This window comes from Moschus berezovskii, chromosome 15 (assembly GCF_049115385.1).
Source record: "Moschus berezovskii isolate FMDL1 chromosome 15, NW_MosBer_1.0, whole genome shotgun sequence".
In the NCBI taxonomy this organism is placed as follows: Eukaryota; Metazoa; Chordata; class Mammalia; order Artiodactyla; family Moschidae; genus Moschus; species Moschus berezovskii.
This window is the reverse complement of record NC_142474.1, coordinates 26,652,783-26,761,935: the sequence shown is the minus strand read 5'-3', so window position 1 is coordinate 26,761,935 and position 109,153 is coordinate 26,652,783. Positions and strand designations below refer to the sequence as shown.

At 47.8% G+C, this 109,153-nt stretch overlaps 3 protein-coding genes across 7 annotated transcripts; 1 reads left to right on the top strand and 2 right to left on the bottom strand.

Annotated features, from left to right (window-relative positions):
* The first annotated feature begins 4,402 nt into the window (after nt 1-4,402).
* On the top strand, nt 4,403-54,099 carry LOC129554812 (piezo-type mechanosensitive ion channel component 2-like). Its single transcript, XM_088843651.1, has 24 exons — nt 4,403-4,633; nt 5,892-5,988; nt 7,244-7,438; nt 11,992-12,107; nt 13,247-13,367; nt 15,166-15,332; nt 15,836-16,146; nt 19,250-19,508; nt 22,224-22,412; nt 22,996-23,192; nt 24,931-25,078; nt 26,048-26,259; nt 27,160-27,318; nt 27,803-27,950; nt 28,395-28,583; nt 28,946-29,038; nt 29,284-29,453; nt 48,705-48,817; nt 49,792-49,893; nt 50,559-50,646; nt 50,979-51,095; nt 51,930-51,982; nt 52,666-52,903; nt 53,277-54,099. The coding sequence occupies exons 1-24, from the start codon at nt 4,403-4,405 to the stop codon at nt 53,623-53,625; spliced, it is 4,062 nt and encodes a 1,353-aa protein (XP_088699777.1). The 3' UTR covers nt 53,626-54,099.
* A 571-nt stretch (nt 54,100-54,670) lies between these two features.
* On the bottom strand, nt 54,671-71,328 carry NPEPL1 (aminopeptidase like 1). The gene is made up of 12 exons (XM_055434221.2): nt 70,860-71,328; nt 70,005-70,190; nt 69,279-69,449; nt 66,192-66,281; nt 65,665-65,746; nt 63,890-64,032; nt 59,794-59,871; nt 57,211-57,311; nt 56,860-56,983; nt 56,457-56,633; nt 55,958-56,068; nt 54,671-55,408 (listed from the first exon to the last, which is right to left on the bottom strand). Exons 1-12 carry the CDS (start codon nt 71,007-71,009, stop codon nt 55,250-55,252), a joined length of 1,572 nt encoding a protein of 523 aa, XP_055290196.1. The 5' UTR covers nt 71,010-71,328; the 3' UTR covers nt 54,671-55,249.
* An 11,263-nt stretch (nt 71,329-82,591) lies between these two features.
* Nucleotides 82,592-108,679, bottom strand: STX16 (syntaxin 16). 5 transcript variants are annotated; one of them, XM_088843903.1, is made up of 9 exons: nt 107,791-108,679; nt 96,491-96,574; nt 93,468-93,575; nt 92,715-92,855; nt 91,450-91,615; nt 90,361-90,452; nt 89,672-89,815; nt 88,224-88,304; nt 82,592-85,497 (listed from the first exon to the last, which is right to left on the bottom strand). In XM_088843903.1, the coding sequence occupies exons 1-9, from the start codon at nt 107,935-107,937 to the stop codon at nt 85,393-85,395; spliced, it is 1,068 nt and encodes a 355-aa protein (XP_088700029.1). In that variant the 5' UTR covers nt 107,938-108,679; the 3' UTR covers nt 82,592-85,392. The 5 variants fall into 5 exon arrangements, with proteins under 5 accessions (XP_088700029.1, XP_088700027.1, XP_055290225.2 ...); XM_088843901.1 differs by lacking the exon at nt 96,491-96,574 and adding an exon at nt 93,695-93,812 and having other exon boundaries at nt 107,857-108,679; XM_055434250.2 differs by lacking the exon at nt 96,491-96,574 and having other exon boundaries at nt 107,806-108,679.
* Nucleotides 108,680-109,153: the final 474 nt, after the last annotated feature.

The window sequence follows — 109,153 nt, the reverse complement described above, 5'->3', positions numbered from 1 at the left end:
AGTATATTTTAGATCCATCCATTTTTCAGTATGTTTCAGTAAATCATTCCTTTTTATGGCTGAATAGCATTCCCTTGTATGAATCTTCCTCATTTTGATTACCCATGAGGAGCTGAAGAGCATCACCTGGTTGTTTCCAGCTCAGAGCTAATATAAATAAATCTTCCGAGAACATTCCTGCACAGGATTTCTGTGGACATATGTCTTATTTCTCTGGATAAGTATTTAGGGGTCGAATCGCTGGATCACGGGGGAAATGCATATTATTGGTTTAAGAAACTGCCAAGTAGTTTTCCCAAGTAGTTGCACCACTTTCTATGCATTTCTGAGTGCCCCACTCCTAGAAACATACTGTAAGTTGACTGGGCCCCTGCCCTCTGCTATCCACTCATTCTCGCAGTTGAAATTATTTTTTGAGCACCTATTATGTGCCAGGCACTGTTTAAAGCTCTAGGAATTCAGAAGGAAGAAAGATCCTTGCTTTTATCCAGCAGGCACTGTTTTGTTTTTTTTTTTTAAAGAAGTCAACAGGGACTTCCCTGGCTGTCTACTGGCCAAGACTCCACGCTCCCAATGCAGGACCCCACATGCCACAACCAGGACCTGGTGCAGCCAAATAAATAAACAAATATATTTTTTTAATAAAGAAATTGATAAATTTAAATGGACAAGCAAAGGACCTAGGATATCCAAAACAATTACAAAAAAGAGCAAAGCTGGAATACTAATACCACTTGATTTGAAGACTTTAAAGTCTAATCACCAAGACTGTACTACTGGTAAAGGGCTAGACACCTAGATCAACGGAACAGATGGTTCAGAAGGGATAATCTTCTTATCAAAGGTGCTGGAACATTTTTGGATAAGTCCATATCCTCCGCCACTCCCCAATGCACAAAGAAACTCTTTATCCGTACTTCGCATCACATGCAAAAATCGACTTGAAATGGATTGTGGGCCCAAATGTAAAACCCAAACATTTATTAAAAAAAAAAAAATAGGAGAACTTCTTTGTGACCTTGAGTTGAAGAAAGATTTCTTAAATAGGACACAAAATGCGTGCGCCACCATAGGAAAAAATTGATAAATTGCACTACATCAAAATAAAAAATATTCTGCTCTTCAAAAGACACTGTTAAGATCATGAAAAGATAAGCCAATGACAGAGAGGAAAAGATTTGCGAAACACATGTCTGATAAGGACTTGTATCCAGAACATATAAAGCATGTCTATAGCTCAATATGAAGGAAACAATGCAATTTTTAAAACAGGCAGAAGATTTGAACAGGCACTTAATCCAAAAAGATAAGCGAATAAGCATATTTGAAATGATGTTCAACATCATTAGTCACTAGGGAAATTCAAATTAAAGAGAGATTATACTAACATACTTGTTAGAATGGCTAAGATTTTTAAAAACCCCAAACACGGAAAACCTGACAATATCAAGTCCTGGGAAGAATTTAGACAGCAGAAACGTTCATGCAAAGCTAGGGGGAAGGCTTCTTGACAGAGCCACTTTGGGATAGTTGGGCAGTTTGTTTTTTTTAGTGATAACATTCAACTTTCATTCTGATCTTCAGTTCAGTTCAGTCGCTCAGTCGTGTCCGACTCTCCGCGACCCCATGAATTACAGCACGCCAGGCCTCCCTGTCCATCACCAACTCCCGGAGTACACTCAAACTCATGTCCACAGAGTCGGTGATGCCATCCAGCCATCTCATTCTCGGTCTTCCCCTTCTCCTCCCGCCCCCAACCTTTCCCAGCATCAGAGTCTTTTCCAGTGAGTCAACTCGTCGCATGAGGTGGCCAAAGTATTGCAGTTTCAGCTTTAGCATCAGTCCCTCCAATGAACATCCAGGATTGATCTCCTTTAGAATGGACTGGTTGGATCTCCTTGCAGTATAAGGGACTCTCAAGAGTCTTCTCCAACACCACAGTTCAAAAGCATCGATTCTTCGGTGATCAGCTTTCTTCACAGTCCAACTCTCACATCCATACATGACCACGGGAAAAACCATTGCCTTGACTAGACGGACCTTGGTTGGCAAAGTAATGTCTCTGCTTTTTAATATACTATCAAGGTTGGTCATAACTTTCCTTCCAAGGAGTAAGCGTCTTTTAATTTCATGGCTGCAATCAGCATCTGCAGTGATTTTGGAGCCCCAAAAAATAAAGTCTGACACTGTTTCCACTGTTTTTCCATCTATTTCCCATGAAGTGATGGGACCAGATGCCATGATCTTTGTTTTCTGAATGTTGAGCTTCAAGCCAAACTTTTCACTCTCCTCTTTCACTTTCTGATCTTACTTGCTTTAATTTGTAAAAGCAATGACACTTACTTGCTGTAATTTGTATAAATAAGACAATTATAAAGATTTCCTTCCCATTTAGGTCACCACAGAGCAACAAGCAGAGTTCCCTGAGCTATACAGTAGGTTCCCATTAGTTATCTATTCTAAACATGGTGTTTATATGTTGATCCCATTCTCCCAGTTCATCCCATCTCCCTTTTCCCCGCTTGGGGTCCCTATGTTTGTTCTCTACCGCTGTGCCTATTTCTGCTTTGGAAATAAGATAATGTTGCAAAGAGGCGGACACCACTGAGTGACTGAACTGAACCGACACCATTTTTCTAGATTCCAGATATACAAGTTACTATACAATATCTGTTTTTCTCTTTCTGACTTCACTCTGTTCATCCACATCTCTACAAATGACCCAAGGAAATCCAGAAAATTGGGGATGTGTTTATCCATATAGCTGATTCACTTTGCTGTCCAGTAGAAACTGACATACCATTTTAAAGTAACTATAACAAAAGCCAGTAAAATAATAAGCCAATAAAAAGTTAATCTAAAAAAGAAAATCACAAAGAAACAGAAAGAAAGATTATTGTAATTTCAGACATAATCTGTTAAAATCTTAGCATATTTCCTTCCAATCTCTTAAAATAATTTTTATTTAGTAGAGTTCAGGTCCTGTGAGCAATTTTGTATTCTAATTTTTTGCTAATAACAACCACCACAGATAGATCATTTACCATTGACTTGTAAGCATTTACTCACAAAATGCTTTGTAATCATAACTGTAAAGGCTACTTTATATTCCATCATTTGAATATGTCCTAATTTGCTTAATCAGAAATTACCTTGACATATAATTATTTTGACTATTATAAAGTATGTGTGTATATATAAATATATATATATAAATACTATATCTACATAGTTAGAAGTATAGTTGATTTACAATGATGTGTTAGTTTCAGGTGTAAAACAAATGATTCAAATATATATACTGTATATATACACGCATTTGTATATATATTCTTTTTCTATTAAAGTGTAGTTGATTTATAATGTATTAATTACTGCTGTTTAGCAAAGTGATTCAGTTATATATATATATATAAAATTTTAAAATATTCTTTTCCATTATGGTTTTTCAAATGATATTGAATATAATTCTCTGTGCTCTACAGTAGGATCTTGTTTATCTGTTCTATATATAAAAGCTTATATCTGCTAACCCCAACCTCCTACTCCATCTCTCCCCCAACCACTCCCCCTTGGCAACCAGTAAATTCCTTTTTAGAAGTTATTAAATATAGTTCCCTGTGCTATTCAGCAGGAACTTATTTTCTGGCAGGTTTCTTCTAATGTTAAATGTACGTTGGCTGTGTAACCCAGCCACTGCACTCACAGGTATTTACCCAAGTGAAATGGAAACTTAGTTCCATACAAAATCCTGCCCATGAATGTTTATAGCAGCTTTACTCATAATCACCGAAAACTGGAAACAATCCAAATGTCCATTAACTGGTGAGTGGCTAAATTGTGGTGCATGCATACCACGAACCACCACTCAGCAGTAAAAAGGAATGACTTACTGACATGCATGACAACCCAGTGGGACCCGCAACAGCATCACGCCACACACAAAAGGTGACACGCTGCCCAGTGCTGTTTGCGTGCTATTTTGGAAAAGACAAGACTATAGAGACAGAAAACAGATTGCTGGTTGCCTGGAGGTGGGGGGAGAGGATTGGCTACAAAGGGCAGAGGGAAATTCGAGGCTGATGGAAATATTGTGTATCTTGATCAGGATGGTGGTTACAGGACTGTATTCATTTGTCAAACCGCAAAGAACTATACCCTTGAATGCAGTCTGCACCTTGATAAGCCTGACATTGTAAAAGACCCTAGGCTCGCGGATGGTCCCATCTCATGGGCGTGGCCATGGGTCTCCGAGGGTCTCCTGCTCACTGCATCTCTCTTTGTCTGCTTTCTGTGTTTCCTTCTATTTTAAGACGACCTGTGGGAGGTACCTTTGTGTCTGTTAAATGACATCATTTTTCCTTTTCACTGGCCTCTTCAATCTTCCAGCTCCTATCTGGACATGGTCAAGGTTGCTGTTTTTCGCTATCACTTCTGGTTTGTGCTTTGCCTGGTGTTTCTTGCGGGAACGACACGGATCCACGTCCTGAGTGTCGGGTACCTGGCGGCCTTTGGATATTTCATGCTGCAAGGGAGCCATCTCCTCCTGCAGCCGGCAAAGACCATCCTCCAGTCGTGGGACCGCCTGGTCGCCTACTCGGCGCTAGTGGTTGCTGTGAAGACTTTCCTGTCGGTATGGGATAGTCCTTCTCTCAAGGCTGCTCTTTGTTTTCCTAGCCTGACGGTCTTAATACCCTAAAAAAAGGTACTGCCAAAACCAACAGTCATCTTAAAAGGCCTTTTTCAAAGATATGTTTACCAAAGGTGGAAAGAGGTAAAACGATCCGCCGTGTGTCACGCACGATGCCGCCCATACTTCGGGGAGTAGCTTTTGATGTTGAAGAGCTCTGAACCCAAGGAAATCAAGAGGGGAAGGGGAGGACACGCAACAGAAAACATGCTTTATGGTCTAGCTAATCACCTTAGACGATGCTCCAGAGAACCCGTGTTCATTGTGCAGGACCACACTCACATTTCAAAGGGAGAAGTGGAATAACACAGAACCGCGTAGATTAATGAAGCAGTTTGAGGGCTAGGAAAGTCATAGGTCTGAAACTGGAAGGGGCCTCCCTCCCTGCCCCCATCTGGGGTTGGTAGAACTTAAGGCTTCCACCCAAGAGATGCAGACAGAGAAGTACCAGAAGAGGCCAGTCCAGTACTACCCCCTGGTCTAGCCGACCCTGGGAGCCCTGTCTCCAGACCCCAGTGCTGGTTGTCTGTCTGACTGGCCATGCCTCGGGCACAACTCGCAAACCAGGGACATATTAGGACTTTGCTCAGCAGGACAGGGTCATTCTTTGGAGGTTTACAAGCCTCAGGTCATCCTTAAGAATATTGGTCCTCATTGGCTTGAAAAGTTCCGAGTGATTGCCTATCAAACAAACCAGCTTTTACTGGAATGGTGACAATCATCACCTCAGTTTATCTTATTGCATCTCCGTGGGTGGGGATACCACCGTGTCCTTTCCTGTCATACATCTTAGGACTTCATCCTCCTAAAGGCTCGTAGGTCTTCCTTACAAAATCACAGGTTGTGAGAGTGGGAAGGAATCTCCAGAGATGACGTGGTGACTTTGCACATGAGAACACAGGGAATCGGGGACGGAAGGGCAGCGATCCACTCAAGGCCACGCCGTTGCTCATGGCTGCTGGACTGCTGTCGCTGGGTTCCTATTGACGTGGAAGACGCTTCCATGACCTCTGGGTTAACCCCTCCTTGTGTTCTTGGGAAGAAGCATGATTAGACCTCCCAGGCTGGATGGCCAAATGCTGCTCTTCTTGGGGACCAGCGCATTGGATGTTACAACTAGGGAGACAAATGGTGGATGACACTGAACAGCAAATCCAAGCTGGGAATGGAGCAGGCAGCATGTCTTTCCTCCTCTCTGCAGGTTGGCTCCTGCGTGTACCTGGAGGCCTTACTCAAATCGCACTGCTGGCTGGTCCACACTTTTGGCCTGTCTTGCACGGTCCCAGGTTACCAGTTAGGTAAGTGCTGCCAACCCCCTGCTGCCCCCAGTTCAGCACAGCCCATGCAGAGCCCATGTGTGTCATCAGAATAGGAAGATGGAAGGCACAGAAGAGTGGAGAGAATTGCACAATGGCCACCCACCCCTGCCCGAGATCAATGGTGCCTTCTGCCATCTTTGCCCCACTTGTGTGTGGGTGTATGTACATTTCTTTTGTGAAATTGCCAGAAGAAATGGAGCACACATCAAGATGTTCTCCTGCAGAACCAGGTTTTCATCAGCTCATCCTGAGAAAACCAGCTCCTATCCCCCAGTCACCTAATGCCCAGCCTACATGCCAATGCCCCCAGTCACTGCTCACTGGGTCCTGACAGCTATTTATTATTATTATTCGATTATCTGGACTCAGGATCCAGTCCAGGTTCAGGGCTGTGTTTGACTGCTTTGCCAGACCATTCTCTGATAGGAGATGGAGGAGACCCCAGTAGAAATGAGAAGACCTCCAGTCTCTCGGAGAAAAGCCAGGCACCAGATGAAAAGCAGAGAGAGAGCAGGGTAGTCTTGCACCCTGATGCTGAGTCAAGGGCACGGTGCCCTCCGGTCTGCGGCCCTGGGCTTCGGGGGCGATTCCAGGTCTGTGCCAACGGCACTTCCGTGGGGTTTGCGAAACCCCAGCCACGCTGCCGACTCCTGGGCTTCGGGCCTGTTTGGAGAGGGAGGAGACCTGGGTTCTGCCCGACTGGAGCTGTCACCGGTTTCCTTTTATGAATGGAGGGGAAGGAGAAATGTGTTTGTTTTAACTTTTGCCTCTGAGTGACATCCTGGCCTCGGCTATCCCTCTCTCTTGGTTTGTCAAAAAAAAAACATGTGAGATCACATTTCTCTTCTTTCACGATCAAGCCTGGAGCTTCAGGGCTTAGTGCCATGGCCATAGGGAGTAAGTTTCTGAAGGTCCCAGCGAGGCTGAGATTGGGGGGTGGGGGGTGGTTCTCAAGTCTTGTGGATTATCGATCCCCCTTACTGTCAGCTCCACTGCTCACCGAGGGCTCTGCCTGGGTCCCCTCAAGGAATAGGGAAGGGAAGGCCTGAGGCTCCAGGGAGGGGCTGGTGCAGTTGGGGGGCCTCACCCCTGGTTTCCTGAGAAAAATCACCAGTGGGAGCAGGAAGGGGAGGAAAGGACAGAAGTCACCAGGAAGCAGAGCAGGCTTTGCCCACGGGAGCCTGGGCTCCTCCCCTGGCCACAAGACTCCTGGTTTCTCTTGTCTTCCATGCAGCCATCCTCGAGGATGAAGCCTGTGAACCCCCAGAAAAGGAAGCAGGGATCCTGTGGGATGCCGTGTGTCTCACCTTCCTGCTCATCCAGCGACGGATCTTCCTGAGTTATTACCACCTTTACGTGGTGGCTGATCTGGAAGCTGCTCAAGCCTTAGCATCCAGGTACCAGGAAACCCAGGAGGAAGACCTCAGCTGTCAGGGGCTTGACCAGACACGAAGGAAGCTTTAGCTGAAGGATCACCACCCTTTAGAACTCTCAGAAACCTCAGACAATCTCATCTCACCCTTCCCCTCAGCAGAGGAAGAGCTGACGCTCAGAGTGGGTCACCTGCCTGGTGACGCAGCCCCTCCAACACAAGCTCCTTCCTCCCAGATCTGGGATTCAATCCTGGTCAAATTGTGTAGGGCCATGAGATCTTAGGAGGTACTGTACTGACTTGTGAACACAGAGGAGGGACAAGGGCAAAAGACCAGCTCTCTTTGCCAACAGTAACCCCAAGTCCATAAGGGACCAAGTTCAGCTCAGGGTCGAAGGAGGAGGTTGGCGGACTTCTGTGAAGAACCAGCCCAGCCCTGTGGAGGTCCAGGGCTTCCAGAACTTCTCTGGGCAGCCCTGCCACCCCAGTCTCAGGCTCCTGCCCTGGTCTACATGTCTCTTTGGCCAACTTGCCTGACAGCCCCTTCTAGTGTCAGTTCCTTATCTGATACAAACTGATCATCCAGCAGCCCTAGGGTGCTCGTCTGCAATGATGGGAGCCACACCTGTGCCACTCCCAGGGAAGGGACAGAATTCCAAGGGGTCTCCCACTGTTTCCAGGGTACAGGCCAGAATTCAGATGTACCTTGAGCACACTGTCCTCTCAAACTCCACTCAGCCTCTCACCCTGAGATCCCGTTCAAGCATGGCCCATCCTCAGGCAAGTTGCAAGCATCCACTCCCATACAAAACCTCCATGGTTTGTTGGGTGCTGTCCTCAATCTGTTGAGCTAAATTTGGTCTTGATGTTCTGGAGGTTTATGCTCTTTGGGGAGAAAGGAGAAAAAAAATCCTTTAGAGCAGCTGGCTGGACCCCATCTTGTTTTATGAATTGACATATGGTTGACACATTTCACCTTTAATTTTAGTGCAAAACCTGACAGTGATACTGATGTTTTACCAACAGAATCTACAAAGATTCTCTATAAGGCACATATAAGATATATCTATAAAGGATATATATATATATATATATATCCTTTATCTTATATATCTTGGAAGATATATAAGATACTTAAAATACATACAAGATGATTTCTTAAATGTATTTCTTTGCCCACACAGGGGTGCTGAGCTCCTGGCACTGTCCTTGAGGGAGGCGTTGGAGCACAGTGAGGAAGATGAGAAAAAGTGCCTATGGGTCATCACGAGGCAGTTATGTTGGCTTTTCTTTCTTCATCCTGGAAGCATGACCCTTCCAAAGGAGATGCCATCTTATCACTTATTTCTTTCTTTGTTACAGACTTCTTTCTTTTTCTTTTTGTCTCTTCTTTTTGAATTTCTCCAAGAAAAAAAAAAGCCTAAGACCTGAGATGCACCATTGTTCAGCTTATGGGGCACTAACGAGCTGTGAATGCGGGTCAATCAGTGGATGGAGGTGGCAGCAATTGCAGGCTGATTCTTCCAACCAGAAAACAAAGGCAGGGCCCTTGAGTGTGATGGGAACATGAGTTTCCCCTGGAAAGATCCATCACTTAATGTAATTCTTAGATGGGGAGGAGATGCTTTGAGCTCTTGATGGCTCAGACTCTCTGCGTTGGCTAAAGTCATTGTTCCCCCAAAAGGCCATTTGCTTTCTTTGCTCTGAGCCTTGATTCAAGCTGTCCCTTGCAAAGAGGGACCACCTGCTACTCTGCTTAAGCCATCTGTCTTCCAGTGCTCTGCCATGCGTGCACCCCAGGTGGTACCCAGTAAGGTTTTGGTGGTCATGCATGTATGTATTTTTTGTTTAAAGGCTACATCATTTATCTTGATGCACTTTGGAAGGGGTGAGGGGAAGGAATATCTAGACAACTCGTTGAGTGACTTTAAGGATTGTTCAGGGTAATGTCGGAGAAGGCAATGGCAACCCACTCCAGTACACTTGCCTGGAAAATCCCATGGACAGAGGAGCCTGGTGGGCTGCAGTCCATGGGGTCGCTAAGAGTCAGGCACGACTGAGCAACTTCACTTTTTCTTTTCACTCTCATGCATTGGAGAAAGAAATGGCAACCCACTCCAGTATTCTTGCCTGGAGAATCCCAGGGACAGAGGAGCCTAGGGGGCTGCCGTCTATGGGGTCGCACAGAGTTGGACACGACTGAAGCAACTTAGCAGCAACAGCAGCAGGGTAATGTCAAGTCATAAAAGTGACTTGACTGTAATCAACTTTAAAAATTATATAATATTGGAGAAGTCAAGATATGCGTATGATGAAGTTGGCAGAATTCTTTCTGTTTTGTTGCCTGCTTAAGTCTGAATTCCCAGGCTATCTGAGTCCACCAAGACCCCCAGCCGCCGTCCCTCAGCTGCCCAGCTGTTGTCTGGTGCTAGCAAACCCCACTTGAGATGCTGCCCTGTTTTCTGGAGTGGAGAGCAGTCAGCCCTTGTGCCTCCCACCGTGGATCCCAGGCAGCACTCGGAGCAGGATCCCATTCATCTGGGTGCCCAAGATGCTGGCTGCTGGGTGGGGCGGGGGTGTCACCTCTTAAGTCGGGAAAGGTGGGAGGGGACAGCTAGGCAGCTCTTCCTCTGTCTCAGGCTTACGGGCAAAGCCAAGCAAAATGGCAAAGGTGTTTTGACCACAGGAGAAGAAAACGGCCTTCTCTGTTTGTCTTCAATTGCCAGGATTGAGAAGATCAAAGCAAAGCAAAGGAAAGTTGCTACTTTGCAGCGAGGCAGCAGGAGGCCTGCTTCCCCGGTGGTTAGTGTGAGCTGTTTGCCCAGGGAGGACGCTGCCACAGGGCCTAGCACTCCAGGTGAGCTCGGGACATGACCTGCCTCCCCCCACCCCCGGCTTGAAACAGGGATGTTACACTGAGCCCTCTGCCATCAGCGCCACCAACTCCCCTGCCCCCCACCCCAAGCCAACAAGAAAATGGGTCTCTCCCTTCGGACCTGAGGTGTTAGAGTTATCTTTTTATCTGATGCATCTGAAGAGTTTAGAATCAGAACGGTGCTCTGAGGTGAAATTCTGAACTCTGACTGAAGTCCCAGAAAGGATCCCTCCTTGTCTGCAAAGTGAAAACACATCTGACAGGCCCTGCTCCCTGGAAATCCATGGATTACTTACTTAAACAATATTTTCTTCCTTTCAGTTTAGCGTGTTTTTTTTTTTTTTTTTTTCTTCAGAAAACGAGTTCCTCAAAGGGCTGGTGGCTAAAGACAAAAGTCGTTTCATTTTTTACTTGTCATGAAATAAATAAAATATCCTTCAAAAAGTTGTTCTTTTTCAATTGGACTGGATTTGCTCTTCCTTTCAGCTGAACAAGTTGAAGGGAACGGTGTCATCGCCTGGCTACCAACCTCTGAGATGACTGGGTTTTATCTGGCAATTCATATGCAGGGTGTCATCTATGGGTTAACCTTCCTAATTAGGAGACACACTGTCTGAATTAGTGACAAGACTGAATTACGGTGCTTTTAAGAAAGATTCCATTTTAGCACTTTCGAGTTCCTGAAACCATTAGAACTTGTCTCCTCAAGGATCTCCCAGCACAGACCTCCCTGGGAATCTCCTTGAAGCAGAAGAAAGAAGAGGTTGTCAGCTTACATGTTAGGCAATCTTGAAAACACGTTTTTATCTCCAGTCCCTTTTACGTATCCTTCTCAGATTTTATTTGCACCAAATGATTTGTTCAAATGAATCATTTTGTAAGGATGGGGAAGGGCAGTCAGTAAACACTCAGTAAGGTGATGTTGATTTCGTCAGTAGACATTTCAGCCTGGTCCCTTTTTGGAATGACCACAATGTGGTCCAGGGTGGGAATGGCTGATGGATTTGGGTTTCATCTTTATTTAGACGATCTCAGTACGACAGAAAATGAAGAGGAGAAAAAATGGTGGCAGCCTTGGACGATGCATCCTTCCAGTAAGCTGGGACTGTTAACAGCTGCCTGGAGCATGGCCCTTCAGGACTCTGAGAAGCAGGGGAGGGGCCCACTAAGTTCTACGGTTCCCTAAAACAGGTTCATTCCCTAGGACATGCCTGTCATTTGAGGCAGCAAGGTTATGCGAGGAGGCGGGCAGATGACTAATGCTGGCTGCCCCATAAGGACATGAGAGGTCATGTGTTCGTGTCTTTGGGGACAGTGGAGGAGCAGGGTCGCCTCCATCTACCAGGGCAGCAGGTGAGCTGTCCACGGATGATATGGGACAGGACTTGTGGAGTGTGTGCAGCCGAGGAAGATTGGAGATTGCAGATTCCATGGCTAACAAGAGAGATTGATGGTGAAGGGAGACAGAAATCCACAGGCGTCTAATGTGAAATGTCAATACTAATACATAATTTAAATCCAGTTAGTGAATGAGATACACCTGCTTTGACAGCCTTCCCTTCTGTGGTAGAATGTGCCAGAAGGGAGGAAACCCCATACGTAAAATAACCCGGTGCCCATCAGGTCAGCAAGACGCCCAGCATGTCTCAGGCCAGGCCAGGCTTATAGTGAGGTCTGTGGGCAACAGGGCAGGAGGGCGTGTCTTCCAGATTCTTTTTGTGGACATGCTTTGCAGTGCTCCAGGATGGCAGCTACGCCTTCTTTGAGACTGACAGCGAGGAAGAGGAGCCGCAAGAAGGAAGTGAGGCAGAAATAACAGAGCATCAGCCAAAGCCCAGGACAGCTTTCCAGGTAAGTTTTCTTTGCCTTGGACTCGAGCTAACATAGGTGAAGTAGACACATTCTGTGGGCTGAGTGGTCCTCACCGAGGATGCTCTAGCTTTAGAAGCCTCCATGTGTGCCCGTGGCTTGGCTGGACCTGCATGTGGTGGAGCAGACTATGCAGAACAACGACCTAAGCTTAACTTGAGCCCAAGTTCACTTGGATCCCTCTGGGAGATGTACAGAGGGTACCTCAGAGGCCCACGGCTGTGGATGCTGGGTGCTTGTTTACATGTGATGAGGGAGTGACTCTGAGGGTCTCTGCTTCCCTGTAGGGGCTCCCTGCTGACTATTGGGGAAAAGCGGTGGACTCATGGGGAAGCCAGTCAACTAGTCCTTCCGTATCAAATCGCTCAACTAGTCCTTGGTATAAATTACTCCTGTTGTCATGGGCACATGCAAAACCGACAGGAGAACAGGGGTGCTCATTTGGAGATGTCAACCAATATTTTGGGGGTATTTCAGGAAAAGGGATAAGTTATTTGAAGACATGTCTTAATTTTCTTTACCATGCCTACACATGTGTGTCTCTGTTGCATCCTATTGTTTAGAGCTTTTCCTTAAGTGTGCATTTTAGTTGAAAGTTACTTGGAAAAATATTGAAGGAAGAGCAAAGAATTCCATATATCACTTACTCTTTGCCCCTGTCTTAAGGAATCCATTTTTCAATTTTTTTTTTTTTTTTGTAAAACCAGAACTACTTAAAGCAGACACAAGAAAGGCTGTCACCCACTTTAGCCTTTATACCAAGCAGCACTGACTTTTCCTGGAACAAGGAAGGAGATCATCCAGCAAAATTCCGTTTGGGTTTGACTTTGATGTTCTGATGTCTTAGATGCAACTTTAAGCATCTTTTAAATTCACAAACCACTCCTAAGAGCCTTTCCTCTTCTAAGAGGAAATTACTTGGAACAAATATGACATTGATTTTCCATCTCCCTTGATTAGTCTCATTTGGTCTGATTTTTATTATTTAAGGCTTACCGACAACGAGAATACACAGTTAGCAATGGTTCTAATTAGATTTTGTGACCTTTAAAGAAGAAAAGGAGGGTCTGGGCCTGGAACTGCCGGAGAACACTGCCGGGTTTACGACTGTCTCCCTGCAGCTCGCCTACAAAGCTTGGACCCACGGTGCCTCGTGCGTTCTCCGGATGAGGATGGAGGGTGAAGGAGGGATGGGAAACCCCGAGTGGGAAGAAGAGGGGCTCCGGCGGCGCCACAGTGGAGGTACAGCTGTCGAGAGCAAAGCAGGGTTTGTGTGGTAACTTGCATCAACAGATGGTCGACTAGGAAACGCTGGCGTCAAACAGTTCTGGCTAGTGACTGGGTCCATTGACAGCAAGTGGAGTGTGGAGGGAAGATGAGGTCATGGGTGATATAGGAGCCTAGGGGAACTTTTATACATGCTGATGATGGTGGGAGGGCCTCATGGAGGTGTCCACACCGCTGGGACAATGGGATATTTGCTGACGGGCCCACTGGTTATTCTGAGATATGGGGGCGTGGTGGTGGTGGAGAATCTGCATTTTTCCAAGTGTGTTTTCCATAATGACTTGAGATTTGGAACGCATCAACCAGACCCAGGGAGAGAGAAATATGTGGTCTGTCGGGTGTCCAATCTTTCCGAAGTGAGGCATTCACTGGCGGTAAGCCCTGGACCCTGACAAGTAGTGGTCAGCAGCCAATACAAATTTGAAAGGCCTTCCTCTCTAGGTGGACCTGCTTTGCTGAGCGTCTGCAAATGAAGACCAGCTGATTTGACATCAGGGCCTGTAGAGTCCCAGTGACCCCAGTAAAGGGCCCAGGATGTGATGCATGTTTCAGGAGGACTGTAATTTTCACACTCTCATCGTTATGCCCACCTTAGACACACAGACACCCCCATGGGGATGTAACAAACATTTACCAAAAAACATCAATTGAAAACAGACAGGAATTTTCAGTCTGTTTTTTTGTTTGTTTGTTTATTTTGGTGACTCAGGAGGTGAGAGACTGGCAACTCATGAGACTGAAGCTGAGGCCAGAACAGAGAATCCAGATGAACCTGGTAGGTACGGGTGTCCTGCCGTAGTCAAAAGAGAAAAGAAAGAAAACTATAGGAGGGGAAACTCCGTCATGGATCAGGGCTGACGTCAGATAACCTCACTCAGAGATGAGAGGCCAGTTAAAGAGGGTGATGGGGTGCTTAAATGCCTCACTCAAGGCCCCTCAGCTGGATCGGGGCTGGTACCACCTCAGCACAAAGCCAGCTCCTCCACCTCCCGTCAAAGGATGTTCTCGTCTTCCAGCTCATCCCATGGGCAGGACATCCTTTCCAGAGTCCTCCCTATCCCTTGTCTCTAATGGCCGTTCCTCAGCGCGAGTCTGGGTGGCCTGCGATCAGATTCCCTCCCACCCACCTCCCCTTCACCTCTCTGGTCCTCGGTTTCTCTGTCTGTGAAAGGAAGACAGGAAGAGACCATGAGCAAGAGGGATGCTGTAGGATTGAAGGGCTGAACCATAAGATCACATCAGTTTCTGGTACACAGTAAGTGCCTAACTCGTGCTAGCGATTCAGAATGCTGAGTAATGACCCTGATGCTGGGAAAGATGAGGGCAGGAGGAGATGGGGACGACAGAGGATGAGATGGCTGGATGGCATCACTGACTCAATGGACATAAGTCTGAACAAACTCTGAGAGATAGGGAAGGACAGGGAGGCCTGGTGAGCTGCAGTCCATGGGGTCGCAAAGAGTTGGACATGACTTACTGACTGAACATTCAGAATGCAAATGATAACAGTGTGGTCCTCTCCTCTGAGGACACTCAGACAGTCACTCTCAGGCCCGCCCTGGTTCCCCCACTTTAGATGAGAATCCATGATGTCTAGGGAAATTCTTCCCACAGGGCAGCCCCCTCAAGCCTTAGCTGATGGACTGGATGGAGTTTATTGTCTTGTTGCTCCGAGGCAAGTTGGCAAAAAGAAAGAGCAACGTTCTCGGTGGGGTTTCATGGGCGGTGTGTGGTTCCTGCTCTCTCTCCACAGGAGGCCTGGCCTGGAGGCTCGTCACCGTGGCCCGGTTGTGCGGGGTCCTGGGACTGATGTTGTTGGACGATGTCACCGAAGCCCTGAGTGCGCTGAGCGGGGATAGTGCCCAGGTGTCCACGGCCCTGCGGGGGTTGCGCCACGGCTGGTGGCGAGCTATCATTCAGGCAAGCTTGGCACCCTCGCTGTATCAATTGCCTTTAATTATTCCTCGTAGACAAGCCACTTCATCACCGACTCATGATTTATGCCTCGCATTAGCTCCTGCCACCCACCCTCCCTGCTGGTTTGGACCGCTGTGAGGGCCGGTGGAGGGAGGGACGCGGTGCTCTGCCCTCTCTGTCCAGAACTCCCGGAGGGGCCTTGGGGCCCCTCGGTGGTCCCAGCTCCAGTCCTGAGATGCAGACTGTGAGGAACTGTGTTCCGTCTGTTTTCTGTCATGCAAAGTACACCCACTAGCTCCCTCCCGGACTTCCCCCTCCTTATCCACATCCGCTTCCCTCTCTGTTTTTCTTTTCCTTTTGGCTGCTTCTCGCATCATGTAGAATCTTAGTTTTCCTGATGTAACCCGTGCCCCCTGTATTATAAGCATGGAGTCTTAACCAGCGAACTGCCAGGGAAGTCCCTCTTTTTTTCCTTTGTATGATGAAACTCTGGCATTTTTTTGTAGGGGAAGAAAGCCACCACAGAGGACATTCTGAGAGGCTGTCATGCCCGCTTGCGAGAGTCCCCATACGCGGCCTCAGCCAGGAGGGAAGAGAGGCCCGAGGGGCATCCAGAAGGCAAAGGGTTACCTGGGTCTAGCCCGGAAGACGCCCGATCGCCTGGAGAAATCGCACAGGGCACGGCCCCAGAGGATCCTCGCAGACACACCTGCAGGTCCAGGCAAGATCCACCTGAGGAGGCGCTGGAAGACCCCCTGAGGCAGGGAGCAGGTTGCCCTCAGCCCCGAGGAGCCTCCCTGCCCCAGGACGACCACAGGTGCCAGGGGTCCCCGGTGAAACCTTGGTCTCCCCGAAAGTCAAGACCTTGTGTTGTGGGCCAAGGACGTTTAGAGGGCTGTAAAGGGATCATTTTTGCTAATGCCACAAAATTATACTCTGTGTCCAAACAACAGAGGCCCGTGGCAGGTAGAGAAGTAATTTTCCTCAAATGCGAAGTGTGGCTTTCAGAGAGGCCCGGTGGATGTGGACAGGCCCCCTTATTCTGGGCATGTTCAGTGAGCCATGTGGGAGCTACAATCTTGTAAATGGGTCCCTTTAAAAATATCACCTGGGAGGCCTGGGTGGAGCAGGGGCCACCTGCACACCTGACGGGAGGGGGCAGCGTTGGGGGGGGATGCTCATCGAGGAACCTGAGGAAGCTCATCCCCTGACCAGCTCAGCTGTGTCCCAGACGCCGGGGGACAGACATGGACAGAGCCGTGGTGATGGCCATGTGGGAGGGGACAATGGCCATTCCCCTCGCTGACCCCTTTGCTGGGCTGATCCTGAGTCATTTTGCATCAATTAACCCCCTTAGCTACCAAGAGCCCAGGGAGGAAGGTAAGAGTATTCTCCCCATTTGACACAGGAGGGAACTGAGCCCATGGCTCAAGATCACATGTAGCCATGTTCTGCCATCTCACCCGGACATCCAGGTGCTGCGGCTGCAGCCCTGATTGGCCCAACCAATCAGGTGGCCCACTCAATCAGGTTCCATCCCAGAAGGAACACCTCATCTTCCCTTCCCCCGTCTGCCTCCTTGCACCCTCACCGCTGTCCCAGGAGTTGGGGCTTCTCCCCCATCCTAGGCTATCGCCCATCTGCTCCACTTTCTCCTTGGGTTCTGTTCCCAGTCCCTTCCCCTCCACTCCCTTCAGCAACCCAGCAGACTGCAGTCCTCTGGGGGCTGCAGAGATCACTCCCCTCCGCCATGTCTTTTCGCCACCAGACATCTTGAAAGGGCGGAGGGGCGGCATGAGCCTCGTGCTTCCTCTCTGTCTCCTGTGTTTTTACAGGACCCTTTGGCTCCTGCAGCCTCCACTCTGGGCCCCTACCCCACTGTCCCCTCCCTGTCCCTTCTTGCCCTTCCTCAGCACGTGTCCTGAGCTCCAGTCCTGGGGTCCTACCTGCTTAGAAGCCATCTCTGACTTTGTTAAACTCAAGTTCATTACTTCCTTTCTCCACGGGCTGGCTCCCCACCGGCCCCAGCATAGTCTTTGTTAGTGAAAGCCCTACTCGAAATCTCTCGCAAAACCTTCACAACCATCCAGCCTCTAGTGAAGGGTCCCAGGAGGAGATGCCAGCATCGTTCTTTTTCTTATTCATCATGTCCAGTAGGGGATGCGGTGCCCAGGGCTCTGTTTTGAAAATGTCTCTCTGGATTCTACGCACAGCCCTTACTCTGTGTCCACTGTCCTGCTCTGACCGTCATTGCTTCTAGCCTGCCCTACCAACCCATCCTGCCCACCACCAGCTCTTCCATCTGATGCACCCTCCACACCAACCTCAGCTCCCCCCAGCCTGCCCTTGTCACCTCCTTCTTCACCCCTTCAGGTCTTTCCTGTCTCCTGCAGAATGAAACGGAGAAGGCAATGGCAAGCCACTCCAGTACTATTGCCTGGAAAATCCCATGGATGGAGGAGCCTGGTAGGCTGCAGTCCGTGGGGTTGCTGAGGGTCGGACATGACTGAGCGACTTCACTTTCACTTTTCACTTTCACACATTGGAGAAGGAAATGGCAACCCACTCCAGTGTTCTTGACTGGAGAATCCCAGGGACGGGGGAGCCTGGTGGGCTTCCGTCTATGGGGTCGCACAGAGTTGGACACGACTGAAGTGACTCAGCAGCAGCAGAATGAAATCCAGACTCTTAGCCTGGTTTGCGAGGCCCCTCATGACCTGATAGCTCTAGTCCCCAGGCTCTGTTTTCTGAATCGCAAAGGATCTAACGCTTACCTGGAATGTCCATTCTCCCTGCCTCTCTGCCTGGAGGGTTTGCCTCTTGTCCTTCAACAGCCAGCCCAGCCACCCCTCTGGGAAGCCTCCCAGCTCCCTGTCCTCCTCTGGACTGCCTCAACTCCTCAGAAGTAGCTCTCATCCAAACCCCTGGCCCCAGACCCATGCCCCCGGTGACATGAGCCCCTTGAGGACAGGGGCCTGCCGTGACCATCTCTGTGCCCCTGTGGCCCAACTCAAGGTCTAGAACATAATGGCCTTCCAAGGCCTGCTTGTTCAAACAAGCAATGGAGCCTTCATAAAGGATGCAGGAATAAATCTGAGACCGTCCCCAGTGATTACAAATTTTAGATGAGAGGAGTCTGGAATCCAAATTCATGAGGCTTTTAAAAAATTTTAGACTGTCCTTTGAAGCAAAAGCCCAATCAATTAGTCATCAGAAGTTTTTTTTTTAATGGTGCCTTTAGGGTCTACAGAGGCCACAGAGATGGTAAGGTACAGTAACTAGGGGTCAGCCAGGAGGGAGGAAGGGTTGAGCAGAACCCCACCACTGGCAGGATGTCTCTCAAAGACAGTGGGCTGGCAAGTCCAAGACCTGCCACACCCCCTTCCCACCTGCCATCGCCACCAACCATCCTGTTCTATCCCAGTCATTCAGAGACTCAAACAGACCAGCAGCTGCAGCAGAAATTTCCTTTTAGGATGTTTCCAGCTAATGATCTGTAACTTAAAAGGCAAGAATTATCTGTAAATCGAGTCAGAAACAAGCACATTTTTCTTGCCCAAATTGCTGTCAGAAGGTGTTGCCGTCCAAAGGCTAGGAAGCAAAGCAAGTGGTTCTTTGAACTTGATTACTTGCTTGAAAAGACTATTCAATAGAGAAATTCTGAGCAATCGAGGTTTTTTTGTTTTTGTTTTTTCCCCCAAATCACATATTTTTTTAATGCATCTGGGGAGTGCATGTTCAATAGAAAACTTTGTGGCTGAGCACTCTGGGAAAGTGGAAAATTGCTCCCAGTGTAGAGTTTGGGGAAACGCAGTTATTTTTTACCTACTGGATTTTCTCAAGGCCCAGACACACCTGCCCATCCAGGGCCGTGGTCCTATCTTTCCTGGACTTACAGCAAGTTATCTCCCTCCCTCTAGGCTGCCCCCGGAGGACGAGCTAGAGCAGTCGGACAGGTTTTACCGGAGCCTGCCTCGCCTGGTGAAGCTAGCCTTCGCCTTGCACCAGGCCGCCGTGGCCAAGTCCGAGGCCCTGTGCTACCTTGTGATTATTCTCAACCACACGCTCTCGGCCTGCGTCCTCTCCATGGTTCTCCCTGTCCTGTGTTTCCTGTGGGCCATGCTTTCTGTCCCCAGGCCCTCCAAACGATTCTGGATGGCAGCAATCTATTACACAGAGGTAGGTGCCAAGGGGGCCCCCTGGCAGACCCAGCCCCTGCCAACGGATGGACACCCCACCTGCTGCCATTGTCACCACCCCATATGTCTTTTTTAAAAAATTTGAGTGTATTTGTTTGGCTGCTCAGAGTTTTAGTTGTACATGTGGGATCTAGTTCCCTGACCAGGGATTGAACCCAGGCTGCCTGCATTGCGAGCACAGAGTCTTAGCCATTGGATAACCAGGGAAATCCCCTTCTCACACACTTTTGATGCAGCCTTGGGGGCAACACAGCGAGTGCTGGTGTCAAGTGAGTGAGGGGGCTGGGGGAACCCAGAGAACAAATAGAACCCCTAATGTTGTGCTCCAGCACTCACACCACCCCACCAAGAGCACCGTAGCTTTCGAGAGTCGGATGTGGCTATGAACTGTGCTCCCATGCACCGTACATGTAATAGGTACACAATAAGCACGTGTGGATTTATCCCATCGGGCTCCGGCAATGAATGTTTGTATTATTTTAATTTTTTGACACCTTGGACATAATTTACCACCAGCCTTGCTCTCTGCTGCACTTTCTGACTCAGATGCAACATTTGTAAACTTGAAGACAGCCTGTCCGTGAAATTAATTAGTGCAAAAGTTAAGTACCTGTCGTTATGTTGTTTCTCCCATCACATCATTTTTATCAGCCTAGGAGGGGTGTGAATTATGGCTCCCTTGCTTCCCAGAGTTCCGGACAGGGAGGGAGGAGAGCCTCCTGGCTCTGGGTTCCCCCTGTAGAGTCACTGAAAACACCCCCAGGGGAGGCAGCCACCAGCCTGGGTTCTGTCTGCTAGGCCCCTCTAAGCTCTGCCACCCTAACATTTCTGAGCTAGGAAGAAAGCTTTTGGTTTAAAAAAAAAAAAGAAAACCCAATAAACACTCTTATAAAGAATATTTTAATCCCCTGGAAGGAATAGGCTTTTAAAAGGCCATGGTATATTTTGTGTCTATAAGAAGATCCTCTTAATTACAAATGAAGGTGATCTCTTTGGATTTACTGCTTGTAACTGAGTCCAATAAAATTTAATCTCCCTAAAAGTCTTCTGACAATTCTGACTTTCAGTTAATACCATCTTGCACTTGAAGGGCTTAGTCTGGATAATCTACATGTTCCATTGGGGCCTCTGGGTTGGGTGTTTGGAAGGCAAGCCACGCCTCATTTCTGATTGTAGAGAGAGGGGCCACCAGGCAGAGGGTGACAGGCCTGAGGTCACTGACCATACCCCTGCCTGCCTCCACGCTCCTGGCGTCTGCTCTCTAGCAGGAAAAGACCACACTCTTTAACGTGCATGTGCCCTTTTCCTAATCCACCCGGGTAGGGCAATCTCCCCCGTGACGCCCTGTTACTGCCTCAGATTTACCTTTATCTCCTAGGAATCTGATGTGGTTCTCAGGGTGCAACCCACTTATTCCTGTCCCGGGTCTTTGAAGTGACAACTCTTACCTGCAGAGCAGAGCCTCTGATGGCATTTCAACACAGGGTACTTGACAGAAAGATAGTCAATGGGCACCAGCGTCTGATCCTGACCCCACAGTGAACTGTCCAGGGGTTTCATCAGCCTAGAACTGGCTGTGGATGGTACACGGGCGCCCTTACGCACAGGACTGATTCTGCTCCCCTTTTCAGATGGATTGACAAAAAAATGTGTTCCTACTTAAGGAACTACTGAGGGCCAAACTAGAAAGTGCCTAGAAGATGCCCTAGACCTGCTCTTAAATTTTACGGATGAGGAAACCAAGAGGGCACTGGGTCCCAGACAGCATTTTGGACCCCTTTTCTACACTGAACATAGAGGTGGGGGTCCTTCATCCATGGTTCTGCCACTGGCTTCCAGTAGTCCTGGGACGGAGGAACAGCAGCCACCCCCTGCCCATCCCCTGGGGACAGAAGGTGCCTCTCCACTTCCTCCCATTTCCAAACAGAAACATCACTTCTCAACCTCTGAGAGGCCCTTGGAGGCCCAAGACGGTTTTCCTGGCGGAAAAGACTGAGTGTTAGAAGTTTGTGAAAGAGAAGCATTGAAGAGATTCTGCATGCAAAGCAACTTTTGAGCACTTTCAGCATAAAAAGACAAGCTCCTAAAATCCTCTGCTACTGGCCTGTGAGAAGAGGCAGGCTGGGAGAGCCATCTTAATCTGCCTGCATGCCTACGTGCTAAATCGCTTAGTCGTGTTCGACTCTTTGCAACCCCACGGACTGTAGCCCACCAGACTCCTCTGTCCAAGGGATTCTCCAGGCAAGAATACTGCAGGGGGTTATCAAGCCTTTCTCCAGGGGATCTTTCTGACTCAGGGATCGACCTCGCATCTCCGGCACTGCAGGCGAATTCTTTACTTCTGAGCCACCAGGAAGCTCCTTAATCTGCCTACCATGCATCAGATTGGTTTAACAGTCAACAAATGTCAGGAGAAATTAGAAAGAGAGTAATAACTCAAAGAAATTTAAAAAAGGCTGACCAGGCTTCAGCAGGGGCACGTGGGGCCACCTTATGTATTCATGGCAGTTTCTGCTTTTTTTATTTCCTTTTAATCTCAAGCCTCTGCTGATCACCAGCCAGTTCCTTACATTTGTGAAGCCTGGTAGCTTTCCTGGGTATTCACTGGTTTTATGGTTTTTTGTGTGAGTGGTGTGTGTGTGTCTGTGAGTGTTTTCAGGTCAGTCGCAGTGACCTCTTTCCTTCCCTTCTTTAGGCCACTGTTGTGGTCAAATACTTTTCACAGTTTGGATTTTTTCCATGGACCACAAAACGCTACGCTGGCATCAACAGGGAAAAGCCATTTTCTCTGCCCAACATCCTCGGGATTGAGAAGCAAGACGGCTCTATGTTGGGCGACCTCGTGCAGCTGCTGGCCCTGTTCTTCCATCGCTCTACCATGCAAGTGCGTCCACCTCCTTCTCTGAGGGGCTGTGACCTTTGGCCCCACTCCTCACGAGTCCTCACTTGCTAGTCATGACCTTGAGAGGTGAACTGGCTGAGATCAGCAGGGTACCCATTCCCCTCTCCAGACCAGGAAAGGGAGCCCCCCTGACCCGGACCTCTCGGCTGCAGAGACTGATGATTAAATTTTGGATGCCCAGACATACTGCTGCTCTGTTCCCCATTGGAGGGTGTTTTCTTTTCCGTGATGTTTAAATCATTTGATTTGAGATTTTCCTGTTCCTAGTAACCCTCCCCCACCAGGAGCTGACTCTGCACCCTGGCTGCACCCTCAGGCCCTTCTCCCCTTGCCCCCACCCCCTGGACCCTTGGAGCCCCTTGCCCCTTCCCATTCTCTCCCCATCTGACCCCACACTGCAGAGACTTCTCCCTGATACCTTCCTGGCCTTCTTTCGAAACCTTCTGCACCCTTCCCATCCCCCTGGCCTCCAGCTGGTTTGGGTGTGTGAGTGTGAGTGTGTGTGTGTGTGTGTGTGTGTATAGTGGTGGTGGTGCAAACTCCTCACGCCCATCTTGTCCTCCAGGGCTTGGGGCTATGGGACCAGCCGCCATGTGACCAGGCTCATTGTAATGGGGAGAGAAAGAGCAGGAGGCAGAGAAGAAATGCCAGTGGAGAGGCTCCAGGCGGTGGGCACCTCCGGAGACGGGCCGACCTGGACCCCTCCCTCCAGGAGCTGCCATTGTCCCCGCCAGCCCCTCACTGGGCCTTCTGGAGGCGTTGGTGGGCCATGGGACACAGAGGTAGGCTGCACCCCACTTGCCCTGGGCCCCAAGCCCTCCAAGGTCTGGACCGAGGAGGAACCCTCATTGGTCTCAACACAGAGACCAATGCAGAGCCTGGGAAAGTGTCCACTGGGGTCCACAAATCTGGGCCAGAAGAGGGTCTGGGGTTAGTTCTTCCTCACCCAGTACCCAGGCCACCCTGCCAGCTTCCTCACCCCACCAGGCTTTCCTTTCTGCAGCCTGGGGTCCAGACCAGGTCCCCCAGGATCAGGGAGGCAACAGTGTGAGCCCATGCCCCGGACTCAAAGGCTGGTGGCAACCACGTGGCACCTGATTCCTTCCCTTCCAGCCCTGGGGTGGTAGGAGGCAGGGTGGTCCCAGCCAAAACAGCTTCCGGAGGAAAAGCTGAAGGGGAAGGCCTGTGTCTCTGTGTCTTGCCAGGGGGTCCCCAAGACCCAGGATCCAGGAAGAAATGGAGCCTCCTTAGGAAGCAGTCACTCAGACAAAAGCAACTCAACAGAAGCTTGTTGGAGATACTGGAGGAAACCAGGAAGCTGGGTGTTAGGAGGTGATCAGGGGAGCTCTTCCGGGAGCAGGGGGCCAGCTGAGTTCTGGGAGCTCCTGTCATTTCCCCCTCCCCACAATGAAAGCTTCCCTGCAGGCAGATCTGCCATGAAGACCTCATGGTTATTGTGGAGCCTGGTGCCTCTGAGTGAGGACCGGGGCCTGCATCTTCCTGGGCCACGGGAAAAACACCACGTGCGAGTCAGATCCCAGACTTGCATCTGGGAAAGTTGCAGCATACTTTCCCACTTGCTGGTCTGTCTGTAGGACTACAGTGAAGCTGAGACCATCCTTGCTTTTGGTCCAGGCATTTCTCAGTTCACACTTTGGTCACTCCTTCTGTCTGTCTGTCCCATTATCCATCCATTTACCCATCTTTCCACCTTTCTTCCTTCCATCGATCTGTTGTCTCTGGATGCAAACATTCTTCCTTCCTCCTTTCCATTCATTCAACCATCTCTCCATTTGCCCATCCGTTGACCCACCCACTTGCCTCCCGCTTACCCATCCATCCCTCATCCACCCACCTATCCATCCATCCACCCACTCATCCATCCATCCATCTACTCATCAATCCACCCACACACCCACCCACTCATCCATGCATCCATCCATCCATCCATCCACCTTCTCACCCAAAGTCACCTGGCTGCCCTCCTTTTGCTCATCTGTAGGACTCCCTGTATATCACAGGTAATCACACATGGACACTGTACTCTCTCTCATTCTCAGAACTGTTTCACACCGACTCCAACATTTTACCCCCACAGCCACCCCATGGCATAGTTGGGCCGGGGCTTATCATCCCCACTTGGCTGGTGAGGAGCCTGAAACTCAGCAGTAGAGCCACTTGCCTCATGTCACAGAGGGAAGAGTTGGCAGGGAGAGGGTCCACCACCCCAAGCTCTTCTCCAGGCTGCATCTGGCTGGCCTCTGGGCAATATCCTCGAAAGTCTATGATTGGGTTAGTGATGAGGTTGGACCTCAGCGACCAGCCTTCATGGAATTGGAGGAATTGGAGATGAAGAGAATACAGGTGTTGGGAAAATGAACCTGTGCATGGTCCCCAGGCTTCACATCTCCCAGCCACAACCTCCTCCCAGAACTTTCCAGCCAGTGCTGAGTGTGGTCAACCAGGAGGGCAGGCTTCAGCATCACCCTGTCTCCTGCAGGTCCCTCCGGATCTATCACTCCATCCGCCGGTTCTTCTCCAACCTCCGCCAGCCCCCAGCCAGCCCTGTGCGCGACGTGTACACCCTGGCTTTCCTGGTGGAGGTGCTCAACTTGGTCATCGTCCTCTTCGGCTACTGGGCCTTTGGGGTGAGCCTGCGAGTCCCAGGCCCATACAGACTTCCAGACCGCCCCGCTGAACACTTGGCTTTCCTGGGAGCCTCTGCCCAGACCCCTGGGTTCTTGGGGCTGCAGTGTCCCTCCACAGTTGCTGGGGGTGGGGTGGAGTGGGTGGCCATTAGTTCCTTAATAACCAGGCAGCTGACTGGCTTTCTTAATAGCAGAGGTGGTCTGTCTGCCTCTCCCCCACTCTCTCTTTCTATTTAGAACAGCAACTCCACCAACCCCGTTACTGAAATCTCTTGTCTTCCGTGGCTTGTCCAGCTTGTTGTTGTTTTCTTGCTTCTCTGAAAAGCTTGTACTAATTAAGGTGAAAGCTGGATACTAATGGGCAGGGGCTTCAGTGGGAACACAGGGCCTCCCCCATGCTGATGGCTGCCTACTCTGGTCCAGAGCCTCTGTCCTCATCCCCCATCCCCAGGATTCATCAAGGCCCAGACCTTCAATCCTGGAACCGGTGCCCCTTGCCAGTGGGAGCAGGGCTGGAGGGAGGCCTCGGCTGCCTGGAGCTCCCTCAGCTCTGGCCTGCGCTCCATGGTCTGAGGGGAGAGGGGAGGTGACATCCCATCCCCAGGCAGTGCATCTGGGCGTGGGAAGGGAGGGGGAGGGGAGCTCAGGAGGGTTTCTGGAGTTTGGAGGCATCGGAACGAGCCTCGAAGGGCATCAGGAGAAACAAAGAGAGAAGGGTATCCGAGTCCAGGGGGCCGAGGGAGGGACCCAAGAGCAGGGACGCCAGTAGAGTGATGCCTCTATCAGAGAGAGGACTTGGAGGCTGGTCCCCAGGTTGGGAGGCAGAGAGGCCCCACAATCCAGGCTAAGAAGGAAGATGCCTCCTGAAGCATCTGAGGAGCAAGGCCGGTGAGGACACAACCAGGAGGGGCTCTCGGCCATGCGTCACCCTGCCAGCCGCTTCCTAAGACGCCTTTCTGGCTCCGGTAGAAACACTCAGCCGCTGACCTGGCGGAGTCACTGTCGGAGGAGACGGTGCCTGGGGTCTTCCTGGTGATGGTGCTTGTCCAGTTCGGCACAATGCTGGTGGACCGAGCCCTGTACCTGAGGAAGGCCGTGCTGGGCAAGTGCGCCTTCCAGCTCCTCCTCGTCCTTGGCACTCACTTCTGGCTCTTCTTCATCCTGCCCGGCGTCACCAGGAGGTATCTGGGCCACCTTGTTTCCTTTCTCCCTGCCCTCCCCATCCCCCACAACACCCCCCAAAGAGAAAAAGGCAATGAACCACCTGCTCAGGGGGCATCTTGGATTCCGGGGGAGTGAGAAGCAGAGGGCTAAGCCACCGAGGGGCCCCTGAGCAACTTTGTAAATAAGCCCAAGGAATGTTTATCAGGCCTCGTAAACCTCCCCCAGGGACCTCCTTGGCTCCACCCAGCTTACGTTCACTCCCCAAACACCAACAAAAAGGCCAACTCCCGGCCTGCTGGGGAGACTTAGAGATGTCGGGGTTCCAGCTGAGAATGCAAGGTGGGATGCAAGGTGGCCCTGGGCCCGGGGCTCCAAATCCAGGTTTCGAACTACAGAGGCCTGAAACCTCCCATGGACCCCAGGGCCCAGCTCTAAACTTTTCTCTGGAATAGACATTCGCGGGGGCCTTGCTGGGGCTCATTTCTCCCCATTCTGCCTCAGGAGCTTGCTGAGACCCCCTCTGATCAGATTATCTCTGTTGGCCTGACGAGAGGATTTAAGGATTATCTTAATGATAAATCAGCAGCAGCCATCCCGGGAGGGGCATGGTTCTGACAGGGCAACTGTGGTCTGGCTCTTCCATCAGGAGATGATGAAGGGGGAATAGGAAGTCGCCTTTTCCAGGAAAAGTATGGGGAGCCCAAGTGTCACCAGGGGCCACCTGCAAGCCAGATCATTTGAGGAATAACAGTTTTCGCTTTTTCTTCCTTTCTCCCCCAACTAACAATTATTCTTGAAATTATAGCCCCAAATCTCTGGGTTTTGATGAGTCCAGAGCACATCCCTGAGGGTCCAAGGCTGCTGAGCAGAGAGGCCCATGCACAGCCAGGATAACCTGCTTTTCTGGGCATTTGCAGGCGGTTTAACCTCAACCACGTGGCTCAGACCTGGTACCTAGTGAAGTGCATCTACTTTGGCCTGTCCGCCTACCAGATTAGGCATGGCTACCCAAACTGGATCCTCGGCAACTGCCTGACCAAAAACTTCAGCCTCATCAACCTCATCTTGTTCAAAGGGTGAGCGAGACATTTCAGATGCACCTAGCAGGGGCCCACAGGGGACTCTTAGGACCCACCCAGGACAAATTCTGGGCCCACATCTGGGAGGACCGGGTCTCTCCAATCTGGCCACATGCCGAGGGGTTCCCAGGACCCGCATGTGGCCTGAACCAGGGCAAGAGGGAACCGGCTATGTTTGTGCACCTGTGTTTATCTCTCTTGTTCACCCACATAACCTAGATACTTAGCGTAAGGCTGGGTAACATGTAAGATTATTTGCTGAAAGGATGGAGAATACCTGGGGTGGCTGGGATGGAGTGGGATGGGATGGGAAGACACAGGAAAGGATGGATGAGACTGTGGATGGCACTGAACGGATGGATGGGGTAGGGGGAAAGACAGGGATTAGACTACCTCACACAGACAAGTGGGATGGATGGATGGGCAGGACTGCTAGATGGACCAGCACCCTCCAGCTCCCCATGGTCTTTGCTGCTCCCAGGTTCCGCGTAGTACCTTTCCTCTTAGAGCTGAGGGCTGTCATAGACTGGATGTGGACCAACACTTCCCTCAGCCTGACCAACTGGACATGCCTGGAGGACCTATTCGCCAACATCTTCATCATGAAATGCCACCAGGAGTCTGAGAAGGTGGGCATGCAGCACGTTTCCTGCTCTTAACCCTATCTCCCTGGAGTAATGGGGATCCTGCCCTGCCCAGCAGGCAAGGTGCTCACCTCACAGCATGGCCCTGGCCCAGCTTCACTTGGGACTCAGGAGTTTGTAGTTAAATCCTCAATAGAATGGCAGACCTTGTGCTAAGCTCTGCTACCGTCACCTCATGAGTGCTCCACTCCCTGATGGAGCAGGTACCATTTTATTACCATTTCACAGAGAGGCAGGCCGTTCAGAGTGCCTTTTTGCTCAAGGTGACACAGCTGGGAAAATGTGGGGTCTGCACTTGGGTTCAACTCTCTCTGAGCCCAGCACTGTGGACCACTGGACATCCCCCAGTTTTCAGGGGGGTCATTCACCAACCTGCCTCCCTTGAGCCCGCATCTGCCTGGCCTGACCTGCCACCCTCCACTCCTGCAGAAATACCCCCAGCCTCCTGGGCGGCCGCAGAAGAGGGCTGTGAAGTACGGGCTCGGAGGCATCGCCACATTTGCTTTGGTCTTCCTCATGTGGTTCCCCCTAGTTTTCATGTCCCTGGTGAAGACGGTGGGCGGTGTGACCAACCAGCCCCTGCAAGTGTCAGTCAAGATCGCCATCAACGGTTATGAGGTATCTGGAGGGGAGGGCAGGGGCTGGCACCTGCTTCCTTGTTCTCCAAGCTGTGGTCCTGGGTGTGGGTTCCGAGCTCAGACCCCAGCTTCTAGGCCTTCGTCCTTGTTCTTTCCCTCCTTGTGTACCCTTCCCATCTCCTCCTCCTGCTGGTTTCACAAGAGAAGAGATCTGAATCTCTTCCCCAAGTCTGACCTCTTGGCACCTTCACTCATTGCACCTCGTGTGCTTGGTTCCGACGCCCATCACCCCAGGGAGGACGGAGGCCCTTTGATCACAATTCGGTGGTTTTGCCCCATTTCCGTCACTAGCATGGCCAGCTTTCTGAAGCCCACCTACTTCACCCTCCTCCTCTCTGCCAGACCCTGTTTTCCATGAGCGCTCAGCAGCACAACCTGGTCCCTTTCTCGGACGCAGACTACAGCCGGCTGACCCAGCAATATGCTCTCCATCCCGTGAGTGTCTCGCGAGTCCAGAGGAGCCCCCAGTCCCCCAGGCCCCACCTGTGCATTTCCTTCTCTCACATCCCAACCAGATATTGACACTTCATGACGCTCCAGCTATTAAAATGCAACAGACCTGGTGGGGGAAAGAGGAGGCAAATCAACTCAACAAACACACAGAGATGAACCCAAATGATGGATGACCCTAGAGGCGCGTTGCCTCCTGATGCACGCTCCCCTTCTCCCTTTGCCCCCAGCCTGCCATACAATTTTTAGCGGACTACAGACCCGAGGACATCGTTCTTGCCAAGATCAAAAGTCATGCCAGCCTGCTGTGGGGCGTGAGCCCCACCGACCGATCAGCCATGGTCCAGGAGCTTGCCAACACCACCGCCATCTGCATCACCACCTCCTGGGCTGTTCAGAGGTAACCTGGCACCACGTAAACACAGAGCCCCGTGTTATTTCTCCTCCCCAGCTGTTTGTGAGATCTTACAGATAAACCTTAGGAAAGTAATAGTCGTAATGACTGGCCTTGAATGAGGACCACGTGAATGTCACGCACAATGTCCATCCTTCTTTCCTGTCTCTCTGACTTCTTTGCTCTTCTCTCTTTCAAAAAAAAAAAAAACAACCCAATTTCTACTTTGAATTTACTCATCGTTGGCCAGTTTTTCACTATGGTTAACTTTTAAGGGTTAATTTGTTTCTGTTTTTAATTTTATACAAGTATAATTAAGAAACACTGAGAAAAGTGGATGCATGTATATCTACATGATCATATACGATAAGTGCAAAGTTTGATGAATTGTTACACTGTGAATACATATGTGTAATCAGCACCCAGATCAAGAAACAGAACCTCCCCACCCCTTCGGAAGCCTGCCTTGTGCTTCCTTCAGCCGTACCCTCTCCCAAGGGAAGCCACCAACCACCCTGACTCCTAACAATACAGATTAGGTTTGCTTGGCTTAAAAAATCAGTCACTGTATTTTGCGTTTATTCTGTGATGCAGAATACCAGAATAAAGCAAAAGCTATTTGTTTTATTTTTAATTATATGGTTAGAAAGACATGTTTTTTTTTTTTTTTTTAACATTGTGTTTCCTTTTCCTTTTAGCAGGTTAGCATCTCTTTATTTATTTTGGCCGCATAGTATGGCATATGGAACCTTAGTTTCTCAACCAGAGATGGAATCAGTACCCCTGCATTGGGAGCACAGAGTCTTAACCATTGGGCCACCAGAACCCAAGAACATGGTTTTAAAATGGACTTTCTAAGGGACAAACAATATGTTACTTGTCCCCCAAATATTTTGACATTGTGTTAACAGACTGTTTGTTTATTATCATTTGGCTTTATGGTCTCTTTTGTGTTTTGTTGTAGGTTTTTTTGAGGAAGGAATTTGGAACTTTTGGGGGTATAGCAACATGTAACAAGGCTGAACAACAATGTATATTCATGACAACTGTTTCACTGAGGCAGAAATTACATACAGTAAATTCACAGATAAGAGTACAATTTGATAAGTTTAGAGTAATGCAAATACCATGTCACCACCACCCCAGTCAGAAGATAACACCTTTTCTGGCCCAGAAGTTTCCCTCATGGTTCTAGTCCATGCCCACTGCAAACACTGCTCTAGTTTCTATCACTATTAGATGAGTTTTCCCTGTTCATGAACTCCATATACACATAATCATAGAATATGTGCTCATTTGTACAACATAATGCTTTTGAGATTCATCTATTTTGCTGCGTGTATCAGCTGTTTATTCTTCTTTCACATGCTGAATAATGCCTCATTGTATGCATATATACAACAAGCTAATTACTTCTTCTATTAGTGGTATCCACTTTTATAAATATCTGTTCTCTTTCCTCCTGAGTGAACACTCAGGGGAGGGGAGTTGTTTTATGATGGGATGGCTATATGCTTAACCTTTAAAAAACTTAGGAACAGTTTCCGAAAAGAGTAGACTGTCTTATACTCCCACCAGCAATGCAAGTGAGTTCTCATTACTCCACATCCTTACCAACCACAGGGAGAGCATCAAGCTTTTGAATCTGACCATTCTGACAAATGTAAGTGATATCTCATCGTGCTTTCAATTTGTGTTTCCCTGATGACTAACGATACTGAGTAATTTTCCATATTCTTATTGTCCATTTGTGTATCTTCTTTGTGTTTACTCAGCCTTGTTCTTTTTGTTTGTTTGATTTTTGAATTGTAGGGAATTCTTTAAATATTCTGGATATAATCCCTTTGTCAGATATATGTATTTCAAATATTTTCTCTCAATCTCTGATTTGCCTTTTTGTATTCTCAGTGTGGAGTTTTGATGAACAGAGGTTTTCGGTTTTGAAGTCCAATTTGTCAATATTTCCTTTTGTGGTTGTGCTTTTGTGAGTCCTTTCTAAGAAATCTTTGCTGGTCTCAAGTTCATGAAGATATTCTTACACTATGTATTCTGCCAGGAACTTCATAGTTCTAGTTTTTGTGTCTAGATATCCTGTCGAGCTCAAACTAATTTTAATGTGTGATGTGAAGTAAAGGACAAGGGTCATTTTTTCTTCTTTCTGTACTTTTTCCTAGTTTTTCCAGACCATTTGCTGAAAGGATGTTTCTTTCTCATTGAAGGTGCCATTGCCTTGATACCTTTGTAAAAAATCAATTGACTGAATGTGGCTAGATCTATCTCTGGATTTTTCATTATGATCCATTGATCTATTTCTCTGGGATACCATCTTGATTACTATAGCTTTTGACACACTTTGAAATCAGGATGTGTGAGTTCTCCCACTAGGTTGTTTATTTTGAAAACTGGCTATTTTAGCTACTCTGTATTTCTGTTTAACTCTTAGAAACAACTTATCAGTTCTGAAAAAAAAAAAAGTCTTGTTGATATTTGGGTTGGAACTGTGTTGAAACTATAAACACTCATAGTTCAATCTGGAGAGAATGTGCTTTGTAGCAATATTTAGTCTCCAAGCCATGAACATGGTTTATTTATTCATTTAGCTCTTTAATTTCTCTTCACATTACTTTCTACTGTCTATTCATTTATTTTTGGCAATGATTTTTTAAAACCATTTAATTTCATACAGCCAATTAATCTTGTGGTAGTTTCAGGTGAACAGTGAAAGGATTCAGCCGTGCGTAGACATGTACCCATTCTACTCCAAACTCCCCTCCCATCCAGGCTGCCACATAACATCAAGCAGAGTTCCATGTGCTAGGCAGCAGGTCCTTGTTGGTTACGCGTTTTAAATATAGTGGTGAACTTACTTGCAAAAACAGAGAGACTCACAGACTTAGAGAACAAACTTGTGATTGCTGGGGGGAAGGATGAGGGAAAGGGATAGTTAGGAAGTCTGGGATGAACAGGTACATTCTACTTTCTAATATACAGGTCTTGCACACCTTTAGGTTATCTTTAAATATTTTATGCTTTTTATACTATTATCGATGAAATTGTTTAGAAATTCACTGCCAACTGTTTGCTGCTAGAATTGATTTTACATATTGACTTTGTATTCTATGATCTTATTAAAGGTATTTATGAGTCCCAGTAGTTATTTTCATATATTATTTAAAAATATTCACATAAATAATCATCGACTCTTTGAGATCCCATGAACTGTACAGTCCATAGAGTTCTCCAGGCCAGAATACTGGAGTGGTAAACTTTCCCTCTCCATGGGATCTTCCCAATCCAGGGATCAAACCCAGGTCTCCCGCATTGCAGGCAGATTCTTTACCAGCTGAGCCACAAGGGAAGCCCTTACATAAATAATCATGGAATCTGAAAGTTTAGGGAGTCTCGTTCTTTCTTTCCAATCTATATGACTTTTTCTTTTCCTTGCTTCTTATACTAGGCAGGAATTTTAGTACAATAGTGAAGAAGAAAGGTGAAAGCAGACATTCTTGCCTACTTCACAGTCTCAGGAGAAAAGCCTTCAATGTTTCAGCAATAAATATGATGTTAACTAGCATTTTCACTTTTCTCTTCTCAGATTGAAAAGGTGCTCTTCTCATTCAAGTTTGCTGGCAGTTATGGTCACATATGGGCACTGAGTTTTGTCAGATCTTTTGAAATGATCATATTATTTTACCCATTTATTTTGTCAATGTGGTCTATTATATTGGCTGATTTTTAAATGTTATACCATCTTTGTGTTCCTTGGGAAAACTCTACTTAATTATGATGTATTATCATTTTATATATCACTGGGTTTCCTTTGTTAGTATTATATTAGGGATTTTTGCATCTGTTTCATGAGGAATATTGGTCTGTGCTTTTTTTTTTTTTAACAATGCTTCTGTCAGGTTTTGGTATCAGGATTAGGCTGACTTCCTAAGATGATTTGAGAAACATTTTCTTCTCAGTTTTTGGAAACAGTTTGTGTAAGAGTTGCATTATTTCTTCCTGTGTTTAATAATACCTCCCCCCTGCAGAAAAGCACTCTGGGCCTGGAAATTCTTTTCATGGAAACAATAACACAACTCAGTTGTGTTAATAGATATTGGACCATTCAGAGCATCTATTTCAAGCTGTATCAGTTTTGATAAGTTTCTTTTTCAAGGAATTTGTTCACCTCATGTATGTAGTTGAGTTTATTGGCATAGAGTCTCATAAAATTTCCTTGTTTTTTGTTTTTTAGTGTCTGTAGGATCTGTAACAATATCCTCTCTTTTATTTCTGATCCTGGTTATCTGTGACTTTTCCTCTTTTCTCTTACTCAGCTCTGCTAGGGGTTTTAAAAGATTTACTGAGGTATAATGGATGTAATCAAATGAACAAATTTAAAGTATATGCTTGGATGAGTGCTGACATCCATGTACATCTGTGAAATGAAAAGCACAATCAACGGTGGAGGAACTGGGAGACTGGGATTGGCACATATACGCTATTGATACTATGTATAAAATAGATAACTAATGAGAACCTACTGTATAGTACAGAAAACTCTGCGTAATGAAATATGGTGACCTGAGTGGGAAGGAAGGCCAAAAGGGGGAGGATATATGTTTATGTAAAGTTGATTCATTTTGCTGCACAGGAGAAACTAGCACAATATTGTCAAGCAACTATTCTCCAATAAAAATCAATTTAAAAGACCCACACAATCAAGATAATGAGCACTTCCATTGCCCACAAAAGTCTACTCATGACTCGGCTCAACTCCTCTCTCCCTCCACTCCCATCTCCAGGCAACCATTGATTTGCTCTCTGTAACTAGGGATTAGTTTGCATTTTCTAGGAGTTTTTATGTTTTCATACACGAGCTTTAAGAGTTCCTTGTGCGCTTTGGAGAACAATCCTTCATCAAATATGCCTTTTGCATATATTTTCTCTCAGTTTGTGACTTGACTTTTTATTCTCTTGATGGTGTCTTTCACAGAGCAGAATTTTTTTTAATGTTAACAACATACAGCCTGTCAGTTCTTTCTTTTCATGGATTGTGCCTTTGGTGAGCTTCGCACATGCTCTGAATTCCCCCTGACTCCTTAAGTGGGCCAGGATGGCTGTTGTGGACTGGGGTTGGGTATTTCTTGTCTCCCAGGTCAGTTAGGTTCTGGTAAAAGCCCAGTAGGTTAAGCTCTGGTTAACTAGTTTCTTTGGAGGTTGTTGTTGTTAGTTACTAAGTCCAGGCCTACTCTTCTGTGACCCGACGGACTGTAGCCATCTAGGCTCCTCTGTCCATGGGATCTCCCAGTCAAGAATACTGGAATGGGTTGCCATTTCCTCCTCCAGGGGATCTCCCAATCCAGGGATCAAACCCGTGTCTCCTGCATTGGCAGATGGATTCTTTACCATCTGAGCCACCTGGGAAGCCCCAGCAAACTACCCCCTCTGTTACAATCAGCATGGTCTTTCATATTTCAGAACAATTCCTTTTCCCCTATTCCTGCCAAGAGTACAGGGTGGGGTTTTCTCCACTTGCTGTGAGGACCTGGTCCATCTCTAGGAGGTAAAAACCACAGAAGTGTGGGTCCCCTTGGCATTTCTATGCTTGAGACTTTTCCCCACTGAGCCTTCCACGGTTCGTCATTTACAGCCCAGCTTTCCTTACCTTATCACTGATTCCCACCAGGTTTGTGCTTGTGGATTTCAACTCCAGTAAGCTGTGATTCTGTATTTGCCTCTTGGTCTTTGCAGTTTGGGGGGCCATAGTTTGCACTGTGACCTCATCTCTCTGACAGGTCTAAGACGACTTACTGGTTTTTCAGTATGCTCATCTTTGTACTTGTTTAAGTACAAAGAATGGCCAGTTCCAGCTTCTCACATGACAGACTGGAAACTGGAAGTCCACGTTGTCTTTCAAATGTTGGTTCCCTATGTTCGTTGCTGGCGTATACAGATGTGGTCAATGTTTGCATGCCAATCTTGCAACATTGCTAAATTCATTTATGACTACTAGGAGGGTTATTTGAAGATGCCTTTGGATTTTATATGTAGACAATCATGTCATGTGCAAACACAGTTTTGTTTCATTTATTTAATTCTTTCTAATCTCTATGCCTTTTATTTCTTTTCCTTCTTGATTTTTATGTTTTTGCCTTGTTTTTTGTTTTGACTTGCAGGATCCTAGTTCCCCAACCATGGACTGAACTTGGGCCCTTGGCAGTGAAAGAGCAAAGTCCTAACCACTGGCCCACCAGGGAATTCCCTTTTTTTGTCTTATTAAAGTAGCTGGAACTTTTAGTTCTATGGTAACAGTGGTGAGTTGGACATTCTTGCTTTGCTCTCAGTCTTAAGAAGAAAGTGTCCCTTCCCATGAATTATGTTAGCTAAAGATTTTTGAAACGTTTATTAAAGGTTTAACATCTCTTCTATTCCTAGTTTGCTGAGAGTTTTTATTGTGAATGTATATTGAATACTGTTAAAGGCCTCTCCTACACCTGGTGAGATGATCCTGTGCTTCTTTTCTATGGTCTGCAGACAGAAATTACATTGATTTATTTTCCAATGTTAAACCAGTCTTAGTTCCAGGATAAACTCCCACTTCATTATGAGTATTAGTATTATATATATGTATATATATCACTGGATGCAACTGGGAAGTATTCTATCTAGGGATTTTGCATTTGTGCTTATGAGGGATACTGTGCTATAGCTTTCCATTCCTATGTTAATCTGGTTTTAGTCTCAGAGTAATGCTGGTTTCGTAAAATGACTTTGGAAGTGCACTCTCCGGTTTTCTGGAATTTTGCCTAGAATTGGTATTATTTCTTCCTTAAGTATTTCGTAGAAGTCACCAGCACAGCCATTTTGGCCTGGAGTTGTCTTTGCAAGTTTTATCTCAGTTGAATTTATTGACAAATCGTTATATTCACTTAATATCCTTTCCTTGCCTATAGGCTCTTTAATGATGTCTCTAATTCTGCTGTAGTAATTTATATCTTCTTTCTATTCCCCCCTGATAAATCTGACCAGGAGTTTATAAATTTTATTGACATTTTTAATAAGTTTTTGCTTTTATTGATTTTACTATATTGTTTTTCAGTTTTCTCTTATACTTTGGGCTTATTTTACCTTCATTTATTTATTTTTGATTTTTATGGTGGAACTTTAGGTCTTTTGAGTTTTTCCCTACTTTTCTAATATAAGCATTTAATGCTTGAGATTTCCCTTAAAGCATTAACTGTATCCCATAAATTTTAAGTCATGTTCTAATTTTGATTCAACTCAAATATTTTATTTCTATTTGGATTTCTTCTTTAACCCATGGGTTATTTGAAAGTGTGCACCTTAGTTTGAAAATCTGTACTTTTTCAGATATTCCGATACTGATTTCTGATTTAATTCCATTGTGGTGAGAGAATATTATTTGTAGAATTTTTAGTCTTTTTAAATTTATTGAGTTATTTTAGGGTCCATAATATGACCTATCTTAATGAATGTTTTATGTGTCCTTGGTAAGAATTGTTTTCTGCCACTGTTCTTGATAGTATTGTTAATTCTTCTCTATCTTTACTGATTTTCCATCTACCTATTTTATCAATTATTGAGAGAAGGCCATCAAAAGCTGTAATTAACTCTGGATTTGTCTGTTTCTCTTTTGAAATCTGTCAGTTTTTGCTTCATATATTTTGAATTTCTATTACTTGGTGAATAAATAGTACGATTAGGTCATTTTGATGAACTGTCCCCTTTATTGTTATGAAATGATTCTCTTTATTTTTTTTAAAAAGCTTTCAATTCTGTATTGTTAAAAAAGTGAAAGTGTTAGTTGCACAGTCATGTCCAACACTTTCTCACAGCAGAGCAGGGGGACAGACCCACATTGGACCCCAGAATCTTTGCTCTTTAACCCTGGACTCCTCTGTCCATGGGATTCTCCAGGCAAGCATACTGGAGTGGGTTGCCATGCCCTCCTCCAGGGGATCTTTCCAACCCAGGAATTGAACCCAGGTGTCCTGCATTGCAGGCAGATTCTTTACCATCTGAGCCACCAGAGAAGTCCAAGGAGTATAGACAATTAACAGACTTCACACATACACATAGCCAATTAACAATTTTGTGATAGTTTCAGGTGAACAGCAACGGGATTCCGCCATACATATACACATATCCATTCTCCCCCCAATCTCCCCTCCCATCCAGGCTGCCCCATAACTTTGAGCAGAGTTGCCTGTACTATACAATAGGTCCTTGTTGGATATGTAACGGTCCTCTTTAACCTTGTAATTGTCATTGTCCTTAAATCCACTTTGACCTATTCAATATAGCAGCTCCAGCTGCTTTCTTCTGGTTAGTGTTAGCAATATATCTTTTCCCATCCTTTTATAAGTTTAGAAGTGGGTTTATAGACAGCACAGAGTTGGTTATTATTTTTATATCCGGTGTTACAGTCACTTCCTTGGTGCGTCTAGACTATCTGCAGTTAATGTGATCATTGACATGGTTGAGTTTGAATTTTCTTGTTGCATTTGTTAATATGTACCATTTGTTTTCCATCTGCCTTTCCCTCTTTTTCTTTGTGGTTGGAAAGAGTTTCAAGGCCACAGCACAGGGAGTAGAACTGCAAATAAAGTCTAATGGTCCCCATTAGTTGAGCAGAGTTCGGGGGTCTCTGGAGGCCATGATGGTGAGAGTTTGCAAATCAGAGTAAGGAGGAGAGAATGCTAAGACAGACAAAATATTGGACGTCTGTGGAGGGTTCCTCTGAGTCTGTAGCTGAGTGTTGATCAAGGAAGTTATCAAGGTGGTAAGCAAAAAAACACTGGAAAGCAACAGGGAGAATAATATCTGGAGCTCCAAATGGCCAGAAATAGTTTATAATGCTGTGGCCCATAGTGGAAAGACTTCACAGAACATGGGATATGCAGTCTGGTCCCTGAGCAGGGACCACTGTCTCAGGTGTTGCTTGTTCTTTATTTAATTGGTTTCTGCTTTTATCTTTCTTATTTCCTTTATTCTCTTACTTGGGCTTAATTTGCTCTTCTTTTTCCAGCTTTTTAAATGGTAAATTATATCATTGATTTTAAACCTTTCTCTCTTTTCCAAAATGAATTAAAATCTGTAAATATCTCTCTAAGCACTGCTTCAACTGCAACTATTTAAAAATGTTTCTTTGTGATTCCATCTCTGGGTCATGGGTTATTTAAACATATGTTGCTTAATTTACAAATATTTGGGAGCTTTCCTATATGTCTTTTTTGATTTCTAATTTAATTCTATTCTGTTTGCGCATGCTCAGTCACTTCAGTTGTGTCTGATTCTTTGTGACCCAGTGATCTGTAGCTGGTCTGGCTCTTCTGTCCATGGGATTTTTCAAGCAAGAATACTGGAGTGGGTTGCTGTGCCCTCCTTCAGGGGATCTTCCTGACTCAGTTATCAAACCTGCATCTCCTGCATTGAGGGCGGTTTCTTTACTGCTGAGCCACTATTCTGTTCTTAGGGGAAAAGAAACCTCTATAATTTTCAATCTTTTGAAATGTATTGAGACATTTTATGACCCAGCACATGGTCTATCTGGATACATATCACATGTTTACATGAAAGAATCTTTATTCTGTAGCTGCTGGGTATGGTGTACTGGCTATGTCATAAGGAAAAAGAGTTGATAATGTTGAAATCTTTTGTATGTTTAATTTTGAGGGTCTCCAGTTTTACTATCCATTTCAGAGAGTAAGTGTTAAAATCCATCTATGTTTATGGAATTTTCTATCCCTTTGATTCTATGAAGTTTTTATGTCATGCATTTTGAAACTTCAGCTTTAAGACACATATACATTTATGGTTGTCATGTTTTCTTGATGGACTGTGAAATATTTTCATTATTGTTATGAAATGTTTTATCATTATGAAATTTTCCTTTTTATCTCTGGTAATATGTTTCTTGTAAGAAACCTTAAGCCTATCATTTTGCTATTTGTTTTTAATCTTTTTTTCTTCTGTTTTTTGCCTGCTCTTGTATTAACAGAAATTCTTTTTTCTATTTTTAATATTTCATTTTAATTCCTTATTTTCTTTTCAAATATGCATCTTTATGCTTCGTTTTAAATGTCTGTTCCAGGGATTATAATAGGCATTACTTTTCCCCTAATTTTTTTATTTTGGTAAAACAGGCCTAAAATTTACCACCTAATCACTTCAGCTATTTTCAGTAGTCTTAACTACATTAATTACCTACTGCCATCACCACCACCCATCTCTCGGACTCTTTCTGTCTTGTAAACCTTAAACATTAACTCCGCATTCTTCCCTTTCCCAGCATCTAACAATTAGCACTATTTCTGTCTCTGTGACTTTGACTACTCTAAAAACCTCACATGTAGGTGGGATCATACAGTATTTTTGTAACTAGATTATTTTATTTAGCATCATGTTCTCAGATTCATTCATGTTGTAGCAGGTGTCAGAATTTTCTGCCTTTTTAAAGCTGAATAAGTCTGCTGCTGCTGCTGCTGCTAAGTCACTTCAGTCGTGTCTGACTCTGTGTGACTCCATAGACGGAAGCCCACCAGGCTCCCCCGTCCCTGGGATTCTCCAGGCAAGAACACTGGAGCGGGTTGCCATTTCCTTCTCCAATGCATGAAAGTGAAAAGTGAAAGTGAAGTCTCTCAGTCGTGTCCGACTCTTAGCGACCCCAGGGACTGCAGCCTACCAGGCTCCTCCATCCATGGGATTTTCTAAGCAAGAGTACTGGAGTGGCTTGCCATTGCCTTCTCCGTGAATAAGTCTAGTATATGTATGCACCACATCTTGCTTATCTGTTCATCCATTGATGGACACATGGGTTGCCTCCACGTTTTATGAATAATGCTGCTATGGACACAGTTATACCAATCTCTCTGAGACACTGTTTTCAATTTCTTTGGGTGGAAACCTAGAAGAGGAATTGCTGGTTCACAGGGTGATTCTATTTTTAAATTTTTTAGTTGTTATGTACAGAGGTCATATCCTTTGACATTCCCACCAACAGTGTGCTAGAGTTCCAATGTCTCTATGTTCGCACCAACAGTATTACTTTCTGATTTTTTTATACTAGTCACCCTAATGGGAGGCTTCCCTGGTAGTTCAGCTGGTAAAGAATCTGCCTGCAAAGCGGGAGACCTGGGTTCGATCCCTGGGTTGGGAAGACCCCCTGGAGGAGGGCATGGCAGCCCACTCCAGAGTATTCTTGCCTGGAGAATCCCCACAGACCGAGGAGCCTGGCAGGCTATAGTCCAAGGGGTCGCAAAGAGTCGGACGCCACTAAGCACAGCACCCTAATGGGTTTCAGGGTAGTTAGTTCATTGTAGTTTTGATAGCATTTTTCAAATAATCATTGAGATTGAGAATCTTTTCATATGCTTATTGGTCATTCATATATCTTCTTTTGAGAAACATCTGTTCAAATCCTTTGCCCATTTTTTTTTAAATTGAATTGCTTGGGGTTTTTTGGTAAGTTTTATAAATTCTCTCTGTTTTCTGGATATTAATTCCTTATCAGTTATACAATTTGCAAATATTTTCTCCCATTCTATGAGTTGCTTTTTTATTCTGTGGATAGTGTCAGCTGAGACATGCGTTTTTAAAGTTTTAATGAATCTTTTTGTTTCATGTGTCTTTGGTGCCATGCCCAAGGAATTATTGCCACATCTAATATAAAAAAGCTCAACATTCAGAAAACGAAGATCATGGCATCTGGTCCCATAACTTCATGGGAAATAGATGGGGAAACAGTGGATACAGTGTCAGACTTTATTTTTTTGGGCTCTAAAATCACTGCAGATGCTGATTGCAGCCATGAAATTAAAAGATGCTTACTCCTTGGAAGGAAAGTTATGACCAACCTGGACAGCATATTAAAAAGCAGAGACATTACTTTGCCAACCAAGGTCCGTCTAGTCAAGGCAATGGTTTTTCCCGTGGTCATGTATGGATGTGAGAGTTGGACTGTGAAGAAAGCTGATCGCCGAAGAATTGATGCTTTTGAACTGTGGTGCTGGAGAAGACTCTTGAGAGTCCCTTGGACTGCATGGAGATCCAACCAGTCCATTCTAGAGGAGATCAATCCTGGATGTTCATTGGAGGGACTGATGCTAAAGCTGAAACTGCAATACTTTGGCCACCTCATGCGACGAGTTGACTCACTGGAAAAGAGTCTGATGCTGGGAGGGATTGGGGGTAGGAGGAGACAGGGATGACAGAGAATGAGATGGCTGGATGGCATCACCGACTCGATGGACATGAGTTTGAGTGAACTCCGGGAGTTGGTGATGGACAGGGAGGCCTGGCGTGCTGTGATTCATGAGGTCCAAAGAGTTGGACACGACTGAGCGACTGAACTGAACTGAACTGAACTGAATATCATGAAGGTTTTGCCCAGTGTTTTCCACTAAGAATATTATAATTTGAAGTCTTGCTTCAGGTATTTTATACATTTTCAGTTAGTTTGTGGACATGCTTTTAGATTAGGGTCCAACTTCATTCTTTTGCATGTGAGTGTCCAGTTTTCCCTGCATCATTTGTTGAAAGACTGTCCTTTCCCCATTGAACAGTCTTGACATCTTCATCAAAAGTCATTTGACCGTATATGCATAAGTTTGTGTTGTTGTTTTTCAGTCACTAAACCACGTCTGACTCTACATTCCCATGGACTGCAGCACACCAGGCTTCCCTGTCCTTCACTATCTCCCAGAGTTGTCTCAAACTCATGTCCACTGGGTCCGTGATGCCATCCAATCCTTTGGTCTATATGTCTGTTTTTATGCCAATACCACATTATTTAGATTATTATAGTTTTGTAGTAAGTATTGAATCAGGAAGTATGAGTCTTCTGTTTTTTTCTCCTTTTTCAAGATTGTTTTGGCTATTTGGGGGGGCCCGTGAGATTCCATATGAATTTTAGAATGGGTTTTTCCATTTCTGCAAAAAATGATCTTGGGGTTTTGACAGTGATTCCATTGACTCTACAAGATGCTTAAGGTGGCATTGACATTGTAACAATATTCAGTCTTCCAGCCTGTGAACATGGGGTGTGTTTCCATTTACTTCAGTTCAGTTCAGTCACTCAGTCGTGTCCGACTCTTTGCGACCCCACGAATCACAGCACGCCAGGCCTCCCTGTCCATCACCCACTCCCGGAGTTCACTCAAGCTCATGTCCATCGAGTCAGTGATGTCATCCAGCCATCTCATTCTCTGTCGTCCCCTTCTCCTCCCGCCCCCAATCCTTCCCAACATCAGAGTCTTTTCCAGTGAGTCAGCTCATCGCATGAGGTGGCCCAAGTATTGGAGTTTCAGCTTTACCATCAGTCCTTCCAATGAACGCCCAGGACTGATCTCCCTTAGAATGGACTGGTTGGATCTCCTTGCCTGTCTTCCTTTAGGCCTTTCATTTTGTGGCTTTCATTGTACCATCCTTCTCTTTGGCTAATTTAACTCCAAAATATTTTATCCTTTTTGGCACTATTATAAATGAAATTGCTTTCTTAATTTCTTTTCTGTTCACTGTTAGTGTATAGGATGCAACTGCTTTTTGTGTATTGACTCTAAACCCCACTACTCTGTGGCATTCACTCATTAGTTCTAATAATTGTTTTGTGGAATCTTTAGAATATTTTACATACGAGATGATATCATCTGTGAACAGCTATAAGTTTACTTCTTCCTTTCCAATTTGGAAGTCTTCTTTCTTTTTCTTTCCTAACTGCTTGGGCTAGAACTTTCTGTACTATGTTGGACAGGAGTGGTGAAAATGGCTCGTCCTTTCCTTGTTCCTGATCTCAGCGGAAAATCTTGCAGTCTTTTACTCTTGAACATGATGCTGTTTATCAAGTCATCTGTGATGGACACTTGTTCTGCATTCACCTTTGGCTGTTGTGAATAATGCTGCTGTGAACGTGGGTATGTCATGTCACCCAATGTCTTTAGTTTTGACATTAGGGGAATGCTGGCCTCATAAAGTGAGTTCAAAAGTATGCTCACTTCACCTGTTTTCTGGAAAAGCCTGGGCATTATTGGTATTATTACCTCATAAAATATTTGGTAGAACTTGCCTTGGAAACAATCTGAGCCAAGTTGTCTTTGTTGGAAGATTTTAAGCTAAGATTTCAATTTCTTCAGTAAATTTAGGCATATTTAGGTTATCTCTTTCTTGAGTTTTGGTGTTTTGTGTCTTCTAATAATTTGTCCATTTCATCTAAATTGTTGAATTTATGTCATGGAGAGATCACCTTAGCATCCTTGTGTGTGTGTGTTTGTGGTATTAGTTGCAGCATGTGGGATCTAGTTACCTGACGGGGGATCGAACTCAGTCCTCCTGCATTGGGAGCACAGAGTCTTAGCCACTGGACCATCAGGGAAGTCTCATCATAACATCCTTTTAATTTCTGTAGCTTCTGTCTTGATAGTCCATTTTCCATTTCTGATATTTATAATTTGTGTCTTTTCTCTGTTTATTTTGGTCAGTTTGTCTAGAGTTTTGTCAAGTATATTGATTTTTCAAATAACTAACTTTTAAAAATTAATTTGTTTTCTCTATTTTCAGTTACACTAATTTCTGCTCTTTATTGTTTCATTCCTTCTGCTTTCTTTGGGTTTAATTTACTCTTTGTCTCTAAAGTGGAATTCTAGATTGTTTATTTGATACTTCCTCTCTGACTTCTCTGTGATTTAGAGATGGGTTGCTTAATTTTAAAATATCTGTGGATTTTCCAGATATCTGTTATTGATTTCTAGTTTAAGTCCGTCATGGTCTGAGAAAATATACTGTATAATTTTAATTCCTTTAAGGTTGTTAACTTTTTAATGCCCCAGAATGTTCTTCATTTTGGTGAATGTTCCACTTCCATTTGAAAAGAATCAGTGTTCTGTTACCATTAGCTGAAGAGGTCTATAAATGTCAACTAAGTCAAGTTGATGGTGTTGTTCAGCTCTTCCATATCTTTGCTGATTTTCTGTCTGCTTATTCTGTTGATTGCTGAGAAAGTAGTGATGAGGTTTCCAAATATAATTGTGGGTTTGTCTATTTCTTCTTCAATCAGGTTTTATCTTGTAGAGTTTTTTTCCCTGGCCATTGGGGCGCCCATATTTGGGATTGTTATATCTTTTCGGTAAATTCTTCTCCTTATGTAATGGCCCTGTTTATGCCTGGTAGTTTTCTTTCTACTGAAGTCTTCTTTGTCTTATTTAATATAGCCACTTCTGCTTTTTTTTTTAAGATTTGTTATTATGTGGATCATTTTTAAAGTCTGTATTGAATTTGTTACAACACTGCTTGTTTTATGTTTTGGTTTTCTGACTGTGGGATGTGTGGGATCTGAACTCCCCCGCCAGGGATTGAACTTGCACCTCCTGCACTGGAAAGTGAAGTCTTAACCACTGGACTGCCAGATACTCCTTTTCAGCTTTGATTTGTATTAACTGTGTTTTTGTTTTTTTTTTTCCATCCTTTTACTTTTAATCTGTCGGTGTGAGCAGCGAACAAACTTTTTCTGTAAAGGGCTGCTGCTGCTGCTGCTGCCAAGTCGCTTCAGTCGTGTCCGACTCTGTGCGACCCCATAGATGGCAGCCCACCAGGCTCCCCCGTCCCTGGGATTCTCCAGGCAAGAACACTGGAGTGGGTTGCCATTTCCTTCTCCAATGTGTGAAAGTGAAAAGTGAAAGTGAAGTCGCTGAGTTGTGTCCGACCCTTAGCCACCCCACGGACTGCAGCCTACCAGGCTCCTCCGTCCATGGGATTTTCCAGGCAAGAGTATTGGAGTGGCTGTAAAGGGCTAGAAGTGAATATCTTAGGCTTTTGACCACATATGGCCTTTTCTTCCTCCTCTGCTTCACAACCCTTCAGTTCAGTTCAGTCCCTCAGTCGTGTCCGACTCTCCGCGACCCCATGAACCACAGCACGCCAGGCCTCCCTGTCCATCACCAACTCCCGTAGTTCACTCAAACTCATGTCCATCGAGTCGGTGATGCCATCCAGCCATCTCATTCTCTGTCATCCCCGTCTCCTCCCACCCCCAGTCCCTCCTAGCATCAGAGTCTTTTCCAGTGAGTCAACTCGTCACATGAGGTGGCCAAAGTATTGGAGTTTCAGCTTTAGCATCAGTCCTTCCAATGAACACCCAGGATTGATCTCCTTTAGAATGGACTGGTTGGGCCTCCCCTTAGCAATTGTAAAAACCATTCTCTAAAATAGGTCATTCGTGGGATTTGTCCTGTGAGCAAGTTTGTTGGTTAAATTTAAGATGCATTTCTTAGAGACAAAGTCTAATTGGATCATTTCTTCCCTCAATCCAATTTCTGTTTTTAACTGCTGTATTCGAACCATTGAGGTTTAATGCAATTATTGCTACAGTTTAATTTAGGTCTACCATTTTATTATTTCTCCATCTTTCTCATTTTTTTCTCTGTTCCCTTTTCTGACTTCTTTTGAATTACTTGAAGTCCTTTATTTTTAGTATTCCATTTATTTTGTCTATTTGATTTTTGGCTGTATCTCTATGTTACTTTTGAGTTGTTGCTTTAGATAATATTTATCTCTCCAATTTTTCACCATTTGTTTAGTGTTAATACGTTACTGTATGTAAAATATAGAAATCTTATAATCATCTTTATCATCTTGAGTCTATACTTCACCTTCTAATTTTTACATATCTTACATCTACATGCATTGAATCTCCCGGACAGTGTCACCAAGATCACTTTGTAAAGTCATACATTTTTAAAAGCACTCAAGAGAAGAAAAGTGTCCATTATATACCCAGATATTTATCTGTTCTGTTGTGCTTCCTTCATTCCTGATGTTCTGAGTTTTCCTCTGATATCATTTCCCCTTTGTCTGGAGAACATTCTTTCAGATTTCTTTTTGAGCAAGTCTGCTGGTGATGAATTCTTTCCGTTTTTGTTTTTTTTTCTTCTTCTTCTGACTAGGTCTCTATTTTGCCTTCGCTTTTAAGAAAAATATTTTTGCTGGATTTAGAATTCTGAGTTGACAGTTCCTTTGTTGTGAATTTTCAAGGATGCTATATTATTTCCTTGTCTTCTGACCACCATTGTTTCTGCTGAATGGTCTCCAGGCGTTACTCACCTTCAGGGAAGGCATCATTTTTCTCTGTCTGCTTTCAATCTTTATCTGTGGCTTTCAATCACTTGATTCTGATGTGTCTGGGTGTGGTTTTCTTGGAGTTTATCCTGTTTGGAGGTCTTGAAGCCTTTTGAACCTGTAAAATTTATGTCTTTTGACATATTTGGGAAAGTTTAGCCATTATTCTTTGAAAAGATTGTTTTGCTTGGATTCCGGTGGAAATTGCGAATGTTTGGACACTCAAAATACGTAAGTTCTGGAGATCTACTGTAAAACACAGGGCCTAGGATTAACAATACTGTATTGTATACTTTATTTTTTTGGCCATGCCACATGGCATGTGGGATCTTAGTTCCCCAATCAAGGATTGAACCTGCCTCCCCTGCATTGGAAGCACAGAGTTAACCACTGGACTTCAAGGGAAGTCCTTGTACACTTTAAAAAGCACAAATTGTATACTTAAAAAAAATTAGTGAAGAGGGTAGATCTTATGTTAAAAGTTCTTACCACAAAAGGAAAAAAAAACAAAAACCAGAAGCAGGAGGATTCTTTGCAAGGTGATGGGTAAGATTACGGCATTGATAGTGATCTGATAGTGATGATGGTGTCTCAGGACATGTTGTTAGCCCCAGACATGATTATCTATAATTTGTAGTGTAAATTACAATTAAATCTATAATTTACTGCATTAGCTATCTATAAAGTTTTATGTCAGTCATATTTTTCTAAAGTAGTTAAAAAAACTTTTTTTCTGACCCTGTCTCTTCCTCTGTTAGGAATTTCAATGACATATTAGGTCTTACAATATTGACTAACAAGTCCCTGAGGCCCTCATTTTTTAAAATCCTGTCTTTCAGTTCTAAGATTAGATCATTTCCATCGATCTGTTTTCAAGTTTACTAACTGTCCTCTGTCATCTTTGTTCTTCTCTTAGCCTATTCACTGAAATGTTTATGTCTTCTACTTTCCTTCTCAGATCTAAAAGTTTTATTTCTTTTAAAATAAATGTTTTCTTTAATAAAATTTTACATTTACAGGAGGGTATGAAGATAATAGATAGTGTTTACAAATACCCCTCACCTAGTTTTCTGTCATTTTTGAGATTGCACCCAAGTACTTCATTTCGGACTCTTTTGTTGACTATAAGGGCTACTCTATTTCTTCTCAGGGACATGGTGAAGGACAGGAAAAACCTGGCTTGCTGCAGTCCATGGGGTCGCAAAGAGTTGGACACGACTGAGCGACTGAGCAACAACAATTTTCCCTAATGTTAACATCTTTCATTGCCACTGTGGCATGTTTGTCAAAACTAAGATACCAACGTAGGTACATTATTATGCTAAACTCCAGATGTACTCAGATTTCACCAGTTTTTACATGAATGTCTTTTTTTTGCCGGGGACAGAGGAGTGGATTTCCAAAATTCAATCCAGGATACAAAACCACATCACATTTAGTGATTTTTCGTTATAGTTTGTCTCTCTTTGCCAAAACTTCTGTTTTTTCCATTCATTTTGAGCCTGTCCGGCTTTACCTCACAGAGGATAACTAGCACAGCCGCTTCTCAGGCCTCGTCTGATAATCCCAGCAACTGGGTCGTCTCAGGGTTGTCATCTTTTGATGGTCTTTCCCTCGAGATTTGATCAGATGCTCCTGGTTCTTGGCGTGCTGAGGAACGCGGGATTTTTATTCTGGACATCTTGTTTGTTTGTGTTATGTGAGAAGACTGGATCCTGTTAAAAACGCCCTGGAGAATGCGGGCTTCCTTCTTCTTTTTCCATTTCCCCCTCCCCTATCCTTTTTCTGGGCTTCCCTTATGGCTCAGCTGGTCAAGAATCCGCCTGCAATCTGGGAGACCTTTAGCAGCAAGTTCTATCTCTTTCTGTGGGTGCGGGCTCCTGCCCATTCAGCCTGCCAAGTTCCAGTGGTGCCATGTGCATCCAGCGTGATCAGTGTGGACTTGAGTGCTGGTGTCTCAGGCCTTAGCTCTGAGGACCTCCCAAAGCCCCTGGCCCTGGGACAGGGGCCTATGCACCTGTGCTCCCACGGGCACCCCTGTCCCTCCAGCCATGGGCCCTGCAGGACTCAGCTGCTGCCTCGGGGAACCTCTGCTGGACTCTGCAGTTCTCTCTCTGTGGGCACTTCTCTGCTTTCCAGGTGTCCACCCGGCAACCCTGGTCACCTCGGCCTACCCGAATCCTCAGCTCTGTCCCCCTGCTGCTCAGGGGGCCCCCCTCTGACTGGGGTCCTGCGGGATGTGATGCAGCCGGGTGTGATGGGCCATCAGCTGGGGCATCTGCGCTGCTCATCGCATTTGCCCCCCGCCCCCCCGGGATAGTCCTTTCATGCACCCATTTTCTAGTGTTGGAAAAGCGTTGCTTTTGGCACATTTGTCTCCTTTTCTTACTTGCTTAGGGCAGGAGGGTGAATCCAGTTCTCCTCCTTCATGGTGGTTGGAAACGCATATCAGACCCACTCGGGGAGGCTGGTTTAAACATGGGCTTTTTGCTTCTTTCCAGGCAGAACACCCAGCCCTCCCTCCCCCGCAGCCCCATCACCATGAACCCGAGCTCCTCTCATGCATCCCTGCCCACAAGACAGCAGCTTTCTGGTGGAATTCCCGCCACCCCCAGGCTCAAGGGACTTCTTCTCACTGTTTGTCATCCTCCAGTATCTTCAAACAGCTGTCTTTCTTCTTGGTTAAAAGTTTAGACTTGCCCACCATGGGTCTTTCATGACACCATTTGACCCTCTCAATATGATTGTTGACCCTGTTTTGTTTTCACCAATGCAGGGACTCAAGTGTGGCCCATTAGGACACGGGGGTCAGGTCACTTGACCAGGAAATAGCAGGGCCACTAAGCCTGTCCCACACGGGCGGGACTGGAACAGGCGTCCATGACTACAGAGGCGGTGAACAGCTCTTAGGACCGTAGGCTCTACGATGCTTGTTCTCACTGGCCGTCCTTAAACAGTGAACTTCACTGCAGCCTGGTTGACCCCAGCCACCCCTGGGTGTTGAAGTGGGTTCCCTCTGCACATGGGAGGCAGGGGACAGGTATCTGGTGATGTGCAAGAGAGGACTGTCCCAAAGGTGTCAATTCAACCTGCCTCTAGTCTGCGTGAAACTCATCCACAGCTCCCCTTGTGCTTAGAATAAAAACTTGGCTCCCGCCTTTGGCCAAGGCTGTGCTGCTCCAACCCCAGCCCCACCCTCATCCCCATACCCCTCTCTCCTTTCCAGCCTCACTGGCCTCCTTCCTGCTCCTCTGGTTTGTCCCGGCCTTGGCCACCACAGGACCTTTGCACAAGCCATTCCCTCTGCCTGAAATTGGTTTCCTCCATCGTCTGCATCATCTAACGCTCACTCATCCTTGCAATCTCAGCTTAGACAGCACTTCCTCTGGGCAAGCCTTCCCACCTGGCCCTCTCCTCAGACCCCCTCAGAGCTGGACCATCCCCTCTGCCACGACTCTCATTTGTGGGCTGATTATTTATAGCACGTTTCCTTACCAGAGCTGGGGAGGAAGCGGACTGCCTTGTCTTCCATCCACAGGAGGAAATGATGCCTTCCTTGGGGCCCAGCAGGCCTGCAGGATTGTGCTCACCAGGTCCAACCCAAGGCGTGTTTGCTTACTTGCTAACAACTCCCTCAAGCACCCCAAAGAGCCGAGGCTGGAGGGCCCTGCATTCAGAACCTTCTCCCCAGGGCTCCCAGGACGGCTGGCTAGAGGGAGGGATGCAGGGCGTCTGAGTTTTGTGCTGTCTCTTGCTCTGAGTCCGGAGGATAGCAGCTCCCACACATGATGGGGTCCCTCTGCTGAGGATGTCCGCATCTTGTAAAATGTGGCCAGGCCACTTCCTGTGGTCTAAATGCAGTGAAACCCTCATTTCAGAGCACCTGCTCTGCTTCTGCCTCCCCTGCCTTCAGACAAGGTGGAAACCAAGGCTTGGGGGCCAGCGAGGGGCTGAGGCAGGCAGCCCGGCCATGTCCACTGTCCTTCTGCGCAGAGCGCCCACCTGGCGTCTTCCCAGCAGCCTCTGGGCGGATGGAGCAGGAGGACACGAGCCTGACACCTGCCAGCCTCCTGGGCCTTCAGTGATGCTCAGCTGTGCAGGCCATGGCGCCCGTGCAGGTGCAAGTCCAGGGCCGGGTGAGGCCCGGATGGAAGATGGATGCACAGAGGGCAGGGGGCAGATGTTGGCTGATGAAGACCCCAGACTCCCCGATGGCAGGGCCCTTTGTCACCCTCTCCTCTGGCTTCAGGGCCTGAGATGAACATGGTGGTCACTCAATGCATCTTAGTAGTGGGAGAGGGGTCACTCAGTGCATCTTAATGGGGAGCGCAGGCAGCCGGGCCAGAGGGAAGCTGCCCCACGTGCCCACCAGTTTGTTTCTCAGCCTCCTGTCTCCTTCCCCTCCACCCTTAGGAATGTGTCTCTGGTCAAGAATGTGGAAGCATCCGGCAAACACATGGTGTGTTACACAGACGTGGAGATACGGAACCAACTGGTGGACACACTCAGCCTCGTCCGGACAGAGCCTGTGTAGGCGTCCCCTCCGTGCACACACACACACACACACACACACACTAGCTTCTGCGCCCCTGAGGGGGAACAAGATAATTTGCCCTGCACGAGGCAAACGCTAGTCTATTAGTCGCTAATGACATTTCCATGGATGGTACAAGGAAGCAGAGTGTTTGGGGTTGGCCTGGAGGCCTCTTCTGGCCTCATGCAGCCCAGCACCCCCCCACAGGCTGGCTCTGGCTTGTCAGTCAGGAAAAGACTGAGCTTCTCAGGGGTGCATACAGGTGGTGCTTAATAAATACTTTTGGGAGAGGAAGCTGGCTTCCTGTGATCCCCGCACTGGACCAACACTGTGGACGCCACAGAAACTCACCCAACCCCTTAGCAAAGTCGGGGAGTCAGGCATGATAAAAAAGCCCAAGGTCATAGAGTTTGGGGAACTAAGTTGACTCGGGCTGGGGGGGAAGAGGAGGTGTCTGAGCCGCAGAGTTTCCCACGCAGCCAATAGGAAGACACGCTTTCAGAGAGCGGCACCCCAACCCCCACCATGTTTGAATTGCACTAAATGTAGATGAATGTAAACCAGACCTCTGAGTTTTTTTTTACTTTGTTTTCCTGCCTGAAGAATGCTCCCTGGCCTTATTCCCAAAGCCCTGAGGACCACAGAGGGGACTGAAGCGAAAATGGCCCACCAGTTAGAAGTTGGTAAGGACCCACCCCCAGCTTGCATCCCTGCCCCCAGATGGTGCTGCCAGGGAAGGCGGGGGAGGGCAGCTCCCCCACTACCCCGTCCTGAGCCCTGTAGGTGGGCCTAAGCAGGGCCCCCCGTGAGCCTGTCTGGCTGGGGTGCAGGGCTGAGCCAGCCACTGGCAGGTCGACACTGTCTCCAATGTGCGTGGGACCTGGTACTTTTCCAAGGGCTTTTAAATGCATTATCTCGCTGGAGGCTCATTTGAGGCGAGGCCTCGAAGCGACTGGAAAACAGCTAATTTACTGAATCCTGAATGGAGAGGAAGCAGAAGGCGTCATGTGTTTCTGCTGAATCTCAAACCAAAACAACCTTTTGTTAAAGAACAAACAAATAAACAAAACCGCTGAAATCAATTCACCCGGGAACAGAACGAACAGAGGTTCTGGGCAGAGCATCTCAGCAGCAAATTCCAGCTCAACCAGTGTGGACTGGGGGAGGGGCTGCTGGGGTGACGGATGTGCTTATGGGGTGGGGGGGTTTGAGGGGGCAGAGTCCCTTGGGGCAGGGGCATCAGTGTGCACCAGGGGACCAGGCCGACCCTCCAAGGGAGACCTTGAACACTGGCTCCTCGGGAGGCGCTGCTGGGGAGGGGCCCTCCAGATGGGGGCCCCTGAATAAGGCAGGAAGAAGGGGTGCACTGGGGGTAAGGGGCCAGGCTGAGTCTAAGCAGAGATTGCATTGCCTGCAGGGAGGGTGGGAGAGTGTCAGAGGTTTTGCTCAATCAGCATCCATCCCAGCCCCTTAGAGGCAAATCCCCTGACGTGGTCGCCATGGGTGACATGGGGTCTTCTTAGCCTCCAAGCCTCCCCAGGGCCTGACGCTGCCTCTCCTATACAGCTCACTCCCATAGGCCATGGGACGTGGACCGCCTGGACTTCTTCCGCAACGCCACCATCCAGCTGCAGCAGCTGAGGCCGGTGGAGGCCCCCATGGCCAGCCCAGCAGCCGAGTGGTGGGTGGTCCAGGAGTGGCGGCCAGGCTGTGACCAGAGCCGGGGCTGCAGTCAGGACCTGGAGCTCGTCATCTTTAATGACAAAGTCAGCCCCCAGAGCCTGGGCTTCCTGGCAGGATATGGGTGAGGCTCCCCTAGCCCCAAGAACCTGCCTTGTGGCCCGGGGGCTTCAGAACTTTCCGCCCCTTCTCGCCCCTGCTCACCAGAGCTGCCTGGGATGGGGGGGCACAAGTCCCTGTTTCCTTGGCCCCAGAAATACACCAGGATGGTGACTTACTGTCACACAAGCTGCTAGCAGAAATGGGCATTCCCGCTGTCCCACTCCTCATTCACCTGGCCCTCCAACCCCAGGTGGAGGCTGGAACCCCAGCCCCACCCACAAGAGGTCGTGGGGGCTGCGAGTGGTCAGCACTTGCACTTCCCTCCCACTGGGCTGAGTAGCGGCTGTGCCCGCCTCTCCTGGGACAGCAGTGCTGAAGCCCCCTCATCCCCCCAGCATTGTCGGGCTCTATGTGTCGGTGGTGATGGTTGCAGCCAAGTTCATCCGAGACCACTTCCTCGGCATTGCCCGCTCCATCATGTATGACCAGCTGCCTGATGTGGACCGCGTGCTGGGGCTCTGCACGGACATCTTCCTGGTCCGCGAGCTGGGTGAGCTGCAGCTGGAGCAGGAGCTGTTCGCCAGACTCACCTTCCTGTACCGTTCGCCCGAGACCATGATCAAGTGGACGCGCCAGCGCCCACCCGCTCCCTGCCTGCCCCCTGCCGGCCCTGTTGCTGGGGCTCCAGTGGAGCGGCTGGAAGCAGCCGTCGTGTCCTCAAGCCCTTTGGCCTCAGAGAAGTAGAGTCTTTGCCTTAGCCTTGTGTCCCCCCAGTGCCAGACCCTCGGCCTGCAGCTGCTGCCCAGCTGGGTCCCTGGGCCTGAGGCCCCCTTTGTGCCCACACAAGGGAAACTCAGTTCCCCGGCTCCCTGTAGCCCCTGCAGGGGGTGTGGAGAGTGCCAGCTGCCAGAAGAAGGAGCTGGACCACCTCAGTGACCTCTGGCTCCTTCAGGGCTTCTCAGGGAGAAGCTGGATTGAGCTGCCAACACCAAAGCCATTAAGCACGCTAATGACCCATGAAGGCTCCTGGCCCCTCCGGCCCTCGTGCCTCCCTGAGCCCACTGACCGCCTCGTGACCACGATTACTGCAATTTAACACGTCGGGCCAGGGCTTTCCCAGACGGGGCGGAGGCCCTGGGACTGCTGCTTGCCTCTTCCAGGCCCAGCCTGGGGCTGTGCACACAGCAGGCAGTTAATAAATACATGCTTGGGATCATGCCCAGAAAGAGTCACCTTGATTTCAGGGCAGGAGAAGGGACTGGAAGTTTAGGGAGCCTTGGGCAGGGGTGCAAGGTCAAGGAGCCTGGACACAGCCAGGAGACGTGTGGCCTACAGCCATGTTCTCACCCTCCCATTGCCTGCAGAGGAGGTGCCGGCTCTATGCGAGGTGGAGCCTGAGTCCCGGATCTCCTCTGCGGGGCCCAGGCTGGGGGTCTTCCTGATACCTGGCCAGGCTATGCCCTTCAGCTCCTAGGATCCTGCCCAAGGGGCTTTTGGTTGACCCTGTATAACACTTGCCTTGTGTCGTGCTCGGGGATCAGGACATCTTCCCTGCAGACCGTGGGTTGTGGGAAAGTCCGAGGTGCCCGCCCTCCAGAGCCTGCACTCTGAACCTCAGAGACCAGCTGGCCCTGGGCTCTCATCTGCAGGAATGAGGTTGGCAAATTTCACCTCAAAGTCAGGTGCTGGTTTGGGAGGAGATGGTGGCACCCGAAGCCTCAGACCCACGGGCAGGTTGTTGGGCTGCTTTCTAAAACGGGCTGGAGAAAGACAGAGGCAGAGGCAGAGGTGTGATGTGGTTTAGCCACGTTTAATTCAACTTGCAGTGAACTCAGAGGGGCCCGAGCAGACATTCCTCTTACTCCATAAAACCTGAACCAAGTTGCCCCATCCTTTCAAAGGGGTAGTCTGTTGGAGGCAGGGACTGCCCCAGCTGGAGTGGGGCCTGGGTGCTCTGCAATGCGGGTGCCATGTGCAGGGCCTGGGGCTTCAGATGGGGCCACTAGCACCCACTGTGGGCCCCAGGCAGTGGTGGTGGTCTTAAGGGCCACGCAACCAAGAGCATCAGGGCCATGCATGTGTCCCGGAGCCCCGGGGTCGTGCAGGGGCCCCAGGGAGAGGCATGGTCTGCAGAAGCTGGCGGGGAATCAAACATAAAACAAACCCAGTGCTGCCCACTCACCCCTCCCTGGGCCCCCCCAAACCCTGAGCTGTCTCCTAAGACACAAGAAGGAGCTGTTTCCATCACCATGACAACTAAAAACAAAACAAACCGCAGCTCATCTTAAGGTATAATCTTCCAATTGCTTAGAATTAATCAGTGCAAAGTGAGGTAAAGCACCCAGTGTCACTGGGCAGGGCGGCTGTGTCACACGAGCCTGCGCCTCTTGGAGTCCCTCTCTGTGTCCCCCTCCTGGGCGTCCACCTCGCAGCCAAGTGGGGACACCAGGTTCAGCAGAGGGTCCTCAGAGGCCTGACCGAAGAGCGCCAGCAGGAGGGCCACACCGAAGCCTGTGGCGCGCTCGCCCTGTGGGTGAAGACAGTGGAAACCTGTGTGGCCAAAACCCTCACCCCAACAAACCCCCCACCATGGGAGGGCTCTTGGATCAGGGTGTCTGACCCCCCCGTGCACCCCTCAGCCCCCTTCCCTGTCCTGTTCCACTCAGAGCCAGTGGAGGACAAGCTGTGGACACAGCCCTGGGTTCTCCTCCCCGCTCCTCTCCTGGCTCCTTGGGGAGGGAAAGGGTGAGACCAGGGCCCCTGGGCCTCCTGCCGAGGACAGGCGGGTTGGGAAGGACTGCACACAGCAGCCACACTGTTCCCAGGGATGAGGAGACCAGAGGTCGGGGGGGACCACAGCTGGCCGTGTGACCCTCACACAGAATGTTTCCGATGAGCTCAGCCTGCGCTCTGGAGCCAGAGAGGGGCTCTGGATGCAAGAGAGAGTGGGAGCAGCCAGACCCGTGGGGAGGGGCCAGCAAGGGAAGCAGAGTGGCTGGCCGGCCAAGGAGGGCCTAACAGTGGGGGAGACCCAACGGTGGGGGTGGGCAGGGGCACCCCCGGGGCCTGGACTCACGGCGTGCACGGGCGCGGCAATATCCAGGTGGACCCAGACCCCAGGCCAGTCGAAGCCTATGTGTGAGGCGATGAAGAGGCCGGCGCAGGAGCTGGGGCTGTTGTCCCGGTCCTGGGGTAGAAGGCAGTCGTCACCTTCCACCCCAGCCATGGGAGGGGTAGGCACGGTGGACACCCTGCGCCCTCCTGACCCCCATCCTCAGCGACCACCTCTCCTGGTGTCTCCAAGAAGAGGCCTGGGGTGGAGGGCCCAGTGTGGAGAGCAGCAGAAAGGGGCCCTGAGGGCCTGGCAGCTGAGCTAGGGGGTCTGCCTTCACCCTGAGGGCAAAGGGGAAGCCAGTGAAAGACTTGATGGGGGACTCCAGAGTGGGGAGGATGCCCCAGTGCCTGCTGAATGGACATGTTGCAGGGAGACCAGTGAGAGGGCCATCCCCTCCCCTGCTCAGAGCCCAGATCCGGGGCCTCATGGGGGACCTAGGTCCACCCTGCTCCACACCTACCGCCACCGAGTTCTTCATGTCGGCCACGGCCGAGGTGAACTCGCTGAAGTGCAGCTCTGGGCAGTAGACCAGCGGGTGCACCAGGTCCCCACACTGCCGCCCGGCCTTCACGCAGGCTGCCTCCCACTCGGCACTGTTGGTGAGCACAGCTGCGTGGTACTTGCCTGTGGCGATGCCCTGGGGATGCGGGAGAGATGTAGAGAGCATCACGTGGTGGGCTAGGGGACACCGAGGTCAGGAGAGGGGCCGACAGAAAACAAGGCAGAGAGAGACCGAGAAAGAGGGCCCCCCGCCATGGGGGCCTGTGCTAACATTCCCTCCAGGGTCCATGGGCCCTAGGCACCTGCACCCTCACAGACAAGCTCTGACCTGGTGACGAAGCAGAAGAGACAGTGGGGCCCACCTGAGCTCCGGTCAATGTGGCCATGTCCAGGATGATGTCGGCGCCCAGGTCCTTGCAGGCGTAGGACACGCCATCTGCCAGCACCAGCCTGCCCTCAGCATCCGTGTTGTTGATTTCCACAGTCCTGGGGACAGCAGACACCCCACTGAGAGCCCCTCCTCCCTATCTTCAACTGCAATGCAGTGCCTAAAGGTTGGAAAGGGCTTGGCCCCTAAGAGTGGGGTGGGTCCACAGACCCCGTGGGCCCCCGACACCGCAAACAGGGACCCAGCCCCCATCGCAGGCACCCGGGGCTCTGGGACAGCACGATGGGGTGGGTGCTGTGAGGCGGGTGGGTGGAGTTGGCCTTACTTTCCAGAGTATAGCAGGTGGATGTCATCCGGCCTCGTGGCATTGGGCCCCACGGAGTTCTCGGCCAAGCAGAACACCGCGTGGAGGGTGTCTTTGAAACCCTGGAGGTGGCAGGTGAATGGATAAGAGAGCTGTGGTACATATACACAATGGAATATTACTCAGCTATTAAAAAGAATGCATTTGAATCAGTCATGATGAGGTGGATGGAACTTGAGCCTATTAAACAGAGTGAAGTAAGTCAGAAAGAAAAACACCAATACAGTATATCAATACATATATACGGAATTTAGAAAGATGGTAACGATGACCCTATATGCAAGACAGCAAAAGAGACACAGATGTAAAGAACAGACTTTTGGACTCTGTGGGAGAAGGCAAGGGTGGGATGACTTGAGAGAATAGCATTGAAACATGTATATATCATATGTGAAACAGATCGCCAGTCCAGGTTCAATGCCTGAGATGGTGCTCAGGGCTGTGCACTGGGATGACCCTGAGGGATGGAATGGGGAGGGAGGTGGGAGGGAGAGTCAGGATGCAGAACACATGTACACCCATGGCTGATTCATGTCAACGTATGGCAAAAACCACCACAATACTGTAAAGTAATTAGCCTCCAAATAAAAAAAAAAACAAACCCTGGAGAGACCAGGGCAGAGGCTCCAGTTACAGGCTGGGAGCATCAGGGGCAGGAAGGATGGTGACAGGCTGGAGCTCTCTGATCCATAATAGAGAGACGGACAGACAGGTCCAAGGAGCAGGGATCACAGCCCCCTGACACTCCGCACCATCCTGGCGGTGGGCCCTAGGGCAGGGTCCCAACAGAGGCCAGGCGATGCAGCATGCACCCCAGAAGTGGAGCTGCCTGCTGGGTTCGAGTCCATGCTCAGCTCCCACCTCCTATCCATACAATGTGGTCAGTGGTCGCAGTCCCTAACCGTACAAACCTGCTAATCTTTAGCTTTTGAGGTTGGGCTTTTGACTTTGATGACCTTGACCCTTTGCTATTTCCCTGTACCTACACTCAGGTTGAGTGCACTAAGCCCATGGGGGCACAGTGACGCCCCACCCCCCACCGTCCCTCAGGGCAGCCACAGAAACAGCCGTGTGGGTGCACCTCCTCACTCCCAGCTCACCGCACTCAACTCTGATGTGAGCATCTGTTGGCCATTCTCACCTGAGACAATTACTATGCTGCTGTTTGCCAAAAGGTGGTCTCCCCCCTCTCTCCCTCACACTGTTAGCAACGGGGAGGCCACTGCGAGGAGATGACTTGTTCCTATTGGTATGAGTGTGGACTCTTACTTCATTCTGTGAGTGATGACCCTCATTATGTCCTTTGGGGCTCAAATTGAGGCACATTCCTTTTCTTAAAAAATGAGTTACAAGCAGGAGGAATCCGAGGACCACTTCCAACCACCAGCTGATGAACCAGACTTAATTGCCAAGTGGTTCCTCGCCCATAGGAAGGGTCTACCTGCTGGGGCACCAGCCACCTGTCCAGATGCCAGGATGGACCCTCCATGGGCGCAGTCACCCCAGACTCATAGCTGAGACACCAGGCAGTGCAGCCACGTGGGCCCTCAGGACACTTCCCCGTGAGCCCTTCCCAGAGCGCCCCCCAGCCCCCGAGGCTGGGTATGTCCCTTGCATACTTGACGAGCTCATTAATGGAGTAGGTAGCGGGCCTGGCTGAATCCGGTCAGGTGGGCTGGGTGCTGCTGAACGAGGGCTGCGTGACGCCCCCCAGCACAGTTGAGACACCCCCCCACCAGCATCCCTTAGGCCAAGCCCCTCCTCCCCTCCAGCCTTTCTGCTCCCCTCATGGGCATGGCTGGGCAGAAATCATTTGCTTTTGTTTTCTCTGGAAGTCTCCCCCTGGGGGTCATGCTGCTCAGGCGGTGCTTCTGAGGAAGAGGGGCTTATGCTTGGTGACCGGAAGGGCTGGGCTTTTCAGAGGTGCCTGAAGCAGCCATAATGAGAGGGGAGTGGCCCTGGATGGCCAGGGCGGCCCGTGCCTCTGCTCCATAAACATGCTCTACAGGGTCAAAGGGCAAATGCGGGGAACAGCCATGGCACTGCTTATCGACCAGGCCCCCAGCTCGGGAATTTGGTTCCAACTGTTAGGCTCTCTGAGACCTGTGTGTCCTGGGTGGGGAGCACGGAGGCCTCTGGCTGCCCTGGTGTCTGGGCTCGATGTGGCTACTCCTGGTATTCCAGGACAGACCCCAGACCCCTTCCACCAAACAGCAGCCAGCCCCTCCCCAGACTCCTGCCCTGAGCGCCAGAGCCCAGGGGTGAGCGGGCAGGCAGCCTGCTCCAAAGCACCCTTCCCATTTCGGTCGGGACGGGCGAGGCTCTTAGGGCTTAGCGGGGGGCCCATGATGCCAGTGGGCATCAGGCAGAGAGGTGACATGCCCGGGTAGGGTGACACTCTTGGCGGGAGGAGCCCTGACTGAAGCAAGGAGCTCTGGGGGCCCCAGGGACCCGGTGCAGGAGTGTGGAGGGGGAAGGTGCCAGCCACACAGACTCAGGGGGCTCTGGGGAGGAGAACCAGGAAGGAGGACAGGCCCCCCTCACCTGCTTGACGGCGGCTCTGAAGGCCCCCAGGACAGCTGCGGCGCCCCCGCAGTCCCGCTTCATCCCTGGCATGGTGGTCTGTGGGGGCAGGAAGGGGCAAGAGAGAGGTGAGTGGATGCTGACCCCCCAGCAACAATCCTCCCCACCCTGGTCCCACCAGGGCCCCAGAGGCACGGGAGCTGGCGCCAAGTCACCTGAGTGCCTACAGAATCCAGGAAACGCCACTAGTCACCCGGGGCTCCTCCAGAAGCAATGAGAAGCCAGAGTCAAATTTACCAGGTTGGGGGGACATGTCCAGCTTGAGCAGAGTTTTAGGGGTTACTGAACAGAACTGTGTGAGGTTCGGTGGGGACCTCCAGAGCGGGCTGGCTCAGAGGCTGAGCTGTGCCCAAGTCAGCCTGGGGGTCTGTCTGCAGTTCCTCCATGTCACGACCTTGACCACCCATCCAGGTTAATGTGAGCTCTTCCCAAATGTCATTAGTCACTGTGACACCATCAATCCCACTCCTGGCCCGAGGGCACCTGCCACCTGCCTGCATTCGCGTTTCCTGGGTGACGGGGTCTAGTGAGGGAGTGCTGGAGACCGAGGGGCCCTCCTGCCACAGAAGTAAACACCATTTCCCATACACTAGTTGAGGGCACCTAAGCACTTTTACGGTTTATAGGCTCTCAATGCTAATTGACAGGCTCATATTTTAAATTAACAACAGGTCATCGGATATAAGGATTCGGGACCGAAATGTACTGATTTTTCTGAGCCCTTATTGGATTACACGAGCTGAGAGTTTTAATGGAAAGTATTTTTAGATATAAACTGAGCTGTTTTTATAATTAAGTTGAACAAAAATGACTCAGCTAGCACTATTGGAAATAAGCTGTTTTGACCTAACCTGTGAGAAACCACGAGACTGTTTAAATGGAATAACGGGGCCTCAAACCGAGAATCAAACCGCCTGCAGAATGGCCACATGGAAAATGGCTGGAGATGGCCACTGAACCCCCGTGTGCCTGGACACAGAACAAATGTCCCACCACAAACGCAGCTCCATAGACTAAGTCAGCCTCATGGACCCCATCTGGCATTCCTGATTTTATAAAAGAAACTATTTCCACAGGAACGCCTTTGTCACTGTTGGGTTGCTATTTCTACATCGGGGAGCGGTGACCTGAGGCCTGTGGGAATTGGTGGTCACTGGATTCATTTCCAGGCCTTTAGGAAACAAGGTGCTGCCAATTTCACTCAAGTCTTCTTGCTGAAGCAGTGAAATGATTGGCTTTTTAAAAACCTCAACCGTAGAGAAGAGTCATTCCCAACACTGTTTTGATGGCAGGGAAGGGGTGGGGGAGGGCCTGTGCTTGCTCCCTGATGCCCAGCGCTCGGCTGTGGTCAGTCAGCTGGAGCCCAAGCAAGAGTGGGCGCCAAGTCGTGAGCTCAGCGAACCTCTGCTCTCCCAACACCACTGTCCTGGAGGTGGGGTGGGGGGAACCACTGACAGATTCCGGGGATCCAGACACAGGTATATGCAGACATTTTCTCGAAAATGGCCAGTGAGCCTCTCACCTCCAGGAGGACAGCTGGCATCACTTGGTAAAATGAGCTTTCAAGCAAAAAAAAAAAAAAAAATCAGGGTTTTGGAAAACTTTTATCTGCTTCCATGATGGCTTCCTAATACTCAACTTCCTACATGAGACAGATGATGATATTAATGAATGTGACTTTTTAAAATATTGTATACTGAAAAGTGTCAAAAGCTGGAGGTTCAGCATAACTCTTTGAACAGTATTTTCCAAATGGTGCATATGTGATATCATAAAACCGTGCATTCAGACTTCAGGATGGACCCACAGATTTCAACGTGGCAAAGCTCACAGGTGTGGCTTTAGATCCCCCGTCATAACTAATCTTTTAAAAACTCCCACTTGTCGAGTTTTGTGTAACAGCAAAGAAGAAGGTCCTGAGTTACCTGAAGAGGGTATTAAAACGCTTCTCCTTTTTCTAACTGCTGAAGGACTGGGGCCAGATTTTCTTCTTTATATTTCAACTAAAACACCTCACAACAGACTAAATGCAGAAGCAGGTATGTGATCATAGCTGTCTTTCACTAAGGCAGACAGTAAAGAGAGCTGCTATGAAACAGTACTGCTCTTCCGGTTCATTTTTTTCATTTTGGAAAATACAGTTCTATTCATAAGACTGCATTATTTACAGTGGCATGCAATGGGGTCATATTGGTTTTTCTAATGATTAATAACTATCTTTAAATTTTCCCAGTTTTAATTTCTAGTAGACTGCTAGCAGACATCACCCTTATAAATAAAATTTCTTTTGAGATCAGTATTTTTTAAGAGTGGAGGAAGTCCTGAGATGAACACATCTGAGGCCCTTAATTCACATTGATCCTGATTTGCCTTGAAAATCTTTGAAAACAGTCAGGACTGTTCAGGTGCCACCAGCAAAATGACTAACCCTCAGGAAGCCTTGCTTCTCACTCCACCCTCTAACAAGCCAACATCTGAATGAGCCCACAGATCCATCCCCCAAAACATAGCTGCTAATGGGGCAAGAGCCCCTGTCAAGGGTGTGGGGGGAGGGTCAATACCAGGTGTTAAGAATTTAAGAACAATAATAAACTGACTAAAAGTTGAGTTGGATCAGAAAGAATGCTGATCACTGAAGAACTGATGTTCTCAAATTGTGGGGCTGGAGAAAACTCTTGGGCGTCCGTTGGACTACAAGATCTAACCAGTCAATCCTAAAGGAAATCAACCCTGAATATTCATTGGAAGGACTAAAGCTGAAGCTCCAATATTTTGGCCACTTGATGCGAAGAGCCGGCTCATTGGAAACCACCTTGATGCTCGAAAGGTTGAAGGTAGGAGAAGGGGACGACAGAGGATGAGATGGTTCGAAGGCACCATCGACTCAATGGACGTGAATATGAGCAAACTCCAGGTGACAGTGGAGAACAGAGGTGCCTGGTGTGCTGCAGTCCCTGGGGTCGCAAAGAGTTGGACACGACTTAGCAGCTGAACAACAACAACAAAAGCTTGTTTGCTTGTTGTCATCAGTGGTAAAAGTATTCCTCAGAAGAAACCCTGTTGTTGGTTGAAGTGAGTCCTTACCACATAAATAAAAGCTTCAGACCTGCCTGTCTTAACTCCTCCTCCTTCCAGAAACATTATCCTACATGGACACTAATCACTGCCAGGGGCACAGACTCCTCAAGGCACTCTGGTTCTGAGGCAGGCAGGCTCTGGAGGTGGCTGGTGTCCACGGCACCTCTGACAGTGAGTTCCTGCCTTCGGATGGTGGATTCAGTGTAAGCACCAGGAGCAGTGAGCCATGCTGCTGCCCCCAGTCTAGGGGAACCACCAGGGAGGTGCTATATAAGATATTTTTACTCCACAGATGTTTGAAAGCTGCTGGAGTTCATCTCAAAGAACCAGAAACATGGACACTGACGATTTGGGGAGTTTCTTGGGAAGTGGGGTCTTTTTTGGTCTCTGCCAAGGGACCCTTCTGTTAGAGACTTTCCCTGAGTATTTGTGTATCAGTTGCTTCACGTGACAGAAAGTCTCCAAAATTAAAGTTAATTGTGCTGCTTTGGATCAACTACGAGCGGAGAGACAGACAAACCTGGCACTCCATCTAGCGAACATAAACATGTGAAGAAGACCAATGTGATAGAGTCACTGACAAATCGGCCAAAGTGAAGGCTGGACGGCAGGGCTGTGACGCTGGCGTATGTCAGCACGAGAGCACGACATGGAGGCGTCAGCTTTTTCTGTTAGAAATTACTTCATGCTATTTACAAGTGTTAACCGATGGCTGTTTTCTTTATCTGTACTATAATACTCATAATATTTTACTGCAGATGGTCACGAAGACAGTGGGCATCACCCCAGGACCTTTTCTTTTTCTTCTCCAGATTTTCTGTGTCCTGACTCAGTGCAGGCACGAACTGTCTGCCCCTTGGAGGGGACGGGGCCCCAGGGCCTCCCTCCTGGATGCCCCAACAACTTGCTCTTTCCTCCGATGCCTGAGAAGGGGCTGCCCTTCCCCCCATGTCCCCCCAGCCCCGGTCCTGCACCTCACCTTCCCCTTCATGCTGAGACCCCCGGTATCATAGACGATGCCCTTGCCCACCCAAGCGATGGTCTGGGTGGCTCCGTCTGGGGTGTGGCTGAGGATGGCCAGGGCCGGGGGATGGATGGCAGCTTTGCCAACACCGTAGATTCCTAGGGAAAGCACAGGACTCATCAGTGAGGCTCAGGCAGGGCTGAGTGGAGGACTCCTGGGAGTCCCCCAGAAACACTGCTCTCCCCACAAACAGCTGCTGGGCTGTGGGTGTTCCTCTGGGCCACAGGGCCTGGCCATGTGCACCAAGTTCCCCGCCCTCTCCTGCCCCTGGCCACTGTGGGATTAGGGGATGCAACTGAGTTCTATGTGAAGTAGTGTTAGGCAAGAAGACTCGCTGAGAAAAAAAAAATATTGTATCATTCCCAGAAAGCAGTGAACAGGACTGCAGAATGAAGGAATTCTGGATAATGCCTCAAGGCCGTTCCAGCCCTGCTCACCCTCCCATCACTGACCCCTCCATGCACTCAGCGGGCACCTCCTTTTCCCAGCTCACTACCACTGCTGCCTTGCTGTCAGTTTACATGCCCCAACTTCTTGAGAAAACCATGGCTTGCTGTGGGCAGAGCCCACGCCTCAAGGTCCCCTGATAATCTAACTGAACAACTGTAGAAACCAGGACAACATCCAGTAATGGCTGCCTGACAAACTCCTACTCATCCTGAAAGATCTGCTGCAAATGTCACCTCCTCTGTGAAGCGTTCCCTGACAGGACTGCCTCCAGCTGCAACTGGCTTACATGACTGCGACAGGCAGCTCGAACAAGCCCCCACGGGTGCCCTCTGGGCATTCATGATCATGTGGATCCTCTCCCTTCCCATGAGGGCAGGACTGCGTGTTTCAGTTTCCCGGGATGTGGCAGGAATCGTCCAAGATGAGGTTACAGAAACAACTGGCCTCTGTCTTGTGTGCTCTTTCTTGTCTCTTGCTCAGAGACTAACTCTGAGAGAAGCAGCTGCCACGTTGCAAGCTGCTCAAGGGCAGCCCCACACGACAAGGAGCAGTCGGCTAGGTCCCCGATGGCAGGGCCATGAGTGAGCCTTGCAGGGAGCCCGTCTTGGGCCCCGGTTGAGCCTTCAGATGATCGCAGCCCCAGTTAACACAGGTATCAAGGCCTGGAGAGACCCTGGGCCGGACCCAGCTAAGCCACGCCCAGTTCCACCCACAGACCTGCACTGAAGGATGGTGTTGCTTTCAGCTGCTGCCTTCTAGGATAACTGGTTTTGCAGCCACAGATAACAACCACAGTGACTTTCCCAACCCTGTTCTAGTTGTCATTGCACCTTGGGGCCTGGGAGGTGGGAAGGATGGGCCTGGCAGTCAGGGAGGGCTCTCTGAAGAGGTGGTCTGTGAGATCATATTGGGGGAAGAGTATCCCAGGGAGAAAGAGCCATGAGAGCAGGTCTTGATGGGGATATGAGCTTGTGTATTCGAGGAACAAAAAGGCCCTGCTGGGCTGGCCTGGGGAGCAGCGCAGGGGAGGCTGCAGAGGGGGCGGACGGGGAAGGACTTGGACCCTGTGGCTTCCAGGATCTGAATCAGGATCTGAATCGCTGCCTCCTCTTTCCCCAGGGATGGGCTGCTTCCCAGGGTCTGGCCTGGGGGCTGGACACAGGCTGGTTTCCTGTGGGGTGAAGCTTGGGACAGCACATGTGGCCTGGCAGCCCCCCAGCCCCCCAAGTACCCCAGGCCTCTGCTGAGGCCAGGACCCAGGAGGACTGGCCCCCACCCACCTCCAAATCCTCTCGCCTTCAGCTCCTCATCTCGGATAACGGTTGGGACGATCCCCAGTTCTTTTCCAACTTTCTTAATCTCCTGGATGCGTTCATGGAAAAAACAACAACACACAACACGTGAAGATGGCTTAAAATGAGGGTAAGGCCAGGGACAGGGGTGAGCAGATGCCTTGTGGTGGGAGAGGGGTGGGCCAGGAAGCTGAGGCCCTGACTCTCGGCTCTAAGCATGATTAAACCCAGGAGAGGAGGTTTAATCACCTCCAAACTCTGCGATTTCCTGTGGCTCATGGCTCGAGTCCTGCATGGGGGCCTCGAGGAGGCGGCTGTGTCCTCCCTCCACCCCCGGCTGAGGCCTGGGGGCCTCTCGGCTCTGGGTGGATGGCAGGACTGTGTCTGCAGCAGCCTGTGGCTTCCCCAGATGAGGCGTGGAGACTGTGGACTGTCCCCTGGCAGCCCTGGGATTCCTGACTGTCCCTGGGGTCGATCAACACCATCCCACTCCAGCTGGACCCCAGGCCACGAACCTCAAGGAAGGTGTCTGTGTTCATCTCATTGCAGGGTGTGTCCACGATTCGGGCTGCCAGCCGCACGCCTTCCGTGGCGCTCGTTAAACACTAGGAGAAACAAAAGGCTGTCACTGGGGTCCTGGGACAAGGTGGAAGGTGTCCCTCATTGCCAACAGCCAGGACCCAGAAGTGTCACAGGCACACATCTCCCAGGGGAGACTGGGCAATGAGGGCAGGTGGGAGGGAAGCAAGAGTTGTACCCAGGACCCCAGCTGTCTACAAAAAGACCCCTATGGCTGCAGAACCACAGAGGAGCCCTTTGGCCTAGGATCCTCTCCTGATCTGCATGGGGCCCTCCTTGCTTTCTGAGCCTCGTCTCCTCTGTTCTGCCCCTTACTCTGGTAAGGGTGGCCTCCTGCCTGGCCCTGAATGCACACCTTGTCCAGCCTCTGCCAACCCCATCCCCCTCTCCCAGGAGGAGGTGATACCCTCTGTTATGGGAGTCTGAAGCCCTGTCCACCAGGGGAGGGTATCAGGAGGGGAGGTGCTCAGGCTTCAGTGAGGTCAGGAGGGTGGGACCCCATGATGGGATTAGCGCCCTTGGAAGAAGAGGACGCAGCTGTGGAAGCCACCCTGATCTGGGATGGCTAGGCTCGGGGATGGCCAGCCTCTGGGAATTTGAGAAACAAGCATCTATGGGTTAAGCCCCTGCTGAGGGGCTGCTGTCACAGTTGCCCAGGCAGACCAAACTTCTCTAGCCCTGCTTCTCTAGCCAGGGCCCCAGCTACCCTTTGAGGAACTTCTCAAAGGCCACATGCTCCAGGAGCCTCTTGGAGCCTCGCAATGGAGAAAAGGCTCCTGGACCCGCTGGGGAGGCATTTTTCTCATGTGGGCCCCATGGGAGTGTCCCAGACCCTCACCCTTCTTCTTGGGTACCTGATGCGATGCTGCTCTGGCCACGGGGCAAGAAGAGAAGGACACAGACAGCTGGGCCTTGTGTAGAAGGCATGCTCATGTCTCTCTCCCCTCAAAGCTTCTGCCAAGAGCTCCCATGCACCTGACTCAGCCCTGATGCTCTGCTCTGCCTCCTTGGTCTGTCCCACCTGGCCCCCCAGCACCCACCTCAGGGGCTGGCTGCCTTAAGAGAAATGCAGTGTGGGTTTGGCAGGGATGTGGACAGCATCCAGTTTTTTGTTGCCTCTTCCAGGCCCACAGGAGTGGGGAGGGCAGCTCTGGGTCCCTAACACCAGCCCAGCCCCCTCCCAGGTCCCTGCCTGTTCCCAGATAATTAACCCCTAAACCTCAGAGGCAGAGACTTGACAGCTCAGATCTGAGGCGTGCCATGTGGTCCCCACAGTCTGGCAGCAGACCCTCCCCAGGGAAGGTGAGGGTCCCCACCTGTGGGCATCAGAGACCCTTGGCTGCTGTCTGGGGAGTGCATCAGCACCCTGAGGGTTGTCTCAAGGGAGGCAGGGTGCTGGCCTCATGACCTTGTGAGCGCAAGGCTCCTCCACGCAGCACAGCAGTGGCTCAGGTGAGAGGACGCACCTGCAGGGAGGGGCCCGCACCTCACTGTGCCTTGATCCCCTCATCAGAAAGCAACATCATTCACTCACTCATTCATTCATCCACGTCTATGTGAGCACCTGCTGTGCACCAGGCTCCACACTAGACTCTGAATCCAAAGAGATCCGAGGATGTGAGTCCAGCAGAGACTCACAACACTGTTCCATTAAATGCTACAGAGAATGAGGGTCCACAGGGACCCGGGTGGAAGGGAAAGGCCACATGTGGGGTCAGAACCTCACACTTATGATCCCAGACAGGAGGGAAAGCAGGCTGATGGATGGCAGCTGTGGTTAAGGCCCGGATCTACCCCTTGCTGGTGTGGCTGCGCTTAATCACTTAGTGTCTCTGAGCCTCAGTTTGCTCAGCTCTCAAGAGGGGAGAACAGGACTCATCTCACAGGGCAGTTGTGGAAATCAGGTGTTTGTGCACGTGTGTGCTCGGAGCAGAGCTTGACATCTGACAAGCACCCGGGAAGCACTGGCCCTCCCCTGGTTGTGAGGTGGTGGGAATCGGGAACCAGAGTGGGGCATCTTGAGGCAGCCAGGCCATTAGGAGGCTGCTGCCTGGTCCCAGAGAACCAGGCAGGCACCGTAGGATGGGTGGGGTGTCAGACACAGGGAGACCCACCAGCCCATTGGCTCCATCACACACAAGAGGACTATTATGCACGGGACCAAGTCCCCACCCTCTGGAGGTGGGCATGGGGCTCCCACACCAGTGACAGGCACAGAGGCTAAATTCAGATGTACAATCTCAAGTGAGGATGACTCTCAGCTGGCAGGTGGGAAGGGTGTGGGGAGGAGAGAGGGCTCCAGGTGGGTGGAGGCCCTTCAAGGAAGGATGACAAGTGCTTGAGTCTGGTAGGTTTGGCCCCTAGAAGACAGTGTCAGGAAGGGGATGGGCGAACTCCATGCTGGTGGGCTGAGTGAGGAAGGGAGTTAAGACAGGCCAAGCAATCAGACCATGTTATTAAAAGTTTGAAGAGCAAGGTGGTGAGATAGTGGATGAGGGGGTGCAACAGGGCCTGAGACAGAGTGAAGGGTGAGGGAGCGGAAAGGACCACCTGAGTCTGGCATTTGGAAAGGGGGCTGCAGGTGGGAGGGCGAAATCACAGCCACAGGTCTGGGAGGGTCACCTGGCAGCCAGCCCACCCACGGACTCAAAGCTGGAAATTACCTCCAGCCTTGCCTCGCTTCAAAAGGATTATTCGAAGGACCAAATGAAGTAACATATGTAAAAGCGCACCACAAAGGGTAATGTGATATATACACGGGCGGGATTATTAGTATTAAAACATGAAAGTGCCTGGTGCGAGGTAGGTGCTCATAAACACTGGCTGAATGGAATTGAATCTTGAGAACAAGACCACCCTGCGGGAGGGAGCCTGCAGCCTGGCTTTGGAAAGGCCCCGGGGGCCTGCCCTCTCCAGCAGCAGCTGGACACTCCCTGTCCTGTCCTCCCAGGGAGCCTGGGGGAGAGAGCACTGCCCAAGCTGGGGGCGCGGAGGGGGCACAGCCTGAGTTTCCAGACACCCACTTGCAAAGTGGACACTTCCACTGGCCCGTTGTCTTGTCCAACCAGGAAAAACTCTACCGTGACGGTCTTCTTCTCTGAGCGCCGAGATGCCCCTGAGCGGTGCGTGAAGAGTGGGAAAGCACGGGCCAGGGCGCAGGCGGAGGCGAAGGCGTCAGACCGCTCACAGACCATCTGCAGCAGCAGAGAGCAGAGCTGTGGTGAGGGGAGCGGAGCGGGGGAGGGGACCCCGGGGTCGCCTCATGGGAGCCCCTGTCAGGAAGTGCTTGGGCCCCACAGCCGGGTCAGAGGCCACTGTGGAAACAATCTGGCCAGAGATGCCCCAGCAGGGCCTGCATCCCAGGGGCCTTCCCCGGAACCACCATGATGGGAGAAAGAAAATGTCAGCCGCCAGATGTGGTCCACCGCCTCCTGAGACCCAACAGCCGGACGTGCAGGGCCGCACAGTGGATGTGGGCTCAGGAGGGCGGGGTCAGAGTCTCAGATCTGCCACCCACACTGGTCTGGGGTGCTTATGTCTCTGGGACCTCAGTTTCCCTGTCTGTAAAGCAGGGGTTGCAATGTCCAGCCGTGGAGCAACGTCCACTTCTGAAGATACCGTGGCCAGAGTGCTCTGCGGTCCCAAGGGCTGAGCCGTGGGAGACCCAGGTCACGGCCAGCACAGCCAGCACACTGTGACCTGCAGCCCGGGTGGGGGTCGTGTGGGGCCAGCCTCTCAGGAGCACTCACCAGAATGCACCGATGGGTCCCCTGCGGCAGGCAGGTCCGCACCAGGCGGGTGATGAAGTGGGCAGCCGAGGGGCTGTTGTGGCGGCTCACCCTGGAGGGCAGGGCGGCCACGGTGGCATAGTTCAGGTAGAGGGGACAGCTGTCCGTGGGGTTGGGGTTGAGCGTGCTTAGCGCGGCCTGCCAGAGCTGGATCAGAAGGGGAGACACAAGACAGACACCAGACTTCAAACGGCCGCCTGCCAGGAGCACTGCGGGCAGACACCGGCACCGCTCATTAAATGGGCACTTTTGCAGCTTCCCTGGCACCCTGGATCCCTAATTAAGACGTGTGACATCTCACTAGATAAGCGCGTGTGCGTCTGCTGGCACACGTCCACCCTCGTGGGATTAAGCACTGGGGACTTAAACGGCCAGTTTGGGGGCTGCTTTGCCACAAAGGCACTGGGGTGAGACCAGTCAGGGGTCCTGGAAAGGGGCGGACGTCACCGCCACGAGGGTTCCGGAAGGAGGGTTCGGAAGGCGGCGTCAGGGCCCCTCGAGGGTACTTCCTTCGCGCCTAGTGGGCTCTGCCAGCCCTGCCCACGAGCCTGCGGCCCAGGTGGGTGCGGGGCACGAGTGGCCTCCGGGCGGGGCTGCTGGACGGGAGCCCAAACCTCGGGCTCTCGGGAGGCGGGCGGCCCCGGGCCTCGCCGGCAGGCCTAGTCCGCCAGGCACACCCGGCCGGCCGGCTGGCGGGCGGGCTGGGGGCGCCGGGCGGCCGAGGCGGGGCCTCCGCGGCCTCCCAGCCGGCCCAGCCCCGCCCGGGCTCCGCTGGGCCGGCGGGGCGGCGCATGGCGGCCGGCGCGGCCCGCTCACCTCCTCGGTGACCCGGGGCTGCAGCTTCCCGCGGACGTGGCTCCAGGGCACGCGGTGCAGGTGGTGCAGCTGGCCCAGCAGCAGCAGCGGCCGGCTCTGCGGGTCCGCGTCCCCGGCGCTGGCCTGGAACTGCAGCCCCACGTTCGCCATCTTCGCCGGCCCGCGCCCCCCGCCCCGGCCGCCGCGCCCGCCGCGCTCGGGCTCCCGCTCCGGCCGGGCCTCGGCGCCGCCCCGGCCCTGCCCGGCCGCCGGCCCCGCCTCCCCCGCCGCTCCGGGCCGCTCGCGAGACGTGCAGGGCCCGCCCGGGGCGCGAGGGGGCGCCGGGCCGGCGGGGCGGAGGGCAGGCCCCGGCCCGGAGCGGGCCCCGAGTTCCGCCAGGCCCCGGGCCGCGCTGGCAGGCCCGGCCCGACCAGGCCCTGTCCCCGGCAGGCCCCAGGCCTGGCTAGGCCTCAGACCGCCGCAGGCCGGCCCGCCCCGGCCTTGACCCCCTGGTCCTCCCGCTGCCAGGGAGGAAGCACTGCACTTCCGGGATGGGGCCCGGCCTTGGCAGGCTGCCAGTGGACCCTGGTGGCTCTGACCTCCAGCGGGTCCTGAGCAGATGGGGGCCCAACATCAAGTCTGCCCCAGCCCTGTCCACCAGACCAGAGTCTCGGTGAGGCCCGAGCCAGCCCAGCCCCACGGAGAGGCGCGCCCCGCCCCCGGGTCTCTGAGCAGCGGTGGTGGTCCAGGGGAACCCGCCCCACACCGCTCCCCACCACACGCTGTCAGTTTGGACTGGCCTGGCGATTCTTGGACTGCACGGTCCCCTCTCCTCACTCAGAGAGTTCTTTAACCTTTCTCAGACCGCAACTATTTGCTGGGCACAGACCTTGATGTGAGAGGGCATGGGGGTCTGGGTTTCCATCCAGGTCGCTGCTTCTGGGATGGCCAATTATAAAGCCAGGCGTCACCTGTGGGTGGGTGTGTGGGGCCTGTCCAGCCCACTCTGGGCTGAAAGCTCTCCCTGTAGCCTCCCACTCACTTAGGGAGAGAGGAGGGGTACTTGGTGGCTTATAAGACCCCTGAACCCGCCTCTCACTGAGGATCTAAGGCCACTGGAGGGCCCCTGGACCGGGCTGGCGACCTGGATGAAGCTTGCCGGCGTCTAGTGGATGGTGGGTATGTCCAGCTCCCGGCTTAGATACGAGGGTCGTCAGGTGAGGACGCAGTCGAGGAAGCTACTCCACCAGGAGTCACTAAAAAAAACCTGTTGCCCTATGGTGTTCATATCCTCATTGCTCAAGGGCCCCTGGTTGGCACCCTTCTCTGTAACCTCAGCTACTTCCATGCACCCATCCTCATATTTAGAATTTCCTCTTCATAATCAGCTTTAAAGAACAGCAAAGCCAACTCTCTAGCATGGCAGCCAAGGCCACTGACCTCCCAGCGTGTCCCTGACTCCCAGAACTGCCACCCACCCCCAAGCCACACTCTCATCTTCCCTGTCTGCTCCCTCCATGTCTGTCCCTGGGCTTTGAGCCATGGCCCCAAGCATCGCCCTGGACTAGAGCTCCAGCCTTCTGAAGGTAGGCCTTTGTGTCTGCCTTTTTCTCCAGGGCCTTGGCACTCAGTTTCTGATGGAGTGTAAGGAATTCCTTCGAAACCCTCAGCTTTCCTGACACAAAAGTCGGTGCTAATTGGATCCTATTTTCCTCAAAAGATTTTACAGCAGCTGAATGTTTTCACACATTTGAAAAGGGTACGAAGAGCAGGTACGAAGAGCATGTACGAAGATTTATCACTCTTTCTTCTGTTTGCAAATACACTGCAGATAGGCAGTCGGCGCTCTGCAGGGGAGTTGACTTCCTAGAAGGTGAGGGACATAAGCCCTGCCCAAATGGGTGGAACAGGACTTAGAGGCTAACAAGACAGACCCAGTGTCCACAGGGCTCTGAAACCAGACCTCAGAGACTAGGGAACAGGAAGGGTGTGGGGGGTGTGGGGAGGGAACACGGAGAGTCTGATTCAATCCACAGACTTTTGCAAACTGAGGGAGGATCCAAGCCACATTTTAGAAAGCCGGATCTGGCAGTTTTTGTGTACAGGGAGTTGGAGGAGAGATACTGTTGGTAGAGAGATCACCTTTCCCTTTAGAAATTCTTCTGTATTTAAGAATACACTGAATAACCCCCATGGCCCCAAGAAAGGGTGAACAAGATGATTCAATCCAACCAACATTTATTGAACACTTAAGTACACAATGCAAGAGAAAATGGGAGACGCTTGTTAGAAGCAGATACTCTTGATTCTGGTTTTGAGCCACCCCTGAACTGAAGAAATCCAAACTAAACAGACACTGAGGAATGACTCCATTTCACATGCCTGCCAATTTCCTCAAGATGCTGCTTGTGACAGATGTAACTATATTCCAGGAAAGTACTTTCCCCCCCTTTTCACTGTGGACTTTGCAGACTTCAACATAAATAAGGCAGGCCCCACTTTGTTTAGATAAGTTTTTATGAAGGTATTAATCCATGGCTTAGTATATACTTCACTGTCAATGAAAAATTCACCTAAATTTAATTTTCTTAAAAAAATGAAAATTTAAAACAACTTACCAGGCTCTTTAATGCAACCCAAGAAGTAACTCATGTTTCTGACGACTTGAAACTCATTCCAAACTCAACTGCGTCTTCAGACTTAATTTAGGAATTGGGGAAAAGACTAAAAACTTCTGGAAGAAATCAGAATAAAGTTCCCAGGACATATTAGGAAGATTTTGGTACAGGTCACATTCTAAAACATTTTTTGTGTTGTTGTTCTCATTACTTATGTATTTTTTATACATTTGTGGTTGTTCAGTTGCTATGTCTGACTTTCTGCAACCCCTGACTACCGGAACCCCAGGCTTCACTGTCCTTCACTATCTCTCTGAGTTTGCTCAAACGCATGTCCATTGAGTCAGTGATGCCATCCAACCATCTTATCCTGTCACGCCCTTCTCCTCTTAACCTCAATCTTTCCTAGTATCACGGTCTTTTCCAATGTAGGGCATGTATGTCAATCCCAATCTCCCAATCCATCCCAACCCTCCTTTCCACCTTGATATCCATACCTTTATTCTCTATGTCTGTCTCTTTTTCTCCTCTGCAAATAAGTTCATCTAGACCATAGAACATATTTCTTTAGTCATATCATATTAGATGGCTCTCAGTGTATGACATGTGCATTTCTGTGTTAATTTCATGCTAGAGTATCTATATAAAATCAAAATATGTACGTATCAGTTCTGAAGAGCTTCAGGCTAGATCAGGCATTGGGGATGGGGTGTGTGTGTGTGTGTTGAAGGCCGATGTGGGGCATTCTGGAACCACCATGGCTCCCATGGCTGCACATATAGTGTGCCTTGACAATGTATGCTAAGCCCTGGCCTTTGGACTTGACCTTGTGGCCACTGAAAGCCAGTGAACGTGCCTCAGTCAGGATCAACCTGAAGTCAAAGGAGGGCTTGTTCCTGGTTGAGAATGACCTGCTACTTCCTATGCCCAGAGGACATGGAGGAAGGCTTAGCTCCAACCACTCTCCATGGAGCAGGTGGCCTGGAAGTGACCCCCATCCAAGAAAGGCGGTGGGAGACCTGTTCATGACCTCCCCAAAGGATGCCTGTATCCAGTGTGTGCCCTTCATCACCACGCCTGGAGCTCTGGGAGCCTCCCTGTAACATTTAGTAAATACTGCATCTGACTTGCCAGCTGGAAGATTTGCAATCCTCAAAGGATTAAAAATTAACTAATTACCATAAACATCACATTTCCCTATGAACTTATGGGAAAATTCATGAACTTATGGGAAATTCATGAACTTATGGGAAAGTTGAGAAACCAGTACAATAAACAATACCCTTTACCTAGATTCATATATATATGTGTGTATGTGAATGTGTATTTGTGTATATATAGGTATTTTTCTCTGCATCATTTAAAGTAAGCTGGATACGCTTAACTCTAAACGCCTGTGTGTATCTCTTAAAAACAGGGGACTCTAGCCCTCATGATGACAAGAGCCATGGAAATTTAACATTGAGGCCATTTAGTGTTATCTAATATACAGTCCACATTGAAATTTCTTTAATTGTCCCCAAAATGTCCTTCATGGCCTTTTCTTTTTAAATCCAGGATCCAAATAAGTATCAGGCGTTCTGCTGGGTTGTCAAGTCTCTTTGGTCTCCTTTAATCCAGAACAATCCCTGCCTTTGTCTTTTCTGACATTGACTCGACTCCCAGAAGGTCCCACCGCCTGGATTCGCCTGATTGCTTCCTTATGATTAGATTCGGGTTAAATGTTTTTGGCAACTATGCTCACTGCGTTTCCCACGGCGCCCCATCAGGAGCCACATAACCTAGGTGTCTCGCCTTACTGGCCAAGGCTGTTTACTTGGCTTAAGTGGGGTCAGCCAGATCTCTTCACAGTAAAGGTAAACGTGCCCCTTTATAACTGATAGAATGGAAACCAGCTTCCTCTTTATAATGCATGGAGTGACACTCTGAGACTATTAGAATGTTCTGCTTCCTGACAACCTCTCCCCCACGGCTTTCAAATCCCATAATGATCTCTGCCTGAATCAAGGACTGGCTGCAATGTGGTTATTTTCCAGCTATCTCATCCCTTCTACACTTTCTGCCTGGTGTTCTTGAGTAAAGAACAGCATCATTTGTGGGGACCAGGACAAAAAAAAGCAGAGCCTCTTTTTCAAAAATGAGTTTCAAGATGGTGACAGAGCACTGAATCCAAAACGGGGTCTGTGTGACTACAGGACCTGCAAACCCAGGACGCTGGCCTTGCCCCTGCCATGGAAAGTGGAAGTGTTAGTTGCTCAGTCGTGTCCCACTCTCTTGCGACCCCATGGACTGTATCCCACCAGGCTCCTCCGTCTGCGGGATTTCCCAGGCAAGAATACTGGAGTGGGTTGCCATTCCCTTCCCCAGGGGATCTCCCTGAACTAGGGACTGGGATTGAAGCTGGGTCTCTGGCACAGAAGGCAGATTTTCTACTGTCTGAGCCACCAAGGAAGCCCAATGGACACAGTTAAGTGTGTATCTCAGTGTCTCTGCTCAAGCATCTCCATTTAGGCAAGCGATTGCCTATCAGGCAGGCTCCTATGTCTTTTTCACATATTCTTATTGGGTGTTGTGTACTTTTGCCCTTTCGGGAATAGTAAGACAGTCCCCGGACTCATATTATCCCTTCTGTGCCCCACGTTTAGAGTCAGTCATTTCTCCAAAGAACCCTGTTACCTTTTGGTTGGGATAACTGCTGTTAAGAAAGTAAGAGTTTCTATTTAGAAACCCAGAACTGCATACCAGAGGTGCTCACAGTTCCCTGGGTGTCACTGCTTCTGATCTTCTTAGAGGAGGGCAGTAGGATTTGCTTTATAGGGATTATCAGTTGTTCATTTCTACAACTCTCACCAAATAGCCTCCACTCTGACGATAAAGCCACCACATCAAGTTCAAGATTTTTTCCTTCTTTCCTTCTTCCTCTCTCCCTTCCTTGTCCTTAGAATGCATCCCATGGATATATCCAAATATCCTTCATGTGTGTGTGGTCTATCTGATGTACATCAAGATTCCTGTTTCTGTCTATTCAACATAAGGGTTTGCTGGGTCAACTGAAATAATGAGAGCTTTGAGTTTGGTTCTACCTGGGGACTCACTGAGGACTCCAGCCCAGGACACAGCCTCTCAGCTCTGAGAAGTGCTCCCTACAGGTGGGGGGGGGGGAGGTCAGTATACATGGCATTTTAGAGAAGGGGTAGGTGCAGTCAAACACACTTATTGGTGGTAGGTTACTGTTAGTCACGAGGCACAGATATCTCAGTTCAAGATTTTAGTGCTTTTTTAAGTATGTAAGAATCTACGCTTGTGAAATCTTCTCCTGATAGTGTCTGACTATCTGAGGGCCGGTTCTGCTTGCTTTCTCAGTACACAGAGGGCCTGATCTCCACCCTGAATTCCTCTCAGGCTGTACAGTAGCTAGAATTGGATGGTGGGCAACATTCTTGTTTACAGCTGTTTTGTGTATGTGTGGTTTTTTACATTTTCAGTTTTTCAATATGTAAAACATTTGTACGGTTCCAGAGATGAAGCTGTGAAAAGGAATGCTCAAAGAAGTCCATCCCTTTTCACATTCTCATTTTTATTACTTTTTAGTTTTTTTAAAAAAACTGTTTTCTTCTTGAAAAATAAAAACAAGAAGATTATGTATATTCATGAATCTTACGCAAAAGACAGCACATTGCACAAAATCTTTTGCACTTTGCTTTAAAAGCACATTTTGTAATCTCATCTAAACTGTGTTTTTTACCTTTCAGGATCAGTTAGATGACAGAATGTGTTAATAAAAATGTTACTAGTGGAATCATTTATTAACAACCAAAAGCATTCCTTCTAACATCAGTTTTTAGGGCTTCTCGATAAAATGAGGGGCTGAATGAGTTGCTCTGAGGTCCCCTGCTGTGCTATCAGCTGAAATTATTCTCCCAGGAAGGGCAGAGTGTCAGATAGTAATAACCCTCACTTCTTGGGAACTAAATTTCTATTTACTTCTCAACACCGGCAAAATTATTTTCATGGCTGCAAAAGTTTTCAAGGGCATACTGAAGACCTGGAGCCTGGGGACAAGGGGGCTACAGGAAATAAGAGAGAAATCATTAACAGACCAGATGTGGTTCTACATTCCTTGAAGCAAATCCAGCATATAAAATGGAGACGTATAGGAAAGCAAAATGAAGGGTCTGTGTTTATTTTTGATCAAGAAATCGTTTCTTCAGAATGAGACCCACAGACAGAGAGTGAACTTATGGTTGCAGTGGGGCAGGGGAGCTAGGGATAGTTAGGCAGTTTGGGATAGACATGTACACACTGCTGTGTTTATAATGGATAACCAACAAGGGTCTGTTGTATAGCACAGGCGATTCTGCTCAATGTTATGGGGCAGCCTGGGTGGGAGGGGAGTTTGGGGGAGAATGGGTACATATATACGTATGGCTGAGTCCCTTCACTGTTTACCTGGGACTATCACAACACTGTTAATTGGCTATACCCCAATACAAAATAAAAAGTTACAAAAACCAAAAGAAATAGTTTCTTTAAGAAAATCTTCATTTATTGAATCCTTTGAGATAGTAGGCTTTGCAAGCACCTTGAAAATGACTCAATCTTCACAAACCTGAGTCACATTTTTCCCAGAAACGCTCTTGTGGAAAGCAGCACATCTATCTTAGTAACTTAATGTGGATCTCTTAAAAAGTGAAAAAGAACCCTGAATCTGTTGCTGATGATTTTGGCAGCTGAGCAGGGTGGAGGTAAGGGTGGGGGAAGGGAAAACTAACCAGAAATTGTTGATTTTCTGATTTTTTTTAAAGGCCCATGAAAAGAATATTCAGTATTTTTTTTTCCCACTGAATCTGGAAGGCTGCCTATTTGGGGCCAATTCCTAGCTGTGGGTGGGACGTACAAAGATGAAGCGACCTTGCCTGTTATCAGCATGCAGGTTAAAATGCTAGGTTTAAAATAAGCTCACTTACTCCTTCTCAGTGATTTACGAAACTTGAGTGACATCAGAACCCAAACAGAGTAAAAAGCATTCCAATCAGGTCTGTGGTTCTCTTAGCATCTTCATAAATTCATAACACTTAAATATCACCTATGAGGACCATAAAAGACATTCTCAAGTCTTTTTCTTAACACGTTAGGGAACGCGTAGTAAATATGTACTATAAAGTGCTATTTTTAAAACATGATTGATTTGTTATATTATAAATTCAGCAGCACATGAAACCAAGGAGCATATATACCCCGCTCTTTTTCAGTGAGTGGCTACTTCTCATCTTTCAGTACTCTTGGAGGCACAGACTAGGGAGAGGGGAGGTAGGTGGGGAGCAGTGTCTGATGTGGGGGACTTGGCAGCTGGAGGGGAAGGAGTGACAAGGGCTGGGTGGCAACCAGCTCTGGAACTTACCAAGTCAGGTACCATGATCTGCCCTGTGTCTGCACCCCCAGTGAGGATTTTTTCCTGGCATTATTTGCACAAACATACAACATGGGCCTCCACAAGGCACTGTGTAAGTGCTGAAGTCCTGTATAAATTTAATTATTAGCATGAACTGAAGGTACTGTCATCGTTTAACTCAGCCGACCTTTTAAATGGATAACCAACCTTGAGGCTTAATTGGATTTAAAAAAATCAATTTCTAGCCACTGCCTAGCGTGGAAATGAAGCGCTACATTCTCAGGCAATTGTAAAATCAGTTCTGCTTGGGACTATTTTTTATTATTTACAACATGAACATGACACGATCCATCTCGGCAAGCACTTTGTGTAGACGCACCCCTTTTATATAAACAAGCACAGACGGACACGTATGTACACTGAGGCAGGTCACCAAAGCAGCATTGCTGTCTGCCCAGTGGCAGCCTGAGTCATCGGCAGCAATCTCTTTGCACCAATTACACGAAAAACTGAACTTGGGGTAATGACATACCACTGTTTGCAAATCTCTTAGCCTTAGTCTGCTCTAATCTCTGTAAGAAGAAAAAAAAAACAAACCTTGAAGCTTCTACCAAATCACATCTTGACCATTAAGTCTTTCTGGAAGAAGGTCATTTAATTTTATGGAAAGAAAGGACCAATTATAAGGGCATAAGCAAAAACACCGCTGGTCTGAAAATTACAAAGTTGAAGATGTGAGTTCCCGCCGTGGATTTCACTGGTCATGTGACCTTGGCAAGCCCTCTGTCGGCTCTCAGTTTCCCCATCTGGAGAAGGGGGAAGTTTCTGGGGGAGAAGGGGAGTTGCTCTATCTCCCTGATAGTTGATGAATATGGAGGTCGATTATGGTGCCCTGAGTCAAAACACCAAGTTAAAAAACACACACACAAAGAATACATTTGATTCCCTCAGCACTTCCTCTGAAAAAAAGAGATGAAATGATGCTAACCAGAGCCCTTCTGCCTCCACCTCCATTATAACATCTACAAAACGAGAGAAACAGTGATGGCTGATGGCGGAATTTGGACAATTAGCTAAAAGCAGTTGTAGAATAACAAGTGACGAACAGAAACTGCTAAGCCCAGTAGTCTACGTTAACTAAGCCCTATTTAAATGTGCATTGTGTTGAATGCCATCTCACTTAAGGGATCCATTTTAGGCAGATTATGGAGCCGAGATAGGGACCTGTGCAGTTATCCTTAACATTCAGGACAGGCCAGAAAGCTCATTTGGACAACTGGACAAACGATTATTTCCTTTTGCCTCAATTGACTAGATACTGTACACAAGTCCTTGCCATCTGATGTTGTGGAATGTCCCTTTGTGTTATAAGAAGACTGGGAAACTGCCGGCGGTGGCGTGGAGTCAGGGAGGGGTCTGCATACAGCTGAAGCCCACTGTCCAACTCCAGGTCCTGAGTCAGAGGCATTTTCAGATGTTATCTTCTTTGGAAACGATGTATCATTCCCCATCATCCCACTTAGCCAAACTCTACAGTTTCAAGGGACCCAAAAGACCTAGAGAAACTGTTTTTAAGTAGACACACCCTAAAATGTCACCCAAGAGTTCCCCTACCTAGAGCTCTCTAAATCTCTTGTTCCTAACCAGAAGGATGAGAGGACCTGTGAAAACTTCCTGAGACTTGAGAGGAAGTCAGTCATCACCCACCGCCAAATTTTTTTTTTTGCTGAGGAATCTGGCCACTGAGATCACATCTGTGAACCTATAGGATTGGGGTGGGGGTGGTCAGTGTAGGACTCAGGAAAGTTTGACATCGACACGTGGAGGTTCCACAGGCCCACTCAGCGCCCTCATTACTTTTATTACCCATCATTTTGAAGGGGGGTATTTTCCCTCAATTTGAAAACAAAACTAAACAAAAACATCAGGCAGCAAGGTGAGAGGTGGCGTTTGGGTGGTCAAGGTAATTTGGAGAGAGGAAATGAGGTATTTTAGGCTCACACACAGAGGAATCTACAACTTGGACCCACATGTCCACAAGGCTGAGTTTCAAAGTGACTGACATTAAACATACCAAGTCCTCTAAGTCTGAGAAGAGGACCCTTAGGAAAACTAATTAATGGGTCAGAGTACCAAAGGACTGTCCCATCCTCCCTACACCCAACTAATGAATGTTTCCTCTGTGGAGACAGGGAGCTGGTTTCTCCAGATGGTTCCCACATTTTGACTGGAATAGGGGATACTGGTGATCAAAATTAAGAATGCAGAGTAACACGCTGATAAAATGAGAAACAAATGATGCCAGCCCAGGTAAGTCATTCTGTTGGTGCTACACGACTTAAGACATAGAAACCAAGAGGAGTTCTAGGCTCCAACTCTGGGTTAGGATCAGAGTCCTGAGAGGATGTTCAGGACATCAACAGGGTCAACTGCACGCGGCCTGTCCCACCACCAGTGTGGGTCCTCGCAGCACCGTCATGCCTGAGGGCCAACACCCAGGGAGCTTGCTGCCCAGCAGGCAATGTTTCCAATCACCGTACCTGCAGGTGCCTGGAGGGCCACCTCAAGAGAAAGCCACCCAAACCTCCGTGGGAACGCCACCCACAAGGTGACGTCTTGAGAACATGAGATCAGCGGAGCACACATGTGCGGCTACTTCTCCTGTAGCCCATCAGGATGGAGGGTTTCTTTAATGTCTCATGTTCATTGCTCAGACGTGTCTGACTCTTCGCAACCCCATGGACTGTGGCCCGCCAGACTCCACCGTCCATGGGATTTTCCAGGCAAGAATACTGGAGTGGGTTGTTATTCCCTTCTCCAGGGGATCTTCTTGACCCACGGATTGAACCCGGCTCTCCTGCATTGTAGGCAGATTCTTCACTGTTTGAGCCACCAGGGAAGCCCTTGGAGAGTAGAACTGACAGTGGACAGAGCCAATGGCTGACAAGCAAGCTGGGGGCTGTAGTTCTAGTCCAGAAACAAGGTGAGTGCACAGGAAGAGGTGGTTGTTTCCTTCACATTATTCAACGGACTCTGAAGATACTGCATTGCCCCGCGTATGGGGCAACCTCCAAGGACTGAAAGCCTAGCTGACCCAGGGGACCACCTGCAATCAGCTCACACATCCATGTGTACAGACCCTGGGGTGTACCCAAAGACAGATGCCTGGTGCACCCCATCCCCTGATGGCACCTCCCACCAGGCACACATGGGTGACAGTTAGCACTGAGTTAACACAGAACCATCCTGGTCTTTGAGAACAAATACAGTCCTGGCTTTGAGTAATACTGGCAGACACTACCCCTGAAATTTTCAGATTAGCAGGGCAGGAGAACTTCAAAGAAGTTCAAGTCTTTGGGAGCCCGTGTGTGCACACGTACCTACACTTTTCCTTGAAGACCTCCAGTGCTTCTTGGTGTGTACATAAAGCATACATTTTTCTAAGAAATGCAATTATCTGCCGTTTTTGTATGAAAGTCAAGGTGTTAGTCACTCAGTCATGTCTGACGCTTTGTGACTCCATGGACTGCAGCCCACCAGGCTCCTCTGTCCATGGGACAGTGGGGAGTATATTGATGGGTCCCCTTGAAAGCATTCATCAGACAGACAGACAGATTCCCCAACACTGAGACAAAGGCCTTAGCACACAACAAACAGTCATTGGTCCCCAACAGTCACATAGCAGGCCAGGCTTCCCTGAAACACGGACGCACTTGAGGAAAACAGGCAGCCCATCATTAAAATTACTACTAGGATAACAGAGTTTTCTTGAATCTCCATGATTGCTTTATTGTACAAAAAGTTTCCAGTAACAGTAAATTAGTTTTCTAAAAAGGACAAAAAAAAAGTCGTTTGGGATAGAAGCGCTTCACTAATTGTTTTACTTTAGCACACACACACACAAGTCTTATCTGACCAATTAGGTTGGAAGGTTTTTATTACCTTTAAGAAGCCATTAGCTAGGATGAAACACTGAAAGCACTTGTGTGAAAACAAATAAATAATGCTCTCTCAATTAGCAGAGACTGCAGTAAATTCGTTAGAGATGAACGCGGCTTCACGCCCAGGGCCGGCAAGTCAGCACCTCCCCCCACCCCAAATTAATAAAACAAGAGACAGTAGTGCTCAGTTCCCATATCGGGAAAGATCAGGCGCTCCAGGGACCTGACAGGCAATGTCTACGTGTCCCCCCTCCAGCCCCAGTCAACAGAGCCGCGCAGGCCACGTCACAGTGGGCAGCAGTCCAGGCAGAGCCAGGAGGAGCCACCTTTGCCCCCAGAGCCATAGGCGAGACAAGGAGAGAGAGGAGGACCCTTGGGTGCCAGGACACTAACCACTAACTTCCCCTTCCAGCCTGCAGTGCTGCCGACCTGTCCCCAAGAGGAGACTCAACAGAACAAGACAGTGTTTGGTGGAGCCTGGCAAGTTGGAGCACGTGCTCCAGCTGCTGCTGGCCTGGGGACACGGTGATGGCAGCTGGGCTTCAGCTGGTGCTGCCGGGGATCCAGTCAGAGGGGGAAGCTGTCCAGATCCCACACAGGATCCTTCAAGCCATCCCTAGTCAGATTCATTATTTTACCCAAAAGAATTGGGTAAAAAATCCAACTAATCACCCTATTCACTAAAAATAAATACAAATAAATAGTGATCGTTTCTTAAAGGATTACATTCCTTCAAGGGTCAGTGAGCCTGAGCACTGGAAAAGCTCCCACAATAACCCTTAACACCATCCCAGGATGTCTAGGAGGTAAGCCCCTGGACAGCCCCCATCCTGGGAGCAGCTTGACTCCCTGAGCTCAAAACCACTGAGGCTAAAGAGCCTATAGCTGCTCTCAAGGACCAAGGAAGCCCCCCATTTCAGGGGCAATTGAGGAGGGGCTGGACCTCATTCCCGGCCTTCCTCCCTAGTAAGTAGCTGTAAGGGAACGCCACGCTACTTCCCAATATGCCAGGGATGCCTTTAGATCACCCCACGGCCACGTCAGGAACAGGGAACCAGGGACTGCCCGGCTTCATGAACCACTTGGGACAGGAAGGCTGGGCAGTGGTCTGGTTTTAAGCACATGACCTGTTTGGACGACTTGAATCTCGGGGTTTGAGTTTAAATTTCTGGAAATTACTTCAAAGTCAATTCTAGAGAGGCAGGTTATGTGACTGGTCCAAATAAAACGTAGCACACTTAATGAGGTCATGCTCTTTTACAACATTTTACAAGAGATAAAAACAATGGAAAGCCATAAAAAATGACACAAAGACCATTAAAACTATACTGGTGTCTCAAGACCCATCAAAACATGAACAACTTCAGGTTTCAAAGTTATCATCACTTTCCACATTACTCCACAGGTCCAGGAATATGTTTGAGCACCATATTGATAACAGGTAAATGAACAACAAAGTCCTGCTTTGGAGACCGGATTCACACTCACACAAATGAGGGGTTTTCTGAGCCAAGATTGTCACAAACGGCAGGAATATGCCTACCTTCTGGGCATGTTCAATGGCAATGGAAGGGCCAATAAATCAAACCACTGGGGGAATATTTTATTTTGAAATGGAGTCATGTTTGGTTAATAATTTGAGACCCACTAATCCTAAATGGGGTGACCCATTTAGAATGGCCTTCGTGTAAATTCACAGTCCATTAAATGGTGTCTGGCTTGAACAGGTCTTTATGTAGTTATTATATAAGTGGATTGAGCAAGGATGGTTGGGGACGAGCATGGGGACACACCGGCCAGCTCTGGTGACTTTTCCGACACTGCCGAGTGCCCTTTTAATGTGAGGTTCTTTCAAATCATCAACTTTTGCATTTGGGTGGTTCTGCTTAGTAACCCCTTTCAGTTTACAGGAGAAAATGCAGTGCACAAATTTGAGATGAGGAATACTCCATTTACAATTAATTTAAACTTATGAAGCTGTTTTAACTGGCCCATCTAAATGTGTTAATTAACATCAATGATGGTTTCTTATTTTTCACACTTTGTTACTCTGATCATTAACAGTGATGGAAAAGTTAAATTAAGTTAATGGGGAACAGATTATAAATTCTTAAAGGACTTCTCAGTTTGTTTTCAACTGGAAAATATATAGACAAAGATGAAAAAGCATTTTTGCCTCTACTCATAAATTTCTGGTACCAAATTTCTTAAAAACCAGATGGTTTAAAAAATATTTTTCCAAAAATTCTTTTAACATGCTGCTCAAACATGATTGCTTAAAAAAAAAAAAAAAAGCATATACAGGAATGATACATCAAACAGAATGACGAGGCCTGTAAACATTCAACTGGTATTTTCTTTCTAAAAAAAAAAAATCACCAAAGCGAGAACTCATCTCTATTCCGCAGTAGTATCCAAGGTCCTTCACATCTTGACAATGAAGGAAAACAGATGCCCCTTCCCCTCGTGGGAGCATGACCGGGCCGAGGAGTCCATGGGACCGCTGCCACCCCGACCAGGCCAGGGCCACACCTCTGCCAGAGCCCATGGGCGCCGGGCCTCATGACCGGGTCCGCGCGCCGCACACACTGCCCCGACGCTGTTCAGCGAGACTTCACGCCGACGAGGACAACAATGAGGACAATGATGATGACAAGCAAGATTAAAATCACAAGCATCTTCCGGTTCTTCTTTTGATACTGCTCTGCCTACAGAAAGAGGGAGAAAAGGTCGTCATTTTCTCCAAAATCCAGTCTGACTCGTTTCTAGTCCTAGTTTCTGGCTGTACCCACACATCTGACACCGCTGCCACTGGCTCCATCATCCCAATCGCTGCCATTAACTCCTAGAGTTCAGAAGACTCCCATGACCCCCGAGTTCCTTGCCAACAGGTTTCACGAAGCACCTACTGAGGATTCACCATCACCTGAGGGCCGTGGGACAAGTCCGAGGCTCTGCCTTCAGCTCCACACAGCCTACCTCTCCTTACATCACCCTCCACTGACCGCGAGGCCCCACTCTTCCTACAGAAGCCTCTCACTTCCAGACACGGTTCTCTGCAGGAACGCACAGCTCCTTCAATGAGAAGTCAAACTTCTGGTTCCAGTGACCCCAGCAAGAAGGGAGAGAAGTGAGGGCCCCAGAAAAGCTCTTCTACCTCCTCTAAGTCTACAAACAACAAGAAATTCATCCATGGAAGTAGTGAGTTGGCCAAAAAAGTTCATTCAGGTTTTTCCATAAGATGCTACAGGAAAACCCAAACAGACTTTTTCACCAACCCAACAGAAACAGGAAAGTTGCCCCATGGGGTCAGGTGCAGAAAGAACCCACCTGAGTTGAATCATCCTGTGTGGCTAGTGACACACACCTATCGTGCAGGAATGTGACCCAGAGAAAGGAAAGGGGAGGAGAGAGTAGTGAAGGTATCCCTGACCACATGCTGCTGCTGCTGCTGACTAGCTTCAGTCGTGTCCAACTCTGTGCGACCCCACAGACAGCAGCCCACCAGGCTGCCCCGTCCCTGGGATTCTCTGGGCAAGAACACTGGAGTGGGTTGCCATTTCCTTCTCCAATGCATGAAAGGGAAAAGTGAAAGTGAAGTCGCTCAGTCGTGTCCGACTCTTAGTGACCCCATGACTGCAGCCGACCAGGCTCCCCTGTCCATGGGATTTTCCAGGCAAGAGTACTGGAGTGGGTTGCCATTGCCTTCTCCCCCTGACCACATGGGGAGAGCACACTCCCCACACTTCTGTGGACAGCACTGCCTCATGGCAAAGGTGAGGGCAAAGGTGAAAGTGAAAGCGAGGAGGAGACAGCTTGAGGGCAGCGCCTGCTCAGAAGGTCCAGCCTGCCATGCCCACTTCCCCATCCCCACCAACCTTCTGACCAGCAGTTTTGTGTCCTAGGTGAGCCCGCCCGCCCACCAGGAGCCACTCATCCACAGGAGGAAACCTCAGGACACGTTCACCTGTCTGGAGAGCCTGGCCCGGAAGAAGTGACTCCAAGGCCCTGCCAGTCTCAGATGAGCTGACCGCCATGGCAACGGCCAGCCAAGCCCGAGAGAGGACAGTACATGCTCACTCTTGTAGTCAGTAACCACCACTGAAGCTGACACCAGGTGATATACTTTAAAACCTCTCAAAATGATTTATAAAGTCGAACCTTAAACAAGTTTTTTAGTTCCCACTAGATATGTACACCCCCGCGGAGAAAGCTTTTCCCCTTTATCTCTGTTGTATTACAAAACATGTTTTGCTAGTTTTTATTTAAGAAACTTCAAAACTGATGCATAATTCAACAGCATATGAAGGCCCAGATATTACAGAGTGAGAAACTAAAGTTAGCTTTCATGTTTTTAATACATCAACTGTGGCAACCAAATGAACTGAATGCTTAAAAAATTAAAAAGTCTCCTGTGTCCACAAGGCAGACCTCTTTCTCAGTGTCTGCTGGCGTCCCACCCACTCCCACCTGCACACGGTAAGAAGCATATAGAAGAGGAAGGTGAGGGTTTCCGGTCAGACCTGTGAGAGGCCTCACCTTCTGTAAACCTGACACCACAGTCAGGCACGGTCACCTCTACCACAGGAAGTGACTGGTCTCAGAGAGATGACAGAGAGGTACACTAGTGAATCGAGAAAATGACCATTACACATGGCTAGGAGTACCGATGTCTGTGAGGAGACGGACAGAATTTATTTCATCTGTGAAGTATTTCTTTCCTTCTAAAGAAAACTTGCACCGAATTATATATGAGAGTCACTCAGCAGTGTACATATGTGTTTCTCGTGGTTGATTACAAGATTTTTAAAGATGTTTTCCATTTATTTTCAACAAATATGAGAAACATTCCGGAGACAGCCATCGGATTATTAGCAAAAATGAGAAAGCTAATGCTCTCACTTCCACAGACTACCCTCTCCTCAAGGTGGCACACAGATACAGTGTGGTAATTAGAAGAGAAAATTAGATTTTTGTCTTCTCCAAAACGAATCCCCACCAGCAATTCATCAGAAAAGTATCACAACAAGGGAGGCCTGAGTCAGCAGCTACCAGCAGACAGAATGCGCAACACGGATTTTAACAAATACCCACTCAATCAATTCCCTAAAACAAGAGGGCCTAGCCAAGGAATAAAATATTTTCTAAAAGGAAGAAAACCCCGACTCTTTCAGTTTGCTGTCACAGAAGGGGTTCTCAGCAACCTCAATTCTGCATGTGGGGTGCACTGGGATTCACTAACTGCAGGGAAACAGCCACAGCCCACATGGTGGGCTCTGAATAATACGACAAGCTGCATTTTCACAGCCCCATCTCCAGCTGATGACAGACGAAAGTGCCGGGGACAGTTAAGACAGAAGACAAGCCTCGTATGAATTCTTGATATGGGAAAACAATGCTTCAAATTCTCCGCCACTGAAAGATATGCCATTACCTTGTGGAGCTGTTTCAAGCCGTCTTCAGTTTTGATACAGGACTGCTCAACATTATAGTCGATTCTATCAAGGACGGTACCCTGGATGATAAATGACAGTCACAGACAATCAACAAGCGCAACTGGGAAAATGGAGCTTCAGAAATGAGAGATGCAGATTGCAGGCATCGTCATCCATGGGATTATCTGTTCTACTTGACTGTGGGGTAAAGGGACACCCTGTCAGCTCTGGAGTCCATCACCAAGCAGAGTGAGGTGTTCAGTGGCAGAGTGCCACCGTTAGCTGCAGGAAAGCCCAGCTCATGAGAAGAAAATACTGACAAATTGAGGTTTTGTTTTTGGATTTAGCCACTACAGGATACTCTACATTCAGGCTTACTGGGGCTTTAAGAAGTATATGGTTCAGTGGAAACAGGCTCTGAGTGGTGAAGGGCTTGCTTCTGTGCCCATCTGTGGCTTAAACTCGCAGGTTAAAGGAAGCAGAGAAGGCCAGTTAAGCCGGGCCTGATTAGAACGAGTTCTGGAAACTATCATGCCTGAACGTCTCCATGCACCTCCATGGGTCAGAGCAAATATGGCTAGCTCCAACGCACCATGTAAAATCACACATTCGCCTCCAGGAGAGCTTTGCCCGTAATTTCTTAATTGCTGGGTTCAAACAGGAAGAAGGGAACACTGGGCTCCATGGGAGGATGGGGCTCTGAACAGAAGTGTGCTGTGTCAGGAGAGATGACAGCACGAACAGTTCCATGAGAGCCATGGGAGTAATTAACCTAACTAGATCTTCTACAGCCTCATCTGCTCCAGTCTGCAGCTGGTTTCGGGGGATCAGGACCCAAATCCCCACTGGCAAGATAATAAAACATCCTAATCAGATTGTAACAGTGAACAAACAATCTAATTCTACTTGAGGACTAGTGGTTCCAGTTGCTGTTACACAATAACCTGCCAAAATTAGATGGGAAAACTTATCCATCGTCAGAATCACTGCTGAGCGTGGGCAGAGCCAGCCAGGCCCCCGGCATGGGGTGCTCCTGGAAGCAGCCCTGGGATGGAGGCAGAGAACGTGAGCATTGTCACTGACACCTGTTTCTTATCTAAAAAATTGTTTATTAGTATTTTTATGGGGCATGACAGTAGTCTGTGTATAATTTGTACACATATATACATACACACATACACAGTGAGTCAGGAAAATTCCCTAGAGTAGGAAACGGCAACCCGCTCCAGTATTCTTGCCTGGGAGAATCCCATGGACAAAGGAGCCTGGGAGGCTACAGTCCACGGGGTTACAAAGAGTCGGACACGACTGAGCACACACACTGTATATACACAGAAGGAATGGGTTCCAACTGCTTTCCTGACAAAAGTGCAGAATTGAAAAGCCTGGAGAAGAATGAGGTATCAGGGCAGGAGAACCCACTGATGAGGCAGGTAAACGCACACACCTGTTCTACGATCATGGCTCCCAGGTCCCTAAATATCTCGTTCAGGTCGGAGATGGACTGCACAATCTGGCGAATCTCCCGCTCCCGCTCCTCCACCAGCAGCGTGTTCTGCTCCACCTGCACTAGCTGCTCATCTGTAAAACCCTAGCCAAACAAAGAGGACGAAATGTGCACATTAGATTTCTTCCCAAGAAAGTGACGGTGTACCACTTTAGATATAACGTAAAGAAAATAAAATCTGAAGCTATTTCTATAGAGCACGCAACACACAAGCACTTACTTTTCCCTAACAAGAAAGGGCTGCTCTCCCTGAATCAGCGGGCTCTAAAGCATCACCGGCCAAAGCGGGGGATACAGAGAACCCCTTGTCGGCAGCTGCCCCAGGGCCAAGTGGCAAAAGCACCAGGGAGAAGCCTGCGCATCTCAGGGTTCTTCCTGGGAGTGGGGTGTGCAGACTGCTTTCCAGAAGGTTCTGGAAGGCAGGTGACAAGGTCTCCGTGCAGTCTTTGGAAAGGAAGAAACAGTATGGCCCCCATGACTGTTCTCCCGCCAGCTGCAAAGCACTTGATGGATGTGCACGCCACGCAGTGCTGATTCATCTGCATCTCAGGGAAGTTAAAGGTCTGCAAAGAGAAGGAAAGAGCAGAGCGCACATGTGCAGAGGGCGGGTCTGGGGCCCCGACACGTACCCGGTCATACAGAGTATTATCCTCGCCATCGTCCATCAGCGGTACTGATGTAGCAAAAAAATGCTGGGATCTTTCCTCTCGATTCTTCATGCCTATCGTGGACAGGAATTCACTTTACTTGAATACGTAAACCATCCTGGTTACTGTTCCACCATTAAAAGGCGGCATCTAGAGTAAAACTCAACAGTCAAAATGGAGACATTCTTAGCCACTTTAGAAGAAGCCATGCTCACCTCCAGCAGAGATGGGGGACAGTAAAGGACTGCAACCATGCAACAGCAGGCAAGCATTCAGGGTTACTTAGGACAGAAATCATACTGCAAATGTGAGCAATTCACTGGATCCCAGGTAAATGACAATGCAACACAATCATCTGAGACTCTCTAAGTGAAGCAGAAACATTTAACTGCTATTAAAAAGCATTTAAAAAATTAAGTATTTCTCTCTAAGAGTATCTCTGGTAAGAATTCCAAGTGGCCCTAATCAAATTTTAGAAGTAGTAAAATGAAAGCACAAACACAAACATGCCAGTTGTCAGCAGGGAGAACTAGCTTTGGGGGGAGCCTATGGGAATATCATTGATTACAATGGCAATAGAGAAAAAGCCAGTTTATGGGTGCTCTGAATGAGGATGTAGCTGAAACCTGACTTCGTACTATTTGGGAAGGAAGGGAGACTGCAACTATTCCCAGGTAAGGTGTTTAGACAGATAGGCAAATATGAAGCTTCAACATGATTACAACTATTTTTACCCATTTGTCAGCAGCTCCCACAAGCCTAACACCTAGAAAACGATCTGCTTTTAAAATATGCTAGATCGATTTTCGAATACTTTAAACTTGACAAAAGAGTAAGTTTCTCTCTTTTAAGAGGAGAACTGTCCATGCCCCATGGGGTGGCCTCAACGTGAATGTGGCTCCCACTGGGGGCAGAAGGAGCTACTTTCTACGCCGTGAAGTATGATATGCAAAGGCTAACCATGAAAAGCAAAGGACAAAACGGAGAACTAGCAGAAGAGGAGGACAGAAACACAGAGCTGCCCCATGGCCTGAGCGCTGGGACTCTCGTCACTCGAGAGTGGACACTCACGTCGGAGGTAGCCGGACTGTGCGTGCCGGAAGCTGGTGGACAGCTCCTGCAGGGCCTGGGCCAGCGAGGCCACCACGTTTCGGAGGAGCCGCTCCTCCTGCTCTGAGCAGGCCCGGCGGGCCCGGCTGGGCAGCGCCTGCACCGCACGCTGACACCTATGGAAGAGCTGGGAGGACAGGGGGCGCTCACAGTGGGCCAGGGGCCCCGAGGTGCCTGCACGCTGGAGTGAGACACACAGTGGCTCTGGCCACACGGGTTGACGCTGAGGATGGCCAGGAAATCGGAGCTGAGTCAGACCTGAACAGATGCTGTGTGTGCACATGCCATGTGCATTGCTCCTCATGGCCTTCTCGTTTAATCCTGACAGACACCCTAACTAAGAGGCAGGTATCACTGCTATCATTTCCATTTTACAGACAAGAACACTGGGGTCTGAGGAGTTGAATGAGAATCATACTACTGTTAATTGCTAAAAGCCAGGACCCAAATGCTCTTAACGCCCTAGGGCTTCCCCACCCACCATGCCCCATCTCTGTGCATCAGCAACCCAGGAGGTGTAAACAAATGAAAAATGTAACTGATTGTTTACACACTAGTCACACTGTTTTTTAAGATTTTTAAAGTATCTTTTTAAAAAAAATCTTTATTGAATTTGTTACAATACTGTTCCTGCTTTACAGTTTTGTTTTTTTTTGGCAAGGGGGCATGTGGGATCTTAGCTCCCCAACCAGGGATGGAACCTGCATCCCCTGCATTGCAAGGCAGATTTTTAACCACTGGACCATCAGGGAAGTTCTGAGTCACATTATTTTAAAATTACTCAAGTTTAACATTTTACAAGAGACACTTCCAGGAGGCTGAGTTTCTCTGGGATATTAAGAGATTCAGTCTGGGCAACGGCTCCCCATCTATTAAATTACAACTACCCTTTTTTTTTAACAAGAAAATAATTTGCACACTAGTATACAATAGAAGTTACACATCTTAAAATCAAATGATTGAACTCAATAATGCTCTGAATTTAATTTTCAGATCAATCCACAGTAGTACTTAAGAACAATCAAAAAACAGTCCCCACTCCTGCAGGACAAGGAGTGCAGATGCTGAAACCTGGAGGAGCTCAGGGCCTCCTGGATCCCTCTGTGAACTTCAAGCTGGGAAGCGAAACTCTAGGACTCATTTAGCACTGTACCATGGGCCAGCTTTTGAGAGGGTGAGGAGGCTGGGAGACCAAGTTCCCACCTGAGGACCCCTTCCCCTCTCACCTGCGTGATCTCCTGTGTGGTTATCTCAATGGCATGCTCCTGCTCACTGCTGTCATCCAGGGTAGGTCGGTTTAAGTGCTGGTCATGAAGGCTGGCTAACTCCTTCATCTTCTGTTTAATCCGCCCAACGTCATACTGTATCTAAACAAATGAAATCCCAGAGCTCTACTCTCTCCCTCCAGGTGTCTATCTGCCTTTGAGACAACCAGCTACATGAAAGAGTATGGAGCTCAGTCTTCAGCCAACTCATAGTTGACTAAGCAACCTTTAATTCAAACCACCAGACATTCAAGCACCACTCTTCATGGTTACACAGTTCTTCAGTATCTTTCTGTAATTCAGGTGTTGTTTAGTCACTGAGACATGTCCGACTCTTTTGCGACCCCATGGACTGTAGCGTGCCAGGCTCCACTGTCCATGCGATCTCCCAGGAAAGAACACTGGAGTGGGTATTCATTTCCTTCTCCAGGGGATCTTCCCGACCCAGGGATCAAACCCGAGTCTCCTGCAATTGGCAGGCAGATTCTTTACCACTGAGCCACCAGTTACTACTAAAACCAAAATCACAAGCATGCCCACAGACATACACACCTTTCTTGTGGTGTGTGACCTGAAAAATTCTAAAGCTAACACATTTACAAGGACATGCATTCAAGTGTGGCCAAATCAATCTTTATGGCAGATATCTTAATGCATGTTAATGTGATAATTACCTCAATAATTAAGAGAGTGTGAAATGAACATTCCACTTACTTCATCCACTCCATCCACCCATTTAGGAGGGGACCGCTTTGTCACACCAATTGCGGCTTCTGGGTCCAAGCTAATGCCTGACACCAGAGCCATGCGATCATCAGCGAGCTACAAAGAAATAAAGGGACATTAAACAATTATTCAAATTCAGTCCAGACAAGCACACTCTTACTACCTTTTAAACGTTGCTCACTAAGACACAGAAATAGAGGAGCAAATGCACTTGCCTGGATTACAAACTTGCTTTGGATACTGCTAGGATATGGAACTGTTTTCCTATCTTTCCACGTACCACTTCTTAATTTCCTTGGACATACTTGTGAAAATGAATTTGACTTGATCTGGCTATGAAAATGTAATGAAAAAGTCAACAAGAGATCCTTAAAAGAAAAACCTTAGTATTGTACTATGATGGGATGGCATGAAACTCAGCAATTCATTTGATCAGACGTGTTAAAAAATAAAATATTCTAGGCTGTAAATGGAACGAACACAAACATTTCAAGGTTTACTTACAGACACGTAGCTTATTTCGTAAATAGGGCTGATCCAGTTATCTTAGTCACAAGATCATTAACCAGGTGTTAAAATATGTGAAAGAACTGCCTAAAACAGCCAGCAAATTATCTACCATTTGGCAAAAGCAATCCTTAAAATCTCAAGGCAATCTTACACTGTCATTCCCTTTCTTTGGTTAAATGTCCACAGGCAGCATTTTCCCTTATTTTCAAATCATCTCCATAGTACTTGTTTATTTTACCTATGTAATACACTGCCTTGGAAAGCTTTTAAGAATGGGAGGGAAATCACAGGTTTGGTGTGGTTAAACTGTTCTCTTGCCTGGAGGCAGTGAACAGCTGAAAGGATCTTGAGGTACCCCTCCAGAGTTCAGAATTTATAAATGCCAGTTTCAAAAGATGCAAATGATGATCAGAAAATAATGGAAAACAGCATATAAAAGTCTGCTACAGGTAGGACTTTGTACATTTTCTAAATTGCACTGCAGAAATGGGTATACAATGTATACTGCTTTTTTTCACACCTCCCTGCATTTATCTAAATTTATTTTTTCACTCATTCAGCAAATACTGTTGTTTTTATTTTCTAACAATAAAGGAACAAGGCAAAATTTTTAACATCCTCATATGAAGGGGGTAAAAAAAAAAAAAAATCACATAAGGAGAAGCCTCAATTAAAAGAATTCTTCAAGCAACAAGCCCTAAACCCAGAACAGGAAGATTACAGCAAAATTCCTAAAAGCACACTGGAGTCTCACGTCCGGCTCTGTCACAGTGGGGGAGGCGCTGCCCCCACTGGCTCAGGGGGAGCGTCTGACGCAATGACCATGCTGAAGGGACCAGCCGCCCCAGCAGTGCTCCCTGGGCATCTGAATCGTGATCAGGCCCAGCGCCTTCCGCAGTGGCGTGGACCCTGCAGGGCCAGTGTCATTTCAGGTCCTGAACAAATGGTGCGTCACCCAACCTGCGCTATCGGGGCTCTGCGTCTGTGCTGTGTAATTCTCAACCACAGCCACCTTGTTTGTTTTTAAGAGTTCACTAATAGGAATTTTACCTTCCTTTTATTATTTTAACCCTCACACAAGCTAGGTGAGCTAGGGGCTATTATTCCAATCTATAAATGAGGAAATTGAAACCCAGAAAAGTTAACTAGCTTGCCCAAGGTCACAAAGCTATTATGTGACAGATTAAAACCTGGGTTGGCTGACTCCGGAAGCCCCAATCACCCCACCAGCTGCCAATCACTCTGGCAGGCCCATGAAATACAACTGCAATTTGCTAAGAAAATGTTATCAGGATAACAAGCCCTCACCATCAAACAACAACACAAGACACAGTCCTCGATCCATTTCCCACCAGCGACACCAGGGACCAAGGACAGGCTTGGCTGAGCACAGAGGCATGGACAAACTGGCCTCTCTCGAGGTCTGCAGACACAGCCCCTCACCCCATACACAGCTGTGTATTCCTCAAAACTCCCCGCAAAGCCACCAAGAGCCATGCAACCTTGTAGTGGGCACAATGACCAAACCAGAAGGGACCAACCATAGACCAGCACCCAGGACCTGCTGGCTGGACAGAGGCACTGGACACAGAGCTGCTGCCTAACTGGAGCAGAACTTAAACCTCCAGCTGTTCACACAAAGCGACACCTGTGAGTCACAGAATTTCCACTGTGCCAGATTATCATCTAATACACTGCATGTTACTATTAAACCATATCTCAATAAAATAATAGTAGTAATTTGTTTTATTAAGAGATTCTAAACTCACAATTTTGTACTGTTGTGACTGTTAACCAAAATACACTAAACCAAAAAAGATACAGAGGTAGTGTTTACCTATGTTTATCTGCACAGTAGTAACTAGTATCAATTTCTCTAAAAAAAAAGTGAGAAATTTTTATAAATCACATATGAAGTCAGTTGAAGTGGAGTCAACTCTTTTTTAAGCAGTACTTGGTTTTACGTAATAGACGTGTGCCCCCCAAAAAATGCACGTAAAAGAGTGCGCACACACACTCTCTTCAGGCGTCCCAAGGAAGCTTGCTGGGGACCAAGGGGAGAGATAACTCCCCAGCTAGCCAGCCCTAGCTTTCCCACAGGCTGTATCAGGATTTTGCCAATGAGAAAGAATAGCTTTTTTTCTGAGACTAAAAACTTTAAACAGGGAATAATCTGTCCCCTTTATGATATCATCTATAGCAAGAGTTTATCATGATAAAGAAAGGCAGCCTTACAAGAAACATGTCATTTATTTGATCAGAAAAATAAAGACTGTTTTAGGAAGAGAAAATCTAATGAAAGGTAACTGTCAATTAAAACTGGGAACAAATATGAATATTAAAAAAATACATTTTAAATGCAAAACAATCACCCTTTCAACTTCAGAAACCTCATTTCCCATTTCAAAGTTTTCTCATTTTTAAGATCCAAAATATATCAGTTTCCATGCTGCCATCCAAGTCAACTCAGGCCTTAAGAAGCTATCAGGTTTTTCACTCACTTTACTTCCTGCTGTTTCATTCCATGTCCCCCCAATGAAGAGACGATGATGGTCACTAAAGCTTTTCTTAACAACCTTATGCTTCTGAAGTAAAAAAAAAAACCAAAAAACTTTCCATGTTTTTTAAATAAGAAAAAAATATACAAATAAAATTGTACTCATGAGAATTAAGAATTTAAGAATTCTTATCTCTTTGATTTGTAACTTGTGTCCTCTAAGAACTAAAGGGTGTGGGACCCCAGAGTTACCCAGCTCAACTGCATCAGTGCAGGAAGATTTCAACGGTTGCTCACAATGGCACACCCACAGGCTTCTTGTTCAGTTCATCAAAGTTATCTCTGCCTTGGTCCACTTCAGACATTGACAACTGTCCCTTTAAAGAACACCAGACAGCATGGACAAGTGCTTGATCTACGGACAGAAAACACACACACACACACACACACACGAACACAGTCCTATAAATCTTGCTGTCCCAACTATACAGCCTTCCTCCTCTTATAAAACTCGACCTTTATGAGAAGGCTGATTTAGTGTTCCATAAGATTAAGGATATGCAAAGCCTCTGGAGAGATCAGAAAAGTCAAACATATCCACACACACACGCATCTAAAAAAAAAATAATAAACTAAGTTCAGTCATAATGCACCGGTAATAAGAACCAATACTGACAATTCTGGATCGTTTGCGGCAACACAAATTTGAAAAGTCCAAAAGGGACGTTGACAAACACCACCTGGCAGCTCTGTTTTCACTGGAGACAAGGTGCGCATGTATGTGGTGCAGTCAACTCACTGTGCTCAGACGGCTAACAGATATTTAAGGCTGAAGAAACCTCCTTCCTTGGAGGGAGTGAAGAAGCATGTTATATAAAAGAGTTGGGGGCTATCAGCACCACAGTTTTTTCTTTCTGATCTATGATTGTTTTAAAATAGTGTTTACCTTTTCTGATTATGAAACAATAAATGTTCAATATAGTCATTTCTTTATGTGTGCAAAAAATACAGAATTAAAAACTCTGACAACCACACCACTGAGATAAAATGTTGCTAGGTTCACTAACCTTCCTTTTCCTCCCTCAACTCTTACATACAAACTTAAAAAAAAGAAAAGTAGGAAGCAACAACTGCACGCATCGTAGATTATGGACCCTGACTGAACCCCCACTTTCAGCCCAAGGACAGACCTGCAGAGAAGATGGCTCCTGCTCCTCAAACACTGATACCAAGGGGCTGAGACTTTCCTTCTCAATGCTGCCCCCAGCAGGGGGACCAGGGAGCCAGCCCAAGCTGGCTGGCCCCACGCTCCAGACACTTCACCCTGCTCCTCCCAGGCTATGTGGTTTGGGAACCTGATGCTTACATCTTGTAATTTTTAAAATCATTCCTCCTATGAATTTAAAAAGCCAATAATCTGGGAGATGGCTCTGTCATAGGTGGGGAGTAGAGGACAGCAAAGCCAGACACTGGGCAGGAGAGTGACAGGGGGTGTTCTCCCGGGGCAACCCTTATTTGTTTCTGGAGAAGAGCAGAGTCTGGTATCCCCAGGGTGCAGGTGATTTTCAAGGTGATTTGAGAAAGAGAAATGACAAACCCATGTGGCCACCATGACACAGTCAGGACAGCATGCTTGGACCTCACCGACACAGGGATGGCCTCCATCTGACCCATGCTGGGGGCAACTGGAAGCCCGACTGCGCCCTGGCAAAGTTGGGACTCTGGACGCTGTTCCCAACACAGGCCCGCTTCTTGCTCGGCACCGGGCACACAGTCATAACAAACACACACTCATAATTAGTGCGTGAGTCAACAAATGCAATGCATGAATGAAGTAAATATAAGGCATGTCGTGTACAATTCACTTCATGACTGATATGCTGATTCTGGACAAAGGACAAGAAGGGGAAGTGAGCGGGTGGCGGGCTGAGGGGCCATGCGGCCCCAGAGTGGACAGGCTGGGCCTCGGGGCATGTGGCCGGAAAGGTGGCTCTCCACTCTGTGTCTCTGTTCCAGAATGTGGCAGAGAGAACTTGGGGTGGGGCGGGGGGAGCCAGTGTCTGGAACTTGCTGCCTGAAGAGGAAGTAGGAGAGCCTGGAAATAGGTTCAGATGGCAGAGCCCTCAGGAAAGATGACCCTGGTGAGCCAAGTGGGAGAAGTGTTCAAACTTAGGCCACTGTGGCTGCTTCTCAGCACCGCCGCCCCCCAACCAGGGCACACTTCTTTTTGGGGGCCACAGGTTCCACATTTCCAAACCACTCAGTAAGGGCAGCACCAATTCCTAGACGGATGGGTTTGGTTTTCAATACTAATTGGTTCTTAACAACTCAAGCGATAGACGCGAATGGTTTAAAACTATCTGCCCCATCTAAGAAAAGGGTCGGCAGTTTCCCTTCCACCCCAGACTTCCTGGAAGTTATCCATTGTCAACAGCTTCTTATATCTCTTTTCAAAAATCTCCTAAGTACTCACAAGCCTGAATGTGAGTTATTTTTCTTAAATAAACACAACATAAATAATTTTTTAAAAAAGAGTGGGAACTGCAGTATCCATCATTATACATCAGGCTTCTTCCCACGTGGCCCTGCATCTGGGAGCTCATTGCCCTGCAGGCCTGAGACAGGCTGGACCCTTTAACAGGCATAGCACAGGGAGCAAGCGAGGCTATACACTTCATGTAACCAGCTCCCCAAGAAGGATCTTCAGGCTGTTTCCCATCTGCAGTTATTATCAACAAGCAAGGGACCCCACTGGTTTCAAAGACAGTGGGCCTAACCCCACCTCACAGTTCATACTTCCAAATTAAAACAAAAACCAGGGACACCCTCCCACCCTCAATTTTAAAAGGGCCCTTTTAAGAACGTATATCCTGAGGAAAAGTATTTCCAACCCCTTCCTGGCTGAAACAGATAATAGAAAACACAAAAACAACCATCACAGTTCAATCTCTTTTTTCCTCCACGCTTTATTAGCATGACTGGAATAAAGTGCTGTGAACACGTACCCTCTCCATCTTCCGGGAGAATTGCTAATAAGTAATGAAAAGGCCAAAATCGTGCTGCTAGGAAGGGGGCCACGTAACCATGAGTCAGTCAGCACGACCCGAGGGTCACTCGCTCCGTACCAGTGACACCTCAGCAGACAGCTCAACAGGTCTGGTGGCTCTGGGGCCGGCTTCCTGAGGGCTTCTGCCAGACATCACGTCCTCCTGCACCACCACCACCCCGCCCCCACGACCCCCCTGCACAGCCTGGGGAGTCAAGGGAGCTTCATGCATCATCTGAAAACAATCTGGCTGATTTTAAGTGGGAGAACGCATTCAACCTTTACTGCCTCCAGAGTTGAGACACTTTCCCAAGAGTAGCAGATACTGTTACCAAGCCCTTCTCTAAATCGTCAATTCACCTGGTGTGAAAAACACAGTAAATGAATCCTAATGATTAAATTGTAAAACATGACAAGAAGAAGTAATCATGACAAATGCTAAAATATGTGTAAACTGTTAGCCTTTTACATATGGCCAAAGATTTCAGAAAAACAGGCATTAATTGTATACACTGACATTCAAAAATATTGAAAACACAATACCTCATCCAGCTCCTGAAGAGATATGTTGTTGCCATCAGCCCATCCAGTTAGGGGCAGCACGGGGGCGGGGGGGGGGGGGTGGGAAACGAACAAACAAAGGATGGGGACAGACAGACAGATAAGGGATGGTCAGTTGAGAAAACACTGAGATTTCAAGCAACTCTAAAGTTGACTAAAAATACAGATCTACTAATCAAAGCTTTTAAAAAATCTCCCCCTTCTAATTCCTCCTTAAAAAAAAAGCTATATCAATGTTTAATTTACTGTGTTTTTTACTTTTATTTACTGTGCTTGTTTTGGTAAAAGAGGTAGGAATCAAACAATAAACAGTTGTAAAAATTAAAATACAATAGAAACAAAACATACTTGTTTTAAATGCAATAAAATATAATGATATTTCTATTTCACAAATGTCAAATAGCATATACAATATTCTAAATTTCCCTTAGGAAGATAAGAGAGCAAAGCTAAAACATAATTTCACTGTGTCAAATAAAAGTAAATTTTAGCATGTAAATCAGCGCTGCAAATGCAGCAAAATCAGAACGTGAACAGCCCACAAGAATTGTCTATGGCCATATTCAGATGATATTTGAGTGACCACATATGTAAGGGCTCTGCAAATTAAATCCCGCAGACACGGCTTCCTCCGTGGCAATAAGCAAGCCGAGAAACCACTTGTCCCCAGAGAGAGACACAGGTGGTACAAGAAAAGGAAAACTCTCCCCATTTGCTTGGCATGTATTATTATAAGTCTAGGAGGCACACTGTTATTATTAGGCTATTATTAAAAAAAGTAAAACAAAAGAAAAAAGAGAGGTTTTTTTTTTTTTTTTAAGAGGAGCAGGAAGGAAGAAGCATCGGCAGGCAGAAGATTAAGTTTCAATTTAAAAGGAAAGGATCTTTTTACGATCAACGTGGAACTCTATTTTCTGAACAGATCTTTATTAATGATAGATAATCTGAACAAATAGGTTCTTTTTTTTTTTAAACAGTATTGATCACTGAAATACTTAGCAGTGAATTTCAATAATCAACTGTGTTGATTTTTTTTTAATCCTGAGCAATAAATTTAGAAAATAAAAAAACATAACTTCCTTATTTAAAAATTAATAGTGCAAATGAAACTGGTCTATCAGGGCCAAAATACTATTAAACAGTGACAGTAATAACAGTGTAACCATACAACATTCCTCCGTGTAGAAATTCAATTAGCTGACATTATAGGAAGCTGAAAGGCCCCTTCATTCCTTCTACAATTTGCTATGAGAGCAAAAGAACTGTATTTCTGTGTATACCCTGCCATGAAGCAGGACTACAAGATGCTAATAGAGGAGACAGTGTCAAATGGAAATCTGAATTAATTACCTTTTACTTTAATAAAAGAAAAACCTCTATTTTCTTTTAAAGCTAACATTTTCAGCAGGAAAGCACTGAGGTGTTTTTATTAATAATACAAGACACAGGGCAAAACCCCTAATTCCGTATCTCAACCTGCACATCTACTCATTTGGCAGGGCTTCCTTGGCGTTTAATCTTTGGATAAAGTATTACTGCAAACCCTGGTTAAGATCTCTGCTGCACAGGAGCCTGGCCTCTTGGATTATTAATGAAGCACACAGCCTGATCTCTCAGTCTCTGCAATTATTAGTTGACAAGAGGTGAAATCAGAATCTTGGCTATATTTTTCTTTTTTTCTTTTACAAATAAGAAAATCAAGTTTTAGAATATATTTCCCCAAAGTCACAGGGCTGAGATTCAGACAGACCCAGACGTTCAAGGCCTCTTTCTATCCCACCTTCCAGTCTCTCTACTTTTACCAGCACTTCAGGGAGTTACTAGTAATAGGCAGCTACTACTACATCAGGAACTAGATTCAGGAGATCATCTTTTTGAAGTGCATCAATCCCTTCGACTTTGCTACTTAAAATTAGCAGGTTTCGAAACTCCCCCTGCCACCAATTCACCAGGAAACTTTGTCAAGACCTGAATTAAAACATTTAAAATTACCATCAGGAAAAACCAAAACAGAGCCAAAGGAAAACACGATACTACACATCATCACCTTCTAAATCTTTATAATGTCTAAATCTAGGCTTCTGACCTGCCAATGGCGTGCAATCAAGCAAATACTGAAAACTCCAAGTAGCATGTGGAATTTATAGTCTAAAGAACTTTCTACATAAAACTGAAAAATAAGTGGAAACCCATCTGTGTTTACTCAGGAAGTCTGGAAAAGTTGAGCAAAATGAGTTGGAAATACAGGTCTATGCTATAGTGATATTTACTTTATTTCCGTTACTGCCAAAATAAAAGTTTGCTTCACTTTCATCCAACAAAGTACCCTTATTCTCAAGTAAGCCTCTCTGCTCAAATGGAATCTTTAGAAGCAGAAAAGCAAATAGATCTAAAGAGAAATATACAATGATTTCATACTTGGATTCTAAAGACAAGGGAGTAATTTTCCAACAGACTCGGCATGGGCTAAAACTAAGAATCTTCAATGTGCAAGTTAAAATGGACTGGCATGATTGTAAAGTGAGATAAAGAAAGATATTATAGTAAAAAAAAAAATATATATATATATATGCATATATATGTGTATATATACATTCTTTTAAATGGGTTCCTCCTTTCTCCGGGACCTGCAGCACATGTCCAGGAAAAGCTGCCAGCACTTCTGTGGCCCACTGGGTAGCAGGGGCTCGGGGCCAGGCCTGCCTGCGTTCCTATCCCAGCTCCCTGGCTCGCCTGGTGGGCACCACTGTGCAAGTTTCCTAACTCCTTTGAAACCTCAGTTTCTGGATCTGTATCAAGAGAAAAAAACAGCAGCACCTGTGTGATGGAGCTCTGTGAGGACTATGTGAGGCTACACGTGCAGAAGGACAAGCCCCAAGCCAGGCACATAGTGAGCGCTCAATAAATGTTGGGCTAGTATCACTGTCAAGACTGAAGAAGGACTTCAGATTTCTTATAAACACATTTAACCTTCAGTCTTCCCCCACAAAACACACCATGTGTTTTATTAAAAATAATGTGCTACTTTCAAACTAATCTAAGACCAATTAACTTCAGCTTCCATTTATAGATTGTGTATTAATTTAAAGCAGAGGATAGATTAGGCAGTAAACACTGACAAAGTAGCTCAAGTCCCCTCATAAGATCTGTTTCAGAGGATGAAAGGGAATCACACAGGTCACACAACACCTCATCAGATCAGAACAGCAACCCAGCATCTACCTGTTATTTGTTTAAGACTTTACACATTTCTTTTTTTTGAGTGATTATTTAACATTATAAATTCTTAGCTTCGTAAAGCTAAGCTGCCTATAACTTTTTGAATGAGGTGTTGCCTTAAAACCTGCACTTGGCAGATGGAATGTCAAAGCTACTTCTCCACAGTACTGGAGCCACTTTTGAGGATTTTTGCAGTAACATCTGGCTGGTGGACAGGGCAATGCTGTTGACTGTGATTTCCTCCTTTTCAAATTAAACCTAAGACTGCAAGGCTTGGTTAGGAGAAACAATGCATTAAAAGTGAATTTGAGAAAGCACTGCTGAATCCACAGGACTACTTACTAGAAATCTCCCCTAACTCAAACCCTCAATTTACAAATCAGGCAAAAGATGTCAGAAGAGATTCAAAGCTTGCCCAGAGACCTACATTCTGAGTCAGCCAGAGTGTGACTTGGCCCTAAATTCCCAGGTTTGGAGTCCAGTGCTCTTCCCTGTATTTCATGCTGCCCTGAGGCACAACCGTGATGGGGCATCTGAAACTGAGGCCAAAGCAGAATGAACGGGAAATGGCAACAGCTGCATTTTGCTGAGAGTCTAAAAAAAAAAAAAAAATCAAACCCCTGGCCTTTCACAATTTTTTTTACTAATATCAACACAATGGAGAACACAAGTAGAATTTTGTTCAGTTCTGGGCGCTGAACTTTAAAATGCCCACAGGAAAAAAACAGAAAACTAGACTTCATGCATAGGCAAGAAACTTAACCTCCCTGCCTGAGCCAGGACTGCTGAGTTAGAGAAAGGTCCTGGGCACAAGCAAGCTGCAGGGTTATCTGTCCTGCAGGAGAAGGAAGGGGCTTCCTGTGTCAGAGACCCTAGGGGCCAGGGAAAGGGCTGGGATCACAGGATGTAAGACACTGACAGATGGGGTTCACGGAGGCAAGGGCTCTTTGGTAGTAAAAGAGGTGGGGGTGACGCCTGCTGGAATTTCCTATCCCATCACAGAATGCGGTCAAGGCAAGCAGGCAGAGGGGTTATCACAATGGGGATGCTGGGTCAAATGACCTTTAGGTCCCCCCTGGCCCTTGGGACTCTGTTTTGTCACTGCATATCCTCCTTCAATTCCTGCTTAGCTGAGACATATTTGCCTGAAGGATGCACAAACCTGTTTTAGTGTGCATTTATAGGTGCACACAATGAACCGCACCACTCTCAACCACCAGCTTCCAGTGTTTTCCTCCAACAAGGATGTAAAAAAAAAAAGTCTATTTAAATTTTGTGAAGAATACAGTTTTAATGTGAGCTTTGTTTTGAGATGTGTCATACGCACATTCACACACAAACACCACTTTACAATTTCCACAGCTTTCATCCAAAATGAGGTGAAAATTCAGGCTTAAAATTAAAAAAAAATTAGATATGATTTATTTCTAATTGTGAGATAACTTGCCCACCCCAATATCAACTTCTACAGCCTTTTCTTCTAACTAGAAAGTAGAAATCTCAGTTTATGATTTTTTAAATTAAGTTACATACTAGAGCTTTGTTACTTCTTAATTACCTGAGTTTTAGTAAATATATACTAATTGTATTTTAATTGTCTTGTGTTTTCAGCATGACAGGTATTTATTTTTTAAGTTTTTATTTATGCTTTTTCAAACACTCAGAAAAGTATGTAAAATGGCACAGCCTCAGACTTAACAATTACTAACACTTTGACTTATTTGTTTCCTTTATTGTGTATGTGTGTGGGTTATGATTAAGTATATAAAGTAAGTGATATTTGGACATTTCAATAGTAAACATTTCAGTAGATCTCACTAATAAATCTAAGAAATTTATTAAATTTTAACTAGTTTCTTAATATCACCTAAAACCCAGTAAAATTTGACAGCATTAATTTTGTTTGATTTGCTACAAGATTTTGAAAATTTACAACTCAGAAAGGAGGTTTTTAAATTTGTATGAGCTAGATATGCAGTTAAAAATATTAGTTACTTGATAAAGTTTTTAAAAATTGTGTTAGACACGGCTTTTTTCCCCAAAATGTTTACAACATTTTTTTCAACTTGCAGAAAAGCTGAAAATACTGTACCCTCGATGTAGTCATGCTGTCTTGCCATATTTGTTTCTGCGTGTAATGTAGAAATGGTTTCTACAGAATCAACTGCAAGCAAGCTGAAAATATAATAATTCAATCCTAAACACTTCAGAAATCCATGACATGCTACGTGTTTTTTAATGCACACAATAAAAATATATAAACATGTGACTTATTTAATTCTAAGTCAGGCAAACCATGTTTGTTTAATTGCAAAATCTATTTTCAGATAATATGAATTGATTACAAGGATTTTTTTATAAGGATATTTTAAAAGATCTGATTCTTATAAGGATCTGAGAAAGATTTTAAATAGTCAAACCAATATATATAACATTTTCAATGGTATATTATGTAGAAAATATTTTTTAGTGTTCTGAATTAGGTATGTATTTTTAGTTTGACTTAGAAATCTATTTTCAAGAAAATGTCTGAGTTAGCTAAATATACCTGTACATTTTCTGACATATCTATTTTTCCAACTTGTACACACGAGCCATATATTTTAAATTATATGACTTAGTTTATATATATATTTACAATTGCCTAAGAAATCCATTTAAAAAATAGGTCTTACATAGAGATGCACTTTAAAAAAGCTGCCGGCTTGGACAACAGGTTTTTAAACTGTCTGACCAAATTGTTAACAACAGCAACAAAAAAGCCTCACGTTATCCTATGGTTTAGTGTATTCTGAACCTTATATGATTAAAAATTTTAAAGCAAACATGTAAAATCAGTTTAAAACGAATATTTTAGAAATATTAACATGAGTTTTAGTTCTGTTTTTTTTTTCCTTTCTACAAGGTAGCATAAAATCAAGCCATCTGAGGAACGTGCAATTTTACATCTTAGCAAAACTAAGGTTCCATTGAGGATTTTTTCCCCCACTGAATTTCTACTCTCTATTTCTTAGTTTATTTTAGAATATTCTTTTCAAAATTAGCACTGGAATTAGCCTGTTTTCAATTTTGCACTTACTTCAGTATAACACCATTTTTTTTTTTCAGTTTACAAATGTAAAAAATCTTCAAATTCTCAAGTAACTGAAAACCTACACACACACAGTTGGTCCCTGTTTTCTATGCTTTTTAAGTTTACAGTGATTTTATTCCTAAAGCTGTTCACACAGTTTACAATAGCTTTTCTACATAAGCAAGATGGGCAAATACATTTTCCTTTTGTGATTAACAAAAAGGAAAAACTGTAGGTGTTCCGTCAATAATCAAGACAGATGGCCAATTTTTTTTTGTGAAGCATTTAGATCAAGTCATAAAAGATTTAAAAGGAATATAGTCCGTAACAGGTGAAGTAAGTGTGAGAGCCCCAAAACTGCTTATGTCAAGCATAACCCCCAAGAATCCAGTCTTGGGGTGATTTTACTCTTCCCCCCAATGCTGCTTCTATTCAAACCCAACCTGTCTACAATCAGGAGCCCCCCATTACAAATTAGTTTCATAACTTTTCAATTTATGCTACCCAGAGCTCATCATCACCCTTGTGTTTAGACCATCTGCACCCACTTCCTTGTTCAACAGAGCAGGAGACTGAGGTTTGGACGGGGAAAGTAGTCCTTTATCATAAACAAATAGGAAAACAACAGTTATCTTTCCAGGCCCTCCCTCTAAGAGATTTTACAGCTGGGCTAAAGAAAGGTTCAGGTTAATTAAATCAAAACCGTGGGCTATTTGGGGGGTTAATTTTCATATACACACCACGTTCGTTTTAAAAAGTTCCTATGGAAGAAAAAGCTTAATTTCCTGTCTGGGAAATAGAAAACGAAGAAGCAAGCACCTTACAGCCTCACAAACAAGAGCCCCCATGAAAAACAGCAAAGCAATTATTCACAGGGAACACGGGCACACAGAGGGCTGCGAGACCATTTAAAAAAAACGAACAATACCTCCCCCCCAAAAAAACACCTCCTTCCTCTCTAGGGAGGAGGGCATCGTTCATTTCCAAGGATTTGGATCTGCCAGCCTGCAAACCGACCATCAGAACCAAAGTGAGGCTGTCTGCGGGGGCGGACGGGGGAAGGAGGGGGGCGCTTAAAACAAAACGGAACAAAAAGGCTTCAGGAAAAAAAGCCTCCAAATCTCAGTGCTAAAACATATGTAAATTGGAGGCGCCGGTCGCGCGGGGACAACCAGGGGGGTGGAAGGGGGAGGACGGAGAGGGATGCGGAAGTGAGAGAGTGCAAGGCAGAGGTGGAGCAGGATCTAGATGCTTCTTCCCCAGCCAGGGTTATCGAAGCTCGCGGACCCCTGCCAACAGACCCCGCACTTCATGCTAGTCTTATCTTCTTTTTTAAACAGAGAGACAGACACAGACACACAGACAGGCAGAGCCGCAGTGCACACAGGGCGTGTGTCGGAGAGGCCGCCTGGAGACTCACCGCAGCAATGCTACGTGAATGCAGAGGGCTGGAGGTGGTGTGACTACTCACTTGCTCGGCTAACAGCTGCCGGTTTTGGATGGAATTATTCCGCAACAACAAGAAAGCGTCGGTTAAACGCCTCGTGGCCATGTCTCGCCCTTTGTGACCCCCAGCTCAGGGGCCCCCCGCCCACTTAAGAATCCAGGTTTATTCACTTTCTTTCTCTTGGTCTGGCCTGGTCCCCTTCGCAGGCCTGCAGCCAAGCAGGTGCTGCTCTGTGCTTCCTCTAAGCGCAAAGACCCCTCCCCAGATAACACCTCGGCTTTCCAATTGTCTGACTCCCCCTACCCAGGGCCTGCCTTCGATCTCTAAGCACTAAATCCCCCCAATCCTTGCTTTGCTAGCCAACTTCCCAGAGACCCCTCCCCAATCCAACCTTGGATCTACAAGCGTCTAACTGGCCAATCCGGCTTTGGACTGGGAGACTCGGAAGCCCCCTACCACAGCAGTCTCTGACACCCCCTAGGGCCCGAGCCTCCTATGTCTAACTTGGCTCACACGCGTCTGGGCCGTGCTTTCAGGCCTGCCTCTGGCTCAGTTTGCCCTCCAGAGGCCTGAGAGGCCTGCCTGAGGCCCCCCTTTGGACAACCGAGCCAGGCCTGGGCCCTGAACGCCTGCTGCTTCCTGCTGGGGCCTGGTCTGAGCCCTCTGAGGCCGGGGCCCCGACCTCCTGACCCCTTCCCTTTATGGGTGGCCTGGTCCTCCACTGCCACAGCAGGCTGCCGGCCTCCAGGAGGGCAGCAGAGCCTGCCTCCACGGCCTCCTCACTCTTCTTCTCCGGCTCCCTCCATCCCCGGATCTGACTGCTGCTTAGCCCCGGGGCCGTTTCCGTGCTGTGGGTCCCGGGTTCTGGCGTTCCCCCCTGGCCCTCTTCCTGTCCGTCTCTCGAGAGTGCCCCCCTGCGACGTTCACAAGCCTTGCTCGCAACGTTCCGGGAGCGGGAGATCCCTACCCCCCTGCCCCGGGGCACGGGAGCGCTCCGCCCTCTCCCGGGGTGCAGCCGGGACGCTGGGTTCCCCCTTTGCCAACTGGGCCCCGGCGCTGAGAGCGGGCCTTCGGGCAGGCCTGAGCCTCGAGAACGTGGGCCCCACGTTGCAAACAACTGCGAGGGGCCTTGGCGTGCTTATTAGAGTGGAGTCGAGCGGCAGGCAGATTTGGGCTACCGAAGAGCCGAAGTTTGAGTCGCGCGGAGTTGGGGCAGGAGAGGAAAAGTTGGAGACGACTGCCTCTTGGAGGCCGAGCACGCTCCACTGCAGGCGACGGCTCGCGCTCGCTTTTTTTTTTTCCAATTCTAAAAAAAAAAAAA

Excerpts from the sequence above, each read along its gene's own strand:
- LOC129554812 (XM_088843651.1), top strand. The coding sequence starts at position 4,403 with ATGGTCAAGGTTGCTGTTTTTCGCTATCACTTCTGGTTTGTGCTTTGC. Across the intron at positions 27,319-27,802 it reads AACCTCATCTTGTTCAAAGG|GTTCCGCGTAGTACCTTTCC; the intron begins GTGAGCGAGACA and ends TGCTGCTCCCAG. Across the intron at positions 51,983-52,665 it reads TCCAATGTGCGTGGGACCTG|CTCACTCCCATAGGCCATGG; the intron begins GTACTTTTCCAA and ends TCTCCTATACAG.
- NPEPL1 (XM_055434221.2), bottom strand. The coding sequence starts at position 71,009 with ATGGCGAACGTGGGGCTGCAGTTCCAGGCCAGCGCCGGGGACGCGGAC. Across the intron at positions 57,312-59,793 it reads TCAGAGCCGCCGTCAAGCAG|GGTTTCAAAGACACCCTCCA; the intron begins GTGAGGGGGGCC and ends TGCCACCTCCAG. Across the intron at positions 56,984-57,210 it reads CACCTGCTATACTCTGGAAA|GACTGTGGAAATCAACAACA; the intron begins GTAAGGCCAACT and ends TGCTGTCCCCAG.
- STX16 (XM_088843903.1), bottom strand. The coding sequence starts at position 107,937 with ATGGCCACGAGGCGTTTAACCGACGCTTTCTTGTTGTTGCGGAATAAT. Across the intron at positions 91,616-92,714 it reads CCACACAGGAGATCACGCAG|CTCTTCCATAGGTGTCAGCG; the intron begins GTGAGAGGGGAA and ends CTGTCCTCCCAG. Across the intron at positions 88,305-89,671 it reads GAGCCATGATCGTAGAACAG|GGTACCGTCCTTGATAGAAT; the intron begins GTGTGTGCGTTT and ends TTTATCATCCAG.